Here is a 136,301-nt window from a genome sequence, read left to right as displayed (position 1 = left end):
AATTGTAAGTTAAGATTTGCTACCTAACAGGAGGTGTCCACAGGATATCGTCTCTGCCATAAGCTCGTACCCTATACCACATGCACTGGGTCTGTTCCTGAGGCGCAGCTGGGCGCAGACATGAGCAGCTGGACTTGCAAGTTCACAACATCACACACAAGATCCAGATGTTTCTGGAATAAGGGACAATGTGCAAAAAAAAATAATAATGTTACTTCATCTTTCTGGGTTAGATTTGCTCTTCATTCAGTGCCTGTTGACGTAATGTTGACAATGTGATGGGAGTCTGTGTACTATATGTTTTATCTTGAAATCGACCCCATGCTCTATGCGTTCCCTTGTCTGACTTCCTGTCTGGGTCGATCTGCTCTGTTCTAGCATGCCGCGTGCTTGCAGCGGGCCCTTGTTATTGAGGCTATCACTGTGACCTTTCTATCAGGATAGAGGTGTAGCAATGTTTATGCTGTCCCAATATTGTCACTTTTGCTTCCAAAACAAACAAGACGATGGCACAAAAAAGAAAAGTAAATGAAACAGAACAACACAAAACTATACATGGTTGCATTAGCATGAAGCTATACTGTTAGCTTTTGGCAAGGGTTACAAAGGGAAGACATCAGTAAGGTTTATCAAATTTAGAAAACAACCTTTGTGTCAGCTCTATCTGTTACTTCCATCATCATGGCTTCTAACAGGACTTAAGTCTGATCCAGGTCCACATATTGGAAATTCCCCAGTTTCCTCTAAAGGTTCCAAGTCCCTGTGGAAATCGCTGTGGTAGAAATGTTGCTTTAAACACCGTCTGTGGTGTTCCATGACATTACAAATTCATGCTCTTTGTCTACCTTGTGCCCACGGATCTGCAGCTTTTCTGTTTTTTAAAAAAGTTACATTTATTTATTTCATCCTCCAGACTGGAATCAGCAGGATGTAGCTCACACTGATGATGCAACAAGGAAGAGAGGGAGGGCAACACTGATTGGCTTCCCTTCCCCAGAAACAGAAAGGTCATGGAGGCGTTCTGAGTCATCAGTTCATATCTGTCACTAATCTCAACCAGGAAACCCTTCACAGCAATCTGCTGCTGTCAAAGCCCAGACACGTTTAATTCATGTCCAACAACAATGGTTATATATATCATTCCTTGGACAAATGTATCAGGGAAGATGTGTCGCATATCCGGAAGGTTTCCAGAGAGGATGAGATAAGATAGACTTTGTTGTCTTGGTGAGAAATTTGCCTCAATAAGTGGCAATAATTGTCTGCTTGAATTATTTGCAACGTCACAATACCAGATCTGTATTTTAAGAAAGATCACAGATCTGGCAAATGACATCATAGGCTTATTTCAGGCAAGTGCATACAAAAGATACAAAGTAATGTGATTATATTATCTTTACCGATATAAATAACTATCCCTTAGGGCCCTAAAGGATTGGAGCATAAGGAGAAAATTTACACAAGGTGATAGCATGTTTATTGATATTGATATCACAATAGTAGCCTAATCTATTGCAGATTAAAAATGTGCAAAATGAATAAAAAAGCACATCTTGAGTGGATTACGTTTGCCAACATTTTTTTTTACAGCTGGGTATTCCTTTTTTTTCCAATTTCTTTTAAAGGTCCAATCTGATCATTTTCAGGAATATCTGAAAATAGAATCCCTGAAAGATCTGGTGTGAAATCTTGCAGATATTTTCCTTTTTTCTCAAGACCACAAAAAATGTATTTATTTAAGAAATGACTACCAATTTATTTTCTGCAAAAAAAAAAATCCATTGTCCTCGATCGCTAACACAAATGAAGGAATAACATTTAATAAGTTTATATAGAGTTTAATCATTATATTTTTTTGATCATTTTCTTTTAATGTTATTACACTAAATGAGTTCATGTGCGTTTATTTATATCTCAGTTTTATTTGTCTGACAGTCTTGCTATTACCCCTCATACACACACACTCACACACAAACCCGCTCTGGTAACAGTGTCAGCTTGTCTGTGGGAGTTCTCCTGGGTACAGTACGCAGTCTGTGGGTTTCTATCAGAGGTGTCCCACCTGGAGGGAGTCTGGGAGTAAAAACACGGCTTCAGACAGATTTAGAGCTCTTTCTGCTCCACAGGAATGAGCGAGCCGTGTTTGTGTTGTGTGGTGTTTGAACAGAGCTCTTTTCGGAGAGAGAACCTCCCATTGGTAAGTGGCTCCTGGAGTGTGAGGATGCATAATGACGCTCTAAAATGTCGAAAAGAATTAAAAAAAAAAAACAACAACAATAGGACAGACGCTTAGCTGTGTGTTCTTTTTTAATGAAACTTCATCAAAAGTTGGTGTTAGACAGTTCCTGAATGCACCTTTTTCCATTGACAACAATGTTTTCTGTAAAATGTAAAGCACTCCCTGCAGAGCTCCAGCTTTAATGGACTCAAAGACATAACTGATGACTGAAAGAAACGCCGCTGAATTCATGTTTTTTCTTATTCTGGGGGTCATTACTCTTCCCCCTGTAGCTCTTTATTCAAAGCTTTTTGTTTCCTAGGTTGTTAAGCTCTCAATTTAATGCTGGGAAAATAGGCCATATAAGAAATGAGGTTCACATAAATGTGTCAGTTTAAGCGTTCAAATGAAAACACTGTGAATTGGAGCTCCAGGCATGTATCTATATATATATAATAATAAATGTATTCTCTGGGTGGATAAAGCAGACATGTGCTCAGCAGCTGTCTCTGTTAGAAAATTGTCTGTCTTCTTAAAATATAGCTCAGGACACCAGAACAAGTCACAGACCGGCTCAGCACAGCATGAATCATTATGAATGAAGGCAGACTGACTTTGAAAGCAAATGTAAAGCAGCAAGAATAAAAAAAAATTCACCTTGTGTTTGTTATCCATACCTTTGAACATGTGCTTGAATGTTTATACTTTTATGTAAAGCATGTGTCCTACCCGTTTAAGAACAACACACGCTGTAACGTTTGAATGTGTGGGCAACATGACATATGGATTCTATTCTGAGTAACACGTGCTTTAACTTATCATACAGTGATCACTACAATGTAAACAAAACACTCCAGATACTCGTCATAACATCTCATGACGTTACTAATATTCTAGAAAATAACATATCTAATGGAAAACAAACCTAATCCTGTGAATGATTAGGGTAGTGTGGTAGTCAGGACCACACTAACCGAGACCAAGACCCGAGACCAGAGTGCTCAGAGACCGAGACAAGACCAAGACATTTAGGGGTCAAGACCGAGACAAGACCAAGACCAAGGCATGGGGAGACCGAGACAAGACCAAGACCATAATTAGCAATGAATCATCATGTGTGCAGTGGGCATGTCGCTCATTTTCTGCCCATGGACAACAGTTGGAAATTAGCTAGTTAGCTAAATCTGGTACAAATCATCTCTTCTCTTCTGAACTAATGTTTTTTTGTACACTTTCCCTGACTCAAATAAACTAATAAACTAAAATTTAGATCGAACAAAGGGAAGGTAGCGGTCGTAACCGGGGGATAAAAATCAAATCCTGAATGAATTGCAGTTATTCGTTTTCCTTCTAATCACAGTAATGACGTGGAAAAAATACCCTGTCAGTGGTGGCCATGACCGGTCTTGATTTATTTACTGATCTGGCCAGTCTGAGGCCGAGACAAGACCAAGTGAAAATGCTTTGATTCTGTCGGTCTCCAGCTTGTGCGAGCAGCGCCACTCAGCTCATTATCAAATAGCAAGCCGAGCAGAGCCCGCTGCAAGTCCAGGTCCAGCAGAGTAGTGAAACAGAGTAGCTCAATTAGGACAGGAAGTCAAACAAGGGACCTCAAAGAGCATCTGGTCAATTTCAAAATAAAAGACAATGTACAGGCTACAGGTCATATATCCCATCACTTTACCATCATTACATCAAGTCTTCCCTCCCTGCAGTGTTTGCTGATCGAGACATGAGCTAATCAGACCAATATCATTTTTTGAGCCAGGCTGTAAACATATTAATTTCTGCTGTAAAAACAGACTTTTTTGAATGGGTGTGTATGTGACTTCTGGAGCTTCTGCAGAAAGCCTCAATTGGACACTCAAGGAACTGCAAGAATTTACACTTCTGCATTCAAAGAACAGCAGCGATCTATTATTCAAGATTGATTTGAACGCAGAAGGTAAGTAGACGAGACAGACGGAACATAAGAGAATAGAAATGCAGGAGCGAATGTGACACCAAGCAGTCAGGCAGGAACCAAGGACGGTTATGAGATGATTTAAACACTGCAGCGAGAGGAGTGTGTGTTGTGTTTTCAGTTTTATGTTGTGACGAGTTTATTAGATAATCTGTGTGGTCCTCTCAGTGCGGCTGCAGCGCTGTCGAGAAAGGCAGATGACACAACAATAAACAGAGATAAATTAACATACTGAACACATTCATTCAGCAGGGAACAAAGTGTCTCACAACACAGAGCTGAACGTATCACAGATTCTCATGATTTCAAAGTAGGATTTTGGTCAGTTGTCAAGATAACACATAAACTGTGACCCTAGCATGAATTTTAGAAGTACTGCTCACTACCATTAGTCTAAAATAATATGAATATATATGTTCATCTGGATATAAAATAGACTTTTTGTGATTGTAAATTAGTCATTTTTAAGATCACATATTTAGCCTTTTCAGGTACGTGTTTTTAAAATCAAAGCAGCGAGGAGGAACTTTTATTTTGGCGGGTGTCGGCTCAGTTGGTAGAGTCGGTCATCTCCTATCCGGAAGGTTGGGGGTTCTGTTATGACTAGTTTTAAGGCATCATTATTCAAGAAATGAAGAAAACGCTGTATTAAAGGTCACATATTATGCAAAATGCACTCTACCATGGATTTCTGTCCCTATAGCCTGTCCCTCCCCCCACCCCGAGTTATGAGAAATGGCCATCCTCTCCGTCTTTTTCCTGCTCCACTTTGCAGAAAATGTGTGCTCAAACAGGCCGTTTGGAGATTTTCCCTTCATGACATCACAAAGGGCAGTAGCCCCTCCCCCAGGTGGGTGACACTCCCACAGCTAGGTGTTTGTTCTGCCCTCTGAGTCTGCCTTCTCACAGTAAACAATAGGACATGGAGCGAGAAAGCCCAAGACACCCAGCCCTTCCAGAGAGGGGGTGTGGTCAGACACAGCTCATTTACATATTTAAAGGTACAGACACAGAAACAGGCTGTTCTGAGCAGGGCTGAAATAGAGGGGTTTATAAGCATGATCAAATACAGGATCAGAATGGATTTATAACAAGAAACTTCACACACATGTTTTGAGGAGCTCTGAGGCTTATTGAAACTTTTTTGAAGGTGTATATAATATGTGACCTTTAATGAAGAATCTAAATGAGCACCAGGACAGAATATGGCATTTCAACTATATGTGATGTGAACTATGACACTGCCCCTAAGATATTTGAACATGTGTATGAATTAAACATGTTGATTTGGCTACTGGATCTAGTTCCATATTTAGAGTAAAACAAATACATGTTTTCCAATGGCAAACATGGTCTTTAAAATGTTACAGTAATAAAGTTAAGTTTTGTATTTATTCTTTTTTTCACATCTGCTCAGCGACTAAAAGCAAACCACTGCATCATTAGTTTTAAGGCAAATTATGCAGTTTCCAACTCAATCAATCATGCAGAACTCCACCTGAAAGTATGACTCTTCACACTTGACCTTAGCACTTTGAATAATGTAAAATAAACACAATCTGAACCCTGTGGGGAAAACATTTTGTCAGCCTCTTTCCCAAAGTTTCAATGATTTCTTCTCCTGTTGGAATCCAGGCGTGATAGTTCCTCCGGGGATTCCCGTCGTCTGATGGGTTTAGAAAGTCTTGGGCCGTAATCCATCCCAGGTTAGGGAGCGTTAAGTGGTTTGCCAACAGAAGAACAGTGTTAATGTTCTCATTTTAGCACTTAAAGACTTGTGCGACCACAGTGGACCTCATGCTCTAGATTTGTAAGAGGGCCATGTACCAGTCTGTGGTTAGTCAGCGCCCTGAGCAAAGACAGAATCTAACCGCGATTAAAGATTTTTTTCTATTTTTATGCCCCCAAATTACAAGAAGTGACTGTGTTTCCTGCGCGGGCGGAAAAGCCTCTGGAGCAGCATGTAGACCATCATGAGACATTAACGTTCCACTGAAACCAGACTAATGAGGCCTCTCTAAGGCTGGCAGCTTCTTCAGGCAAGGGTGGGTGACCTCCTGTAACCATTTAAAGGAAGGGAACCTCTGCAATGCTCGATTACTAACCAGATAATTAATCCCTATACTTAAAGGCCTATAGTATTACGAGTAGACCCTCTGTGATTTAGAAAATGACCCCCAGCTCTGTGTTTGGTTCTGTGCTTTAGTAAAGTCCTAATTTTCATTTAATTTACTGACATTATCCTCCAGATTTGATGTCCAGGTTCTGCATGATATTCCCTCTCTAACTGGCTTTCACATCAGAACAGTTCAGCCTGTTGAAAGATTGACAGTTTCTTACTTCACGCTGCTTTGCATCACATCCATATTTTCAATCATTTGGAAATGTTTTGATAGATTTAAGCTTCTTCGTTCAGTCAGTCTGTCTCTACTCTCTGCAGAAAGATTAACCTAATCCAAAATGCTGTTTTCCTTTATAGCCTCGATACCTCACAAGTTCTAAGTTAAACACCACAGAAGGTCCTTCTTGGAGGCCCCTGTGGTTAATGAAATGTGAGTAAGTGTTCTCCAAGGTGCCCTCTTAGTGAAACAAATGTGATATTTTCACTGGCCTTCTCACCTGTGCATCTTGAGATATAAATGATGAAATAGTTTCTAGTTCCTGGAGTGTTTTATTACAGAAGTATAGCAGTTGAACTCATTTGCTATAAAACATTTAATCTTAACCAGCGTTTCTAACTATAAATGTATGTATACAGTTTTTGCCCCTGCCCCTCAAACATCCGGCAGTTATAGAGCATCACGTCAAACTTCTTTCTTTTTTGATTCTATATTTCAACATATTTTGTATTTTAATTAGGGCTCTCAGCATTTTGGTTAATCGTGATGTGATTAAGGTCCAAACTTTTTTTTAATCAAATTTTAATCACTTGATGAGTCAGAAGTAATTTCCTCCTCGTGACATCAAATATTTCACTTTTTTAGTTCCCTTCAGCAGTTTTGAACGGTCCTTAATTTCATTCAAAATAAAAGCTGATAAAATCCAAACAGGAAGTAGGCCTACATAAAACATAGTTTAAGATAGCACAAAATACAAAATAAAAGCATTACAAAACTGATATTTCCAATATGCCATTAAACATGTGATTGATTTATGATTAACTGTTTAAATCCAACGATTAATCACGCTTTACAAATCATTTGACAGCCCTTATTTTTTTAATGTCTTATTTTGCTGCAGGTGATCCTTCTCTTTATGCTCTGTGTTCTGTTTTTAACTCTGTAGAGACATTTGAATTGCTGTAAGTATGAAACCTGCTTTATAAATGAATTTGCCTTGCCTTTGATATAGGAAGTGGTTAATCATTTGCAGTCAGATTATTTACCACGGTGTGTGATAGAGTCAAATCCTGCAGAAACGGAAGACTGACAGTCTTAAGATCACAGATGGCCTCTGCTATTAATTAAGAATGATTAGAGATCCCAGGGTGAAACTGGTCCTGTGTGAAAAGGGCTTAAGTCTTATTACACGTCTTATAATCCCTATCACCACTGGCGTTGCTGATTGTTTCGAAAGCAAGTACATTATCATTGGGAAAAAATTGTCTTGTCACCCTTTGTCACATGCAGGAAATGTTAAAAGGGTATGAAAATCTTGGTTTGTGTAGAGGATCTAATTTGAGAATGAAGAAGATGACAACTTAATGAACTCAAGATGGAAGGATCTTGTAAATGAAATATATGGATTGGAAAAGATTACCATGAAAATCAGAAATCAGAAAGCAGAAAGCAGAAGTCGGGTTCATATCTTTGAAGAGAGATGGGAAAAATGGGCGAGATACACACCTTTAACAAGCCTCTGGTCAAATTATATTAAAGTATTAAGTGTAAAACCTAGTTACATCAGCATATCGAAGATAGAATTAGGCGATACCAATAGTCACATGATGTGCTTATATCGGCCATATTTATCGGTCGGTTTGACTGCCCTGATCGGTCGGGCTCTATTCAAAATTGAGAATTTTGCAGCTTGAAGGAATGTGAAATTACAGCATATCCTGACTGGATTAAAGTAATTCTGCTGGTTTTACAATACCCTGGAAACATATTTGTGGTTTAAAATGTGTTGTAGTTTATTGTATGTTATTGAAGACATGTCTGAAATGAAACATCTTTGCCTTGGAGTTATATTGGAACCATTGTGCAAGTAACAATGTAAGAGCAGGAGGAGGCCTGTAAATGTTTTTTTTTTTTTTTTTTCAGAAACACACGACCAAATCAGCCTAGAGAATAAGCTCAAAACAAAACTCAAATTGTTAAGATTTGTTGTAGTGCACAAAGTAACTGCATGCTGAGAAATGAAGTGGGAAACTAAAGTGACAAAGTACATAATGTAAGCATGTGTATAGTCACTGTAGCTAAGTGCATGCAGTAAGTGAGCAATACATTAAGCATGTAAGTGAGTAAATAAGTGTGTGAAAGAGTAAGTGTGCAGTGAGGTGGGTGGTGAGTACATACAGGAGTGATTGAGTAAATAAAGAAACCATATAAGTACGCATGAGCTCAGTAAATACAGTGTACGCACAGTTTGAGCGGCCGTAGGAGGAAAAAGAAAATCAAACAGGAAGTCTGAGAAAAGTTCAGTTTAGGTTAATTCTGTGCGTGCTGCTCCCGGTGTCTGATTTCTTGGTGACATCAGAGTCTCTTCCCCCTCTCAGGCCTCCTCTGCACACTAGCGTGCAACAAATGCAGCGAGCAGGGACACTCTTAGTCAAACATTTACCCAAGGCAGGTTAGGGAAGCTCACAGCGCTGTCTGGTGGGGCCCTCAGCAGCCCTGTTTCTATTCTCTCTCTGGAGTCGGATTCGCCCGCCCACACATTTTAAATGTACTCTAAATTAGTCTGCATCAAACATTCATGCACAGGAGCGTTAAAGTTCTTTAGGCTGCTTTTGCTTTTAACCTAAACATGATGATTTATAGATAGTTTTGAAACATTTATTCACAGAATGTGTCCTGCATGTCTCTCTCACACACACACACACATACATAAACAAACAATTCCCTTTTCCCCGCTCACATGAAAGATTTAACCTGGGCATGTCAGGGAGCTTATTGCTTTGCCTGGAGAGCTCCAACAATACTTTTCCGCTCTCACCTCACAGCGTTTTAAAAAGCCGACCTTTAAAAAATTAAAAGCGAGTCGGCTTGCATTGTGTAATGGTTTAGTGGTTCTGTAGCAGCAGAAATACATCGGGCGGAGTAAATATTGAGACTAGGGCTGAAAGGATATGAAGATGTTCTGCTCATGTTGCCAAAACAAAAGCATAAGATAAGTTCAATCAGGCCAATACATGCTTCACTTAATCTGACAGATATTTATTTTTAATGAGGCAGATTTATGTCAGAGCATATCACTCCTTTCAGCTTGTTCCCCGTCATTATCCATCTATATATAGAAGGTCCCATATTCAGAAAAATACACTCCACCATTTGTCTCTAGTCTGTCTACATCCCCCCAATGATGAGAAAAGTCCATCCTCTCCGTCTTTGGCCTGCTCCTCTTTTCAGAAAATGTGTGCTCAAACAGGCCGTTTGGAGATTTTCCCTTCATGACATCACGAAGGGCAGTAACCCCTCCCCCAGGTGGGTGACACTCCCACAGGTGTTTGTTCTGCCCTCTGAGTCTGCCTTCTCAACATAGACAATAGGGCATGGAGCAAGAAAGCCCGAGACACCCAAGCCCTTCCAGAGAGGGGACGTGGTCAGACACAGCTCATTTACATATTTAAAGGTACAGACACAGAAACAGCTTGTTCTGAGCAGGGCTGAAATAGAGGGGTTTATAGACATGATCAAATACAGGATCAGAGTGGATTTAGAACAAGAAACTTCAGACATGCTTCGAGGACCTCTGAGACTTATTGAAACTGGTTGAAAATTAATATAAAATGTGATCTTTAACTTGTTACAGAGGTTTATTACTTCAAAGTGACAAAATGATTCTATTGAGAATTATCAGGGGTAAACAACCTGCTTCATCAAAGTCTGAAGTTCTTGTTTTATGCATCCTATCTCTTTAAATTATTCAAATTTTTAGATCATCTAATTAGAAAATAAAATTAACTGATTTAATGTTAAATGCTTCCACAAACTTCTACATATTTTCCCCCCACCTGTTTTGACTTTTGACTTTTTTTTAGTTCTGACATTTTACACTATGCGGATTGTTTTATGTATAATGAAAGTCAAGGACGTATCATCCTGTGCTCCCTCATTTCTGAATCTTTATCATTTCTTTGGGTTATTTGCTTGACTGTATTTTCATTAGCGTATGCATCTATGTGAAGTATCCCTCTGTCTGAGAGTGTGTCTTTGTATCCTTGTGCTGCAGGGTTAAGCAAAGAGGCGTTGGCAAACCAGTGTGTAATTTTCTATGTTTAACTCTGGCTCTGAGGCATTACGCTCAGGGTTGCCAGTTTATGTTTTTCTTCCGTTTTCTTTGAAAAAGAAATCCGAACAAACTCCACACACAAAGCAGAAAACACACACATTTTTCCCAGCTGTAAACACGTGGATTCAGACATATATTCTAGCTTGAGTTGTAGTTTTTGTCATGTGGCTATAGGAAGAAAAATGCCACCTTTTTTTAAGTCTTTCAATTACCTTCTTTAATCCTCCCTCTTTCCCTCTGGGGAAATTATGAAGGATATTGTAAGCAGATGAGCGCATACAGATTTGCACCTGTTTGTGGAGAAGAACACGGCTTCACTTTACAGAGATGTGAGAGGAAGGAGAGGGAGGATAATCTCATGTACAGGCACATGCAAACACCCTCGTATAGACGAGCAAACACATGCAAACACCCTCGTATAGACGAGCAAACACATGCAAACACTACTTATACTTAGTAGTTATAGACCTGCAGTGTCCACACATGCAGAAGACGAAGACAAACAATCCTGCAATGTTTGCAAAGATCTCTTGAGTGTGGCTGCATCAACCTTTTATTCATTTATAGAATACCCATAAATGTCTTTCAGTTGTTTGACAAAATGTGCAGATACGTTACACAGCTAGCATTCGTTAAGCTACAAGCTAACTAAAGTGTGGAAACAAACTTGCAGCTCGAGCCAAGGACAAATTTGTTTGCCGCTTTTTTTAATAGTTCTTAATTATGGTGTGTTCTGTGCAGGGGGGAGTGGCGCTACTGGCATGCCCAAGAGAGGACGCGATCAGCTCCTGAGTGCGCAGTGCAGATGGAATGCGGTCCACATAGATCCTGTGGAAACTGTTATATCAACCTGTGCACAGGGAAGTCTGGGTCAGCCTGCCTGAAATATTCAAGAAATTTTCAGGAGTGCATTTGTGAAAACTGCTATACAGCTATGAATTGAGTTAAGTTCCACTCAATGAATAAAAGCTGTTATCCATTCAATTCAATCCGACCTCTCTACTGTTTGCTCTCTATGCTCCACAGCTTCACCTTTGTCCACAATATTAACTGCTGCTATTAAGAAACAGATATCAGCAGTGTGTCATGAATACACACTCAATAATAATCCATCTCACCACCTTTGCTTTTCTTCTCCTCCCGTATGACCGTGCAGTCACATGCTTCATGCGCTCTTTACCCTCCTGAGAGCTTAACATGTGCTTCAGGATGTTATGATCTGTGTCACATGCGTCTGCTCATGAACGGGCTCATGTTCGTGCTAGGAAACAGAGTCATACATGAAGAGCAGAGGAAAATATATGCAAGGAGGCATCCGTGTGGTCGCACTGAAACTGTCTCCTGTTGTTTGTGCTCTCGTCTGAACAGCGGTTTGTCCAAAGTAAAAACGGGGGATAATTTTACAATTCTGCAGAAATCATCAAGAGCTGGGACTAAGCCTCTGAGTGGAAAAGGGATTTAAGGTTTTATGTGTGTGTCGTTCAATGAAAAAATGTTCATGAAGGGAGAAAAAGTGAAGAAATGTGACAACGGTGAATGCTGCAGTATGTGAGCGTGACTGGTGATACTCCCCCGGGCTTTTTGGGCAACAGAAAAGAGAGAGAAAAACACGTAAAATGCAGAATAAATAGAAAGGAAATGGCATGACACAGCCACTAAGCCACTATGTCAACAAAATATAAAATAACTAACAATTGTAGGTTGAAATTGAACTTGTTGAAGGGAGAATGGCACCGTCCTCGTCTTTTGAATCTGCTAGTTTCCAGCTGTGGGGAACAAGTGTGGGATATGTGGTGTACTCCATAAAAAACAGATTGGTAGGAAACTGTCAGCATTGAGTGAAAGTGTATGATTTCATAGTTCACTGAAATGGAATCAAAAAGGGACAAAAAATGCCACGAAAAATCTAAAACGGGCGCCAAGAAATGCACTCTGAAAAAAAAAGGCAAAAAAATCATACCCTCTGCTGGGCAGCGCTGCTCGCTCTGTGTTCTAAAAAGGCAATCCTCATCTTTAATGCATGATGTTTATATTTTAGCATCAGTTGTTGAGCTTGTTCTGACTGCAGGTCCTCTTGAGGAAACGTGTTGTCTGTGGACCTGCACTTCTAACTTCACAATCGCACTCCTGTCATGTTGCCACCATTTTTTGGGGTTCTGATGAAATGCTGGAGAAGCGTTAACATTACAGAAATATGAAATCAAGCCATGATGACAGATTTTTTTTTTTTTTTTGAAAGATAATTGTATGTGGTAAATAAAAGGGAAATCCTTGAGGCGTCGTCGTGCAGAAGAGGGCAGCAATTAGACTGGAATTATAACACGTTTCATTGTTTTAAGAAGTGATATATGGGACGCTGATGGCCTAGTGGTTAGGTCGCACCCCATGTATGGAGGCTACAGTCCTCCAAGAGGGCGGCTCGGGTTTGAGTTCGACCTTTCCCGCATGTCATTCCCCACTCTTTCTTAAGATTTCCTACTCTATCCGGTCTAAATAAGGAAAAAAAAAAGCCCAAAGATAACCTAATCTAAAAACAAGTCAAATGATATTCTCCCTGTTGGCTGTGGGAAGAGATCTTCAGTGTTTCCAAACACAGAAAGATTCATTTGAAGCTGTGATTTAGGCTTCCTCTTCACAACGCTCGTGATGAATCCCAGTAGGGCAGAGGTCATGAGGGAGCGGAGGGCGATGGAGAGAGGGGGGAGGAAAGAAAACAGCAAAGCAAAGAAAGGAGGGAGACCCTGCATTGTCCTCTTTAACTCTATAAATCTTCAGCCAAATGAGAAAAGGCATGTGAACTGAGATCTACTCTGCAGCATCGGGCATAAAGGGAAGTCCTCGAGACAACAGGAAACTCTCTGAATACTGATGTCATTTGATATATCTTACACAGGTTGTCTCTATTATCGCAGTTTTGTGTTTTCACAACAGCAGGAGTAACTTTTGCCGTGCTGACCGAGCAGAGCGATAAAGACAGAATGCATGCAGGGAAGTGAGAGGTGAAGCAAGAAAGGGGGACAAAAGGAGAGGGGGGTGTGGTGTTGTGCAACAGCTTGACATTGATCAGGGTTGTCGAATGGTGACGAGGCAGCCTATTGTCTCATCAGTCTGCGGTGTGCGGACTCTCCCTCTCTGTCTGCTCTCTCCTCCATTACATATGACAACTAACACAGACTGCAATACAGAAACTTTTGTTTTCAATTTGGTCAAAGATACAAAATCAATCAAAACTTATAACGGTTAATGTAGGCCTTAAAACTCCAACATTTGTATCTGTAATTGTTGTGACAACTCATACTGGAGTTTTATTGTATCTGTCAGCAGAGATTTCAACGCTGTCTTCAAAATATATATCTGATCAGTTTTAGCGTTTTAGCTGTTTCCAACATTTATAAACTAGACATTTCTTAGGATCAAATTCACCAAAATGCCACTGGTCTGACTTTAAACTTGTTGATTTGGATCAAGAAATGCAAACACACATGTTAATGCACGTCAGGCTTTCCCAACCTCGGGGACCCAACACCATGTGGGGTCGCCTGAAATTTGTATTTATTGTAAATATATTGAACACAGGCTGCAGTGGGCCATCGCCAAACGGCAAAACAAGAAACTAGCAGAGTCTTTGTCTGTCTGTCATCCATTATGCAGGAATGTCATCCCAGCCTTTCTTCCTCTGTGCAGAATAATTTACACAAAAAAAAGACTAAATGAATGTTTAATTTCAAAGCAGTTGAAGAACCATTACATGATTAAAAACAAGTTAATCTTTGCTAAAAAAGCTGTATGTGTTCTGGACGTCTGGGGGCGGTCAGAGTTTTGTGAAGTCAAAGTGAGGTCACGAGCCAAAAAAAAGGTTGGGAACCACTGACATACACTGTAAACAAATAGTTGATTGAACTGAAAAAATATGGAGTCTGAGCTGCCTTTAAATTATAGATTGACTGAATATAAAGTTCTATATATAATGTGTATTCATTCATTAAAACCATTAAAACAAATTAACTTGTATTTGTAATCATTCAGTTCACTAAACATGTATTTATGATTTAGGTGTTTTGCAGCTCAGTATTTCCTTTTCTTTCAGGGCTGAACCAGGATGTGAGTTTAAGAGTTTCTAAATAGAGGCGACAGCGGTAACTAGTGTTTTTAAGGTCTCAGTCTCGTCTCAGAATCAAAAGCAATTTTATTTGGTCTTGTCTCGGTCTCTGACAGGGCGGACTCTGGATTTTAAATCAAGACCACCATTGACAGGCTATCCGTCCACGTCGTTACTGTGACTATAAGGAGATGCCCCTTTCTAAAAGAACAAATAACTTCATCCCCCCGGTTACGGCTGCAACGTTCCTGGTAAGTGAAGTGACTCGCCCCCTAAACACAAGTTGATGACTTTTTGGTCCTGGTCTTGATTTGGTCTAGATCCCTAAATGTCTTGGTCTTGTCTCGGTCTCGAAGCACTCAAGTCTCAGGTATGTCTTGGTCTCGGTTAGCGTGGTCTTGACTACAACACTAGCAGTAACCATTGCACTTTGTATAACCACTTCATATAATCTTGATTATATTTGTATATTTGTGATATGAAGTTTTTCCTTTCCTTTTTTGTAAGTTGGAAATCTTTACACCAATATTGAGTAATCAGAACATTTGCACCGCCTTCTAGTGCAACTGATAATGAATTCAGAGTTACCATGACTAATTGGAACGTTTAATAAGCCGCTCCCACTCCCAAGGCAGACGTTTTGGGTGGCACTCCGGTGGGGCAAGCCATTGCACAAACAGAAGGTGTGTAGGGAGTGGTTAGAGACACACCCCCCAAAGAGACCGCATGTTCCTTCGCCTCCTTGCCATGTTTACTAGTTTGCAGCTTCCTGTTTAGCGCTGGTACAACCACTCCCATTGGCTGATGACAATAGTCATGTTACTGGAAAACACAATTTGCATAATACAGTTAAGGTCATGAGATGTTGTTAAGCATGTTTGATTTAATCACAACGTAGAGACAAGAATAAAAGACCTGCCTTAAAATGGCTCAGACCGAGCTTTATGACCAATGTATACCAAATGACCAAGATCACAGGAGCCACCGCCACTGAGCAAAACTCTCATGATTTCATTCCAACTGAATTCTGTTCTTTGGTTTAGACATACAGTATGTACGTTTGTCATTTTTCTATATATATTGGTTTAATACAAATATTTATGGTCCAATGAAGGGATTTTAATGCTGACTTACCTATTGCCTTACATGTGTTTTTCCATTACTTAGCTCCATTTTATTCATAAGCAACTTTATTCTAACTTTATTGTTTTTTAAAGTGATATCAACATCGAAAGTCAAAGTCATCTTTATTGTCAATGTTTTTTATACGTACTGGACATACAGAAAATCATTTAATGAATAATTTTTCTCCCATCAAAAGTGCAAACTGTAATTAAAATATATATATTAATTAAAATATACTCATTCGGTTATTATTATACTTTATTTGGTAGCTTTAAAGGTATAGTATGTAGAAGTGTATGACAATGTTTACATTCAAATATCTAAATTAAATAGCAGAAAGATAACAGAAAGAACTCCCATGATTCCCCGCTAGGCTATCTTGTGCCCAAACTAATAACGTTTCTGTTCTTTGACTTTTAAGGGATTCTGTTCACCGTTGTGTAGAAATGTTAAAAGGCTCTAAATACATCCTCTGATTCTGGACGAGATGTGTTGTATATTAGATCAGAAATAAGTGAATATATAGTGAAGTGTTTTCCACAGTGAAGGAAAAAAAACATATCCCTTCACTCTAAAAAAAAAAATTCTTCACATTCCTCTTTTCAAAAAATGATATAAAAATCCTTAATTTTTTTCCTTACAGTTCTTGGGAAACCGATGGAAAGTATTTTTGCTGACACTTGCTAAACACAGGTGGTGTATTATGATTGAGCAGATTTATGACCTGTGTGTGCAGTCAGGCAGGCAGTGAGTGTCGGTGCTCGCTGTATCCTCTCTGCAGCCCAGACACTTCACTTTTAGAGCTGCCTCAGGTGCTAAAATGAGTGGAAATAATCCATCAAAAAATATTTCCCCCTCAGCCAAGTGGATGTTTAACATTGGCAGCAAAGGAGACATGGAATATTCTTGAATGCAATAGAAAACATGTCTAATTGCTTCAGGGGTGTGGGAATATAAAGACATTAAGAGGTGTGGAACACAAAATAAGGTTTAATTTGGAGTCTGCATCGGTGACGCCATCAAAGCCGCCTCACCTCAGGAAATCTCAAACGCTTATGTGTTCTGAAAAACAGGAGAGACGAGGGAAATGGCACAACAGCATAATGACTTTGACATTCAAAAATCAGAACAGTGATCTTTTACAGATCAAAGAAAAAGTTCTCTTAATGGCTGCCAGAGAAAGAAAAGAACAACTCACCAGCTCAATGTTCAAAACAGAATCATTCATGTAGAAACATTAACTGAACAAGATAAGAAATGAAATCTTAAATCTTTCTTTAAAATATAAATTACAATTCTGAATATACACAAGGGTGGATGTAGCCACTAGGAAGTAACCTATTAGTTTGTAATCTAGGGGTGGATACTTGTTTCTTACTTGGATGACATGGTGCCAAGGTATATACTTTTCAAATACCAGTATCCATTCCACACACACCCTAAAGCACGCCCTGCTTGAAATGGAACCATGATTTACAAAAGTACCAACATGCTGTAGTGAAAAAGACGTGAGATGACCTTTTGAAACCATAAACTCATCGGGAAAATATTTAGTGAAGTAATAAATCAAGTGAGAAAGATTGCAATAGAAAAATAGAACCGTAGACTGTATTTAACACTGAAGTAGACAGAGCGACGTCACCCATTGGTTACTGAAGAGGAGTTTTGAATGCGCCTGTGTGTCAGTCAGATCATAAGATCTCATCCCTAAATATGAACAAGTACCTCATATCCCACTCCGAAAAAAACAAAAACTAACTATCCCTCTACGCCTGCATGTTTTCTTAATACTGGAAGGGGGGACTCCAATGGTTGGGAATATAAGCTCTATTAAAGCAGCGACCTACAGTGATGAAAATATGAAGCCAACCTGGAGGTGCAAAAAAACTGCAGTTCCTCAAGTGTCCACCTCAAGTGAAAATACCCAGTAGCAAATTACAGCAGAAATAAACAGGTTAACCGCCTGGTGCAAAAGACAGTTTTGTCTGAATATCTTGTGTCTTCATTGTTACACACCATATGAAAACTAAGAGTAATAAGTGTATTAGCCACAAGAGACGCTGGTCAGATTAGCACTTTTATTGAGAAACTAGCCGTAGTGCTATGAAGCTGGGCTATTCAGTGCTGTAGTGTAGACAGGGCCATCTGTACCACATGTTTTAGCTCATTTTAAGGGAAACAGAGACCTAAAAAACATTCTTGATGTACGTGTAGGCTACCATTCTCAGGGCTTTAGATTTCTGCAAGCATGCCACATATTTGCACTATTTTTGAGCCACACATACTGTATGTGTTCCTCTGCCTGCAGCGCTCTGATTGGCTGTTCTGCTCCACCGTGTATGACTCAAATTGGATTTCAATCAATCAATCAATCAAATTGTATTTATATAGCACCTTTCAGATGAATTAAATTGCTGTTCAAAGTGCTTTACAATCGTGCAGAAAAGTTATTGACGAAAAAGTGGTTTATAAAATCATTGATAAAACCGCTTTTAGCTAAAGTATAGTTATATTGTAAATTTAGATATTGCATCCCAGATTGAGATAATTCACTTTTTTTGAAACCAAGAGGTTAATTCCACGTGAGTAAAACATGGCAGCCTCAGGTATTTCATGTGTCCTCGTGGCCTGTGTGTTCATGTTCCATAAAGTGGCCTGCGGAGTCAGTGCAGACTTGTTGGGCAGCACATATAGTTTTACTGCACCACTGGTGTCGAGCTTTACAACTTTCTTCATGTGCCTTGTTAGGATTCAAGCAGAGCAGAGAGAGGGGGTTTGTGTTAAACAGGTGATGTCTGAAGACTGAAATGCTCCTTCAGGTTTTTTAATAAGTTTTAGTGCAATGATGGGCCGCAGTGTTGCGTGCCAGTGTTTGACCGGTGGAACGACACGTTGCAGTTGAGGGCCTCTTTAACTATAATGTGCTCTCCTATATGCTGTCGATGTTACATTCCTAATGTGTCGACATTCTTGAAACCTTTCCAGCAAATTGTATGTCTTTTTGATGTATTTCCACCTGCAGGAGCACAGGTAAGGCAGAGAACAAGAAAAAGAACGTGTGCTATGAATGTGCAATAGCATCATGCAGACATGTGCTCCTCAGTTTCATTGGGATTTTGAATACATGAATAATTTAAAAAAGTCTAAAATCTTCCCAAGTTTTTGTTAATTTACTTCCTAATTTTCAGAGGATGCTTGATATTGTTTTTAACTCTGGAACAGAATGATTTTGAAAAGTCCTGCAATCCACAATGTATTTCACTCGGATCCTTCTAAATAACATGTATACCCATATTCAATCCACACACAAGCACTTCTTTATCACAAAATTAAACAAAGGAGATTCTATCAGCTGGAAACTGCGTACAGTATTTTGCTGACTTACTGACCCAATGTTCCAGTGTTGTTCAGCTATCAAATTCCCTCACGTCTGATCGGAAAGAATGCAGCTAATTCGTTGAGAGCATGGGTCATGTTTATTGGTGTTGACATGACATTGTTAAGGAGCATGACATTTTCTAATAGGGGACAGTGGAGAGGTCTGGTTGTTGCTGGACTGTGAGATCCTCTGTGTGGGCCATCGCTGCCAAAATATCCCAGAAAAACTTGTGGCACACGAGGGGTGACGCTGCTACCAATCATCTCGCCGCACACTGCGACGTTGATCAAAGAGTGTGTTTGCCAAACGCTGCAGCATTCCTTTAGGTTTGTGCAATTGCAACGCTCCTTGTGCTTTTGGGCTGCAGCTGAAAAATCAGTGTGAGGACTGCATTCATCCAAGTAAAGGTCCAGTCATGTGTGAGAGCCAGTGGGCCCGGGCTCGGCCTGCCTGCGACTATTTGCTTTTCCAGCTGTTTCCTAGACTCACCCTGTGAGAGGGAGAGAAAGTGATGTGTACGTGTGTGTGTGTGTGTGTGTGTGTGTGTGTGTGTGTGTGTGTGTGTGTGTGTCAGTTTGGAGGTGGGGAGGAGATGGAGAGATTCCGGGAGTTCAAGGAAGCAGGGTAGTGAGGAAGAGAGAGGTGCGGAGAAAGTGTATCCGTCTGCAGAGTGTTTGCACAGTGGAAACACCCCGAATCAACCCTCATACAGAGTGTGCTCCCTCTCTCCGTCTCACACACACAGAAACCCAGAGGAAGATATAGAGTCCTTAGTGCGCATGCTCGTCACATAAACACGCCCATATGCCTGGCTGCCCCTCGTATAGACTGATCCGCCTCTCAGACACAAAGCCACAAGGGATGGCCTAGATTCCAGCACATGCACACACAGGCAGGCTGCGAGGAAAAATATCAAGCACACATATAGATGTCAGAGTAAATAATTGTGCACTCACTGTCAAACTGTCTTTTATGCATTCAGCCTATTACAACCAACAGAGACAACATTGATCTATGCTCAATCCTTGTGTCTAATGTTCATTAAGGCTGGAGTGTTGCAGGATCTCAAGGGAACCGAGGGGTGTGAGCTGTGCAGACGGAACCTCGCTGTTTTTGAATGGCATTTCTGCGTTTATTGTAGTTTAGTTTCCAAGGGTTTCCTAAAGCTGTGACAGCTTTTTGTAAAGCCACAACTACTGTATGACTATAACTTACTTGCCCATTGCCATTTTTAAGTATGACATTTATATTTGATTGCAGCCGTTAATGATTGCAGCAGTCCAATCGGCCTCAAGCATGTTAAAAATTAAAGACAGAGAGCTCTGAGGGAGAAAGTAGAGAAGAGGTCGTTTCAGACACTTGTCATAAACAACTATGCAGATCATGTTTGTTACATTTTGCTCCAGGGTTGCTGCCTCGAAGATTTTCTGCCACAACACTACAGTTAAAGATTGAAAGATGTTTTGATTGTGTGCGAAAAAAGAAAATGAAGTGTCTGTTTGAATTTGTTACGATGGTTTGATTTGGTTGAACTTACCCTCTAATAAACTACAACCTTTCATTTTGTCTATTGTGGTCAGTCATGAACGTTATATTCTGTCATATAAGGAAATGAAGAGGTTTAGTTTAGTGTTGTATAATACTGAATGGTAAAAAAGTCTAGTTTGTGTATAACAGTAAAGAATCACATCACAGTCTACTCTAGTCCAGATAAGCACAGGACAGATTTTCATTTAAAAATATGATATAAGATGAGGTAAATTATGTAATTGTAGTTTTCTCAATGTGGTTAAAGTATTTTTTTTTCAAAGTGTTGTGGGAAAAGTCATGAGGAAAACCAGACACTCCAAGCATGAAAAAATATTAAAACAATAAGGAAGTAAAACCTTTAAAGACTTTCATAATAATGTCTAAATCATTTTAAATCATGTTGGCAGACATGGACACACGTGTTGGCTTTTTGAAGTCTATCAGAGTAAGTATCATTTATCACAGTTTAATAAATAATCTTTAATAGATGTAGGAGCCTGTTGTGTTTATGTATGAATTGTATTTCAATGGTTTTGGGTTATATGTTTATTTATCTACTTTATTTGGACACTAGGTGGTGATAATTGATCATTTGGGTTAATTGGGCAGGTGGTATAGTTGAGTGTTTATAGGTCAAAGGTTGAACAGGAAATGGTTGCATAGGTGGTGGGAACATTTGGTTCTTCTTACCGTAAGTAATTGAGCATAACGTAATCGAACGACAACAAACATTTATAATCTCAGTATAGTATAGTATAGCATAGTGTAATGTAGCATAGCATATAATAGAGTAGAGTATAATAGAATAGTGTAGCGTAGAAAAGAATAGAATAGAGTTAAGTAGGGTAGTTTAGTGTAGTGTAGCCTAGGATAGTAAAGTGTAGTGTAGCATAGCTTAGCATATAATGGGATAGAATAGTCTAGTACAATAGCATAATGTAGCATAGAATAGAATAGTGTAGTGTACCATAGCATAGCGTAGAATAGAATAAAGTAGTGTAGCTTAGCGTTGCCTAGAATAGAATAGAATAGAATAGAGTAGTGTATTGTTGCATAGCATAACATTGCATAGAATAGAATAGTAGAGTGTAGCATTCTGGGATACTGTAATCTGCAGTAATCAGTTTACTCTAATGCAGTTTCATGCAGTTACACACGGGCATTAGGAAAAAGTTGAAAACAGCTGCTGGCCACAATAGTCGTCCCATGCATCCAACTGTGATATAATCTTGTTGATGTTACAGAAACATCAAACTCCATCTATGATGAATACATCCTCACTGCCTGACAACAGCCCATTGCAGCCAGACAAACACTCATAAATGTATTCTTAGACATGCAACAGTGCTATTCTGAAACCATTCACACTGCCTTACATGATGAAACCGTTGCTCCTTTCCATGTAATGACAACATGCAGAACAAGAACGAGAGGAAATGTTTTTAAAAAGCCTTCTTTAAAGTGGCATTGGCATGAAGTGAACAAAACAGGGAAAAAAACCAACTCTAATGCTTCGAGGAAAGCAGCCGTATGATGTCAGACTTGTTTTTTTTATCATTGCCTGAAGCTAGCTATGGATTGCTCACTGTTGACAGCATGGACTTATTGGACTACAGAGGTCCTAGGTCAGATACTTGTACAACTAAATGGCTTCAAATCCTGTTTGTGAGCCTTTGATAAAACAGAAAGAAAGATCAAAACTCCTCCAGGCTGGCAAAGAATAAGATATGGATAAATAAGAATACAATAACTCATAATGACAGACTGACAACCTCTTATTCACACTTCACAATACCTCTACTAAGTGGACATTTAGCACTGCTGTGTCTTTACAAACACACTATGGACACCAATCAGGAGGTTTGTGACATACATTTTCACTAACTTCTCATGTTCTTTGTGTGTGTATACTATCAGTTACCACTCGTTTCCAGGATCAGGGAACCAGAAAGAGAGAGGAGATGATGCTGGAACTTTCATATATTATGTATAGGTATATCATGAATAATTCATGACGAAAAAAGTGGCCATACAACGTATATTTAACCGGCAAAATAAGCAGTGCAAAATTATACATTTGGACAACACAAAAATATAACAAATGTATTAAATAATTATTTCCTTTTTTGTACCATCTCTCTAATTTCCATAAAAATCGGCAAGCAAACACTCCCCGCATCATTTACTGGAGATATCAATACACTAAATTTTACATTTATTAATATTTATTGAACCATACCTTTTTATTCCGAAATGTTTGTTAGGCTGCCTGCAACGTCACGACACACCCCTATATGGCGAGGAGACAGCTGGGGAGACAACGTGAGACTGACAGGCGGCTCGACCAATGGGAGCAGACTACATCCCAGAGTGGAGAGCTGTGATTGGTTTACAGTGGGATTATACATGTATAGATATGCCTGGGTACCCAACCGTGGTAGGCGGGACTTATGTGGTAGTGCACTCCTTCTATGTTGATTCAGATCTAAAGAACTGGACTAACCGAGTGTGTTGCTTTACGTTGCTCTCCACATGGACTAATGTAAGTTATTTTTGCTCTTCTTGTACTTTTTGGGAGCGTAGTGAAAGGTGTTGCAACGCTGTTTTATCGTGTTAGTTTCACTCTTTTTTTTCTTTCCCGTGTCATTTTGCTGAGAAGTGCTTTCAGGGCCGAGTGGCACACGCGTCGTTCAGGCCAGCAAAGTGTGCGTAATGTAGCGTTAGCGATGTTTTGACATTACGCTGACGCAAATAATGCCTCAGTGTAACGCTATACTGTTACATTGTAACATACAGTGTCCATGTCGCAGCCTCCCTGCTAGTGTACCACTACAACATAAAAAGGGTGTGTGACTATTAAAACGTTCGTGTTGTAAGTACTGATAGCTGTGAGTGTCCGAGCACGGTCGGTCCGCTCGCCCGCGGAGGAAGGGGACGGCAAAGCCCCTCTTTGAGAAGTCATAATTGAATAAAGCCGACTGTTGCTGGAAAAATAACAAACATAGTAACATGCATGCAGACATATAATAAATGCGTTGGAGACACTCTTTAATTCGGCGCTTCTCACGTTGTAATTATCGTTGTATTATCACCGTGGAGAGGCGCACACAATGTAAACATTTATAAATCTCAAAAAAAAGTTTGGTTTGGATATCGACTTTCACTCATGGCTCTGTCTCCTTAACTTCACGGATATATTTCGTGTCAAAGAGTGATTCGCTCTCTAAAGTCTTGTCCTCAGCGGTGTTTACTTCTTGCCTGAATAAGGCTAACTATTGAATCGCCAGATTTATTGAATGACGTTTGGCGTAACATAGTGTCCATGCGAGAAATAACTGGCCGTCACCGCGGTTCTAACGTTACCCCCTCTCTCTCCCCCCCCCCCCCCCCCCCCCTCCAGCCCCTCCGGACTGACCGTAATATAAGCACGGCCTCATCACTCCTCCTTTTTTCCCTCTCTCTCTCTTGACAGTTTTGTTTTATATACGGAGGAAAAGTTTTTCAGCCTGGGAAAAATTCTTAACAAGCCGCCTTCAACTCCACTGGCTCCGGAAAATCTGGCGCCCTGGCTCCAACATTTTGGGCCCCCCCACCCCCCCCCCTCTCTCTGCTACTACACAAAGTGAAGGTTGATATGCCACATCAGGTATGAATAAAAACACTCACTATTGTTTTGTTTATGTTGTCAGTGTGTGACAGAATCGCCTTACTTTGGTTAGCATGTGATGTTGTGGGCTAGAAGCTCTCTCTCTTTCTCTTTCTCTCTCTCTTTGTTTCCCCGCTACAGCACGTTTTTTTTTTTTTTTTTTTCTCTTTACGTGCGTTGAGGCCACATGGCATTTCACATTGCAGATTGATTTCGCATTTCAGCACAACTTCTACACCAGGTTCTGTTTTGTGCATGGTTGTTATTGTTAAAGGCGGGTGTGCTTCCCTCCACATTCCACATGTGTATGCCTGCTCTGCTCTGGCTGCAGCGGGGCCAGTGCGCAAATCCCCTGCAGATCCAACAACGCCGATAGGGAAAAATAAGACGAAAATGGAGGTCTTTACGCGGCATGCATTGAATGAACGCGTATCCATGGCTGTCTCTGACAAACTGATGAGCACATCGTGGATCGTGGAATCCTATAGAAGTCTCTTTTACATGCCTCCCGTCCCGGAGGTTGTCAGTCTCTGGAGGCTGCAGGCGGAGAAGACAAAGGACAGATCAGCATGGTGCTAAGTGGAGGAGAATGGTACCAGGGTGGATAGACTTCAATCAGCCACAACAGTTTAGTTTAGTCCAATGTCATCCCAAATGTCTAAATAAACATGGTAAATAAATACCGAACTTGGCTAAAAGACTCATTATTAAAGTGTTAAATTACAAATTCAGTTTAAAATGCACAGGATGCACATTTGTTAAAGACAGTAGAATAAGTAGGAGCTTATATAGAATCCACTTTGCAGGACTTATTGTGAGGATAAAGGGAGAGTTTAGTGCTGTCATGTATTATTAACAATCCATCGTTTTCATTTGTTATTTTGATATCTGTTTGGTTGTCTGATGTGATCTGGGATTAAATTCCACTCTCTTGAGCTTCTGACCGATCAGGCTGACTGACTAAAGACACCTTTCAGTGAAATAGGTCTTATAGACATCGTGATGACATGTTCAGTATCTCTACAAGTGGAGGGGTGGAGATAAGTGATGGTTGAATTTGTGTAAGTGCGACTCTACATATCATCCCAATTTAATTTGAAAAGTTATTGAAGTGCTTAAGTTTCCCATCTGTTACACGTTCTATGAAATGTGTTTACTATCTGATAATTGCAACCATCAGATACAGACTGTGTAACATCCAGTGTGAAGACAGGGGGCAATTGGTTGTGCTTTAGTATTGGTTATGAGATTATTGTTGATAATTCAAACCATATCAAATCATGTTTCTCTTCAGTGGTTATTGCCTGCTGTCATTATGTAAAAATTAATCTTTATGCATTCCTCTTTGAACAGAACCACCAATCCTTTTTTTTTTTTTTAACTGAATTGAAATAGTGGCATTAGTTTAATGTATGGACACTGATACTTGTTCCCTTGAGCATTACTCCTGTGTTGGTGGTCTGAGTTGAATACACAGGGACAGTTCCAGCCCCCTTTTTTTTCTCATGTTGATTCTGTTGATATGATGAAAGACTATCGTAGCACTTTCGGCAGATTTGGGGCAAAGGCGACCGCACGATAAGAAAGTTAATGTTTTATTTATTGAAGAACATGCTGTGTTGTATTTTGCTACATTGTGGGTTTGTTTCACTTTTTGTAAGTTTGCTTGTTTTGGCACATTGTGATCTTACCAGGCTGCTGCTGCTGCTGCTCTCCTGTGTTGTGAGTAAACACACCATGCTACACCCTGCAATAACATGATTCACTGACCACTTACCTCCCACCGCTGCTCCACCAGAACCCTCCATCTGAGAGAGAGAGAGCATGGTATCATGTCTGAAGTAATATACACTTTCTATTTCTCAGGATACACATCATACACTGAATCTACAGAGTCAACAAACAGTTTCTCATTCTGAAGAGGAACAATCGCTCTGTCACTTCACTGTGTCGACTCCTTCATCTAAAGGTTCCTCCCACCCTGCTTGTACCTCAGTGGGATACAAAAGCTCTTTTTCTGTAATGAGGACTTTAGTGGGGCACATTGTGCTCAGGAGGTTTGCTCTCTGCTGAGTTACAGGCTTGTTGTAAAATGATAACAGATGCATGTGGGCCTCAAGGTGCAGCACACTATTTTCAAATGTAAGCTGCAATATGGAACGCATGTGTGCATTATGAGGGCATACGAACGCAGTCACAGTTTTTTTTTTTTTACATTCGAGTCCACACTCGCTTTAAAAGTTGTTTCTGAGCGAAACGTCTAGAGTGTGCTGGCTGAGTTCATTGAGTTCGAAGTTAGTGCGGCTTCTTTTTCGCCTGAAATGTTGGTCGCAATGTTGTCTCATTACAACACAGAAACACAGTTTGTTAGATGACTATGTTAGTTTGTTACAGTGGTTCACAAAATATAAGGTGCAATACAGGAAGAGTCTTTGAGCTATGGGTGGACAGTTTTATAAACTGTGGTTGGTGAAACTGTTATTACAGTAGTATACCGTAATAACGGGGGTGTTTAACAGGTCTGCAGTTTACAACTGTTTTCAGTGGCATGGATGAGTCTGGTGAGTATATTCCTTATTAACTGACTATTTGTTTGATCTACAATAGATCATTATTAATTATTAAACTGTCAACCATTAAACAAGTCAATGGCAATTTGTGATGATTCGTTAACTGTGGTTGTAGTTATTGCTTAAAAACAAACAAACAAACAAACAAATCCTCTGATTCCAGCTTCCTGGAGATTCTGTTTTCTTCACTTTGCTTTGATAAAAACTGGATTTCGTTTCTCTGTGGATTGATCCAAACATTTGAGGTGGCATGTTAGGCTTTGGCAACCAGCGATCAACACTTTAAACTATTTTTATGACTTTTCTAGGACCCAACAGCTTGTTGATCAATCAAGATGATAGTTGACAGTGTAACCACCCAAGAGTTGTGGCTTGAAATAAATACCTTTAAAATTTAGCAGTGATGCCAAAATAGAAAGTGTAATAAAGCAATGTTGATAATCGATTTTGCAAAGCGAACCATTGTGGGAAAATCCTGAAATCTTCAAAGAGCAGCTACCTTGGTGAAATCAGTCACGTTTTTTTTTTCTACTAAAAAAATGTTTATTTTCACACTGAATAGATCTTTGAATCACTAACCCTCCATGCAGAGTACCACTTTTGACCTACTTCTGGGTTGACTGTCTTCGTACATGGTGTGCAGGCTTTCCAGTGGGAGTTTGCCGTGCATTTTCATGAGATGTAGAGCACCCTTTTTTCAAGTGTAGGTGGAGGCAGATGCATGACGCTGTTGTCTCTTCACTTTCCCCGTGCTTGCTTACATTGTTTGGGGGTATTAGGAGGTCATTCAGTAATGTATTTATATTTGGCAGGTTTAGATGCTGCTTTGGCTCGGTGTGATCCTGAATCAACACTGTGAAAAAGGATTTCACCAGACAAATATTTGGAGACTGCTTCCACTTAAATCTCCACTGTTGGCAGATTTAGATGATTCCTTTGTCGTAGACAATAAGCTCAGGTTTTGGTTTGCCAATTGATGATTTAAATCAGCAATCATTGCGTCGGGATGTGCACATGAAGTTGTTTTTTTTGGCTCTTCATCCTGATCTGAGTCCTTCTTATCGTTAGCTTTCTGAGTCTGATCTGATGCTCCTTCTCACTGAGATGATAATAACTCATACTGTATCCATCACGTCTAAAGGTTATTCATGAAACGTTTCAAATAAACATCCACAAAGACGAGTGTTTGTTCCTTGAAGATAATTGCATTCAATAAATTGAATGTTTTGCACACCGCCCTTTGCAACTGATAAAGACAGAGCCGAGATGATAAATTGTTGGATTCTGAACTGATTTCTTTTTCTTTCTTTTTTTTTACCACTTTGGCAATCTTTTTTTCACATGCAGACTAAGATGGAAAACACAACAGTGGATCAGAACTTGATAGCCTTTATTTTTGCTGATACTGGTCCTTAAAAGTATGCCTGGAATGGCTCCCCTTGATCACAACAGCTCTGGTAATGCATCGAACAGAAGTCATGTCAGCAGTGAGAAATATCATCATCCATCAGAGATTTTCAACTGAATGCACTCCTCACAGAGAAGAGAGGAGACATTCTTATTACAATGCCATAAAGAGACATGGAGATAGACTTGAAGTAGAGTGAAAGTCGCACTAATCACTCTTCCATTTTTTGATCGCTGCTCTGCACTTCTCAGCTCTCCTGTCCTGTCATTCAAACAGCTCTGTTGTCTTTCCTCTTGAATTTTCCCTTTTGTCTGTTGAACCACGGTGCTCACACACCAGCCACTTTCTCTTCTGCTTATTTCAAACAAAACGCATCACTCCCTGTGTGTGGTTGACGTTTTGTTCCCAAAGGAAAAAGCCTACCAGGCACCAGGTGTTTGCAGTGACAAAAAAGTCACACGCTGTATGAACTTACCGGAGGTTGGAATCAGCGTTGAAAAGAAATAAATCAGGGAAGGAAAAGTGAAAAAACAGATATGTGTTTGCATTGTGATGTTCACATGTAGCAGATTACTTCATTTTTATTGTTCTTTTGTTCCCCCTCTCCTCCTCCTCCTCCCTCCTTAATGTGAACAGGGGCTAATGGATTCCTTATGAGGTGTAATTGTGTAGCTACAACATAAATGTAGTGGAGGCTCTGGTGTTGTGGCTGGTGTGATTAGGTCTCATTTGAAGGCCCTAAGGGTCTTGGTGAGATAAACGTCAATAGCGGCTCACCTCGCAGTTTGAGGTCACAGGCTACCATAGAAGCAGTGCTTATAGAAATTCAAGTTCTAATGTTTCAACGACCGAACGACTCCGTGGTGGTGAAAAGAGGCTAAAACCACATGAGATCATGAGGCTGGAGCTGCATGGGGTGGTCTAGGGGAGCTTAGCACAACATGGGCACTGACGGGGTTTGAGGTTCAATTTCCAGGGGGTTTGAAGGTTAATCATCATTGGAAATATGTTGCACATGATGTAGGATTTTATTGCAGTGGATTTCTTACAGATTACTCCTTGACCTGTTAGTCATAGATAGTGTGAAGGGTTGTCACAATCACCAGATCTTTAAAGCTCCATGTTAAAAGTCACTATATCGATGCATGTTTCAGCACTGCAACAACAAAAATAAAAAGTCTCATGCATTTTCTAAATTGCACAATCAAACTGGCAGTTTTTGTCGAAAAATTAGAATGTGTCTCCTCCTCTACTCTCTGTTTGTTTGTGACATCAATGTAACCACGTCTTTATTAGAAACTCTTTCCAATAACCAGTGGAGCCAAATCTTTACTAATGACATTTTCTTGTTGGTCAATTGCAATAGTGACCAAGTTGTCCCTCCAGGCACAGAGCAGCCAGTCCTTCATAATGTTCATCAGCATCCATTCAAACTGTCAGGCTGACTTAAGATAAAGCACAGGCCCCACTTTTCTTTGAGCAGGGCTTAATGCGTCCAGAGAGAAGCTTAAATGCTTAACAGGAGTCTAAAATCACCAGCAGTCTGTCTTTTTGGCGAGTAAACTCAGACAGGAGATCTTGATCAGCCTTCAATTCAGTATATTTAAAAAAAAGTTATTATGCTGGCCCAGGCTGCGATTTATTCCCCTTACTTTGCTTGATGCTACAGTAACCCCGCCTGAAGAGGTTAATTGTTTGCATCACATTTTATGGTTTACAGTTTTTCTGCCAGAAAGGTTTTTAATCTTATATTCATCTAATGACAGCACTGACTTCAGTCGCCGTAGTTTATTAGATAGAAGAATGGCAGGGAATCATGGCGTTGAAATGAAACATTATCACATCCTAAAACCTTTTCTCCCGACATTAGGTCACTGACTGTACACTTTAAGATACGACTTTGTCCCATGTTCAACAAAATAAGTCATTTATTCAACACCCATCAGCGGTGCTCGGCTGTGCTTAGGACGAGATACACCGTCTATCCGATTATGTTTGAATTTTTATTGGCTCAGTAAAGCTGTATAGAAGTCTCTTCTTTTCCCTATCACCTCTAGGATTTGGCTGCATAAAAAGAAAATGGAATGGAAGGAATTTTTTTTGTCAACGTTAACGCCTTGAAATAATCCCTAAATTAGTTCCACAAAGGATGTTTTTATGTGACTGAATGGCTGAAGGTTGCAGTTTCATCAGAGGCCACTGGGTTTTTTTTAACTACCCAATTCCACCGCAATTGTTGTTTATAAAAAAAATAATAATAATAAAAAAAACATAATAGAAAATGAATTTAAAAAAAAAATCCCTGATGATTAGGCCCTGCACGAGTCAATTTCGAGCCGTTCTTTTGCAGAGCCCGGCCTGCAATATATTGGTGTGCATGCTGATGAAGTCGACACATTAAAGCATGCAATCTGTTTTTTAAAATTGCCAAAAGATAATAATAAGAAAATCAGTTCATCAGCTGTGGATACAGTCACTTCCTGTTGCTGATTTGACCTATCACCACAACATTTTCCTGTGCAGTTAGGGTAAGGGTTAAAAAAACAAATTGGATTTCTGAAATTTTGCAACATGGGGGAATAACACCTCAGGCAAAACGAAAACCGCCTGGTCAACTTTTGCTCTGTGACATGATGGAAAAATAAATGGAAAATGTCTTAAAATGTGACTGTCTGTATCAAGCAGGGATCTCATTACTATACCACTGTCACACAAACAACAGGCATTTAAAACATGAGATAATCCAAGTCTGCCTCTGTTTCCTAATGTGAACGGCTCGCTCATTGACTCTGACCTCAGTTTAATTGGAATCAGACTACCAAGCTCCACGCTGAAGAGATTTCCAGAAGGAGCCAAAAGTCACATTGTTACCGTCTCTGCCTTTCTGTGGGCGAACGCACTCGGTTTCCATTGATTTTTAAACAGGGGCCTTTTAATTAGACTGATGTGAGAGTTAACTTGAACGTGTTTTACTGCAACATTTAAAGCATGACTGCCTCATTAGTGCAGCCACCCATTAAACCTGAAGTGTGAGTATGAATTGGTCTTTGGTGGACTCATAGCAGTGCAGGTACTTCAATATTCTGCTTTGTGGGCCATGAAAGAGCAGAAACGTAAAGTGACAGACAGATCATAACTTCAAACATTAAATCCAGCGTGAGGAGGGTTTTGACTTTCAAAAGGTCGATGTTTTTGCATCATGATAAAGACTTTAAAATGCATGCATCATCATTAACAATGAATCAAATCTCCGACTTTAACAGGAAAGTATTGTTAAATTTGGTATTTGAAATTGCCAATTCTCTCTAAAAGGCCTTCAGTCTACTGTGGTTCTTATTGAAATGAAAAATAAAATGTGCATCATGATTTCAACAAGCATGCAGCATCAACTTCAGTTAGTCTGAAGTGAGTAATTTTAAAGGGGACATATTATGAAAAAATCCACTTGAACAGTGTTTTTGAACATATATCTGGGTAACCTGAGTGTCTACTGACCCACAAAATGTGAAATAAATCCATCCAGTCCTTTGTTTGTGGTCTGCATAAGTCTTACAACACAGAGAAAAATGCTCTGTTTCAAATGTGCTCTCCTTGTGATGTCACAGTGGGATTCTGGTAAAAAAAAATCCCCTCCCCTCTCCTGGTATCTCCATCCATGGACTCCACCCCCAGCCTGGAACAAAACTTTTTGTTCTCGCTACAGAGGAGTGATGTCTACGGGGAAAACTCGGGGGGGGGGCTCATTGCATTTAAAGATTTAAAGAGACACACACACCAAAACGGAGCGTTCTGAGAGAGCTGGTTTATACAGGGTCACAAACCTCCTCTGGTGTTTGATTCATGTTATATTTTGACCAAAGCACAAAACAGATATTTCATTTAGATCGCAGGGGACTGTTTGAAAAGGTAGAAAAGGAGGGTAATGTGTCCTCTTTAACATTTTTTCAAGGAATAATTTGTCCAATACATTTTCATCTGTCTAATGATCTGATCACTGTAACACTCGTAACTTAAAGCTGATTTCACTACACTAGACATTCTTATGGATGTCTTTTTTTAAACCAAAAAGCCTACCTATAATTCTGAACATTTTCTGTTTACATCTCCACCCAGTCACAGAAACGTGCAGCAAACCTGCAGAGCGATTAACTCCTCCATCACCTCCTTCTCTTGAGATTTGCCTGCCATGCTCTTAGTGTGTGCCGCTCTGTGTACAATGACACTGTTGAAAGAATATTTTTGCTGTGATTAAACTTAAACCATATGAAATCCATTCTTGACTGATGATTCATGTAATCAAGGTGGGTGAGGTAGCCCGAGATACTCTCTCACGTGTCATCATTTGGAGCTCCATGATTGTTATTGTAATGTGTCTGTATGTGCAGAGGAGTCAAATAAGATATGTCTTCATAGGGAAAGTGAAAGCTCCATTTTTCCCTCCTGCCACACGTCATCTTGTGGCTGTCATCATTTAATAATGCTCTCCCAAAATGGCCTTTTAAAATTTCTACATTTTACAGGGAATCGCCCCGAAGTGCGACGGAAACATAAAACACTGGAGAATGAGATTCAGCTTCTCAATTCGCTCTTTCTGTGTCTGTCTGAGGCCCGGTGCAAGGGGCTCTCAGTGAGCTACTAACCTCTCTCAACCTTTTTTTCCCTTCCCTTCCTCATTTTCTCTTTTTTTTTTCCCTGACGCTGTAGCTGAGAAGAGAAGAGAGAGAGAGAGAGAGCGAGGGCGAGAGAGAGAGAGAGAGACAAGCCCACAGAGAGTGATTGGTTGTAACACAGCGGGCCCCCCACAGAAGGCTCCGCCCATCTCATCCTGTTTGTGGGACAATTAGTCATCCAAATGTGATGTGGATGAGCGAGCACCGCGCTGCATGCCCACACACACACCCTCTGAACGCACTTAAAGTCAATACCCTTTATTACCACTGCCATAAATATAGAAATATTTCATGCCTCACTATCTTCCTGTAATTTCTCTTTCCTGCCTGCATCTTTTTTGACACGTGTACACGCGCACATTGGATGCAGAGTAAATGTAGAACAGCAGGCTAAAGCTGACGGTACAGGACCAAGCATGTTTCGCTCTCTCTCTCCCTCCTACACACACACACACACACACACACACACACACACACACACACACACACACACACACACACACACACACACACACACACACACACACACGTTTTCTCATAGTTTTACTGCCAGCATGCAGCTTTCTATAAAATCTAAAAGTCTTAAAAGCCACACACTAGGTATCCCATTTTCACCATGGAACCACAGGTGCTTTTTGTTCTGCAGATATCTTCCAGATCTGTCAAGCTCAGAACAAACTTTTATATTCTGTGTCTTGTGTGCTTCACTAAAAATAGCAGGACTTCATGTCCTGTATGCAGAACACTCCTAACTACATAACTGTTCTCACATGGAGATCAGCACTGCGACTTTTGGAATTCAAAAATAAATCATATTTAACATTTACTTAAAGTGCGCATGTCTCTGTTTCTATCTCCCTGGTACTTTAAGGAACTTCTCCAAAATGTGTAAAAACTGTGACTTAAATTGTAGAAGTCGCTCTGATCTTTGCTGTTCTCCTATTGGTTTATAGCTCTGATGACACTGTAGCTTAATCTGAAACCTTTCTGTCAGCTTTAAGATTTATTATTGCTCTTTAAATCAGTTCCTGCTGGAATTACAAATGTCTTGGAGAGTCCTAAAATTGGCATTTTGAATCCTGGTTTCTTTTTTTATCTCTTTAAATAATTAACATTTACAATTCTTGACTGTATCTCAGTGTCTACCTAATTTATAATTTCCTGTCCTATTAGTCCATCATTACAAATTGAGCTACTTTATAAATTCAGGACGGCTTCAAGATCGACAGCATATGTGAATGAAATGATGTCTAATTAATTTCAGAGACATGATGTCTTAGTTGGTACCGTTGATTAATTTGTTTAATGTCCTACATCAGTGTTTTTCACAGTGGGGGTTGGGACCCCCCACAGGGTTGCCAGGGGGCAATGGGGGGGTCGTGAAAAAATTGGAGGGAAGGGGGGGGGGAACGGAACAAAAGAAAATCAACTACATTATTTCTAACATTTAGATTACTCTTTCAATGCAATCATTCAGTTGTTCAGACCTTTATTTAAATCTCAAAGAATCACTGAGGGAATTATCAAAGATGTCGAGAGTTCAACAAAACTAAATAAATATGCACTAAGAGAATAAATACAAATAATGGTAACAACATAAATAAAAACAGTTACATTCAAAAATCTTAGTTTTTAACTCACCCAAATTATTAAAAGACTGCTGCAAAAACGACAGAATGAAATACTGATTAACAAAATGATTAATTAATTATACAAAATAAGCAAACAACGAGGAGCAGTGTATGGTCCTTTAATGGTTTTTAGTTGTGTAGCAGTGTATGGTCCTTTAATGGTTTTTAGTTGTGTAGCAGTGTATGGTCCTTTAATGGTTTTTAATTGTGTTGTAGTATTATGGGGTGTGTTACAGATTCCAGTTATTTTGTGGTATTTGTTTTATTTTGCATGGTTCTTCAATAGACTTTTGTTGTGTTGCAGTATCTGGTTTGTTACGGTCTTTGGTCGTTGTGGTATTTAGTTGTGTTGTTGTATCTGGTCCTTAATGGTCTTTGGTTGTGTTTTTTATATTGTGCTGTTGTATCAGTATCTGGATCTTTTGTGGTATTTGGCAGAAACATTGTGATCGGTTTTGTTGTCTGTATTTCGCAGCTTGTTTTCTGAATTCTACTCGCATGTCAAAGACTTTAAAATCTATTTGCATTTCCTTTTCTTTAATTCTCACTGTCTTGAGCTCTTAAGGCCACTGCAGGCATGCCTTTCTTTTATTATGCACATTATTCGACTTTAATGAAGTGCAGGAATAAGTTTCAAGCATTAATTATATTATCAGCTGTAACTGTGAATCCACTTCAGGGCAAATGAAACGGGAATGAAGGGATCAGGAGGTTAATGTTTAAACAGATTAATTTAATGTTATTTTAATTTATCCCCCCTCTCCTTTTGTAAGATATCTTTTCACTTTATGATAATTTGAACATCTATATATACTCCTTGTTCTCTTCCGTTTCTGACCGTGCTCATCAGCTCTTTGTCCATCGGCCTAAACACAGGCTGTGTGTGTGTGTGTGTGTGTGTGTGTGTGTGTGTGTGTGTGTGTGTGTGTGTGTGTGTGTGTGTGTGTGTGAGTGTGATTAATATAACCGAGTCAGAAGTCCTGCTCCTCTCTCTGGTGAACGTTTCCTCTGGAGTGTCGTGCTCTACTGTGCATTATCAGGGAACACAGGGACAGTGTATGGAAAATCCACTTAACCCAGACTTTAATGACTCCATTATCCAGATGTGTATCCCTGATGATTGAGTTTTTAAGGTGCTTCGTCGGTGGGTTTGTCCCTGCTTATAATACAATCAGTACATACTGAACATACTGCGCTGAGTACAGTATGTACAGCAGGGATTACATAACGCTTGAGCTCAATAATCCCTCCAATATTCATTTAAATTCAGAGTCAAGGTGACGTTAAAGTCCAATAATATTGATTACATTGTAATTAAATGGTATGAAGATTACTGTTCTGGCACAACAGAATTCATTGTAAACCAGATATTTTTATTAACAATACATAAAAAATGTAATTTTGGCATGCAAGGATTTTCATTGCAATCCATCTGAATTTCGCAAAGATTAAAATAGATTTTTTTCCCCTGTATGTTGTTGTCGTCGTCTTTCTGGATTTCCCTCAGGTGATAGGGCCGAGTTTTATTTGCATACTTTGTCCACTATATAGAACGGGCTTAATGCATAACAGCTTTCCCCCTTGTTTTTTGTTTAGTTGTTTTGGTTCCTAAATTCGCTCTTAAATCAAATTCCTGGTAGCAGTAAAATCTTAATTTGCCTTTAAACGTGCTCTGTCTCTGCCTCACTTCCTCGCGTTGCCCTTCTTCTCCTCCACTGCCAGCATTTAATGCTTTTTTTTCTCTCTTCTCTTTCTACGTTCCACTCTCTTTCTCTCTCTCCCCCTCCCTCTCTCTCTCACTCCTTGTTTTGCATTGTTTTTTTTTGTTCTTGTTATCTTTCTACTATGTTGCTCTACCCGGTTCTTCTTTGTGCTCCTGCTGTGTGCTGCATTGTGTAGCGTTTAAGACTCTTATTTTACTCCTGGCCGGGGCAGGAGTCAGCTCGGGTCAGATTTGTTTTAGTGTAACGCTGATTGTGGCGTGCAGTAGGCCTGTATCCAAATGCCCCAGAGTTTACTGCAGAAGAAGAACGCATTCATATGTAGTCGCTCTCTTTCTAACACATGCACACTGCAGGCCGCCTCGTCCTTTAGACTGAGCCATTATGAAAAATGATGCAACATGAAAACAATAAAAAAAGGTACATGCTTCATTTTCCTCAGACTAGACGCGTTCTCCTTCACACGGCTGGGCCGTTCACATCAGTGTGTGTGTGTGTGTGGGGTCTACTTTGAATAATATGTTCCTTTATAACAGCATGTATTCAGGTGTGGTGATAGTGGGCCGTTGCTTGTGTTTCTGCTTTGAGATAGTTTGATTTTGTGTGTTTATGATTGGCTGATTGTTTTGCATTACAGCTCATGTAGACAGTGGCTCTGTATCATCTTATGAAGTTCTAATAATGACAATGAAATGCACCAGTGTAGAGGAATTCATTTCAGTGAGAGCTTGAATCTTACTTTAATTAATTATTTATGAAGCAGAGCCAATAGATTGAGCATGCTTTATGTCTGTTTTTAAGGAATTAATATTTAGTAAAAAAGAAAGAACATGTATTTAGTTAATTTAAATTCATTAAATCTAAAACTTAAAATACAGTTAAAGTGCTCTAAAGTTAAAACAGCAGCAGAGAGGACACTCAGAGGCACGGCAGGAGTTTTTAATCTCAAACTAAAAGGGATTAAAAGTTTGAGATCATTTGATCTTATTTGTTTTTCTGACTAAATTAAATACAGAATAAAACTTTGCACTTTTGGCTTATTTTTGTGATGGAATCAGAAAACATAAAATCAGATATGCTCATTGCTAAGGCTTTTAAATACCAGAAACAACCCTGCTTTAAGAAAAGAGAGATGGACAGTGCTACAACGGTGAGCAGTTTTTGGGGGAATGGCAGTAGTTCAGTCTGTAAAGGGACCGGAGGTTCACTTCTCAGGTTTGGCATTTACAGTCATTTTGATTCTTGAGGGCTCTCTTTACCTTGTTTACATGCACTCAGGTACTCACTGTGTTCATATTCTTTACTGTAAAAATAATGTCAGATGCAGACATCCCTGTGGTACGCACAGTTTTTTCTTCTGTGTGTCACTCATCAGTTTGTGTGTCTTCAGCAAAGTGGTCTTCAAACCCCAGTTCTTAATGAAATGACAAGTGATGGTAACATATGGCTCAGTGGTGAGATCTGTCTGTCAGTCTGCAGTAACAGACACTTTGCTGTGCTGTACAGTTCTGCTGCATCTTTTCAACTCCGGTAGCTGTTGTTAGCCGTGATGGTGACTTGTACCCATCAGGTCACGCACGCTCACTCTTTGCACAACTTCTTACTCGGTATATTCAGTTGAGCAAACCCAGAAAGTAATAATGTAATAAATAAAAAAAACCTAATAAATCTCATACTGACCAGCAGCCTAAAGTCTATTAAACTATAAGCAGGCAGCTTGCTGTGTGTCTGCGTGTGTGAGTGTGTGTGGGTGCATATATTGTTGGCAGTCTTGAGGGTTAAGCCGTACTGAGAGGAAATAAACTGTCATCATTCTTAATTATTTACTACTTGCAGCTGCGACTGAGTGCCGTCATAAGCGCTGAATATCTGCTGACCCCAAAAACAGAGCCAAAAAAGAAGAACAACAACAAACAGAAACAAACTACCACAGAGCCTCTGTTTGTAATCTATGTTGATCCCCCCCCCTCCTCCTGTATTTACATGGCTACCACTACACAGACTGGGTTGTGTTTTTCTCTTGCACCTGTGCTGCAGGTAAAACCGCAGGCCTATTGATTCCAAACCACACGGCTCAAAAGGGATGTTGCGATTACATTCATTGGCTTGAACAGTTGCATTACTGGTTTAACTTTCAGGCCTTAAGGCAATACATCTATGATCTTCCCACAGAATGACTTACGTGTTTACTTAAACTATTTCTGAGACTATTTAACCCTTATTCTAGTCGGTTATTTTTTTATTTGAACATTTTAATTCCACCTAATTCTCTACCTAGTCAGTGTTTACTCTTAACTTACTGAAAATCTGCTCGGCTCGCCTCTCATTGCCCAAAAAAACAACCCACTCAAAAATCCGTTATTTGGTTTTCAAAACAGCCGATAAGCCAAAAATAAAAAGGGATGCCAAATATGCTTTGGCTGCCTTTAATCACGCCTGCTCAAGTAAACTTTGTGTTGAAAACATAAATAGTATTTTTTATAATAGTCGTTTATTTAAATAGTATCTGTGTCAGGTCAGATCTCTTCTGCACAGACTCGTCTCTCTCTCTGGCCGCTTGCGGGAGTTATGACACCAGTCATTTCAACTCGCTCCCTTCCTTTTCCAAAATTAGATGTGAGAGGTGCAGATGGCCCATTTAACAGCGCCAGCGCTTCAACACTCCCATCACTCATCCACCATCCAGCCTTCTTTTGTTTGCCCGGCACGTTCCGATTGTTTGGTCAGATTTGGGATGCATGGATCGGTTGATATATGGTCCCATCTGTCCACGTCGATGCGTGATGTTTGCTCCGCCTGTCTGTGTGACTCACTTTTAGAAGCTGTCAAAACAAAGTCAGACGCTCCTGTGTATGGGCGACATTAATGTTAATGCCGGTGGCTCTAGGCGTCTGATGGATGCCGTGTGCAGCCATGTTCTGGTGCCAGTCTGCGTGTGGGTCAGAGGTATCGCAGGGGGAATGCATACGTGTTTGATTTAGTCTGTTGTGTGTGTGTGTGTGTGTATGTATGTGTGTGTGTGTGTGTGTGTGTGTGTGTGTGTGTGTGTGCATGAGGTGTCCAGTGTGCACGCTGAAAGCTGACACAGCTGTTTCACAGTAAACCACAGTTTCTCCACACTATCTACAATTTCACTCCCTGGCTCTGCTCCAATCAACTCCGGCAACTTCTCTCCACCGCCGTTTCCCTCCCTCTCACTTACTCAGATTCACTCTCTCTGTCTGTCTGTCCTCCCACACTGTTCCACAGATCCACTGTGTGGGTTTGTTTGTTGCGCGTTTTGGTGTGTTTGCACATTATTTTGTTCTTTTTGGTCAGTGTGTGTTGTTTGCCTTTTGTGTATTCACAGAACTGGAAGTTTCCTTTTAGTCTGTAACTCTTTTCAATAGACACTGTTTAGCTTGGCCACTTCAAAATGTTATGCTCTTAAGAACAGTGTTTTATCAAAGTTAGTTTATTGTTTATTTGATTCTTTTTTTTTTACACGAGTCTTCTCCGTTGAAGTGAAAGCAAACCAGCTGGCTCGCTCAGCCTCTGTACTAAATACTGCTGTCAGATAGAGGACTAAAATACATGGGGCTTCCAATCCGAAAGGTGATGTTTCAAGTTGAATCTGTGCCTTTTTAATTGTTGGCTGCAAACAGACAGAGCAATGCAGGAGCAACGGCAATACATTTCACTTTAAATATATGTTCATTAGACTTTTACTGACAGCTGAATTAAGTGGTGAAGCCGTGTCTTCAAGAACAAACTGATAAAGTGATTAAAACCAACAAGAACACTGGATAAAATCTGTGTTTCTCCAAGGTATTTTGGGGGGCTTCAGGTGTTAAGAGCAGCTTCTTTCACTGATCTTCATGTCCAGTGACTATAATCCTTCATTCACTTAAAGGGGACATATTATGAGAAATCCAGTCTTACAGTGTTTCTGGACATATATTTGGGTAACCTGAGTGTCTACCGACCCACAAAATGTGAAATAAACCCATCCAGTCCTTTGTTTGTGTTTTGCATAAGTCTTACAACACAGAGAAAAATGCTTTGTTTCAAATTGTTATGTCAGTGGGATTCTGGTAAAAAAAAATCCCCTCCCCTCCCCTGGTATCTCCACCCATGGACTCCACCCCCAGCCAAGAGCAAAACTTTTGCGCAGGTCCGCCATTTTTATTCTCTCTACAGAGGAGTGATGTCTACTGGGAAAATGGGGGGAGGGGGGGGGCTCATTGCACATTTAAAGAGACACACACACCAAGACGGAGCGTTCAGAGAGAGCTGGTTTATACAGGGTCACAAACCTCCTCTGGTGTTTAATTCATGTTATATTTTGACCAAAGCACAGATGCTTCTTTTAGACGACAGGGGGACTGTTATGTCCTCTTTAAATGATAAAGTTATAAAGAGGTGGAGGAGGACGCTGTGCTTCCAGAAAACTCTCAAAGTGCATCTTGAAAAAGTTGAACTCTAATTGGCTGAATTAATCATTTTGTGTTGGGTTGAAGACTGAGTAGAATAAAGCACTAAAATAGTAAAAATCAAGTAATTGTTTAATCTTCCCATTCATCAGCCAAATCCAATTTAACTCAAAACATTGTACTCGACAATAAGGTAACCGGTTTTCAAAAAGCCCACATAATATGCATCCGACCTGATGGCAGAAAATATTACCGAGAGTAGTGAAGGGTTTCAGAGCTCGTTTCAGTGGATATAAAAAAGGAGAAGCTTCATTGTGCATCTTCAATGTATGAAATGTTTCCAACTGCAGGCCTTATGTCATTGTGGTGGAAACAAAACAAACCTTTTTTCTGAGATCTCAAACATCTTTGGGCATTCATAAAAAAAAAAAAAAATTGATGCCTTGTTGAGCAGCAGTGGGTGTGGTGGGATGGTAAGCTTTACAAAGCCTGGAGCCTGTGGGCCTGACAGAAACACACTGTTGAGTCTAGAGCAGCACCAAATCATAGCAATACATTTACTGCTGAAGTTCTGTCCAGCTGGGGAATTGTACATTTCTCAGGCAACCGTTTGAAAGGTTTCAGGGGAAAAAAAGAACTGTAATTGATTTATTTAAAATCTGCTTGAAACACGAAACAAACAAATGTAATACTGATGTATCGTGTGGGTTAAGTAGCAGGAGAAAGGACGCATTTGTTTCCTTTTGCATGTTGACATGTCATTGATACAATGAGTATTACATTTCATCCCAACTTTGTTTGAAGCATTTCACATCCACATTGGGTAAGCATTTTAAGGCTTGTGTCCTTTCAATTATGTAAAGTTCTGAATTTTATAACAATCCAGCAGGAGAATCACGGTAAACAGAGAAAACAAACTATGGACTATTTGTTCTTGTGGCCAAAGAGAGGAATGTTTTTGACTGGTCGAGTTAGGTCTGACCTCAGTCCATCTAACCATGTTATTCACTGGATACCAGAAGTCCTAACACACACAAACATTATAGTATGGGTTATTGGGGGGGGGGGGGGGGGGATTAGCACATTTCTGAGAGGATGTTACAGACTTTATTACTTAAAGTACTTATCTAAAAACTAGTTCTGTATCATAGACTAGAAGTAAACATAACTTCTTGGACAAAGCAAAAAGGAGTCCAGGTTGTATTAAAGCAAATGAGAGAATCAGAATTAGCTTTATTGACCATGTATGCTTCGACACACACAAGGAATTTGTCTTTGGTGACTGTGCTCTCAATGTACAAAATATTAACATTACATATTAACACAATATAAGCAAAAAAGACTAATATACAGTATACAAGGCTAAATAAGATAATAGTAGTGCAGTTGTGAGTAGTGCAAAAATGAATGGCCTCAGTGTCACGGTAATACAAGGCATACGGTAAAAGATCTAATTGAAAGGACTTGGGGCAGGACTACTTAGTCATTGACAAGTTGCTTCCATTGCAACCTAAAAAAATGTCCTCTTCTGCGTAGATTGTATTTAAAGTCAAAGTTACTTAAGGTTCCTTACTCTTGATCACCTTCAGTTTGACCTTCTAATTTTAAATATGGTCAAATATGAGCTTTTAAGCTCCAGAAAACGTAGGACTCATTGTTGGTACATTCACTTCTTATTCATTTCTTCATCAACAAATACACTGAATAGAAAGTTTAATCAATTATCAGTTTTTGTATTCTCTCTTAATTTCCTTCACTTTAACTTAAGTACATCTTTGAGTTTGTTCAAAGACCTTTTAAACGAAGCGATGTGGAGTGACTGAGGTAGATCTTTGAGCCTCACATCGTCCAGGCCGAGAGGCTCCTCAGCTGGCTGGGGGCCAGGGGCAGCAGGGAGGTGAGGTATTTTAATTCACCTTAGCCTGGAAAGGAAATTGTTTCGCACCAGAGTGAATTAAATACTGGAAACCACTTTAGAGACAGTACAGATGCTCTCTTACAGAGCTAATCTGACGGAGAGCTACAAAAACAGTCTAAGATGTCTCGTTAAAACCTGTGTGGTCTGATAAAATGCAAAAAAATGCTGATTGAGCAGAAAAAAATTAATTCTGAATTTGAAAACTTCATTATAAATACAGTTTTAAGAAGTACCCACATCAGAAATCTTATTTCGACCCTTCGTTGCACTTTTGGACAGCCAGACACTGTGGTAACTGCCAAACTGGGATTTGATTCAGCAGCTTTTCTACTGATCACATATTAAAGTGCATGCCAACTAAGAAGTGTGTATAAATTATATATATAACTTCGCCCAAGAGATGATGTTCCTGATGCCTTAAAGGCGTTCATTCAAAGCTCTCGTGACAAACATGAAGTGTTACAGTATGTCAGTTATGTGGACAGGCACGTTTAGATATGATCTGCATGGTGTTCTGTGCGGTAAAGGTACAAGCTGTGCTTTTTCAGTTTATGATTTAAGTGTTACGATCAGTTATATCCTTGTTGTGTCAAATATGCTTCGGACATGGTGATGACAGAGTTAATATACCATGAAGAAATGCAGTTATGATAGGAGATGAAGATGTAAGAAAACAGTTTTTGATGTAAGCAGTCAAGCGAGACATGCTTGTTAACATTTTATAATTTAAGGACATGATATAAAATGCATTCATATCAACAGTGAAGTGTAATTCAGGGTGCTCAGGGCATATTTTACTGTTGTTTATGTATCAAAAGACACTTTCAGAATTTTGTTTGAAGGTCACATTAAGCAAAAAACACTTGTTTTTCTAACACTAATATGTGTCTCTAGTCTGTCTACAAATCCCCCAATGATGAGAAAAGTCCATCCTGTCCGTCCTCTGCCTGCTCCACTTTTCAGAAAATGTGTGCTCAAACAGGCCGTTTGGAGATTTTCCCTTCATGACATCACAAAGGGCAGTAACCCCTCCCCCAGGTGGGTGACACTCCCACAGCTGGGTGTTTGTTCTGCCCTCTGAGTCCGCCTTCTCACCGTAAACAATAGGACATGGAGCGAGAAAGCCCGAGCCAACCAAACCCTTCCAGAGAGGGGGTGTGGTCAGACACAGCTCATTTACATTTAAAGGTACAGACACAGAAACAGCCTGTTCTGAGCAGGGCTGAAATAGAGAGGTTTATAGACATGATCAAATACAGGATCAGAGTGGATTTAGAACAAGAAACTTCACACACATGTTTTGAGGAGCTCTGAGACTTATTGAAACTGGTTAAAGAGGAGGAGAATATGTCACCTTTGATGCAGGAATAGTGTTAGACTTCACGTTGCTGTATCCAGCTGTAGAAAAGTGGGGATCCTGGTGCAGACATTGTTATGAAAATCCTATAATTTGTTTTTTTTAAAACACTGAACTGTTACAGCACTGGTTATTGAAAACAGCTTCCAAACTTAGAAAATAAAATATGAGCAGTTAATACGAAATAATAAAAGGAAAAGCTTTTGAGAAACAAACAGGGCTCAGTGCTCGGCCTCACATTTCTTTCCTAACCAGCCTCCCTGCTGGCATCTTTAACTTGATTCATCACCCGTTACATAACACTCTCATTCCACGAATACCTTGTAACTTAGCTGATTTTTGTAAGACATTTGTTTTTTAAATCAAAGCTTTACGCAGCATGCAGGCGGATCAGGCGGACACCAGACTGAAAAACACATTCTGAACTTACAGTGTGATGTGAGGTCAGGGCGGCAAAACACTCCTCTACATGTTGCTGTGTGGATGTTTTTATTGTTTACAAATTATGAATCATTTAAAATGCAGTTTTCTTGAAACTTTTGAATTCTCTGAATTAATTAACATTTTTCTAAATACTAAATTAATTTACAACATGGACATTTGATGGAGATCTGGACTTGGTTTATCTCTTGTTTATGTTTAAAATAAGAATGTTGTTGAACCAAAATAATAAGCTTTTCTTTTTCCACATCACCTGAGTTATTATTATTTATTTTTTTCAATGTGTGAGGAGGCTTCTGGTTGCACTCGTTTCCTGGCAGCCTCGGCTAATTTAAACCTCATTCTCCTGACAGATAAATTCACATACAGTTTGACGTCTTCTGTCTGCCTGATTTCATGCAAAAGCTGCAAAAGTACTTAAAGTTTGAGAACAGGCATTAAAGCTGTTGATGCTCTGATGAGCAGGCCTGGTGAGTGCTCTTTATGCTTCTAAACTATACAAACAAAAGTAAAAATTGTCAAATATGAGCAGCCCTGAGAGAGGTGTCAGTTAGGGTCCCCTCTTTCTACTTTCAAAGGCTGCATGTGGTTTCAACACTAGAACCTGTGTTGATGATGCACATGTAATTTGCAGAGACCTGGTATTGCACGAGGTGTTAATCTTTAATGCCTTTCTGCACCTGAAACTACATAAAACATGGTTGATTTTTTTAATAGTTGACGTGTGACAGTTTGTGTCAGTTTTTGTCATGCATGGTTTAAACCCCCCAACTATCTCCAATTGTTTCTCTTTTCCACTTCAACCACCTGTGAGAATTTAAAAGTTCAATACTATGAATTGTACCTCTTGTATTGTGGTGTCAAAACAAAGCCCTCTGTTCTCACCTTTATACTCCGTCTTAAACTGGTAACTTTGGCTAAAAATGGACACATTCTTGAGTGATGAACACATCACAATGTGTACCACGTGAATTCAGCTGCACAGCAGATGAATGGAGCTGGGTTTTGTTTGATTCCCTAAGACTGTGTGTGTGTGTGTGTGTTTTGTTTACCGAGAGATGTATGCTAGATAACCCAAAGAGGAAAAACAAAGCAACAAACAAGAGCCACAACAAGACCAAGTGGAGATAAAGATTCCCCCTCCCTCGCTCTACACATGGTGCTGGTTGCTTGTGGTTTTTCGTACTCGGGAAGGCTCTGCCGTAATTGCACATGAATCCATTAATTCAGGGACATTTACAGAAACAAAGCTCGACTAAACGTCTGCACACAAACACTGTGCTCAGTTTGATCTCTTCATCGTCCCACTTGTTTACAGTCGGGCAGGTCACCGCAGAGTTGAAAATTGTCACTCAGGATCAGATTCCTTCTTTGTCATGTGGTCGTCGAGACCGCCTGAAAAAGCAGCAGTCACGTCTGTCACATGTGTACTTTACGGCTTTAGCAGAGACTCGATTCACAAATCCTACTCTGACAGAGACAGAGAGAATGCTCTGGATATGTGCTAGTGCCCTGAAAAACAAGACTTTAGTTTCCTTGTGTGACTACGAGGGTGTGTCATTGTCGGTAAAGCCAGAATTTATTTCTTCCCACTTTCATTTCTCTCTTTCTCTCTCCGCTTGTAGCTGTGTTGCTGAAATGTGAATAAATCAAATCTCAAAAGCAGAGAGGAACACGACGATGACGAAAGCTGGGGGGAGCGTTGTATTTTCAAGGGATTTAAGGAGCTGCCGTTTCAATCAAAGAAATGTCAATGTCGATCAGAAGAAGTTCCAGTCACCAGTAAAGTTTCAGACTTTATACACAAAGGAAATCACTTAAAATCATAACAACATTTCTATCTACAATCATCAAAATTCATGAATATTACAAACTAGGAGGCCACAAAGGAAATATAGACTTTGTGTTGAAATGTGTCATGTGATCGTCCTGGTGAATTTTAAGAAATGTATCCGTCACTGCCATTTGAGGACATGTTTTGGTAGAATTGCATGGTTAGCCCCGGACCTTTTTAAAGGTTACACTGAATTACAAGAGACATGGCTGTGGCTGCAGAAGTCTACACTGGCAGAGTTTGAACTGTGAAGCCTCTATGTCCCTTCTTAAGATAATAATAGTTTTAAAAAAACATAGCTTTATATGCATATGGCACTTTTCCTAATTCATGAAAATATCAAAAAGGCTTTTCAAAATAAGATACAAATCTCATAAATTATGGTAGAAAAAACAAGAACACCTTATAAAAAACGTTTTAAAAATGAGAGCAATTTCTGATTTAATGAAATAAAAGGAATTATACAATTTAAATAAATAAACAAGGTAAACAACTTTTTGTTTTTTTCTCTTCTCTTATCCGTCTCCTCTGTCTGTGATCTCTTTGATTTTCTCTTCGGTCAAAACAACTGCGTCTATAAATCCATGAAGCATATCAGCAAGTCCTGTGTCTTTCCTTTTTTTATCTTCTGAAAATGAACACTTTTCAGTCCCTTTTTTTCACCCCTCAAACGAAAGCAATGTGCATGTTAGTTGTGCAACAGGCTCGGGTGCTGACAGGGATAAAGTAGGAGTTATCAGAGCAGCCGAGGCTGAGTCGCGTCGCTGAGCAGCTTTCACTGCAGGGGCCACACACACACACACACATGCACTTGTAAACACACTTACTCAGAGACGTCCCGCTGTTTGCAATCTGCAGGAGCTCCTCTAATTTAAGTGGTGTGTCAAGAAAAACAAGGACCTAGTAAGTGTTCTTCACATGCGGACACTTAACTCAAACACATGCAAGTGTCTTTCAGTGTGACGTGTCATCAGAAATAATTAGGTGGGACATTTTAAAGAGAACAATTATGACTGCAAAGAGATTCTGTCAAAAAACAATAACAGTTTGTTCATTATATGGGAGAATGTGCACGTTCACTTCATATTTTCTGCAGATTTTGAAAGTAATTTTTGCCACCAGTGGAAATGTAAGACTAGGGCTGGGACTCTTTGAGTGTCTCATGATTTGATTTTGATTCTTGTTGTCATGATTCGATTGAGAATCTATTTTTGATATGAAACAAAATGATTCTGGATTCATGATTCAAAGTCTATTTTTGAATTAGTACATACTTCAGGATCTACTCCAGTCATCTGTGAGACTGACTGAATTTCTTGCTGCTCCATTTGGCATTCTGCTGAGTGAAAGAGCTAGCCTTAGCGCTTAGCAGGGAGTGACTGATTAGCCAAACAAAAAGTTATGAAAATATTTAAATCTCAGAAGATAAGAATCTCCATTTTTACATAAATCGATTTATTTTCCCACCTCTATTTGAGACTTTCTCGTCTGTTTTTTTGTTTTTTTTACAGAAGGGTCCTAGTATACTTTCAGAACCTGTGTTTAAGATTATAAGCTAATTTTGTCTCAGAATATCTTCTTACTTCTTTTCCAGGATTCTGTTTGATTTGGGTTTGTCTTGCTTTTGCTTTCTCTTTTTGTCTCGTGACAATGAGTAGACCTACAATGAACTCTGATCCTGGAACATTATCATTCATGGTGTCATAAAAGCCAATGTATGTATGACACAATATTAATGCTAACCTAGTATATAGCATTTACCTTTCAAAAATAATCACACTATATGTTAATAGAAGCTATGATTATGCATTTAGCAACAAGTGACGATCCAACAGAGAAACCAACCTAGAAGAACATTAAAGAATGTGCTGCATGATTTGTATGAGCTGATTGTTGAGTGTCAAAGCATCAATGTGGCTATGGCTACTTTAGTGATCATTCAGAGAAGTTCTCACACATCTATTGTGAACCGTCTGATGACTTTCTACAGACCACAGTGCAGAACCCCGTGCCCTCTTCCCTCCTCAGCCATGTTAACTTTTGCTCCACTAAAACCGGGAATCCCTCTTTGTGATGAACTTGCTGCCGCCGGTTAGCACACACTATAAATATCACTTGCTCGTCCTCCATCATCAATGGTATTTTCCCCATTTTTTGTGTACCTTGTTTATCAACCACATCACAGTTATTTGGACTTCCTAAGAAAAACTGTTACCAACACTGGTTTCCCCTCAGCAAGCACATCTGCATCTAACACAACCTCAGCTGTGAAATCAACTTAAGATCAGCGTAAGAATTGGAGCTCAAGCTTAATAAGAAATGGTGGTGACTCACTGCCTGTTCCGTGCAGATCTTCAGCGATAACAGCATGTTCTTAGGTTTAAGGTTTTTTTCTATTCTTCCTCTCTCTTTCAGGTTGATTGCTGTTGTTCTTTGGTTGCATGCTGGGTTTAAATGTAATCCAAAAGAATTCAAGAGAAGGACTCATCTCTCATGTTGAAATAAGGTTGAACATTAGTGTCCTTCATGTGCTCCTCATTCTTGTATTTTTCAATCAATGTGCTCAGGCGATGTGTTTTGCATTCTATTTTCACGTTGTGTTTATTTTTGAAACTTTTTTGCCGGTCCGCCTCGTCAGTTCTTGGAACGGAGGGCTAAAGCATGATGTGCCCAGAGCCCGGTGTGTCTCTGTTCTCATCAGAGTTCAGCTATGTTTTTATGTACAGGATGTGCTGGAGCCGGTAACTAGAAGAGAGAGTGCGAGATGGAGGGACGGAGCAGAGATGAGTCATTTTCTCTGTCAGACACTGTTGTTTTCCACTAAGCCCTGTTATTTTCACTCATAAATGGATGCCAGGTAGTGGGTGGAAAAAAGAAGTCTTCTTTTTTGTTTTCACATTTGGCATAATTTTATAATCAGGGCAGACTGTGGTTAAACTTGAAACATTTGCATGGACGTGTCCCTATGTAACCCTCTTCTTCTTTTTTTAAAGACTAAAACATGTATTGTGAAATGACTTGGAGCAACATTTCAAAATCTGTTTTTTTATATCCAAATACTAAAATATGTCGTTGTGTTGGAACAAGTTTCAAACAGTCTGTTTGAAATTGGAAAGGCAAAGTCTCAAATTGACATAAATTTGCTTTTCACAGACACAGACGCTCTACAGGAGCACTCAGGTGTTATTATCACAGCTTATTTGAATTCTGTTCATGTTGAATCTAGTGGGAGGGATGCTGGGAGTCAAGGCTTCATCCTAAAAGTTTGAATTATCAGGCGAGAAGTCTTTAAGTCTGAATCTCTGCACAATCTCTATTAGCAGAGCTGTGCAGGAGCAACAGCATGGCAGGATGGAACATTTTAAAACAAAGGACCATGCAGTGTTGATTTGAAACGCTCTTTAACCCATTTAGACCAGATTTATATATGCATATAGCGTTAAGACTGGATGAGATGCTGGCATGCATCTACACTCATTTGCAGCCAGACGATGTCAGGAGGGATTCCAACTTGAGCTTCTAATATTAACATAATTTTAGGTGACCAGATCATTTCCATGTAAGAATTCCTTCAGTGTGGGAGTGACAGAAATATCTGTCTCCAAAACAAACAAAGGTAAATCATAAGACTCATGTAGGCTGATGTGGGTCTAAACTTAGAGAATGTAACTAATAGTCAAAACTTAACATTAAGCAGCGTAATCTTAATCAGTCAGTTACTGCTCTACTCTGAGGATTGTAAGGTCAGGTGCCATTCGCTCATTTTGGCATCCTACTTTTTTTGCACATTAAGTTGACGTGCAGGTGGAACATAATGCAGCAGGTAAGACGAGCTGATAGTTAACAGCAACAAGTTACCGAGAAGTGTTGAAATAATAGTTCCTATTAGACTCATTCATGCCGAACCCCGTAGTGAAGTGTGTGTGTGTGTGTGTGTGTGTGTGTGTGTGTGTGTGTGTGTGTGTGTGTGTGTGTGTGTGTGTGTGTGTGTGTGTGTGTGTGTGTGTGTGTGTGTGTGTGTGTGTGTGTGTGTGTGTGTGTGTGTGTGTGTGTGTGTGTGTGTGTGTGTGTGTGTGTGTGTGTGTGTGTGTGTGTGTGTGTCTGTGCGTGTGTGTGTGTGTGTGTGTCTGTGAGAAGTTAAGTGAGAAGGTGTGAGAGATGTGCCAATAAGGTGCAAGACGCCCTGTCCCAACAGGTGCTACACAGCTGACAGGGACAAGAAAAAATCATTCTGCACACGCCCAGTGTGTCCCAGTCTGGAGGTGTAACCAGTCAAATCAGGTTAATCATCTTGTGTGGAAGGACTGAAGGTGGCTTTTTATTTTAGAAAGTATTGAGTTGTAAGTTAGAAACACTGAAGCTGATGGCTGATTGGTAGTAAGGAGTTGCGGTCATTTTTGATAACTGTATGAAGTTAAGAGTAGAGTTCTAGTTCTGACGTAATACCTAAAATAATGACTCAAGGATTTCTGTGAATACATGTTTATTTTCTATACAGGAGCTTGATTGACAGGTAACAAAGGGTCAGCCTTGAAACCTCTTGAACACTGTGACACTGAACCATAAAGATTCTAGCTGTATTATGTTAGCTGTATGAAGCGTCACACTGTATGAAAAGACAGATGGATTGGATCTGAACCTGGATAATAGCACTTTGAATGGAAGCTTATGTCTATGTTTGGTTCTGAAGCAGCTCTTTCAAGAGGCCGTTTGCACCCTGTTAAGCTGCCTGTGAGAGCTTCTCTTCTTTTTTTTATTAGCGACGGAGCGGAGGCTAATCTCTGGTCTGGCTGCTGCCATGTACGCGTCTCTTTTTCCCGCCATGACTCGTCTGTGATTAAGTCTGACCCTTTCACACTTTAAGCCTCTGTGGGGAACAGCATTCATTCTTTATCTGTAGTTCGACATGAAATAGCATCATACTCTACCACTTGTAGTTAATTCAAGTTGAACACATACATTTTCATGAATGGCATATTTTCGTGTGTGTGTGTGTGTGTGTGTGAGAGTGACTCCGCTGCCCATGTTATTTTTCCTTATCTCAGTGCATAGCTTACATTTCTATACAAAACGTATACTTAAAATGTAATTACAGCACTTACTCTATATCAAATCAGATTTCTGTAAGGTAAATAGTTTTGCTCAGCAGATACACCTCCAGCTGAATTTGATGATCATACCCAACTTGGCACACATACTGTACACACACCCACCCACCCACACATGCATGTCCTCATTTGACACAGCCTCTGTCAAGACACATACACACACTTATCTCAAACGGCTCTTTATAGAAGTCTGGTAATAATTCTGCCTCTAACCTGTTAGCGGAGGAGCTTGATAACATTTTGACCAACGTAAACAAGCTGACGTCTCGTTTGTCTTTTCACAGTATCATCTGTTTTAATCTTCATGTGTCTCTTAAAGGTAGCATCTGTGATTTATTTTCATCAGGTCAGGTTGTTCTCTGTGTATCAGGATATGTTGACCTTAAATCGTTTAGTTTATTTTATTTTTCCATTAAATAAAGCGTCTGTCATTACTGCTGCTTAATAGTTTTTCCATTTAATTTGACTTGAACTTGAATTTGCCCTGTGATACATACCTGCATGCTGTCATTTACTTCCTGACCATAGACTGTAAATATTACTGGACGAACCCTGACCCGTCTGTTACATAGGCAGAAAATGAGTCCAATCGACGGCCGCATCCATATTGGATTTGCAGTCTCAACCTAACTTCGGATCAACCTAGCGACAGTAGTAAGGCGGGACCGGCGGGACTTAGCTCCGCCCATTCAGCTCGACGTTAGCAGTCCACTTCACAGCATAGCTAACAGCTAGGCTGCTATCATCAACTATTCCTGCTCGTCCTGAGAAAACTCTACAAACAGTAAGTTAACATTTAACTTTTCTACAACACAGTTAAAACTAATTATATTCAACCCAAATATTTAATTAAAGTCTTAAAACTACACTTTTTTAAATATACAATTATGTTTATATGTTATTTTTCAGAGCAGTTAGACTTTGTCAGTGTTAGCAGAGCAATACATTAACAAAGTTTTATCCATAAACTGTAAATAAATATGAGACATCCAGAAGAAATCAATATTACAAAGCATACAGTTCATGTTACTGTTCTGACAAAAAGAGGAATGTCTGTGTCTTATATTCACTGATGTCGAACAGCGATGAGGTGAACATGACAATTGAAAAATAAATATTTAGTATTTATTATAAGATATTTGTTTTCTGTTGAACCCCGTGAAGTCATGGAGTCTGTGGACAGTGTCAGCTTCACACCAAAAACTTTAAGTATTAGAAAAAATAGTGTTTAATACTGGCATCTATTATTAGGAGTTGCAGCTACCTTGTTCAATATTATTCCTGCAGATGTGGCTCATAACAAAAAAACACCCTGAGATGTCACATGTAGTTAACTGTACATTTTGTCTTGTCTGAGGCATTAATTGAACACCTTTGTATTTCTCCTATAGACACAGTGTGGATTATTGGTGCCCAGAGAGCTGCAGAGACAGAGGAAGAAACCTGAGCCTCAACAACATCTGTATTTGTTGGTTCTTCTGGGGTGGACTTCAGTTGCTTCTCTTCAACAGCTCGCTGTGAGGGAGGTCTCCCCCGGATGGCCTGAGTGATGTCACCCACAGGCTGAGAGCTGAGGCGGGTTTTAAACCTCCTGACAAACCGTTACACCGCGCCCACCTGTCAAGCTGGTCAGCTACACGCCTTATTGTGAATAACTCTTATCCTTCATCAAAACATTCACCCCCCCCGTACAGTGTGTGTCCATCGAGACATGAGCTAATCACACCTATTTGTTTGTTTTGTACCAAGCTGTAAACATGTTAATCTCTGCTGTAAAAACAGACTTTTTTAATGTTGTTTTTCAGATTAAATAAATATTTCTATATAAATGCACTCCTTTATGTCTACTTATGAGTATACATTTCAGATTAATGCTCAACTCAATAGCTTAGGGAAGGAAGTCTACTTTTACACAACTTCTTATTCTTTTGATAAATACTAATGTAGTTTATTTCTGAAAGTGGGATGGAACAGAGTCATTGCAAAAATTTGCCCTTAAACACAGCCCCATTCTTAAATCAAGATACATGGAGAGTAAATAAGATCAATAACTTGTGAATAAAAACACAGTTAAAAATGATTTAGAAATGTAGTCTTCCCTGATCAATATCACATAATATCAACTTCTCCCATCTAAACTGGACAAAGGGTTTAAAATGGGAAGAAAATAGTTTGATTGCGAGTTGTTTGGAGGAGATCTATTTTTATTTGAACAGCATGAATACAGTCTTCCAAGGTGCAAACCCTCCTCCTCCTCCTGAAGCTTGTGGAGCTCCTTGATGTACTGCTGTCTTATCTGCTGGCCATCTTCTCTCACCAGAACTTCGACTGTTGAAAAGTCATTCTGAAGAAGCCATGTGACATGGATCCAGGAGAACATGGACTTTTAGTGAGGGGTCTTCAGGATGGCAAAGAAAGAGAGAAAATAGCAGTTATTCATTAAATCATTTTGTTTGTTCTCATCTATTTTTCTGTATTCATCTGTGTGTAAGAGCACATTTATAAATTCAACAGTGTACTACCCAGACAACAAAGGTACAGTATTCAGGTAATCAACATCTATTCAAAGTTAAGAAGATAAACATTATTGTAATCATGCTGTTTTCAGCTCTCTCACTCACACAATGATATTCCACATTAAATTGTCTCAGATTTTGTGTGAGGAAAAATTAAGCAGTTTATTGTGGATAGTACTTCATCTTAACATGAAACAAATATAACCTGAATTATTTAAATCATTAACAGGTCCCAACTCTCTGTGCTTCAGTACAGAACATACAGTAACTCATTTATTATTAACATGAGCTCAGTACATGGCTGTACTCTTCAAACTATTTCTTATACTTTATATCTATGTGCTTTATATCTTATTTTCATTCCATATGTTATTTATATTTTATATTTCTACAGCTATATTCTGTGTATGAGTTCAGTGAAAATTAATATGGTTATTAATATAGTTCTTAATGGTTACAGATGCTCTTACAAAGTGAAGTTTTTTTTTATTTGTTAACAGTTTGCTCAAATCTTAAGACACTACATCAACCATGTAACTTTAATGTCATCCTCTATAACCTACACAGCACATTAGGTTGAGTTCAGTTTATGTTACTGACGGATAATTACTACACAAAGTTTGTTTTTTAATGTCCACATTTACGTGGAGTATAACATTCATCATAACGTCAGATAACCATATTTACAGTCTGTGGTTAACCACCGAGCTGAACCTTTAGCTTCTAACATCACACAAACTCACTATTTTCAACAACAACATCTTAACAACAAACATTTCTAAACCATTGACCGTAAATAATGTAAATAATGTAAAAAATGTAAATAATGAGCTACACAGTTAGCCGACTGGTTTACAAGCTAACGCTAAACAAGCTAGGTCCGTAAATATAAACACGAGTAAGCAGTAAATATAACACTACTATATCACTTACCGAAGAAAACTGAAGCATCAACTTCTTGGATGGTCTGTTAACCGCACAGCAAGCCATGTATGTTGTCAGATATGTGTTAAACAAACTCTCCAAACGAAGTAAAAAAGAGGAGAAATCAGACGGATCAAGCTGTTAGCCTCCTGACCTGCTGACCTGACAGACAGATGCAGCGCGCAGAGCTGTCAATCAAATCTGACACAACCAAATATGGGCATAGTCGTTTTCCTTAATAGAATAAAATCCGATGAGTTATAAAAAATTTCACCCCCCCCACAGTGTGAGGAGAAGGGGCCGTCAACTTCTCAGATATATCTCGTTTTTTGAACCAGGCTGTAAACATGTTGATTCCTGTGGTAAAAACGGGCTTTTTTGGCTGTGGGCTTATGGCACTTCCGGCGCTTCTGCAGCCAGCCTCAAGCGGAACCTCGAGGAACTGCAGTTTTTTGTACTTCCGCATAGGCTTCATTTTTCGAGACCGGAGGTTGCCCCTTGTTCCTGACTCACCAGTTTGCATCATGGTGAATAGTTAAAAAACTCCAAAAGTTGCACAAACAACAACAAAGTAAAGAAATAAAGGCTAAATCAGTCGGTTTAAATCGTCCATGTTGCATGTTTTGTGCAGAATGAAGAGTGTTAAATGCAGTGTTTTGTGCTACTTTCATTGATTGTCAGATGTACGGACAGCTCATACTTAATTCAGCACAAAGGTGTCAGTCTCTTTCTTCAGGAAGCTTCTTAGGAACTAGAGATCAAACGTGTGGTTGGCTGATCTTTAGTCACCATACAGCTTAAATATACATGAGTGTGTGCATATATGAATGAGGAGAAACCCATGTGTTAAGATGTGATTCCTTATCGGATTAGGGACATGAAATTGTGATTTTGCAGTGTCGTGAAGATGCCTCCATATACATGAATATGTATGCCATAGTATCCACCCTATAGCTTCAGTCATACTCTATCTTAACTACCACATAAAGCCCATACTATGTGTCCTACATCTCGCATTCTTCTGTCCTCCATCCTCCCATTTACAGCATCCATTGTTCATGCCACTGCTCTGCATTCTGCTTTAAGCTTCATTATTTCCTGCACCCGTCATTATTTGTTCCCGTCAGGTTGCAACCTCCAGGGCTTTGAAATGAAGTCATCACCGGAGTGCCACAAAAGTGGAATAATTGAGTTCCTTTAAAGGAAGAATATGCAATTTTTTGATGTCGCCCTTGAGCACCAGCATGAAACCAAAACAACTTGCGCTGCATTGTTGTGTTAGCATGCTAATGCTAGGGCTCTTTATTTTGCTCGTATCTTCAAACTGCATGTAGATTTACACAAAAATGACAACGATCTAAATACACTTTCATGACAAATTAGCAGTGAGTATAGTATGTTATTCTTCTTTTCTCTAGTGCCTTTTTTTTTATATTTATTTTTGGGCTTTTTGTGCCTTTTAATGGAGAGATTGGACAGTGGATAGAGTCAGAAATCAGGGAGAGAGAGAGAGAGAGGAAAATTACATGCAGGAAAGGAGCCACATGGGGCGCTTACCACTGCGCCACCAGCGCCCCTCAATTAAACAACTTTTATACGTAAGGGGATGAGCCGGCCGGCCGTCCTGTCCATGTTAACACGCTGTATGGCTCGGACAACTTCACAGACAGTGGGACTCGGGTGTCACACTCATTGTAGACAGTCATGATGTTAAACTGTCGTACATTCAGCCTTTAAAGGCCACTCGAGGTTGCCTTGAAAAGTGAATGGATATACATCATTTTTTACAATATAACAAGTTCTTTCCCACGTTTATCTTTATCATATTTGACATTGAATTGTGCTTATGAAGAATGGAACAAAAAAAGTGACTAACACTGGCAACAACTCCAGTCTGATTTGCTTAAATGAAGAGGCTAAGTGAAGAAGTCAGCCTCTTCTCCCTCAATTAGAGGCCCTTCTGCTTCCCCGAGTGCCAGGCCCTTCTGCTCCTCAGATCCTCTCCTTTTATCGGCGTGCCAAGCCACATCAGGCAACGTGAAAGAGTCTGTTTTCAAGCACGGACTCAAGATCCATCTCTTCAGTTTATTGCGTCCTCCTCCTCCCTGCCCTGACCCTGAACCGTATCCCATATCACAGGCACCTGCTTTTTATGATGCTGCGGTCTTAACATCAGGCAGGTTGATGTCCACAGTCTGTTATCTATTTGTTTGTTTATTTGTTGGACTGTTTGTTTAAATGTTGTAAAGCTTTCCCAAGGACACGCCGTTGAATATACTTCAAATTCAGAGTGTGTGTGTTGAAGGTGGACAGAGAGGTGTATTGATTTACACCTGCATTCTTGGCAGTCTAGACGAGGTGGGAGGAGTCTGGTGCACAATGCTGCAGTGCAGATTAACAGATACTTTGCTCAATGTTTCCATCATAGCTATTATTACCTGGTCAACAAAGGTGCCGGCAGACACTGTGCTCTTATTGTTCCTGAATGACAGAACTGCAATCGGAGAAGGACAAAATAAGGAGCTTGTTTTGCTTTAGCTCAGGTTTCATTTTCACTGGATTGTGTTGAATTGTTACAGTCAATTCTGTTAATATATGGTTTCCACATAACACAGTTTCACACCATTTGCTCGTATTTTTCTGCTCGACCCCGCCTGCTCCCGTTAACATGTGGAAATAATGCACAAAGGAATTCACCTTTTTCTGCCTTTTAGAGAGGATGAAAGCAGCTATGGACTAGACTTGCATACCAGGCAGGCTTATCCTGTACTTCTGGCTGTTAGTGGTCCCTTCACAGGTGGCCCCCCACCCACAAAGCACACCACACTAAGCTTTCAACTTAGGAAAGAACAGGGGTTACATATCCTCCCCCAGAGTCGAACTTGGAAATGGAAAATTTAGAAATCCTTCTTGGAAGTTCTAATAAAAACTGGAATCTAATTTTTAATTCCCAAATAGACATTAGCGTGATTTACTCCAGGATCAGTGTGTTCTTTCGTTAACTCCCAGATTTCATCTCCCAGAGATGAGACACATCTTCATCTCACTGTGGGTCTAAAACGCTGGCATTACACCAAGAAAGTTCCCCAACTTACTGTGAAGCACAATTTCACCGTGTTGGAAAATAATGCAAACAAAATCTGAGTTTTTGTGGGTTACTGTCGCCTCGATTGGTGTGAAGTGGGATTCAAACTTTCACAGCTTTCTTGAGTCGGTCTCTTTCTCATTTTAATATTCTTGTGAAATCCGACATGCATGATCATTGCAATTTGCAAATAATGATGCTCAATGGCATACACTACATAAACAGTAAGGAACTGTCTTTAGCACCAAACAGGAAGTTGTGAATTAGACCGTAAAAAATAACTGGTTCAGTTTAGACAGTTTACATTACCTTTCAAATGACTTCTAGCTTGTAATGCTAATCAAGCTAACATTATAATCTCCATCATGTAAGATAGCAAAAACAATCACACATGAGGGCAGATGGAGCCTTAAGCAGCTTCTTTGTCTGCTCTGTTGTAAGTTTAAATTCTTGTTACTTTATTCCAGGAGCACCCAGTTGAAGTTTTGTAAATAGTGACCCTGAAAGTCTTTCCAAAGTCAAGTATCGTACAGTAAATGTGTTTTTAAAAAAATTTTTTTTTAGCAGTCTACAGCCATCGTTCTTTTTTTACATTAGGATGGACTCATACACACTCAGATGGTTTTTAAGTCCTCAAGTGGTGGCTAAGCCAATCGTTTGGACCTTGTCTCTGTGAAAATGTAAGGTTAAAGACCAAACTGAAAGCACTCCAGCAATACTTGAGGTAAGTAGGCATCATGTGTCCAGGCTCTGACATTATCAGGGAACTCAATCAGTTCGTTTGACACACCTTTTCTAACAGAACTGTTTTAAAGGACATTTACAGTGAGAAGCATTTTATATCCTGTGGGCTGTCAGAAACACACAACAAATTCAAATATCTAACAAATGCCAACTTACGTTATTGAAAGGAAAGTATTTACATGATGAGTTTGATGTTTGGTGCCAAAGAGATTGTTGCTCTGCTTCTGAGAAGAGAGAAGGTTCTTTCTGGGTGCAGTCTAGACACATTAAGCACCTTAAATTACAATAAGCTAATGTGTTAGTTTTGGCCTGATGCCTTCTTTTTGGCTTGGACATGGAGATGTTGGCAGAGGGCAGAGGATCACCTCCCCCTTTCACCATTTTATCCAACTGCAAAGATGAGAGGAAATTAGCGGCACCCAGCTGCAAGTTTGGTCAGCAAATGGAAAGATTAGAACCGTACGTTTTGGGATCAATATATAAAAAATACAGGTGATTTCATATTCAGATCCAATGATCAATAAGAAATCAGTTTGGGATTTCTGCTTTTCTTTAATAAAACTTACTCTCTCACTCTCCCTGTTGAAAACCATTTTGATGTGTTGTACATTAGATTTCCTAAAAAAGCAACACACTTGTCTTGGCATGTTAGTTGTCATATCGGGCTTGGGAGCATATATAGGTAGACCCTCCATAAACGGACTCATCAGGTCTTAAAAGATCAAACTTTTTAACACGGAGAAGTCATTCAGTTTGAATCTTTTCACTTTTTAGAACATGAGTTTTTTTTTTTCAACATTTCTAGAGTCTGTTTTCGGACTCGTGATCCAGGAAAAATATCAAACAGACCATAACATGACTGCATCATCATGACTCCATACCATAATAAACAGTGTCAGCAGGTCTAATGCCAGCTGTCCAAATATTAACAATCTACAGGAAAAGCTGCTAATTATGCTTCTAAGCGGTTAGGTCAAATAGTGGCTGCACTCTGAAGACCACACAGTCTGAAGAATAACTGTTTATTTGGTCAAATTATATAATTTTTTAATGAAGGGCAAATACAAGACAAAGGGTAGACTTATTCTCATCCTGTTTAAATTGTGATTAACTCATTAATGCTGACAGCCCCATTTGAAACCTCTAAGTTCAAGAAAAGGCAGCAGAGCATCTTATCACCATCAGCTGCATACATCCAAAAGGTAGAACTCTTACCACACGGCCTTTCATCTGCTGTATGTCTTTAATTAAAGCAGCTCATTTTGAAGTGGACTTCCTCTGGCTTAGGAAATTCCCTTTGCTCAAAGTTCACTGCCCTATAGCATTCCAATGTCATGTGGCGAACGCCCTCAGCTTACAAGGCTTATTTTGCTAACTTAAAGCAGTCATCAGACCTTTCATCAACCCTATTATTTACATCTGATGGCTGATCATATTTTGACCAGCAGCCAGCTGGAGAGCAGAGCAGGACTAGATCAGTTAAAGCAAGTCTTTGGATCAGTGAATATTACACATGCGTTATCTCGTCTGTATGTGTGAATAGGCAACTCTGAGCACTGTGAGGTGATAAAAGAGACTACTGCTGCTGTCACAAGCCTCCTGGAGACGAGTGAAAGCCATCACTTCAATATCAAAACTATATGTAAGCGCAGATTATGACAGATTATTTTACCTCAAAGGCATCATAGTAAACATGGCGCCTGTTTTCAAAGGCTTCAAGTCTATTAAACTTGATTACACATCATGAACCAACAAGCCCCGATCAGAACACTTTACTGATGAATAAAAGAACTGAAACATGAAACAGGAGGATTCAAGGGAAATAAATCGAACTTGAACCCTCAGCAGAGCTTTAGCACAAATTAAAACCAAACAGAGGAATTTGTGATAAAGCTTGTTGATGATGACATTAAAGAGGACATATTATAGCCCTTTCCCACCTTTTCAAACAGTCCCCCTGTGGTCTAAATGAAACATCTGTGCTGTGCTTTGGTCAAAATATAACATGAATCAAGCACCAGAGGAGGTTTGTGACCCTGTATAAACCAGCTGTCTCAGAATGCTCTGTTTCGGTGTGTGTGTCTCTTTAAATGCAATGAACCCCATCACAAGGAGAGAAAATTTGAAACAGAGCATTTTTCTCTGTGTTGTAAGACTTATACAGACCATAAACAAAGGACTGGATGGGTTTATTTCACATTTTGTGGGTCAGTAGACACTCAGGTTACCCAAATATATGTTCAAAAACACTGTACAAGAGGATTTTTCTGCATATGTCCCCTTTAAGGCTGAAGAACAGAGAGAGATGGATGATTTGGCCTAGATCTTTCTCTGTTACAGAAACATTTGCAACATCTGGAAATGTCTCATTGGTTGTGTCAGTGCTGCTGAAGTCATTCTCCACATGCATTAACAGAAATAAATGAGAAACCACAAAATAAAACACAAGAATGTTGTTAGAACTAATCCATTTGTTGGAGAGGGAAGGAAAGGCCCTCATGCAATGAAGCGCAAACAAATTTAGTACCAATGACGTAGCTCGTATTGAGTCATCTTTGTTGCAGAATCCTTGGTGCTAATTTGTAAAGCTGCCTCCCCATGGACTGAGCAATTTAAAATACACCCTTGAACTTAGTGTGACGTTTATCTGCAGTGTAGATTGAAACAAAATCTACTCTGTTTTATTGAGAAGCCCGTTAATAAAACAGTCCTCTATCTCTGGCTTCAATAAGAAATGAAGGTTGGTATTATCATGAGCAGTCGATGTTTCTATATTTATCTCAAAGGTTCAAAATGGACGTTATGAATGCTTCATCAAAAACCAAATCTCTGATTTCTTAGTTTCTGAATTGAACCGTTCTGTCAACACGTTCTTTTTATTCTTTGAAATGACAGAATTACTGGTTGTAAAACTGAGCTGCCAACAATCTGACTGAACGTTTATACGCTGTTATCACACTTGAAGTGTGGAAGTGTTTGCCCCTGAGGTTTCTTCTCACTTCAGGGTATTCTTCTTCTTCTTCTCGTGTTTTTTTTCTTCTTAACTTCCTGATTTCTGCTTCCTCTCACTTTTTTATTTTCGTTGATTTCTTCCCCTATCTGCCTCTTGTTTTGCGTTATTTTCAAAATGTTAAACCATGTGTACATCCCACCATTTCCTCTTTTCTCTTGCCCCCTTTCTTCCCTATGAATTAGTACATCCTTTAAGGTCATGCTTCCTCTTTGTTTCATTCATCAGTATCTTCATCTTTGCATTTTTTCCAGCTTTATATTCAAGATAAGTGATTGCCCATCCCCCACCCCCCCACCCCCCCTTCTTTAAGTCTTTCCTCAGGTCAGTCATGGCTTGTGCTATTTTGGTGGAGTTTGCCCTCTCCCTGCTGACTCTCAATTATCAGGTTGAACATTAACTCCCAGGTTTCAACTCGCTGGTCCTTGGCCCACTAACTGCTCGTCATCAGACAAACTACAGGCTGTGTTGTTTTCTGTACATGCAAGCTGCTGGCAGACGAAGGAGAAGTAAGAGGAAGTCACTGGAGTAGAGAGAGGAAACAGTCAATGTGTAAAGGAAGCAGCAAGCCATGGGCGCATAGGGAGTATCAATGAATATCTGAATCATTGAAGCAGATCTTAAGCGGAGGGATCTGCGTTGGTTTTATACCTCTGGATCCAGTGAGATTTTGTGTGGAGGAGTATCGACTGTGAGCTACCGTCTTTGGCTGCGAGGAGGAAAATGAAGCACGCTCTCTCATGGTAGTAAAAGGTCAGCGATAGACTGTTTCCTCTACAACAGATAATGCATGTTTTAATGTTTTTGTTTAGTTATTTGTACAGAGGTCCTTACCCAGACTGCAGATAATAAGCTTGTTTACATCAGCACCATTGTTGTTATGCAAAATGAAAATGATAGGATTAATACAGTTTCATATGCAGAGGAACATTTGGACGTCACCTGCAGGATGAAAAAGAAACAGAATAATCTTTGTAGGAATAGAGATTTTTATTTCACTTTTTAACGGATGGTTCATAAAAGAGTGCTACGTTTGACTCATGACAGGAGATGCCTGCAAATGATGTTGGTGTTCTTTCATGGCATGATCTGTTATGATGACTCCGCTCTGCAATCAAATTAGAATGCACTTTGGAAGAACAGAGCGGATCTACCCAAACCAAAGCAGAGGGGAATCATTTCAGCAGCAAATCAAAGCGAAGGACACAAAGTGGTTAGAAACTCACAAACAAACAGAAAACGGTTTGATTTCAGCCTCCTTTTTGTTTGCAATATTTTAAGCTGGATAATAGTTTGTTTTGGAGTTTCCACATAAATCGAACAGTTTTGTAGATGTTAACGCTAAGTTCATGGCGTATGGTAAACTAATTGGTATTTTTGAGGGTTTCTCTGGAGTCAACTTTTTTTTTTACTCTTAAAAGTCAATTAAAAAAAACAAAGAGATGGACTGCAAGGGCAAACATTTGTATTTTATGCTTATCATGCTTTTCATTTTTGTCAGCATTTCTGTAAAATAAATGATCCGTAACAATTACCAGACATATTCAATTTAAATTTATTACATGGAAACATGACAAGTTGGACATGTTTTTCCATTCAAATTCACTTTACTGATTATTTTAAATCTGAACGTACAAGAAAAAGAACATATTCATTTCAAAGACTTTTTTTCTGTGGAGTGCAGTAGCCTTTAGGTAATCTCCACTGCATTAGAATCAAACATGTCATGTTCCTAAAAATCTGTTCAATCTGAAGGTTTTGTATTAAATAGTCGATACCCTATTGAACTACATTTTTCTTACCCAAACCGGTGTGACATCTTAAAGCTGTCACGATATCTAGTAAAGAATCAAACCATATCCATTCTCGTTTTCATATCAAGGCAGCAAAAATAGAAGTCTTAGGCACCCAATTTAGTGTAATTTCTCGTTTTTTATCACCAGAAATGACAAATTACAAACTCCTGCACAATGTCTAATGTCTATTGCACAAATATGTTGGCAATGTTTTGATACTGAAAAAAAAGTGTTGACCTTACGTTGTCGGTGGCCTAGTGTTTTATTTCTGCATGCCCTATGTACAGAGGCTACAGCCCGGGTTTGAATTTGACCTGTGGCTCCTTTCCAGCATGTCAAAGTGAGTAAAGTCGCTGTAAATGCTCAATAACACACCTGACAACAACAAACTGATATCTATCAAACCAACCTCTTCAGATGAGCTCCATGTCTGTATGAAACCAAATACAGAAGGCAGAGCTGACAGTGTGTGGGCTCTGCCTGCCAGCCGAGCTGCAGCCACACTGCATGTAGATGAGGAAGAGAAGCTCCTTTACATTGTTAAGTTGCTGCTTTCTGCAGTGTCTGTTATATGGATGTTTAATAATGCCTTCTCTTGTTTCCACTTGGTGGTAAACAACATTTCTTTCCCCAGTCATGTTGGTTAATTCCTTAGATTGGAACTTGGATTTTGGCTGTAACATTTTATTTTACAAGCTTTTTTTCCATTTCCTCACCTGATGAGCCACCTAACTGGAGTAACAGAGTAATGATTACTTTAAAGACACTCCGTACTGTCAGGGAAAGATAAACACACGTCCAATTGCTCTAATTGCAGAGCTGCACATCACAGTTTTAGTACACAAACACACACAAACACACACACACACACACAGGGACCACACAGAGTATCCTCACAGTCTCACTGGATGAATGCTCAGAAAGCTTCTTCTCGCCTGAACGACGCTGCCATGACCCTCGACAAGGCGGAGCGAGGAAACGGGAAAACATAGGCTTACACAAATCTTAACTTAAAACAACTAATAACTTATCTTCATGTTGACAGGGCATAGCTCAGAGTTTAAGTGTGTGTGTGTGTGTGTGTGTGTGTGTGTGTGTGTGTGTGTGTGTGTGTGTGTGTGTGTGTGTGTGTGTGTGTGTGTGTGTGTGTTTGCTTATGCCATATTTTATGTAATGGAAGGTTTTTTTTCCCGGGGCAGCACTGGGTGGGCTTGTTGGATAAGGGAAAAAAAAACTCCTTTTGAGGATTTTTTTTGTGTGTGAAATATTTCTTAAAAACAGAAAATCTGAAAAACTTGTTAACATTGGCCTTCACAAATTGGACATAAAATAATAACGACTTTTGTGCTCTTGTCATGTGTCTCAGTCTGATAATATTCATAGTTCTAAACACGGCTGAGGAAGATGTTTAAACCACTAATATTCCTGTTTCCATGCAGCTGTACAAACGGTGAATAACCCTGGCTTTGCAATCTGTTGATCATTTGGTTTGTTTACGTCACACAGAGTTCACCGTGTGTCACAAACAGCAGCTGAGACACACCTAGTGTTCAGAGCTCTTTTTCAGAAAATGCTGCAGATTTAATTCTTAATCTTATTATGTTTCTTAAGATAAAAATAGATTCTCAAAATTTCTCTTTTTTTGGGCTTTGTATCCAAAAAAGGTAATCGTGGACTTTGTGGAACACGTCAATGAGGCTTCAAGGGTCAGGTGTGAATGAGTGGAGCTCGGTTAGTGGGGTCCTAAATCAAAATTTGTCATTTTCAGATCCAGGGAACAAAACAGTATCCATGGTAACAGGTGGAGAAATGGCATTTTTAAGGGGATCAAAGGGAGAGATGCATTTCCAGGTTTCCAGGTTTGCATCATGAGCAGTTGGATCGTTGCCGCTTTTACTCCGCACAATGTGATGCTCATAAAATCAGCTGTTGTCCTTTTGTCCTTATTTACATACTGTAGGTCAGCCATTGACAAAGTATCGATCAGCTGGGAAATGAGCGATCAGCAGCTCATGCATGTAGAGTGGGAGTGATGTGCTTTTCTCTCTTTGGTTTCGTCTGACTATAGTTTTGGTTTAAATAAATTCATGTTAGCATATTGAAAGTAGAAGCTACTAATAATGTAATGAGGTAAAGCTGAGACAGATGTAAACACTGAGGACAGTTCCCCGCCTGTCACCGTACGTTTTGTACAAAAACTTCACATACTTGCCTGAGGTTTGGGGGGGGGGCCTCTCTTCTCTTCCACTCCCTCTTTTATTCTCTCCTTTCATTCCTCAGTTCCCGCCTTATTTTTTTTTTCATTACTTCATTCCTTTCTTTACAAGCTCCTCTCTGTCTCAACCTCTCTTTTTCCTCTCGCTCCTCCCTCTCCGTCTCCTTGTCAGCCTGCCAACAGCCCCGACGGCGTGTTCGTTTTCATCCTCTGCCTAGAAAACAAGGTCTAAAGTTCAAAGCTGCTGTTGTGGATTGGCGGCAGAAGAGGGGAACACGGAGGGGGAGGCCAGGCCTGGGTCAGAACAGATTTAAACCAGGTCTTAAAGAGATGTATTTTTAATCTAATTAGACTCCTCACTCCTCACTTCGATGTCTGTGCACGTAACTAACCCCCTTGGGAATTAGAGGAAAGTAGGCATTGATGTGTCATACTTTTCACTAGAAAAGATCCAAATCACATGAGGATCCTGTTTGTTTGGATTCACCACAGCAGGCTTTCCTTGCTTTTTTTCTCATCATGCCTCGATTACTCCCATCAGCCTTTTTGTGCCTCAACCAAAAAAAGTATCGATATACATGCAACGTCCAAGAAAGAAATCACATCCCAGTTTTAGCCTTTTCACACTGGCTCCCACTCCCAGTATGTTTTAGAAGAGGTGAAATGGTCTGACTGATCACTTTTTATTAAGTTATTTTTGGGGGCCTTTTTGCCTTCATTGGCTGGGACAGCTGAAGAGAGAGAGGAAATGTTGGGAGGAGAGAGTGAGGGGATGATATGCAGCAAAGGGGCCAAGGTTGGATTTGAACCAATGGCTGCTGCGATGAGGACTGTATCCTCTGTACACCGGGGCACACGACACAACAGCTGGATTGATTACTTTTAAGGGATTTCATGGTCTTCCTCCTTGAGAAGACATTTTGCAAAATTGTCTTAATGACAATCCAACAGCTGGGATAGCAACCACAACAACGGCAAAGTCCCTTTTCTACTTTTTCTTCTAAATCTCAGCCTGCCCTACACTCCACTGTGTGTGAAGTGATAGTAAAATGGTTGCAAATTAAAGTTCAAAGTGTTTTTTTTTTTTTTTTTTCTGCAAACTGTTGATTCTCCTCCAGTGCTGATGCAGTCAGTCTGTTTTGTAGAGGAAACATTGGCAGCTGCACTGGTTGGAAAAAAAAACAAACGAAATGTAACTTTGCCAATTTGGAAACTTTTTGGGCTTTTTCAAACTGAAAAAAAAAAAAAAAAAAAAGAGACAGCCAAGTGAGATACAAAAAAAACATGCATAAATCTTCACCAAAGAGGTGTCTGTGAAACGGTGAAAACAAGCTCATCTGGTTACCTTTAATATCCCACCAAGCAGAAAGTTACTATGACTGCATTCAAAGCTGCTGTTACACATTATTAAAGTCGTCAAGATTGCTCCATTCATCTTTATTTTTATTGCACTCAAACAAAGTCACTTAAGTTATTTACAAAAAGAAAATAGAAGCACTTACATTGCATTAAAAAAATAAAATGCGGTTGCACCACTAAAATAACCCCGGGCGACAAATTCCTTCAACCCTGCTTTGTACAGTACGCTCCAGTATGCGCTTTGAGGACTTTTTGTCTGATCCCTTTCCTTTGCAGCCCTGGCCTGTGACACTGAGGGGTTTCTCTCTCAGGGTCCTCGAGGCTCTGCAAGGATCTGCCCGAGGAAATCAGGCTGGCTGGGTCGGTGATCTCTTAAGTCCCGTCTTTAAACATCCCCATATAGGAGAGCTTTCCTGATTTTGACTTGAGATTTAATGTTTTTTTAGCTGCTGTTTATTTCTTTCAAAATGTTTGTCTGCTTCTACTTTCTGCCTCCATTGTGTTGGTAGCTTTATCGCTGTATCACTTGTTTAGTTTAGCCTCCTTTGTAAACATTTTGTTATCTGGATTTTGAAAAGTTCTTCATAATTTTTGTCAACTTTAGGACATTTTATAAACATAATATGTTGTTGGGCGGGTGTGTTGTCATGTTTTATTAACATGCATAGTCTGTCCTGTTCTTGTGTTGTGCTGAAGGGAAGAGAGTCAGTCGACGAGCTCGTGGAGGAGTTGTTTAGGGTGGGAGGATCGGATCAAATATGTTATCTCAAGCAATGGCTCTCAACTGGTGGGTCGGACCCTGAGGGGGGCCGCGGAGCCATTTTCAGTTGGTCACGAATGGAAACATATATTATGTAAAAAGAAGTTGGTGAAGTCCTTTTAAACATGTCTGTTTAGTTTTGTTTCGTGCTTCTGTCGCATGTTTTTTACCAACTGAGGTCCAAACTGCACAATTTTTCAGTAAATAAATCTGATTGGTGGTGGGTCCTGAGGCTAGACGAGTTGAGAACCAGTGATCTAAAGAGGTGACAAAGGAGGGAGAAGCCACAAATATGACAGGTTTTGTGTGTGCATGTGGTTGGCGTGCATCTTTTTCTTTGTGCTTTTAATCTGATGAGTGAGGGGAAATATACAGTGGGTACGGAAAGTATTCAGACCCCTTTACATTTTTCACTCTTTGTTTCATTGCAGCCATTTGCTAAAATCAAAAAAGTTCATTTTACACTCAGCACCCCATCTTGACAGAAAAAAAACAGAAATGTAGACATTTTTGCAAATTTATTAAAAAAGAAAAACTGAAATATCACATGGTCATAAGTATTCAGACCCTTTGCTGTGACATTCATATTTAACTCACATGCTGTCCATTTCTTCTGATGCTCCTTGAGATGGTTCTGCTCCTTCATTGGAGTCCAGCTGTGTTTAATTAAACTGATTGGACTTGATTAGGAAAGGCACACACCTGTCTATATAAGACCTTACAGCTCACAGTGCATGTCAGAGCAAATGAGAATCATGAGGTCGAAGGAACTGCCCAAGGAGCTCAGAGACAGAATTGTGGCAAGGCACAGATCTGGCCAAGGTTACAAAATAATTTCTGCAGCACTCAAGGTTCCTAAGAGCACAGTGGCCTCCATAATCCTTAAATGGAAGAAGTTTGGGACGACCAGAACTCTTCCTAGACCTGGCCGTCCAGCCAAACTGAGCAATCGTGGGAGAAGAGCCTTGGTGAGAGAGGTAAAGAAGAACCCAAAGATCACTGTGGCTGAGCTCCAGAGATGCAGTAGGGAGATGGGAGAAAGTTCCACAAAGTCAACTATCACTGCAGTCCTCCACCAGTCGGGGCTTTATGGCAGAGTGGCCCGACGGAAGCCTCTCCTCAGTGCAAGACATATGAAAGCCTGCATAGAGTTTGCCAAAAAACACATGAAGGACTCCCAGACTATGAGAACGAAGATTCTCTGGTCTGATGAGACCAAGATTGAACTTTTTGGCTTTAATTCTAAGCGGTATGTGTGGAGAAAACCAGGCACTGCTCATCACCTGCCCAATACAATCCCAACAGTGAAACATGGTGGTGGCAGCATCATGCTTTGGGGGTGTTTTTCAGCTGCAGGGACAGGACGACTGGTTGCAATTGAAGGAAAGATGAATGCGGCCAAGTACAGAGATATCCTGGAAGAAAACCTCTTCCAGAGTGCTCAGGACCTCAGACTGGGCCGAAGGTTCACCTTCCAACAAGACAATGACCCTAAGCACACAGCTAAAATAACAAAGGAGTGGCTTCGGAACAACTCTGTGACCATTCTTGACTGGCCCAGCCAGAGCCCTGACCTAAACCCAATTGAGCATCTCTGGAGAGACCTGAAAATGGCTGTCCACCAACGTTCATCATCCAACCTGACAGAACTGGAGAGAATCTGCAAGGAAGAATGGCAGAGGATCCCCAAATCCAGGTGTGAAAAACTTGTTGCATCATTCCCAAGAAGACACATGGCTGCACTTGCTCAAAAGGGTGCTTCTACTCAATACTGAGCAAAGGGTCTGAATACTTATGACCATGTGATATTTCAGTTTTTCTTTTTTAATAAATTTGCAAAATTTGTCTTTGTTTTTTTTTCTGTCAAGATGGGGTGCTGAGTGTACATTAATGAGAAATAAAATGAACTTTTTTGATTTTAGCAAATGGCTGCAATGAAACAAAGAGTGAAAAATGTAAAGGGTTCTGAATACTTTCCGTACCCACTATATATTTGAATGTGCTTGTCATTTCCATCTTCCCACGTTCTACCCGTTCTAACAGTGAATGTGATTTAATATAATTAACATGTTATTTCTTTGCACAGCTGGCTTCCTTTGGCATTTTCTCCTGCAGAGAGTCAGTGAGTGTGTCTGAGACAGATGTGTGCACGTGTCTGTAAATGGAGCAGGTGGAGCCCCGAATACACAGAGAAAAAAGAAAGCAGGAGAGAGCCATAATGCCCACCTGTATATTCCCAGCTCAGCTTTCTGCAGCCCCGTGTTATTATCGCTCCTAGATAAAACACTCCCCACTCCACTGGAACTCCATACAGACAATTAGCAGCATCTTCAGCTGTTTTCCTGCCGGTGAGAGGCTGCTTTGCTCTGTGTGTGGTAATGTGCTGCAGAAAAATAAGAGATAAGATAAGACCTTCTAGTGAAGCCTGTATTTATATCTCATACACAGAGACATGATGCTAAACATGCTGAGAAAATGTTAGGTAGTGGCTGCTTCAAAGGCTTGAAACTTCAGTGAGATTACTATTGCTTGCTGCTTTATTTTTTATTTCTAATGATAATAAAGACAATTTAGGATGATGTGTTCATTAGAGAGTCAGTAGCCCCCTTTTCTGACTGCGTTTCCGCAAAAGTGCCTTAACTAAGATAAGCCGTCATTACGTCTTTGAACATTCATATTGATGTCACGACTCCTGATCTGGTTGTTCATAAATGCACCTCCCAACTCGGGGCAATAAAGCAACAGAGTCCGCTATACAACACTTTTTTCCTTTATTCTTATTCTTATGTAGTCATCACAATATCGGCAAAAGAGCGGATAAGAATTTACTGGAGAGCAGGAAATATGATGAAGCCCTTCAAGTGCACGGGGATGGTAGCGGCCGTGTGCATACAGCCTGTGGTCGTGCACCGATCGCAGGGAATAAATGTCACCACCCCCTCCTGCTGGACCGCGGGGAATTCTCCTGAATATATCTTGCTGCGTTCTCACATCGGCTCGCTCTGACTTCATGCAGAAAAAGTACTGGGGAGCTGTCAGAAAATACTAATAATAATCTTTTTTTTTTTGAGTTCCCACATGCAGCTCACCCCGAAAACCTCTTGAGATTTCCAGAAAATGTTCCATAAAAGTTAAAGGTCCTCAGTTATTCATAAAGCCATCCACTGACTGACTTTTAAAATGTTGTGCATCATACAGTTTTGTCGATTTAAAATTGGCACACATATCTGTAACTGGGGTCCATTTCAAAAGGCTTGAATACATTTGATTGGTTGTTTGAGTGCTTTATTTTTTACAAGATGCACAAAGACTTGTCCCAAATTGGTTGAAGCGATTGTGTTGGACCATGCGCCATGTACCAACCAATCAAAAATAGTCCCTTGTTGCAGCATACTTCTGTAGCCAATTGGGACACTCCATTAGTATCTTTCAAACAGACTTGGCACACATACTCGCTTAGACCCCCCCCCCTTCCTTTAATGGCCTCAGGCTCATTTGTTGGATCTGCAGAAATCTGTTAGAATAAAAATCAGAGTGCCCCCCCGCCCCCTCCCCTCCCCCATCTCCCATGGCTTGTTGTTGTGACCCTGCTGTATCACATGGTACTGCACTGCAGCACAGTGAAGACTATTCATTGCTTGTTTTCCTGCATGCATCCTGGATTACAGTTTACATTATGAGTTCACAGCTCATTGGTATGAAAGGAATACCATTTTCTTTGCAATGCTTCTCTCTATGAATCTTTTAGATCATGCTGCAGCCCTGATAAAGTAGTTTGCTTTTATTAATCTCCAAGTGAATATTGTTTACACAGCGTTGTTTGCAGGGACTTATGCTGCTTAAGCTCTGCTTTATACTGTAGTGTGAACTGTAATAACACGTTAGGATGCCAGATTTTTTGGTACATGTTGTAGTCAGTCCAGTGACTGACTGAGTTTAAGTCAAACTGTTTGAATGTTATAATCTTAATCACCATTATTATCCAAACGGCCAAAACAAGTGGTGCATGTTGAGTTTCATCCATGTCAGACAGGAAAAGTCTGTAAAGTCTTTATTACATGGCTGACCAAGTGTGCCGAGAAAACTTGTTCCTTTTATGTTTTTCAACAAGGTTGACACAATTTTTGTCACTCACATACTTTTAATACCACATTTTATAAAGTGATACAATCTCGCTTTTTTATGGTTGATACTCTGATTGATAGTATTTAAAAATAGGACCTATGAGCAGCTTTGGTCCAAATTCACAGGATGGCAAAAGCTGACTTTTCTCAAGTTCTTTTACCGTCTCTTCAAGATGCAATAATCATGTTGATGTATTTTACAAACAGACGGAGAGCAGAGAAGATGACGTTCTTTAACATGCACAAATAGGCTACTCTGAAAACGTTTGGGTAAAGAAACATTGCCAATGTTTATGTGCATTTTAGGTTTTTGTGCAGGAGTTTGCACATTTTTTGATATTGAAAACATTTTCCAATAGTAGGTGCTTAGGACTGAACATTTTTTCCATAGTATTGAAGAAGGTGAGGAAATCGTTTTAATTTTTACAATGTTTAAAAGTCTGATATCGATAAGTTATTTGACCTCGCCTCTCTGATATAAATGTGGTGGAAAAAATATTACAAATTAATAGATTGAGAGACTGTATCAATATGAAAGTATTTTCTTGAGGTAAGAGAGACTTCAGGCAACTTTTAGGGCCTACCTGATGGAGGACCTCAGAAACACCTGCAATCATGTAAACACCTGAATAAGAGGTTCACTTATTTCCACTCCTGTGATTTCTCAACATACCTTTGATGAGGATCTATGGAACCAATCAAGGACCGACCCTTTAGAAAGAAAAAGAAAAGAAAACCCACCCTGCTCAAACAGAATCCCACCCTTGTTGTTCGTCTGTCTTTGCTCGGTCTTCTTCTGCTTGTTTACTGAGCTGAACTCTCTGTGTAACACCATCTTGAGAAGACATAAGGAGCGGCTCTTTGCTTTTTTGGAGTGTTGGGATTTTGAGTGTGTGTGTTAAAGCTCAGGCCCGGCAGCCGCTTTGTTGTATTGTACTGGACTGAAGTTAGCTGTTAGTGAGGCCCACAGTGAGGCAGCTGGTGGTAAAAGTAGGCCAGCCTCCCTGTTGTGCCGCCTATAGAGTGAACCCCTCTATACCCGACAGATTACATTTCCTATGGTCCTCTCCTATACTGAGTCGTATACACGACCCGGACGTACTGGGTTACTACCGAGCTTTGAAGAAAAGCTATGTGAAAGGAGAGAGCGGGGGGGGTTTATGTCTCATGTCTCACAACTTTGAGTCTGTTGAAAGGAAACGTCGGTGGAAAATATCGGGCTGAACTACTTTTCCTGACATTTCTCCTGATGTACAGCCCACCTGAGAGAGCGCTGAGGAAGACGAGGAATCTCTTCTTCCTATTCTTCCTCTTCAGTTGACAGATTGCATATTCGTTTATCCTATCTTGAAATGCACGGCTGTATTAAAAACAGAAATCGGATCACTGAATATGATACGGGCTTCACGTCATATCATCCCGACAAAATAGTGGGTGGTAGCTTCCTCTCTGCTTCATCAAGATGCTGCCTCACAGCAGGCCTGGCTTTCATCCATGTCTTTGTGGGATGTGATTCAAACGGCAGCTACAATGGCGTGCATCAGGGGAATATTCTGATATTTCAGTATTTTAAATCCAGGGCCCATTTTCAAAAGCATTTTGAGTTCTAACTGAACAAAAGGTACAGAAAAGTTTGGTCCTTAATTGCACAAGCTGATAACAGAAATGACTGCAATCATAAATTCGGAGGCAAAAGCACCAAATCAGATCTTTTCATATGAAGAGAAAGTCAAGTCTGCCACTGACAGGCTCAGGTTGTTACTCTAAAATGAAAGAAAGCATCCCTACACTTAGTCACATTTACAGTTGAGAAAAGTTCCTTTCACTCTTTTCAAAGCAGCCAGACTGGACGGACAAAAACTTCAATATAACCTCAAAGAAAATCAAAATCTGCTCTGCCACTGCAACGTTTGGTCAATTCTTTGGTTATATAACCCGGGTGCTTTTAAAGGTTAGTTCAGATTCAATATTTCTATCAAAAGAAAAAAAGAAGATGAAGGAAGGGGTAGACAGAAATCTCCCAAAGGTAAACTTTGTATGTTGGTCAATGGTGTCTGGAGGCTTTGAACACAGCTGTTACAGTTTTATTACCATTCCCTTCACCAATCTGTTTGAACAACTTATCATATATTTGTCTTTTAATCCCAAAACATGTGAGTATAAGGCCAAGGTATAGCTTGAAGCAAAGCTATAGCATATACGTGTAATATTATTACGCATCTTCTCAGCAGAATCCCAGGCAAGATGTCCATTGTCAGTGAAGGTGTGACACAAGTCATCCACTTGAGCAGGCGCTCACAAAAACAAAGAGGCTCCTCTTCCAGATAATTGTTCATCACTTTATTGATCCCCGCGGGGACATTGTCTCTTCCCTTTGCTGCCTCCCCCTTGAAGGTCAGCGGTCAGTGTCAGCCCTGGTGCAGCAGCCCTGCAGCATGTGGGTGTTTGAGTGTAGTGATTCAGGGCCACTTTGCAGAGGGCAGATACACGCTGGTATGTTGGTGTGTGTGTGTGATATAAGGCCACTTCGTTAAGGGACAATCACTTTAACCTTTATGCTTCACTGTTGCCAAGTTCAAACCGCTTGAGCAGCACGCGGGCGCTCTGCAAACACGCGGTATGAGACGAGGGAAAGACACCAATGAGTCAGCTAGACACTCTTGAAGTGCATTTATGATGCAAGATACTGACAAAAAAATGGTAATTGGATACCTCACTTAGTCAGAAAGCTATGAGAATTCAGGATTTTTTGCAATTTGTGACTTCACCAGAAATAAATGCCATTTGCTTGAATTTTGGATGGACTGTTAAATTAGTAATAAATTATAAAAATGTTGATGTTTCTGTTCATTATCACAATAACAGAATCTGCATTGTTTTAATTAAATGTAAACAAAAGGATTATAATGAAATACTGTAGGTCTATAGATCTTATTCTCTATATATTACAAAGTGCTCAAAATAACCTCCCCTCATCATTTCAGTGTTTTAGTGCTTTTCTTCAACTAACATCCACAGTAATGAGACATGTGGCTGAAAACTGTACAAACTGTAAAAACACACTCTGGTATGGGCCTCCAGATCGTCATTAATTATCCAGCCCGCTCTCTGTGTGTTGTAGTGACAAAACGCTCAATCATGATGATGATATTCGATGGTGCTGCAGCGGGCCTCGTCAATACATTGATAAGTCCGCCTCTTGGCCCATTTAACCGAGAGCTTCACACAGAAACATGCACAAAGCAGACCTCAGGTTTATTATGTAGAGTACAGAGTCATTCTTATTATATAGCATGAGACATGTTCCTCTTTCCTCCCTCCCGCTCAGGTGCTCCTGTTGGTTTAGCAGCTCATGGACTGAATGGTTTAAAAACCGAGCGTCAGATTTATGATCGGAGAGAAGCATAAAGACAAACGCAGCACAGTAGCCTGAGAGGCCTCCCAGAGGCACAGAGGGACTGAAGGAGTGAAGAGAAGCAGACAGAAAGTGACCAGAGAGTTACAGGGAGCTTTAGAGTCTTAAAACAGTGTTTTAAGACTGTTAACTGGCTGGGCGGGTTTTGTGTTCATGTTTGTCGAGTACTTTTCAATAAATGGAGGCGATATGAAGCTTAAATAAAGCTTTTGTTGATATACTGATGCAGTTAACTTTCAGCACAGCTCAGCTTTATAATCATTTCTTTATCTATAAACATAACAATTACAATACAGTAAAGTCACGTTCCTGTTGATTCTCTTTAGTTTCGTTTATGTCGTTATGAGGAAAAAGTCTGGACTCAAAGAATGAAGCCTTTTAAAACAGAGCTCTTTCTTTTTTTGCAGCAGGATGATGAGATGTTTTCATGCTTCATAAAAGTCTGCTCAGAACCGGTTCAAACTGACATAAACTATAAACCACAATAGCAACACAACTTACTTTTCTGTTCTGTTGTGAAGATTTCAGGGGTATAAAGTGTTCATTGAAGATTACAATCAACACAAAAATAGCAATGTAGGAAGAATATAACCCAGGGAAAATAACTGCCTTGATCCAAATGTATTGAGTATAGAAAAATATGTACACAACTTTGACACAATATTACAGGATATTTTATTGTGCATAATTTGATTAATCAGCTAGATAAATCTCATTTGTGGACCAATACATATGGGCCTGCATGTGGTCCATATCCAGAGCATTAAAGAGCATTAAAGAGAAATGGCTTTTCCAAAAATGACATCACCTCTGTTTGGTGACCAACATCAGCAACCACAGCTCATTTGAATCCCTTGTTTAATTATGGCTTCATTATTGTCTTTACTGTGCAGCAGAGAGACTGTGTGTTTTTTTTGGATTTACATAATGCATTACTCACCAACACCCCCCCCCCCCCCCCCCCCCCCCCCACACCACCACCACCACCACAACCACAAAGTCCCAAAATATCTTTAACAAACATGTTTTTTTTTCGATGGGGAACAAGCAGTCCTCCACAGCTTTATATTAGCTGTTACGATCGGGTCATGTCAAGCCTCTTCTGATGTTCCAGAGCTTGAATGGCTTCACTGCTTTAAAAACCGTCTTGGCTGTATTCTGATGCATTTTCTGAATTTCAATAACTGGCATTCCTTATTGAATCTCTGAAGAGGACAGTTTGTTTTTTCTGTGAAATATCCTTCAGTTAATGTGCCTGGTGATGGTCTCCTAATGATCCGCCTCCTGGGACTTGGTGTTTACATGCATTGATGGCAGTTTATGAATTTTAAGTCGGTGAGATGGCACTCAGCTGCACGGCGCTCCGGAGAGAAAAAATAACATCAGCAGAAAACAGACAGAGGGGGCTCTGCTGTAATCCGGGCCTGATTCTCTCACTAAATGTTTCATGTGTTGACATTAGATGTCACTTGTAGTCGACTTTGCATAGCTCTCAGAAGCAACATGGACAGATGTATTTACAGCTGTGGATGCAGGGTGAGATTAGTGAGAGAGGAGGGGAGAAAAAAGAAAGTGAGCTCCAGTGGTAACAAATGAAAAAAAAAAAGCTGCTCCATGGCTGGCGTCCAGTTCTATCGATGACTGTTTCTTCTTTTTAGTTGTTTAATTTAAAACGTTGCAGAACACGACGCAGACTTTGTGTATTTAAGCCTTTTCTCTTTTTACTCCCTCAGAGTGTGATGTTGAACTGGGGGTGGGGGGGTGGGGGGGCATCCTCTGGATTACATTTAGTCAATTTGATTCAACTCAAAAAGTTTGCAAAGTCAGCGTTCTTCAGTCTTCAACACTATTGACTTAGCATTGAATTTTGTTTTTGTGTCAACACCAGCAAGGACTGTGGGCGTGGCGGCCGTCAGGAGTCATGAAGGTTGTAATCAGACAATATGTGCCCAACTGGATTGGGCTAGCTTGAGAAAAAACATATCCACTTCTGAATTTGTCAGCAAGTTGGATTGCTATCTATGTACCCATGGTGTTCTTCTTTGGTGATTTAAAAATGCATCTACTTTTCTGTCATTTAGGGACCCCAAAATCCAAAAAAATCGATCAAACCACCTAATTGAAATATATAGAGGTAGAAGGTTCAGATTTCCTTTTTTTAATTATTTTACAACAAAGCAGATTTAGATCCTGTCAACACTGTGACGTATCAAAAGAATGAATTCCCCGTGAATTGCAAACAGCCCGTTTTCAGGAATTGTGCGTTTGAATGACTCATCAGGACTTTAATAAGCTTGTAATGTCAGAGCTATAAAGTCTCCGCTCTCAGCCTGGACATCCTACCTGGACCACAGATTTTTTTAAATTAACATCAGGATCTAAGCAGCAGAAAATCCCTCTGAGGCCCCAAACCCATTTTCTAATCGATTATGGTAAAAGTCTCAGGTCAGCTGTGGCTTAGTGGTAGTCGCTCGTTTCTCTTCCGAACGGTCAGGGGTTCGATCCTCAGCTCCTACAGTCCCATGTCAAAATGTCTTTGGTCAAGACGATGAACCCCAAATCGCCACCAATGGCTGAATGTAACCTGCGATGACTGATAGGACATCTGACAAGAAAATGTCAGCTCAGACTTTCCATTATGGATTTTGTCCCTTCGTTGAGCTGATTTAAAACATATTCATGGCATCACAATTAGACTAAGTTAAGTCTTATATACAGCACTCATTCAGTGAGCCACTTACTCTAGCAGTGAACCATTGTTTTGGCAAGTTAATCTTACATGACTGAATATTTTCCATCTTTCTGTCCATTGTCCAGATCTTTAAATTGATGATGTATCATCATATTTTATTGTTTTCTTAACTTTAATAAAAGTGCAACAACAACAAAGCAGTCGTTCAGCTGCTGTGATAACCAGCTTAAAGAGACACAGTTATTGAACCTTATAAATCAGATCCTATCCTGTCTATCTTTACACAGTTTTCCCATGTTTTAAGTCTTAAGGTTATTTGTTTGGATTTACAACCAAATGTAACAGTCCGTCCATCTTATTTCAACACTGACTGCCCAGTCAAAGAGACTCAATTCAAAGCAGATTTCTCAGATCAGATCAGAACGCCCTGTTCTTTCTGAAGCTCCGGATGGGATTGAGAAGCTTCCAAAGGACGTCATCAAAGGGACATGGATGTCTGACTCACTCAATCATCAAAGATGATGTGTATTCCTGTTGCACCATACAGGTATTAAGTCAAAGTCCATTCGAGACGTGTGTGGATGAAAAATGTCACTCAAAGGTAACAATTCACAAAAATGTAACTTCTTCCAAAAGTTACTCTAAGTGATTTGGATTATAAATTACTTTCAGCTTTTCTGATTGTTCTTGTAGTTGTGGAAATTTGGTGCGCTGTCCTGAAATACTTTCCATACATTTTTGGGTTGAGGATTCAGCGCCCATCTAAGTTACTGAGGGTGATTGTTTTTTTTGGATTTTCTTGGACCTGGACTTTTAGTTGTGGAACAGAGGAGAATTTGTTTTCAAGTAATACAATATACAGAACTGGACTGTAAAACACAGTGTAAAACACTGTACTGTACTGTACAGTGTTTTACACTGGACTGTAAAACACAATGGACTGTAAAACACAATATAACGTGCAATATATTTATCTGTATAGTATTTTTACTCATAGTTTTTCTTTTTATATCTATTTATATCTGCACCTTATTTTTATTTTTTATATGTAAATACATGCTGCTGTTTTTATCCTGCACTATAACGAGCCAAATGCAACAAAATTTCGTTCTTATCTGCACTGTAAAGTACAAGTTTGAATGACAATAAATAAAGTCTAAGTCTAAGTCTAAGTCTAAGAACATTGCAATCGCATGCAGGTTCATACAGATACAAAGTTGTTATTGTGTTGTCTGTAGAGAGAAATACTGTGACTGTAGCTCTGAAACACAGTTATTAGAAAGACTCTCCAGTGTTTTTACACACACACACACACACACACACACACACACACACACACACACACACACACACACACACACACACACACACACACACACACACACACACACACACACACACACTTTGAATAAGAGTGGATCCGTGGAGAATCCATTAAACACAGCTGAGTTCTGTTTTGTAGTGCAGCTCTCCTTCTCTCGTCTCTACCAACTCAGTTCAATTTGTTTTCTTGGCATGGTCGGTGGACATCATTAGCTGCTACTTCAGCATCCAAATAAACATGAAAATTGGTAAAATATTAAAAAGCAGCATCACAGCTTGGGTGAAGTAAAAATGAATCCGTTTAGTGATCGGAGCTTTGTTTTGGCCTCTGTCCCACACTGAGCCATTTATACATCTCTGTCAGATACTGAACCTGATCTGATAGCTTTATGGGCAATTAACAAATACATCACAAAAAGCAATATTTATACATATAAATTCTTTAACAGAACTTACATTCCAGTAAAGAATGCCTGTCAACAGTGCCTCTGTATGGTTGCAGCACATCTGGCAGAACATAACAGCTGAGACAACGTTGGTCTGAACTCTAATTGGGGGAAAATAATGTGAAATTGTCTTGAATTAATCTTTTTCATTTGCCTCATGAATATCATTGAAAAGTATCTGATTGGTTCAAAATGGAAGAACAATGATTTTTGTGAAAGCCTCCAAGAAAAGGTCTTGTTTGGCTCTATTGTCAGTCATTTCACATTTTTCTGAAATATTTATTAAATGAGTTCCAGATTATTCTGGACATAACCGAGACCAGAGTGCTCCGAGACCGAGACAAGACCAAGACTCACCAAGTTATTCGTTTAATTAGTAAGGTGAGGGCCGTTTCCTGCTAATCACAGTAATGACGTTGAAAAACAGCCCGTCAGTGGTGGTCTTTGACCAGTCTTAATTTAAAATCTGGAGTCCCCTTCGTCTGAGACCTAGACAAGACTGATTTTAAAATGTGACACCACTGGGGTTGACACATGGCCTGATGGTTACTTCAGGGCCACCATGTAAAATACATAATTTGCAAAAAAAAAAGAGATTGTAATAACCACAAATTATAGAAGAATCAAGTTTCCATTTGAGATCATAAATGAAAAGTCATAAACAGAAAATAACACTTCCATAATTAAGTGAAGTGTCACAGGTAAGACTTTGTTAAATGGTCCAAATGTTAGAGAAAGACATAAACATGAAATTATGTGAAATAAATAAATCATATGCGGGTGTCCACATTCTGCCATGTCTCATCTCTCGCTGGTCTTTGTGATTGTTGATTGATTTGATGTCAAGGTGGAGTCATACATGAATAAAAACAAATTAAAACAGGTAAGGTGTAGGTGTAGAGGGGAGACAAAGAGAGAGATGGAGTTAACAAAAGTTTGCCCACTTCTCCCCAACATCAAATCATGGCGTCTATAAATGAATAACAATTTGCTAATTATCATCAGAGTTACAAATGAGAAACAAGTGGGAGAAACACATGAGGCAGGAAACAGAGTGACAGAAGTGATTGGATAATAAATAATACTGTATAGAGTTGTTAATTACAGTCCTGGAGCGCGTGCACACTGCAGTTAATCAGCACTACTATGAAGCCGCAGCTCGTTTTGTTTGTTGTTTTTGCAAATGTGTTGAGATGCTTGACACCCTGCCTCTCTCCATCGTTTCATTATTCACCTGCTGCTGCGTCGGGAAATAAAAGCTGTTTTTTTTTTTTTTTTGGTGACACGATGATTAAATGGTGTAAACAGTCTGTTCTGTGACCTTAAATCCCCTTCATGTTTGTGAATGAGACAACCTCCGGGGGGGGGGGGGGCTGACATTTTAACCATACATGGATGGTCAACATGCATTAAAGTAACACCTCCAGCCCAGATGCATTGAAGTGTGTGAGTCTGTGCGTGTCCCGCTCTCCCCGTGTGGTGCTTTGTGGGTAATGGGATTGATGCTTCACAGGTTTCCAGCCTCATGCGTGAGCTCGTTCTGTATCTTCCATGGGAACCGATGGCGGAGCTTCAAAACCAGCCAATCAGTAATGAGAGCTAATGGAGTCTGACGATGTCTCCATCCTTCAGTTGTGCTCTCACCTGCCAGTTCTTTCATTATTTCTGCCTTTCGTCCATCCATCGCTCCTTCGCAGCCAATGCCTCCTGTCTCTTTGTCCTCTTTCGACTTCATCTGAGTCCTACTTCTCCACACGTCAGCTCCCCACAGGCTGGATTCTGAAGACACGTGACAACCCCCCCCCCCCCCCCCCCCCCCCCCTCCTGTGCCTAAGTTCATCGCATGTTTCCCCCCTCCTCTCTTTGTCCTCATTAGGTCGTCTTCGCCTCATATGACCTTTGGCTCACTCACACACATCGGATTTCTCTGGCGTTCTTTGTCTTCGATCTGTTTATTTAATCTTAATACAAAAAGAACGACTTAACTGATTAAATACTTTGAAACAAACTAAATCAACGCCCTACAGGGAAACACAGGACTCTTTTTTTAAATTAAATATTAACGGTATAAAAGATGATCATTCAGTGTTTGAACAGAGACCTGAGTAAGATGCACGTTCTTCATTCATACACGATGCATTTACAATATTTTCTGCCACAAAGAGTTCCTTTTACAGACTTAAGGTTGCATGGTGATAGATGAAGAATGAGTCTCTGGTATCTGATTGGTCGAGGGATCTTTGCAGGACTAAATTATAAAAAAAACAAATAAAAAGAAAACAGGAGTCCGATTTAGTTGACAATATAAGAATATGTGAATGTTTATATTGAAGATATAAAGCTGTTGTATTGCATATTATTAAATGAAATGTCAATTTAAAATAAAAATCATTTGAAACTTTTAAGACAGAAACTGGATAGATCCTTAACTGCTGTGTTTTTATCCGGTTGGAAAAAAAAATTCAAATTTTTGCTTTAATTAGTTTAATCGGCAAGTCCACACTCAGTTCCTGTTTCACAAAACTCCTCCATCATATCATCCAGCTGTTGTCATGGTCTTCACTGTTTCATTAAAAATTGTCACCAGTCAGTTGATTTTTATCCTTTTTCACATTAATTTCTCAAACCCTAATCACTGATTTTACTTAAAGGAATGTATTTTTCCCCGTCTGTACCCTCTATTCCATTTTCTCTACATGTTAAAAACTGGTTACCAGAAAAACAAACAACTTCGGGTTGCCAGTTTTGTCATGATGGTTGCCAGTAGAAACTTGGAAGCTGTTACTGTTGAGCCCTGCCAACACAATGTGCCTCTCTGTCCTTCAGATCATTTCAGTCTGTTTTCTCTATCAGCTTTGTGATGTTGAGTAAAGAAACGAACAAAAGAAAGAAAAGACAGCAGCTACAAAACGCAAGAGGTAGTTGTTGTTGTTGTTGTCGTCGCTGTTGTTGTTGTTTTAGCGATTTGAACTGGTCAACTTGAACTACTTAAAAATATTCATCTCTGGAGTTAAAAATCAAATGACATTGAAACTTGTTTTCATACCAAAGCAAGTAAAAAGAAGAAGTCCTTGGCGTCCTATATTGGTCATTTTCTTCGTCACAAGCTCACTCCTGCACACTGTCTGGATTTCAATAAAAACATGCAGTTTAGACAATTCTCTAATTCTCCTGAAGGCAACGCTTGATGAAAAACATGACTGAAGATCTGCAGATTTACAAAGTTTTGGTACTTTTTGATGCTAGCAAGTAGCGATCAACTACTTTGAATTTACTCTGTACTTATTTTTTCTTTCCAAGAGTTCCTGCAATTTTCCAGTACACCTGAAACATATTTATAAGAGCACATCAACAAAAGAGTTAGGATTGAATGTAAAACAAGCCAGAGTGTGTTTGTCAGTGTTGTTGTGTGATACAGACAAAAACTCAGATCAAACCTTTGATATCCAGTGATACTTCCATTTCTCATTTCCCTTCTGACTGTCATGAAGCGTCCTCCTCACCTCAGTCAGACTACTGACACAGGATCTGTCTCTGCAGACTCATATGGATTAGTTTGTTCACAGTTGACCTGTTGGTGTGTGTTACACTACTGCTGTTTATTTCATAGGGGATTGGCAGATTGTGTGTGTGTGTGGAAATGAGCAGCGTGGTATATTTCATCTTGACTGTATTAAATGTATCAGTCATTTCCCAGCCTTTGGCAAATGGCCCTCTATCTGTCATTAATTCTGTTCACAGTAAACACTGTAATTTCACATTCTGTGTATGCACGCTTGTGTGTGTGTGTGTGTGTGTGTGTGTGTGGGTGTGTGTGGGTGTACCTGTGTCCTCTGAGTCATTCAGCCAATAGCTGTGAGATGCAGAGTGTGGCTGTCAGTGCCTTTTGCTAAATATGTTAATGTCCCGACACCTGTTTGTATAAGAGGAGGAAAACACTCCCAACAACACACACGCTCAGGGGAAACAGATTTTTTTCACCGTTCAGGTCGGTGAAATAGATGGATGCTCTCAGACAGAACACGTTCCTCTTCCTCTCGTCCTTTTTTATGTGTTTTCACTCTGAACCATCGCAGCACTCCAGCAGTATGAAACTTACCATTTTTCTCTTTTCCATCTTTTTTCCCTTCTGCAGTGATGGAGCCCATGACGGTGACGACGTCGGTAGTCGGACCAGAGGAGTTCGACCGCAATGCCCCGCGGATCTGTGGTGTGTGCGGCGATAAGGCCACCGGCTTCCACTTCAACGCCATGACTTGCGAAGGCTGCAAGGGATTCTTTAGGTGGGTTTTTTTTGCACCCTGATGTATCGTACGTGTGTTAATGGTTTCTTTTTTTTGTGTTAAGTGGAGGGTGTTTTTCATTCTTTGGAGTTAGCCTGAGTAATGTGTGGTGTGAACAGCATCCTGTTAGAGGTGTTCACAGCATGCACCCACTTCTCTTTCTGCCATCTGTCGAACTTAAATTGATTTCTCACACTTTAAAGCACGTTGAAGGCTGTCATGCTGCAACATAAGTCCATTTTTCTTGAGTGTTTTTTCTTGTATTGTGGTGTAAAAGAGGCTTTACTCTAAGGCAGCCCAATAGACATTGAGATTGTTTGGATGTTAATCTTACTTTCTTTTCAATTTATTCAATTCCCAACTTTTATTTATTATTAAAATCTACCTTTGTTCCCTTGTCCATCAAAGCCCTCAACAGTACCTATGCTGTAATGTGTGTATAGTGTGCATGTATGAGGTGGCGTGAGTGTGTGTGTGAAGATGTGTAGATGTACCTGCACTGTTCCTTACTTTTCTTAACTATTACATATTTATGGTTTTAGTAATTCACTTTGTATGGAATTTAATGATAATTTAACTGACATGTTTTACCAAAGAATGAATGTATTTTGTTATTTTGCTGCTGCATCAGAGCTCTTTGAAGTCCAAGACAAATTTCCCACCGGGACAATAAAGTTAATCTTAATCTTAATCTTAAAATATGGATTTTTGTCAAAGCTGCAGTGATGTTTTGCTGCCAAAATGAATCATCATAAAGCTTCTCAGGAGTGCATGGAGCCTAAAAGCTCTAAGTGAACTACCTGGGTCTTTTTTGAGGACTTTTCATGAAGCAGTATATTATAACTGCATGGTTATGGGCTTTCAAATGTGTGTCTCTTGATTGCACTTTATAGATACTTACTGTGTGTATGAGAGCCTGCTCAAAGTTTAAACTGGGTTTATTATGAGGTCTGTTTTTGTGTCTGGCTGCACAGACAATATTCAGTCTTTAATCTTTTTCATTCTTTTCGCCCCATCCCTCTCACATCCTCTTTCTCATTCACACACTTTCTTTTGTTTGTCAATTATTCTGAAGGGGACTCACTGAATAATAAATGTAATATATTAAATTCTGAGCAGACCTAAGGGAGCAGCAAAAAACTTCCCTCCAGCCCTCCAAACAAACCATCATTATAATTCTTATTATGATTATCAGTGCCACTAGTCGAGGTCAAGTTTAAGAAGTAAAGATTTCATTTAAAGTTTGTAAAATTAAAACAGGGTTCTCTTTATTGTTCTAGTCACAGATTGTATCATTTGAATTTTTATTATTAATTTTGTAGTTTGTATTTGTGTAAATCTGGGCTGCAGTGTCATACGAGAAAGAGGAAGAATGTGAACTATATAAAATCTGAACTCGTTCTAAACATTTGTTTTGGTCTTTTAATTACTTGTCATGTCTTCAGTGTTGCAGCATGAGGAGTACATTCTCCCTCTCTTATGTCCTCTGCATTGAATCCCACAGGCGCAGCATGAAGCGCAAAGCCTCTTTCACCTGCCCGTTCAACGGGAGCTGCACCATCACAAAGGACAACCGGCGCCACTGCCAGGCCTGCCGCCTCAAACGCTGCGTTGACATCGGCATGATGAAAGAGTGTAAGTTTTCTACGCTCGCTGCTGACATGTTGGAGTCCATAAAAGTTCACCAGCAAATATGTCTGTTTCCAACAAGGGTTTGATGATTACCTGTGAGACCTAACAGGTTTCTGACGAGCACACAAAGAAATCATAGACTGACGAGTTGATTTGACTTATTTACAATGTAGATTCATTTGAGGAAAGTGTGAAATACTGGAGACGGATTGCAGCACTGACTTTGTCTCAGGATCGAAAGATGTGAAGGAAACTATTCAAACAGCTAATCACTCTTTGACATGTTTCCCTGGAGACCAATATTTAAAATCATGAAGGTGTACTCGACCTAACCTCGTAACAGGGTGGGAAAAACAAGATAACACATAATACTATCATGAGTTTGCCACATGCAGATGATAAGAGTGCTTGATGTTGATACTGAGGTTACATGAGGTCAGGGTGCACCACTTTGCCTCCTCTCCATATTCCTTTGATGTAATATTCATTTATGCATCTGAAGTGTTGTAGAGCAGCTGCTTCAGATGCTGCTTCAAGATATCTTCCACATGAAAACCACGGCCAGCGATGCACTTTTTATTACGTTAAGTATTTTACATTTTAGACTTGACCAGAGAGTGTCTGTTGTCATGTTTCCAAACATTTTACACAGACATTTGCTGAGAGTCGTTCTGCACAGAGTCCAGTGATCAAAGAGCATCATGTTGCATGCAGCAAAAATGTTGTCTGGATTTTCATTTTTTTTAAAACATCTTCTTTGAATTAGGAGCATAAAGTAAGAATGATCCAGTAATGAAATCAATGCAAAGTCTGGAACTGACCCATACACAAGTCAGAATAAAACCATGTTCCAATACATTTGAGGCAATATTTCTTTTCGGGATTTTATCAGAATTTTATTGTTTTTTGATGCTTTTTTTTATCCTACTATAGAAACATCTTTTTTTTCCTTCAATAGTCAATGATTAGATTTTCTGTATGCTCCTTACAGAAAAGCTCATTACATTCAAACTCCTGATGTACCGGCTGCCTGGAGAGATCAGTGTGAGGGCGGCCAGTGCAAGCAGTTTTTTGGTTTCCTGCTTGCTATGCATATAATCTAATACTTAAAAGATATCAAGGAAGAACAGCAGCCAATAGGATCAATGGAAGGGTGTAAATTGAGCTGAATAGCGACAAGGAGTCAGGCTGTAGTAGACATGCATAAAGCAGGCTGCACCATATGGCTAACACAGACTGGTGCTCAAATACTATCAGAAAATAATAAACCAAATTTGATTTTTTTTATGAGGATCAAGTTTTCCTTCATCAGTACAGCTTAGATGATGTCATATCAAATGAGTCCAAACTTGAAAAGATGTCGTTGTGCACGTCCCTCAGGCTGTTTGACACACTTCTGCTCCTCTCTGATGGTTATGCATAAAGTGACAGTGCGTAATACAAGAAGAACATGCAGTGAAGAGAGACGGAAACATCACCTCACTGTGTTCACACAAATGAACACCTTGTCACAACTGGTTATTCATGATCACAATTTACACGATAGTTACTGCACCATCACTCCTGCGTCCTGCGTCCGATTCATTTCAATGTAAAGGGTTAAAAACGGTTCCAAAGTCAGTGCACAGCTTAGATTTCAAACAACCTGTCCCTCCTTTAGAAAGCTGCATTGGTGGCCGTTCATCAGCTTAACCGTGAAAAGTGTAAGTTGACAAAAAGGAGAATAAGAGAGAGAGCACAAGGAAAGGAAGGAAGGAAGGAAGGAAGCCAGGGGGGGTTAATGTCATGTTCAACAATAGGGCTCTTTCTTTAAAGAGATGCACAATGGTCTGGCCCACATTTCATTCACAACCAGACATTGTGTGTATGTTTGTGTGTGTGAAACAGAGATGATGGAGGGGGCTGCGTTCAGACTGATGATAATCACTGTGTTAACCACAATTAGCCACATGACACTGGCGTGTCTGTGTTTCATTGAGAAAAGACGAGAGACAAGCGAGGCGGGAGGAGAGAGAGGGAGCGAGACGTATCAGAATATAATGGTGTCTTTGTTTCTCACAGCTTGCATACATGTTCACAGGATGGAGGCGGTCCACATGGGGACTCCCCCAAAAACACAGCAGTCCTGCAGGACATACTGTAGCGGTGCAGGCTTCTGCACACAAAGTGTTTGTACAGTAAAGCTTTTTCTCTGCCATACAGGAGGATGACTCATCCTCTGTCAAAACCAAAATACAAGGTTTGCATATTGTTTATGCCCAGACCAGGATATTCCTGCATCTATTTTTTTTCTACCTACAATTTTAACGTTTAAATCATCAAAACAAACATTAGAGTTTTATGAATTTCAGGAAAATATCAAGCTTTGTGTCAAAATAAAAATCCATTGACATTCTGCAATGATGTCTGATTTAAAGACTTCCCCATCCAGGTAGGAAAAAACATTTTTGCAAGTTTTTGCACAATTTTATTCATATATATTTTTACAGTAAAAGGTTACAATGGCCTTCTTCAAAATGTCATGAGAGTCAGGTAGAGTCAGGTAAAAGTTACATATAAAGAATCAGCAAAGGAAGGGTTTGGGAGGTATTTGCTATGCCCCGAGCAAAATTACCAAGAGCAAATACTGAGGTGTGTTTTTATCAAAGAGTTCTCGCTGATTGACTTCACTATTTACAGTGTGAGGTCCCCCATAGGATAAATCATGTGGTTAAGGAAAATATAAGGGTGATGAGCATCATTTAATTTCCCTAATCATGAAATAACAACCGTGTGTGTGTGTGTGTGTGTGTGTGTGTGTGTGTGTGTGTGTGTGTGTGTGTGTGTGTGTGTGTGTGTGTGTGTGTGTGTGTGTGTGTGTGTGTGTGTGTGTGTGTGTGTGTGTGTGTGTGTGTGTACACATACTTAACTCCCTGTACTCAACCTGACGTTCTGCAATAATAACCTGTGTCTCAAATTATTTGTTTAATAAAAGCCACCTGTTATTGCGACAAGCGGCATCCTCTCAGGGGTGACTCTGAAAAGAATGCTGGATAATACGGTTGTAATCAGCGCCTCATATTCAAAGTGTAATTCAGGTTATAACCTCAGATTAAACCCCATCACAGTCAGCTGAAGGCAGCAGGTATTGCGGAGTGATGTGCATTGATAAAATCGAATTATTCACTACCCATTCTCTTGTTATCATGAATAAATCCTGGCAACAGTCACGAGGCATCTTCAAAGGAACCACACATACGACTGTGCATCTGCGTGTGCACATTTAAAGGATCATTTCTGGTATTTAAGTCAGCATCCTTTTTGTGTAGTGAAACCGGCAGTTTTCTTTTGTTAAAGAAAGAAAGAGGAACCTTGTTAAGCTCCTGCTTCAGAGTAGGTACTCCAAACACAAGAGGGACTTTCAGGGACTTTTAAGTGCACAGGGATTAGTCCACAAGTCAGTTTATGTTGTTGACAAGAGCAAATTCAGTACCACCAACTCCCATTATTAAATTCCCGCTATAAATGTTTGCAAATAAGAGTTAATAGCAGTCGGTAAAAAGCTCTTATCGATCATTACAAATAGAAGAAAAAAACTCTGGCAAATGGACCAGCGAGGCTTTCAAACTCAGTTAACTTGATAAACCCGATCACACACACAACAAACACACATCTCCCACCACGGCGGCCTCCATATTTTCAGTTGTGTTGAAGTAAGTGATGTTACTCTAGCAACTGTCGGCTGGCTTACATCACTTTAAGCTGCTATTAGGTCAAATCACAGGCATGCATTAACACATGCACATGTAGACTTTATAAAGACGACTCTTCTGTATGAGTCCTATTGATCTGCATGTTGCTGTGTGTGTTAGTTTGTATGTCTTTGGTCTTGTGACCTGACGCTCATATGACAGACTCCTGACCAGATAGAGAACACAGGAAGGTTTTGTAGGGGTCGACCATACATTGATTTTCTCTGGCTTATGAGATTGATAGCCGGTATTTGGAAGCAAAATGCTTTTACAGAAAATGTGAAAATCTTTCTGTCAAAACTTAGAATTTTGATTATTACAAATTTCCAACACAAGACTTGGTTTAGATGCCAATGCCGAGACTCTCCTCCTGCTCCAGGCTGCTCTCGTCTCTGTGCATGTCTTCAGTGGTGATTGGCTGTTTGCCGTGTGGTGTCTAGCCAATCAGATGGTGTTGTGGTAGGGACACTAGGTGAGACAGAGTGGCGGGTGAAAACAGACCCAGAGAGGAGGACACATCTGCAGCAGAGCCAAAGTAGTGCACCTTCAAACGCCGAATATAGACCGTCGATCATTGGCCAGACTGATTATTAGTCGAGCCCTAATGTGCTGTGCATAACTCTGGACGGAGTCACCTTGACGCCACCCATTTGTCTGTGGTTCATTTTAAATCCTGAAGTTTTTAATTTTAGTTGTTGCCACCTTATTCCGAGCCTGAATGACCATATTTGTTGGCGTTCATTTTTAATCTCTATCCTGGTTGAGAGGCTGTTCAGTTTCAGACTTTTCTATAACAAGTTATCAAAACCGTAAACACCGTAAAACATTTGCATTGTCTATTTAATCTATTTTCCTGCTAGCGTTACCAAAATAAAGAAATTGAACATCCTGGGTACTTTGAGGCAGATTTTTTAAAGATTAAAATCACAGTATCGTTTGGAAAACGTTGAGGTGATTCATGGAATGATAATAAATCTTTTCAACTTCCTTTATGCTCAAGCTTCTGGAGCTTCCAAAATCCCAAATTGATGATAAAATCCTTAACTGTAAGGACTTCATTTTTCTTTTTTTTTGAAAGCGTCCTTAACATTACAACTACAACAACATTAGCTTTAACAGTAACATTCTGTTTTCCTCAGGTTGTGTTTGTCTGCCTTTATTATTCTCTCTTATGCTGGCAGCTTTGTCTAAGCTTCACCACTATTCAGATCACAACTGTGTGTATTACCGTGTGTGTGTGTGTGTGTCCTCTGTGAGTTGTGCCAGCACGGTTCGTAGTAAACACCCCTACGCTGTCCTTGTTTGACAGAGGTTAGAGAGATGCCAGGAAAAGACCTCCCCGCTGGTGTGTGTGTGTGTGTGTTATTTTATTTGCATACTTGTGTGTTTATGTTTGGGTGTGTATTCGTAACAGGATTAGAATCACGGGAGAGTTTCTGAAATGTTTTAGCCTTTAGATGAATGAATACCAGCCCCGGGTTCTTTTCAGGAGCAAAGCTTCTCCTGCCGTGCTGCCCTCCATTTGCCTCCCCTAATTCATATTCTTCATCCTCTCTCTGCAGGCTTTTGTATTCTCTCTCTGTGACAACCTTTAGACCTACATTACCATAAGAGCCAGATGCTTCATTTGACTGGAAAAAAAAAAGTTTCACATTTTGAGTTGCATATGCATCAGAAAGTAAAGGCTGGTTCTTCAGAATATTTAGAATATCATTCACAGCGAAAAAGCGCGGGCATTTTTAACCTTGGCCTTATTAGATCATGCGTTGTTGTGCTAATGGCAACATGTTGAGATAGGTCCAGTAGATTGTCTTTGTCACAGACGGGCTCAGAATCTACTTTAAAATGTGACTAACCACATTAATGAGAAGGATCCCTACAGGGATACATGTATTTATTCATTTATTTAAATATATTTTACTGTGTGAAAATGTGTGAACGATATTAGAGCTAGAAAATATGAAGCATGCAAAACATAGTGTAGTGCGGAGGATATCAAAGACGGATGTTCATTAATCCAACATATACAAAAATATAGAAAACAAATGTGCATGTGTATGCAGCTTTCAATTAGGGGTGTCTCAAGATTCGATTCCATTTCGATTCTTGGGATCACAATTCGATTCAGAATCTATTTTCGATTCAAAACGATTCTGGATCTATGATTCAAAGTCTATATTTGAATGAGGGGTTGATATTTGGTAAGAGTTTCAGCCTGATGTTATGATGGTAGGGTTGATGGAGGGGCTGAGGAGCTTGAAGTGGTCATGTCTTTTTGGCCATGCCCAATAACAGCATTAGGTTCTCATTTAGAGGGAACCGGTAGGACATGTGGGAGGGAGCCACCAAACCCAGTGGATGGAGCTCCCACCTCCCACAAAGTACACAGACTCATTGTTTAGACATAGGAGGGGTAGATTTATATTTATTAAAGGGTTAGGTGTTAGTTTTTTACATCGATGAACACCATGCTCCATTGAAAATAAAATCTTATTTTACATTATGGGACTCAGGAATTGCTTGTCTATGATGAGATAGTTTCTTTGTGATACTGTGTGACTGTGGCATCTTAAATGGTGTCTTTGTCTTAACACAAAACATAGAAAATAATTGATCGAGGTAGCAGTAGACCAGAAACTTCCCTATTCTGCAAAGTGAAGTTCTCCATTTGTTATTAGAGTCTGGTGACTTGCAGAATGTGATGTGACAGCTCTTTTCTTGTTTCTGAAAAAGAATCCGTCTCTGTAAATAAAAAGGTTTTACTCTTTAGGGGTTTTGTAGCTGTGTTGACTGACACTTATTATAACATTACAGGCCTACAATTGGCTAAAACAAGCACTTAGGTGGATATTTTGGTCTGGCACATTTGCAACAAAGGGTTTTATTGCAGCAGGCATTACAGCCGGGTCTGCGGCCAATCTGACAAAGCAACGCTGTTTATTCTGTTAAGTATCAGAACATTTTGGGAAATATACGAAATCCTTTTTTTTTCTTCAATTTGTTAGAAACCAGAAATTTACAGTTAAATTGAAGCTCTCTGAATCTAACTTGGAAATCGTTTCAGTCATTGAAATCTTTCAATGCAGCAACACGACCAGGAAATAAAAACAAAACAAAATGAAGGAAAGATTCTGAAATGTTGCCTCATAAAAAAACTCAGATGCACGATTGGTCAGAATTCAGCTCATGTAAATGAAAAACCCAACAATCCATCGCCACCTATTGTGTTAATGCACCCCGCCTTCCTACCACCGTGCACGCTTCCCTTGTGATCTATTGATAAGCCGCTTTGCGTCACACTCAGCATGTGTGGGTGCCCTGACGCCTGACTGACCTGAATTCACCTCTTAAACATCACAGTGCGAGGGCGACGGGGTAAAAAAAATATTGGCCCCGCACCAAATCCGGCGTGACATATATCACACCAAATCTGAGCGTGAGCAGAATCCATTGTGTTGGAACTGGTCACTCTGCTGGTTAATGAGTAAACCTGCTGTGAAACTCCAGCCTCCACGACAGGGACACTCTGCCTTTCCCCTCTTTCTCAGTGTCTCTTTGGCATCACTGATTTTGGCCAATCCCTTATTTTTGTTTGACCCCCCCAACCCCCTCCACCCCCCACCCCCCATACCCCCTCTCCAACTGTTTGTCTTTCTCTCTTGGCACCTCTCTGCCATTCAGGGCACCACATCCACACACCGAATCAGACACTTTCCAAACAGCAAGCTTCTTCTTGGTAAACTGCTGCGCGTCTGCCAAGCGCTGCGGGGTGGTCAAGATGTTCCCTTTTGATGGTCTGTTGTTTTTTGTGGACTGCTGCCTTAATGATGCCACAAAAGGGCTCAAACTTGGCTGGAGGCTGACTGGTTCAATCATGTTCCCGGGCCTCAGAATAGCCGCTCTGACGCACCGTGCCAAACTTTGACCAAACTGTGCCTATTCATGATCGGAGCTTGGTGCTGCATTCTTGGATGTCCTCACCACAAGGAGTGGGGTTTTTTTTGGGCAAGTCTGCTCCTGGCTCAGGAGGGCAGGTTGGACACTGGAGCGCATCCAGAGCCTAATTAATGACGCTGGGTTTAAAGAGAAAAAAAAACGATGAAAGCCAAGTAAATCCTTTTGGTTAGCGTAGCAGTCGGTACTCTTTCAGTTGCCTTTTTAAGCCTGTGTAACCAAAATGTTGGTTGTTGTCTTCTGCTTCACCACATTATGCGGTTATGTAACTCTGCTTCTGTGGTTGCAATCCAGAGTGCAATCAGTGAAAATCCACTTCAAATGTGGTTGTTTACAGCTTGAAGGAAAAACAAACCAGCAGTTAGTATGAAGAGCCTGATCCGAGCACTATTTAATTTAGACTTAACCAATCTAATTTCATGGGTTTCTTGGATTAGCAGTTACTGTAAAGTAGGTATTTATTTTGTGTATTTATTCCGTTGATACAAATATGTACCTGGGTTTTAAAGGCTTAGAGTTGTAGCTTGCCTTGTGACAACAGACTTTATTAACATTGGAGGAATGTCGGTACCACCATTAGATAAAGAAGTTTAACAGTTTAACCCTTTCACTCTGAATCAGAGGAGGCTTCTTCTTATCTACTAAAGTAAAATGTACATCATTCAGCTTTTAGCTCCACCTCACTGCTTACCAGTGAATTTAAGAGCTGTTTTTAAAATGTCCCATCCTTTACCCTGAAAGAACTGACATTTAGATCCCGCAATCAAGTCCTTAATATCGTGTGTTTGTGGCCAAAGCTGACGAAGCCTTCTCTGTTAAAGCTCCAAGACTCTGGTATCAATCCGTCTGAAGACCTGATGATAGCTAGCTGAGTAGCATAGATCTCTTTGAAAGCTGATTTTTATTAAAAGGAATCTTTTGAATATTAAAGACAGCAGGTTGTACCTGTAGTTTATTAAACCTTAGTTCATATTTCTTAACTGCACTAACAGGATGTGTCCCTCTGATGCTTGTTTATATTTGTTTCTACACATTTTACTTTGTAGGGTAAAAATTATTATTACTATTATGGCCAAAGAAAATAATGTGCTTTAAGGAGCTTATATTCTGCATCAATGTTTCCCCTCTTAAAGGCTTTCATCCATGCCCACAGAAATAAACAAAGAGCATCGTTCTATGGAGCTAAATGTAATGTTGGTCAAATATGCGGCGGAGTGAGGCCGTTCCTCTTTGGCTTAAAACACGGTCAGACTTGTCGTATCGGTGCGTGTTGTGACCTCGTGGCTCTTGGCCCGTCTCTCGTTGGCAGTCGTGGTTCGTCTGGCAGTCGCGCTGTCTGTCCGTCGGTCTGCACAGTTGAGTGCTTCATGGGTAATCGGTCACTGTGGCAGAGAGTCAAATGGATAATATGGGCCGAGGCATGCAGGGGTCAGTGCATTACTGCAGCACAGTGAACCCGAGAGCCAGGATTTTTTTCTTTATGCGATTGAACTGTAATTATCTAATGTGGGCTCAATGTTTGCTCCATGTGAGCAATTTTTAGATTGAAAAATGTGTGCAGTTGCCTTGCAAACCTGCAATCAAGATATGACATTTTATCAGCTAATATTGTCCCCATTTGTAGCTGTAGTGTCTGTAGTGTCATCAGCTCTGTGTTCTCTGCACAGCTTCCTGCATGCTCAGGCAGCATGTCACTCTTTACTGTCTCTTATGTTCTCATTGTCGTCTACAGCATGAAACCCTGATGACATAACCCTCCTCCTCCTGCGTCTTACTTCAAAAGAAACATCATGTTCTGAAACGTACAGGAGATGAACCCATTCCTGAATTGAGCGCAGTTCAATAGATGGTAGTTATGTTGGTGTGTTCAGTGTATGCCGATGAGTTGTTCAGGCAGGGACTGACGGGCAGATGTTGTTCATGCATGGTTTGAATTTCATGACATGCATAATCGTATAACTCAATCATAACACTGACAGTGATACTTTTTTTTCCAAAGTGGTTTAACAGGAAAATGTTCCATGAAAAGGATCACTTTAGAGCATTTTATCACAGATGTCAAATCCACACACTAATCATTTGAGCTGCTTGTTTTTGCATTTGATAAACTCTGAAGAACCAGCAGATTTCCTGTTTTACACCATCAGCAGCCACTCTGCAGCACACGTGCAGATGTTTGGCTGTTTCTCACGGGGCTCTAAATGAAACTAGTTGTACTACAGTTTATTTCCTGTACAAACCAAACTCAATCAGAAGGTGTGATGACAGCCTGATTGTTTCAGATGAGGGTAGCCTCTTATATTTTTAGGCATAGCAACCTCCTTCATTCAGTCTGCGCTCTGATCTTACCTTTGAATGTGACAAAGCCAATTGACAGAGAAATTACGAGCTCTGTGTTTCCCTCATATCCAGCCGTTAATCGCAGCTCTCCACAGATGACTGTTCAGTACTCGCTGCATAATATTTCCTCTTCTCACTGCACTGCTGGTTATTCACACTGCATTTAACAGCTGTGGTGCCAGACAGTGTTCTCAGCTCTGCCCTGTTCTGTTCACACATTAGTGTTAATGCATAAAGTCACAGGAGAGGCTTAAAGAACGTCATTATGTTTATCAAATGAAAACATTTTAATCGCAATAGCAATTTTATTTATGAAGCACATTTCACTACAGCTAGACTCAGGATGAAAAACACAAGAATATATTAATTAAAAATGCTTTCCACAGTTGTGAATAAGATCAAGCTTCCTGAATTGAATTGATACATGAATCAAATCATACACACCTCATACTGTAGCAATCGTCATACTACAGTACAACAAGCAATACTGCACATACAGTATTTTTTATTTATTTATTTAGCACACATATAAGAATACATCAAATAGGATTAACAAAAAATATATAAAAGGTGTGTCAGGAGAGGTCAAGAAGCCAACAGGCTTATCACAAGGGACCTCACCTCTTAATAGACAAATAAAACAACTAAGCAAATAGAATTACACAATTTCAGAATAAAATTAAATATACACACACATATATAGTAAGCCCCCGTTTCCACCAAGCGGTTTAGTTCGGTCGGTACGGTACCCATTTATTGGCGTTTCCACCGTCAAAAGTTTGGAATGGTACCAAAATAAGTGATCCGTACCGTCCTACTTTTTTGGTACCCTTTAGGCAAAGGCAGCATGGAATTTGAGAGTCTTTTTTGGAATTTAAAAATACTACAAAAACAGTATAGGTTCTTTATGTAACAGTAAAATGTGTTTTGAATTGAGAGCTTAAAGTAAATCTGTTGCGATCTGCCATAAATAATAAGTGTTGAGAGTATGAGAAAGTAATGTAATGCTCTGGGACACGTGAAAGTGGCACGCAAACCCAGGAATTCCCAAGAGGGCCTCTCAGCTTGTCAAACCTAAAAGAGTCACTATAAACAGTATGTATAATCCATTCTGCACCACCGTGCCGCTCTGCCTGCTGTCTCTGCTCCTACTGCATGAATAAGGAAAAGGCACTTAAACATCCAACACCCGCCGCATCAGCTGTATGAAGAAGAGAGCTGACATGACAGGCCTCTGCATGCTGAACTAAGAAGATGTATGGTCCATGTAGCCCGGGATGGAGCCCACATTACTGCTCCTTCACCTAGTTTTAAGGCTAACTTTGTTTAGGTATTGAAAAGTAGCAACATTCCCCCCGACGTCTGTCTCTTAGCGCCATATTCCGACCTGAAACTTTATCCCAGTTTGGCCAAATTTCATGACGTCCCTCCTAATTTTTAAATGCCATAACCTCTTAAAAAGTGATGATAGAGTATAAAAAGGATTGTAAAGAAAAACCAGTGTAACTCCATAACAGTGTATAACAACCAGGTGCTGAATCCCCAATAAGATCTTATGTCCACCTAGCGTTCTTCCGAGCTGTGTGCTCGGGAGCGTTTGCACACAGCGTCTGCTCGCTGTAAGAGAAAGCATCCTTAAAGATTTTCACCTCAGACTATTTGAATAATTTCTCCAACGTGTGTTATCTATTGCAGTCATCCTGACGGACGAGGAAGTTCAGAGGAAGAAGGACATGATCGTAAAGAGGAAAGAGGAGGAGGCGGCCCGGGAGGCGATGAGGCCTCGTCTGAACGACGAGCAGACCCGGATCATCTCCTCCCTGGTGGAAGCTCATCACAAGACCTACGATGCCTCCTATTCGGACTTCTCCCGCTTCAGGGTCAGTCCAGTGCAAAGTTTCTTTTGTTACATTAAACCACACTGCACATTGTTGACATCATCAGTTTGTTCATCTTTAATTGAATTTGGGTGGATGCGCTCCTCATGATGTCATGCAGCAGCAGGGAGGGTCTCCTGAAGCTTGCCATCAGCACATCAGTTACTACATTTTCCAGTGCAAAGAAAATTTTGAAAAACTGAAACAAAACAGATTTTTTTTAATCAAAACAAGTTGTGTACTTCATGTAGTTCAGAAATAACAGCCTGCTGCCATGGAAACGTATTTATTTGGAGCTGTAGAGGTAAAGAATTTTTTTTTATATACATACTTGGGTGGTTGGTGATTCGGTGCGCCTTGGCTGTAATCTGGTCAGCCCCTCATATTTGGTCCGCCCCGGGACTTTAACCGGCAACCCTCCAGTTCCCAAACCCAAGTCCCTACAGACTACAGCTACGGCTGCCACCAAAAATAGTAAACCATCATTTACTTCTGGTATGATGTTTCCTATTATAATGTAAATTAATCATTGTTTTACAAAGCAGGATTTAATAGGCTGCTTCAGACCTCTAAAAGTGAGTTTGTATGCTCTACTAATCAATACGGGGGTAGTAAGTAAGTACATTATACAACCCAACTTGATACAAAAAAACCATCTGATTTATGGCTCTAAGCGTCTTTGCACCTTGTCAAATGTGGAACGTGGTGGAGTCATCCAGGTAACCTGTTGATCCCGCAGTGTGAAAGCGGCTCCTGGTGTGTGCTGATTATCTGTTCTTGTACAGGATTAGAGTCCTAAGCTCCAAGGCTGCGGTGTACCAAGCTGTGATTGTGTTAATATTTGTGTTCCTTCTCGGTGCATCCACAGCCTCCGGTGCGTGAAGGCCCAGTAACGCGCAGCGCCAGCAGAGCCGCCTCCCTTCAGTCTCTGTCTGACGCCTCCTCTGACTCATTCAACCACTCACCCGGTGAGGCTCACCGACTCACTCCCTCTCCTCTGTCCTTGTTTGCTTTCATCACTCAGGGTTAACTTTAACAAAGACACAGGCATGACGACGACATCCATTGATTTATTAATACAAGTCTAGTTTAGATTGGATTCTGAGCAGCGTAATACTGAGAACACTCAAGGTTATACAATAATTACTCTGATAATGAACAGGATGCAGGAACACATGATTACTCACACACAATCTTACATAGAGGTACTGATCGTGTTCCATATTGTGGAAGTTTCTGTGCTTTGTATGTCGTCCTTGGTGTGTCCGTATTCCCGCTGTTTGTTATAGTTGCATGCGGAGTGAGATATTCTACTGACGTATGTAAGTTTGAACAGAGATGCCAAAAGGAGGAGAGATTAGTTCAAGGTGTTTTATTTCTCATGTTATGTTATCAAATGTAAATGTAACATCATATTCACTTGCTTAGAACAATCTGAAAAGTAGAGGTGGGGGGAAAAATCTATACAGCATAGTATGACGATATTTTGAGTATGATATCGTCTCATGGCCGTCAAGTATTGATTTTTTAAATGATATTAAACGTACAGTTTGTAAAATCCGCCGTCGGGGGTAGCTCTCTATCGAAACAATTACAAAAGATGACGTCGAGACTAGGGGGGAATCATGGGAGTTCTCTCTGCTACAACCCCCCCCCCCCCCCCCCCACGTTTTTTTATCACAGCAGCACATACAGCAACAGTACGGCAGCTTCCAGCAGCAGCTCACGCTTCCTCATGTAGACGTCTTTGACGGAACTTCCGGTGTTTCCACGGCAACGATGAACCATTTGTGTCTGTCATGCCAGGCTGCCGCGACAAGACTCGTCCCGTTACAACTATAAAATTACAGATTTTTTTGGCTTTGATAACTGTTGGAAATATTCGAGGTAATGTCAGTACTCAACATAAAAATATAACATTACATAACCCAGAGATATCCAGCTTTCTGTCGGAGGAGAATTAAAGAAACAAGGAAATATTAATTTTATAAGGAGCTGATATCAGAGAAATCTGACTTTTTAAAATACGTTTTTTAAACTGATTTATAGCCAAAGAAAAGTTGGCAGTACATTTAATAGTTCACATAAATACTGCAGCTCTTCTTTGAAGTAACTGGGAATTGTTGTTTATATTGTAATCCCTGCTGTCACTGAGAACTCACCTGCTGCTGTTACCTGGTTTCCCCCCACTCCGTCTCTTTGCTATTTCTGTGTGTAAACACATTCTTTTAATCCCTTCCTCCCGCTGCCTCTCCCCTCTCCCTGCATAACCCCTCCGTTCTCACCCTGTCTTTAATCCCCTCCTCAAACAGAGTCTGTGGACACCAAGATGAACTTCAGCAACCTGTTAATGATGTACCAGGACGGGGCGAGCAGTCCAGACTCCAGCGAGGAGGACACCAAGCTCTCCATGCTGCCCCACCTGGCGGACCTGGTCTCGTACAGCATCCAGAAGGTCATCGGCTTTGCAAAGATGATCCCCGGCTTCAGGTACAAACTACATGCACTGTGATGGTTCATTGGAGTGGAGATGGATTTTAAAACATAGAAGCATTGCTGTCTGTTAGTGTCTTTTTTATCCTAGCATCCTTAAAGGTAACAAATTTTTGTTCAGTGAGGTTTCTTAAGAGATCTGTTAGTTCACACATTTCTCCTTAAGCATCTGAATATATGTATGTACAATACAGCTGTGACACACTGCATGGAATCAACCAACAGTGAGAACATACAAAGCCATTGGCAAGTAAACAATTATTGTTGTGCATCACAACAAACAAAAGCATGCATTACGTATGGCCGTCTGGCAGATGTGCCCTCCCTATTCCTGTATAAAATGATCTCTGTGTGTGCATACATTTATATACTTACCTCGGAGCTCAGCGTGTGTTCATGAAGCTACAGCCTGTTCCAGTGTGTTCCTGGAAGAGCTTGTTTGTTTGGGAGGGATAATAGCATCTCATCTCACCCAACAATGTCCCGCGAGTGTGTGGGAAGCGAAGCAGTGCGCTGTGCGTGTGGGTGGGTGTGGATGTACGTGCCGTCTGTCTAATGCAACTGAATTTAGCCGTCAACAAATGATTACCAGAAGTCAGTGAAACAGCAGATTGCTGCGAGGGTCATAAAGTTTAATTTTCAACATGGCTCAGGTATGATTTATGGTATCGGATAGGATAGGATAGGATAGGATAGGATAACTAGGTAATAGGATACTTTATTGATCCCCAGAGGGGAAATTCGGGCGTTGCAGCAGCACAGACAAGTAAGCTCAAAATACAAAATACACATTAAACAGAATAGATTAGAGAAGATAGATCAGAGGGTTATCTTACGTATATCAGAGCCCTTCAGAGGCAATAAGAAACCTTCCTGCAGGTAGTTTTAGAAGTCGTATTGTTGCGGGAAAGGAGCCACAGGTTGGATTCGGACCTGGGCTGCCTGCTTGCAACGTACGAGAGAAAGAGGAGAGCTGAGTAGAATTCTAAATACAGTACTGACAAGTTGCCCTTGAGCAAGGCACTGAACCCCCAAACAGCCTTGGTGTGCTCCCTGTGTAGCAGCCCCACTCTGATGTCTCTCCACTTTTGCATGTCCACAGGTCCTGTTTTGTGCATGTGAGTTATTGAGGGACATCCTTCTCATGCACATAGTCCTGAAATACAGACTGTAAACCAGAATTTCGCTCAGGGATTAATGAAGTATGTAAAATAAATTTTAAAAAGTGGACTGCACAAATGTCACCTTGGTTTCACAATGTCGTTTTTTATGTCCGTCTGTGTGCCAGCTTGCGTGCGTGCGTTTCTAATCAGCCCATCCCTGTCTGTTCAAACAATGAAATTCTTAATTTGTGATGTCATAAGTTATTTATTTTGCCAAGATTTGTCAAACCCTGAGTACGATTCTTTTGGCCTCTACTTATCCACAAACCAACAATTACAAACCCTCATAGTTTAAATGAACGTGAGAATGTATGAATTCTTCCCTGAAGTGACTGTAGCTCAGCTTCATACTAGAAAAAGAAACTCTGTTCCTACAGTAACCATAGAATGCAGTTGTTGTGCATGCTTGTCATACACACATACATACACACACACAATAACAAGTGTGGGTGGGTAAGGACAACTCCGACTGGAAAAAAAAAACATATCAGTTAAGTGGATCTTGTTTGGATGGAAAACATGATGTGTGGGTGTTTGTGTTTTGTACGTGTTGAGAGTGAGAATGCTGTGATAACATATCGGTTGTTTTTCTCCCGTGCCCAATTTAAAGTGAATCTTCATCCCAATTAAATTGAACCACTTCAGTTCTGATCTGTTTTTAATGCCAGTGTTTCTTATGCATAGCAGCTGTCACTGTCCAAGCACTAACCCTTTATCTTGCTTTGGTCAAATCTTCATCCATCTGAGCCACTTTAGAAGTTTTCAGTGCCATTAAACATTCAGACCACCTCAGCTGTTTTTTGCCTATTTAAAAAGCATTTCCTGTCAAAGGTCATATACACTCAGCGGCGACTTTATTAGGTATTAGGTCCTCGGTTGTAACGAGGGGTTATTTGAGTGCTGTTGACTTTTTTTTAGTTCCAGCCAGTCTGGCCATTCTCCTCTGACCCCTGACCTCTGGCATCAACTAGGTCGCTCACTGGATTTTTTTTCTGTTTCTGACCATTCTCTGTAAACGCTTGAGATGGTTGTGTGTGAAAATCCTAGTAGATTTGCAGTTGCAAATACTCAGACCAGCCCGCCTGGCACCAACAACTATGCCACGTTCACTTAAATCTTAAGTCACTTAAATCAAGTTTTAGTTTTCCCTATTCTGATGCTCGGTTTGAAATTCAAAAGATCGTCTTTCTTGACCCTGTCTACATGCCTAAATGCATTGAGTTTCTGCCATGTGATTGGCTGATTAGATATTTGCAAAAAAAAGTAGGTGAACAGCTGTACCTAATAAAGTGGCCGGTGAGTGTATAATCCTCCTTTGCAACAACTTTAATTAAGTCTCAGAGGTCCTCAAAACAAATCTGTAAATCTTCTTGCCATTAATCCACCCCACCTATAAACCCCTCTATTTTAGCCCTGCTCAGAACAGGCTGTTTCTGTCTCTGTAGCTTTAAATGTAAATGAGCTGTGTCTGACCACGCTCCCTCTCTGGAAGGTGGCTGTGCCTTGGGCATTTTTGCACCATGCCAAATTCTTAATGGTAAGAAGGCAGACTCAGAGGGCAGAACAAACGCCTAGCTGTGGGAGTGTCACCCACCTGGGGGAGGGGTTACTGCCCTTTGTGATGTCACAATGGGAACATTTACCATGTTTTTTTATTTTTATTTTCAGAGATCTGACGGCAGAAGACCAGATCGCTCTGTTGAAGTCGAGTGCCATCGAGATCATCATGCTGCGTTCAAACCAGTCGTTCAACCTGGAGGACATGTCCTGGAGCTGCGGAGGACCCGACTTCAAGTATTGCGTCACTGACGTCACAAAGGGTCGGTTTAGTTTCTTAATCTTATAGAAACACAGTGAAGCTAAGAAACTATTGAATCATAACATAAACATATAAATGGTGTATTTGAACCCTGTCATGTGGCTCTACGCGGTCTGTCAGAGAACTTTCTTTTTGATGACACACTCTCCCCTTACTCCTTATATACCCTTTAGTCTTGAAGTGTCCATTAAGGACACTTCATCCAACACGTGTGATTGACAGAAACCTGCCTGAAAACACTCTCACTGATGACACAGCTGTGATTTTATTTCTTTACCATCTTATATAACAGACTCTGACATGGATCACCCACACACACTACTTTTCTATGCACACTTTCACATTACTATGAGGTTTGGACTTGAAGTATTTTCATTGATGCAATGAAAGAGCCACAAGCACACACTCAGGTCTCAGTCCTTCTCACATGTAGGTCAGGAAATGATGCTCTCTGTCCACCATGTATAAATACACACAGATTAATGAGTCGTCTATGGAGCCTGCTGCTGCCTTAAAGCAACAATATGTAACTTTTTAATCTTAAAATAGTACTTTTAAAGTTGATCTAGTGGTACAACAACTTTCAACAGGGGGAACGGCGTCCATCCCATGTCTGCAAATCGGCCCGGTCGTGTGCTTATTGCACTTTGTATGTGTTTGGGCTGCGGTTCTCTTTGGAGAAGTGCATACAGCTAACTAGCTAACTAGCTAACTAGCTAGTACTGTTTGATACAATGGCTGAGCCTATAGAGGACGGTGATTGACGAAGCTAAGATAAGCAAAAGAGAGAGCGAGCAAGAAGCAGAGTGTTCCTCCCTGAAGATATCGTCGTAACAGGTTGTGTTGAACTTTAGGCTGAATCGTTATCGGTGTCATCGCTGTCTCGTATTTAGCCACTTTACTGGGTGTAGAAAGTCATCTAACCCAAGTTATGAGACAACCCGAGTTGTCTCTACAATAGGCTGTAGACACTAGCAGAGTCATATTTGCTGTACTTTATTAGTCAACATGGGACATGGGTTTTTCTGACAACACCATCCCTCTGCTTGTCTAGCACAAAACGACTTAGCTGTATTAAAATGTGCTGCAGTTGTGATTTCACCCTGGCTAATGGTTTTCCATTCCTGCAACAACAAAAAAAAAATGGGGTGCTGCTCTGCTGCAGTCTATTATATTGATTGGGAACGCTGGTTGGCTTAAAGACATCCAATCAAATAAGTTTGTGTATATTGCTGCAGTCTGACGACTGAAGAGTTATCTCTTTTTGAATGGTGGGGGATCTGAACAAGTTATATAAGTCTGTTTTTTTTTTGTTTTTTTCAAGGATCACCCACACACTGCTTTTTCTATGCACACTTTCACATTACTATGAGGTTTTCACTTCAGGTATTTTCATTAAAGCAGTAAAGCTGCCACAAGCACACACTCACTTCTTAATACTCGCACAGAAAGTGATGCTCTCTGTGTGCAATGCATAAATACAGAGTGACAATTTTTCTGTGCCGCACGCTGCTGCAGAAAGGTTCATTAATTACTTTAAAAAAAAGCACAACATGTGTGACCCTGGCTTCGAGCAGGATTGACTCCGACAGTGTGTTTGTGTTGTCCTCTGCAGCCGGTCACACTCTGGAGCTATTGGAGCCGCTGGTGAAGTTCCAGGTCGGTCTGAAGAAACTCAACCTGCACGAGGAGGAGCATGTGCTGCTCATGGCCATCTGCCTGCTCTCCCCAGGTACTGCTTGTGTTTGTGTGTTCACAGTGTAGGTACACTCCCAGCTGAGCCACGTTTTTTACGAGTCAGATTGTTAGCAGATTGAGTGACTAGCAACACAATGTCAGAAGAGTATAAACAGTGCGGTGAAGGGGTTTTGGGTTGCTAGATGACCTGGATTCACCCAAACGTTGTTGTATGATGCAACCGGTAATGCATGGAAAAAGCTTCTCCTGCTCCTGCAAAGCAAAACATGCTGTTGAACAAATGAGTAGGAAGGAGCAAAGACAGTAAGTGAGATCCAGTGACATGTTAAAAAAAATAATAAAAAAAACAGTGAATGACAAATGATGCCATCATGCAGCTTAGCCACCTCAGGAAAAAGATGAATCAAACTCTTCCACTATCTGAACATTTCAAAGATTGTTTGGTTCCACTGTATCAGTGAGCCAAAGAACTTAATAATAAGTTCTAATAAGACTAATTAATATGACATCAGAGTGTTTGTTTAAAGCCTCCTGCATCAAACCTGAAGTTCATTACTTCACCTCTTTCAAAGTCCAGAAATCTTTTTGAGTAGCTCAAGCAAATTAAGCTTTTAACGTGATCATGTCAATTTGATTATGTCTGTAGCAGAAGTATTCAATCACTGCTCTAAGAGTGTTCTAGCATAAGAGGCAGCCTTTGTTTTCATTTTTATTGAGTCAATTATGAAAGCTATTCAAAGGAAAACAATTCACACTAACCCTAACCCACTGGGGAAATATATAAGAATTGAAACCAGTTCTCCTGTAACCTCTCAAGCCATTTCCTCTTTTAATTGTTTCATGCAACATGGAGATGTGCTGATGAAGTCACACACACAGATGCCTTAAAAAAATCAAATTCTAAAGTAACAAACTGATTTTTCTTTAACTGGAGTATCCGCTGAGGGTGAGGTACATTAACCATATCGGCTCTCACCTGCCTTCTCCCCACCGTGCACCAAGTGACAGACTTACATGGCAGCACCTTCACTAACTGTGGAAGATTCACACACACTTGTGCAACTTAAACATTAAAGGAAATCAACAAACTATTTTTAAAAAATCAATTAAGGACATGTCAGGAGGACAATAAAAACCCCATGAGAAATAGAAAGCAGTGGTGATGTACAGTATTTATATATTGTGCATGAAATAACCATATTTAGAAAGTGTTGAGTGTAAGCAGTCAGTATAATAACATGGCTTGTGCTCTGTAAACTAAGTGCAAAGACCACAATTACAATCCACTTACTTTACTGTGGCATTGATTTAAAAGACATCAATCTGCTTTGACTGATGTTCTCTTTCTCCTCCCATTCATCCTCATCCTCTCCACCTCAACCTCTCCTTTGCTCCCCCCTCCCCCCTGTGCACCCCCCTGACCCCCACCTCCTCTGCACACAATGGTTGCATTCCCTCCTCTGCATCTTCTCCCCTAACCAATGGCAGATCGTCCCGGCGTCCAGGACCACGGGCGCATTGAGCAGCTCCAGGACCACCTGTCTGAGACCCTGCAGGCCTACATCCGGGTCAACCATCCGGGCGGGCGCCTCCTCTACGCCAAAATGATCCAGAAGCTGGCCGACCTGCGCAGCCTGAATGAGGAGCACTCCAAGCAGTACCGCTCGCTCTCCTTCCAGCCCGAGCACAGCATGCAGCTCACCCCGCTGGTGCTGGAAGTGTTCGGTAGTGAGGTGTCATAGCAGAGGAGGAGAGGCGCACACACACAGGATGATTTAACAACCCAAACCGCCTTTTTCCCCCAGCCCTGATAAACCTGGACATGTGGGAGAACGAAGGATAATCACCTCTTCATAATCTGCTCATCCTCCTCCTCCTGCTTCTCGTCCTCCTTCTCCTCCTCCTCCGCATCTCTGGACCTCAAGCAGCAGACACCTGGACCTCTGGATTAATGGATTTCAGACACCATGAAATGTTTCTGCAGTACTTGGATAACCGGATGATCTCTGACCTCTGGATTTGAAAACACAGTGCTGCATTAAATTTCATTACATCCAGATCCCTTCTACCGGAAACATAAAACAAAAACAACACCTTTATCATCACCACCTCGGAACCCTACCGCTGGACTCCTGCCTTTTTTCTGTTTTTTTTTTTTTACAGTGATGACAGCTCGACGGATGTGACTTCCACATCCTTTAATACCATCAACCTCATAACATTGTTCCATGTTCACACCGTCGCGGTGACTGACAGGAATAGTCTCAGATTTACTTCTTTTAACCATGCTGCCACGCGTGAGGTACAGATATATTTCTAGCCATATTACTTCACCAGTGTTAGACAGCTATAAACATTTACAGATTTTTTAACAGCAAAGACATCCAAATATATATAATAGATCTACTTAGCCAGCAAAGGAGCAAGCTTCAGAAAAGGCATGGAAATAAAACTTCAATTTACTTTGTTAAGATGGGAGTCTAGCAGGTGCGTTTTCATGCCCTGTGTTTCAGTGTTTTGTGCAAACTTAAGAGAGGTTTCAGACAGTCAGCTGAAGCTTATGTTGGAGTGTTTTAGTGTAAAAAAATAAAGGAAGGGAAGGAAAAGGAGACGTGGAGGAAAAAGAGTAAAGGAGGTAGGATGGATGGAGAGGAAATGCTACGGTTAGAGTTCCCTGAGGGGAATTTCACAAAGCAAGAATGTATGTATAATGCTATATAAATATAAATGATACGTATAAGCTGATATATATATATATATAAATATATATATAAATATATATATATTTAAGAGAGTGGTTGCTTCTGAGAAAGCAAAACAGTTCTGAGTGTTGTATAATGTATAAGATATGAAGGCGCCTCCTCAGCTGTGTGTGTGTGTGTGTGTGTGTGTGTGTGTCCTCTTTTAAACGACACACACACAAACACACACACACACACACACACACACACACACACACACACACACACATTAGAGCGCACTGAGAAGCGTGCGAGGAGTCCTTCTAATTTTGGTGATGTGTGTACAGTTTATGAGAATATTGATGGACCACAAGGGGGTGTGTGTACAGGCTCTGGCGGAGGGTTCAGTGCAGGGAAGCACCTCTCTGTTGATGTTTTATAGTCGTGCGTGGACCTGTGAAGTTTGTAGACTGACATGCGCAAACACAACGTCACGTTTTAAGCCGATGGTAATTATCCAAAACGAAGCGTTTGTTTCGGCTGCTTAGATTTGCTGCTAAGACAGTTTAGAGCTTGATAGTTGGACAGAAGCCAACTACCCGGCTGTTGCCTCAGGGAAAAAGTTTGTCTGGTGTAGTGTACTTGGTGTTTATGGTGTGTGTGGCGTAAGCTTACAATCAGAAGACAGAGATTGTTTTTGAAGCTCTATATAGGCATCACTGTGATTTCTAATCAATACAAAATAACAGCATACGTAAGCTAACGGTGGAACCTTTTTTCAAATGATTACTAAAGATATTCATTCCTGAGCTTATCTGTTTGTATTTAACTCATTTTAAGAAACAGGTTGCATGAGCATATTTGGACGTTATCGTTAAATTTAAAAGTCCCCTATTAAATGCTTTAGAGAACAGATACTTACATTTTATTATCATCATAAGCTTCGTTTCGTTTCAGGTCAAAGAAACTATTCTACAGATGGTAGCGCTGTACAGTAGTGAACAGTATATAGGAGCATCTAGTGTTGGTCGAATGAAATCCTTCTGATGCTCTAAACGGAGAGTTTGTAAACCGAGAAAGAAACTTTTTTTTATACTCAATATAAAAAAAAAATCAAGCCTCATACTTTATAGTCACAGTTATATAATTTCAACACCAGCTACATAAGCGAGGTTTTTAGGATCTTACATTTCAACATCACTACATATCATATCATAACCTTTCTGTCGACACATTGCATGCTCACCCCCTCACGCAGGCCTGGATCGCCCCCTTGTGGACAAACTTTGTAAATACCACTTGCTACGTCTGTACATAGTTAGAGATTAATGTAGGCAAAATACGAGAATTCAGATGTTGATGGCAAGATGCTCTGGAGATACAGCACTATATGCAAATTAGGAGATGGACTCCTGTGTTTTATTCAACTATTACGGGACCTTAGGTTCAACTCCTGGTGAAACATCTGACTTGTTCTTGGGCGCCCAGTAGAAGACTGCTGGATTTGGGTTTGACCAGTTTGGCTTTTTTAAAAGCTGACGTTCAGTACATGAGACATCTGATCACAGATCAAGGCTCGGTCAGAATTGCAATTCATTCCTCCTGTGTCAATGTAGCTGCCCCACTTCCTTTTGGGGACTAAAGAAACAATCAATCTTTAATTTAAGTATAGCACCCATTCATAACACATGCTATCTTTACACTGCTTTACAAAAAGCAGTGAAGAAGTAGTCATTCCTCGAAATGCCCCCGACCACAAATCTGAAGAAAACTCAAAAAGAGGACTGAAAGAAAAAGCAGCAGAATGCTTTTCAATCTGAGGAGGTGTAACATTGAACATGGCTTCTTCTGCAGTGAAGGTAGCCCCTATTTTTACAACTAATTATGTAAAATCATGCATGGTGTGTCCCTTCTCCAAGGTGAAGATTTAAACACCTAACTCTTGCATCGTCTAAAGGTGCCTTGCTAGTTGCAGGCACCTAAAGAGCCCTGAGAGGGGGGATGTAAGGATTGGGTTCAACACTCAGTAAACAACTTTGGAAAAGGGGGCACTACCACACTTGCCGTTGTTGTCACTTTTTAAAGAGCCAGACTTGGTCACACTCTGTTATCGACGATGCTCGTCTTCTCTCTTGCAATGATGAGACTCTGGTGTTGTGATTGCAAAGGCTTTATGTGACTGAACATTCCCGGTGGTGGTCTCGTTGAGTGTTTCCAGCCAGCTGAGACCCCGTGCACGATCTAAACTCAAAAAAACATCAGTCTGAGCATCTTTGACTCTGCAGCAGGTTTTCTACAGGCACCCAACAGCTCAACCAGGAAGTGTCCTCTGTGTCCCTTTCAAGCTTATGGATGTACATCTTCTCTCTTTCTCTCTTTTTCTGAAGTCTATCGAAAAAGCTTTTGACAATTATACAGTGTACCCATTATATCTTCATTTTGGTGATTTTATTTTATTTTTTTCACTCAATTTTCTTTTTTTCTTTTCAAGATTGTCGATATTAATGCGTGTCAGAGTTTGCTGTCTAGCTAGCGCTTTGCTTTCTGCGCTGGAACGTCATTTAAAATGAAGCAGAGACGAGCGCGGTGGACTCCTGGAGCCTTTTCCAAACGCAAATGATCGAGATCCCCTTCCCCCTTTTTTATGGACTGAATACAGAACAGCCCCCTTTTTAACCAGTGGCGTGGCTTCACTCTTTGTTCAGACAAGGAAGCTCAGTGGCAACCAATCACCTTCCTGTTTGTTAAGGGAGGAAAACACCTGGAGTTGTAATCTGAGGGGAAGGGGAAACGGCGGAGCTGAATCTCTTCATTTTCAATGGAAAGGCGGTCATCAGCTCTGTAAAAAAAAAAAGTAAAGAAAAAAACCCCGCTACATCTGCTTTTCCAGAAGCAGGATGTCCCAACACAATCAAGTGATCGTGAATTAACACTGCCTCACATGACTGACACGGGATTCAGCCAGTGGCATCCGCGACAGCATGGGCGTGCCTCTACATTCATCACTCAACCATCTAACCGCCTCCTTTTCTGCAATAGCCAACTACAGCAGGATTACTCTCCATAGCTTTAACTCAGCAGCCATTCAGGCTCTGCTTCTTTGGAAGGAAAAAAGAAACTCAAAAAAACAACAACAACTCACCAAGGGCTGATAGTAGGAGTCGCAGATTTAGCTGCTTCAGAATGGGACGTGTCACTTTACTGTGAAATGGACAATGCAGGAATAGCTCCTTTTTTTTTTGCCTCCCAGGATGAAAAAAAAAAAGTTTTGGATTGGACCTCAAGAAGACTGTGTAGATCTGTATAGAGAAATCTTAGGAGAAAATGTATTTTTAAAAAGAAGATTTGCCACATGGGGACGTAGTGACGGTCTGTACAGGGCGGTGTGTGCAGTGACTGACGATGACATGTCGCCTCCTAAACCCAAAGTGTGACATTTACCTTTCTCACAACTCGGTGTCTTGCATTGCAGCTCTTGGAACTTTTTTTTTTTTTGGTTGTTGTTGTTGTTGTTAAGCAATCATCATTTTGTTTTAGGAATAGTTTTTGAACTACATAAAAAAAGGAGACTTTTTTACATTTAACTTCAACTTCTACATTATCTGTTTGAAAAGGAATGCAGGACAGAGGGGGGACGACGGAGAGGCTGCGCCGTTCTTTTTTTAATTTTTTTAACGGTTCTGAGAAGTTCCCTCCAGATTAAAAAAAAGGCCATGTTTCTTTCCGGTCACATTGGGCTTCACGATAGATCTGGCCTCACAAACTTGAACACTAACTTACAGTAGGTGTGTGAGTTTTGTGAGAGGGTTCATTAGCGATCAAATGAACCGAAACAAGGCGGCTGTCTCTCCCCTCTCTCCCCCCCTCGTCCCCTCAACCCAGGTCAGCAGCTCCACCTCAGTAGCCTTACTTACAAAACCTCACTCAGCTGGAAACATTTAACAGATACCTCAGTAATCATTTACAGGATGACTTGTTTTACAATAGCCTTTAAGGGAACCAAACATAAACCCACAACATACACAGAAAAACGACTTCCATCTCCTCAGCGACCTCCGCAGTGTTTTCTATCTTTACCACAGTTAACTAGATGCCAGTTTTTTTAGAAAAAAAAGAGGAAGGTTGTCGGTTAGAATCCTCTTGCCAGTAGACCAGTCAGTATATGAGTGGATCCCAATGGTTCTCGATGTTTCTAACTCTCACTCTGTGTGTCGTTCTGCTCTACTCACCTCGACCCTCATCGCTGCCTCATTCTGTGTTTTTTCTGTCTGTGTTGTCTCTGCGAACAGACGACGTGCCGCCAAGCTTCGGCTCTGCGTTTTTAACCCAACATACTACCTCTCCCTTCCGCACATATATACTCAGTGTGTGTGTGTGTGTGTGTGTGTGTGTGTGTGTGTGTGTGTGTGCGTGTGTAAAAACACACATGTTTAGTTGCAGCATGATTGTGTTTAACACTTACTTAGGAAGGTTTTTGTTTATATGTACAGTCTTTTCCTTTTTTAACGATTTTCAAATGCTGGATGATTTTTTCTTTTTTTAAATCTCAAATCTTAGTAAAAGTCAGTAAAAAGAGAGAGAGGCCTCGTCAGTATCATGTCACCACTCAGGTGTGTAAATGTGTGAAGCTACATTCACATAACTTTTATGATAACACAAAGTTCTTGAAGTGTGTAGGTGACACATTTGTGGGAACACAGACCCCCTAAAGAAGCTTCAGAGTTAAGGTAGCTTTGCTCACCTGGCTCGAGCATACAGGAAAAGGAGACGCAGTTAAAAGAAAGACAGGTTTGGGTAGTTCGCTTACAGATGCAACTGAAGCATCCTGTAGCTGGATAAAGTGTTTGCTCTTTGGACGCGTTTGTTTCTCAAAACCAAGTGTATTCACCTGGTTCAGATTCAACAATGAGTGAAACAAACAACTTCAAAATAAGCCGAGAGGGAAAGGGGACTTTATGTGAACTACAGTTTCCTTACAGAGTTGAATAAGAAATTGATCCCACTCTCATGTCTGACCATTAAAAAAGTATCTAATGGTGCGAGAATGTTAGCGGAGCGAGAGCAGCAACTTCAGGAAAAATAATTAAAAGCACTTCTTGTTGTTTTTTTTTAATTGAATTTGTTATAAAATGAGTTCTGTAGAGCAGATTGTGTTAACTACACAATCGTCCAGGCTAGCTGTTTTATGCTAAGCTAAGCTAACCTACTCTCTGAATTTAGCTGCATAATAAACACGGAGACATGAAAGTGACATTTTGCTCCTCAGAGGAACAGTCAGCGGTTGTGGAATAAGCTATTTAAAGACGATAATGACACTAAACTCACGTGAGATGATGCTGAATCTTAACCAGAGCAGGTTAGGGAATATAGAAATATTTTAATAAAAGAAAATTGAAGGAGACGTTCGAGTTCATCGAGCACATTTTTGTCAGAAAATACTAAAAGAAAATTTTAAAAAAAGAGAAGATAATGTCTTGTTTTCAGTCTGTTATATGAATTTAGCATGAACCTGCAGCGTGCACACTAAGTCGTTTGGACTCCGGCGGAACAGGAGGCTCCTCCTTAAGATCGGGAACACCTTTAAATTATTTTTGATACTACTAAACTAGCAGCTGTTTTGACGATGTCATCAGCTTTGACCAGAAGACGACTTGACTCGGTGACTCGGTTATTCTTCTGGAGGTCAGGGTGCTCGATGGTGATGCACCGTCACAAACATCTTAATCAGACCAGAGCGACCATTTTCAGATTAACTCGTCCGCTCAGCGACAAAGAGTTAGAAAGAGTTAGAGAGAAAAATACTGACTTAGATAATAAGGATGTTTGTTCGACTCTGATACTACGCAGTATGTGTGGCCCCCTCAGTCTGCTTCGTTTGTCTCTGACTCTAGCTTTTCCTCAAACCTCTGAAAAGGCTTTCTAACATTGGGATCCCATTTTTAGATAGTCTAGAGATACAAGTAGTGTTTTTTTCTGCTCCACAGCTTGCTGAGTCTCTCTCACACACACACACACACACACACACACCTGCTCCAGCTCAACCGCGGCACTCTGCCTTCTTCACTCTGCTTCCGAGTCCTTCATCGGTCCGCTGCTTTCACTCTGCTTTCATGAAAACCAGGCCTTTTAAAAGACATGCTGTGAATGACACGACAAGCCTTTAGTGATCACTTTTTGTATCGTATGGACTAATGAATCACATTTCAGCTCACAGCATGTGCAAGTTCACTCTCTGCTCAGTTTGTATTGCAATCAGCTGATGACGACGATGATGATGATGATGGAAAGCTTTGAGCCGTTATGGAAATAGAAAAGTTTCATTTCATAAATGTGACGTGTTTTATTACCTTTTGGCTAGAAAAAAAAAGTGACTTAATTTGTCAGAATGAAACTCGTTTGTCTGATGAAGTAAAAAAAAAAAAAAAATGTATTGGACTTAAGTGAAGTGATTCCTGAAATATGAAATGAGAATAATCTGGCTAACCCTAATAGCCACATTATTCCAAAACATCAAATGTTAGTCTGTCCTCAGGAATAGTCAAGTTATTTTAACACCTTCATAGAGGAAGGTCCGAGCAGTTCGTGGATTGTTGAAGTAGATCTCTTCAGCCGTCAGCCGCGATGAAGGCTGTCTTTAACGTTGTTTAATCCTTAGTGGCAAACGTAAAAGTATTCCAATAAAATATTGATTGTGATTTTACAAAGCCAGAAAATAATAAAGACAACAGTTCATTAGTTATTCTTCCTTTAAGAACATGGGGGGGATGGTGTTCTACCTTTTCTCTGATTGGTCAGTTTGTTATTGTAATCCTGATCTGTTCGGATTTATGGAGCGTTTGTCTGACATATTTTAACACTACTCTACTCTAACACTGAACAAGTGAACTGATTGAATCGAAGGTAGACAACCAACCCCTGTAATAGACTCGGTCAAATTATTATTCCTCCCTATGAAATCTGGAGCCTTCATTTTGAGAGCAGCGATGTGATGTCCGTTTCTTGTTAAAGAGAAATCAAAATGTTTTTCTCCATGTGAGGATCTTTTCTGTGATAGTAAGTCAACCTCTCCCGAATAGCATTACATTTTTAGAGGAGTACTGTGTCGCTACTGCCAGCGCTGGGGATCTACTGCAACAACTCCAAACCAATCCCAAAGTACAAGTTTAATAAGAAAAAGAAACATGTTGACATAGAGCTCGTGTTCAGAATGATTTCCTCCTCAAAGGTCAAATGTCTGGACCCTTAGGAGAGCGGGTAGACAGGAAGCGGGCTTTTCTACTGTCCTGACGGGTGATTGGCCGTCATTTAGGATTGTTGTTCATCTGTTGTTCTGATTGCATTTCTCTGCTACCTCTTTAAATATGCGCTTGCTCACACATACACACACACACACACGCACTCAAAGACTGCGCTCACAAGCGAACACACAGACTGACAAAAAGACCAACACTGAACACACACTCAGAAGGACAAACACACACATGTGACGCACACCTGTGTGCACTTCTCTCTCTCTCTCTCTCTCTCTCTCACCAGCAGTTTTTTGCCAATGATGCACTTGTTGTTTTGTCTCTATGCTCTGCAAAACATGTGATGTCTCAAAATGATTTGTTGTCATCATCTCTGTTTGTCTTCTTCTTCTCTTTTTTTTTTTTAAATAAAAACTCTAATCTCTGTAGTCACACCTCGGGCTAGCCGGGTGGTTAGGAAATAAAAACATGAATTCATCCAGTACAGAAAGAAAGTTTAATGTCTTTTTAAATAAATAAATAAAAAACAACATAAATGCACATATTGCTCAGCTCAGTTGTAACCTTGGTGTGCCTAGAACCCACAGCCTTATTTTGGGACAATATCAGGGGTTTTAAAAGCAGAGTGCAGGACGACTTGTCTTTGTACTTCTGATGTTAAGACAGTTTCATTCAGTTCCAGTAGCTGTTCTGTTTTCCCTCTCTTCACATCCACACTTTTCAAAATGTTCATTTCGGTTTTTACGAGTTAAGGGTAGCTTGCTCACGGGAGGTTGCCACGTTGTCGGTCATTCTTTAATTCCATTCAGCACTTTTATTTTTATTCTTGATGATTTCAGTGAACGTTTGTTCATATTGTAAGCTCTCCTGCTTCTAAAAACAGCACCTGGTTTAAATTCCCGTACTGTTCTGATGTACAGAACTTATTGATTGACTTTAATTTGACTTGATTGAACCTTTTGTGTTTTTTTCTAAGAATGACCAGCGGCGACGACCTCCCATAGCAGGAAGTGTTGTCATCATTAAGAGGACAAAATAAAAAAAATTAAAAAAGTTGTAGTTGTGTCCCAAGATAAGAACCTTTCCCCGTCACCCATGCACACCACCATGCAGTAAATCTCACCCGACCTCAGTGCTTCTAGCAGAAACTTGCTAGAAGCAAATCTTTTCAACATATACAGTTGCCATGGCAGCGCTGTTGATGGCACAGTCAGCAGCCTTATTATAAACAAAACAAATAGTGTCATACAAACAGAATCTTAACCCATGTCTGTCTCTCTCGCTCGCTCTCTCTCTCTCTCTCTCTCTCTCTCTCTCTCTCTCTCTCTCTCTCTCTTTGTGAACAGAATCACCACCTGTTTATTTTTTTGTGTTGCTCTTTTTTTTTTTTTTGCTCTTGTCTTTGAAGTTGATTCAATGTACTTTGATTACATGCATTGTATGTAGTAAAAAAAACTGATAATGTTTTGGGGAAATCACAAATAAAACAGCTGTACATAATGATGCAAAACATCAGCCATGTTTTCCCGTTTGTTTTGTTTGAAGGTTGCAAACTCTTCGATTTCAGAGAGTTCACTCTTATTGTAGCCCATTCCCTGAAAATGTTTAAGGAGGACTGCCCCTGAAAAAAGCATTCTGGGTAAAGTCATTATGTTTTGACACTATAATGAGAATATTTGCCTTTCTATCAATGCTGTGTGTAGTTCAACCAGATTACAATATCAACATAAGAGCAGAGAAGAACATAAACGAGAACATGTCACCACCTTGTCCCACTCGCTCAAGGTGAATTCCCCACATAAAATCCTGCTGATCCAAACTCTGCAGGAGAAACTCCGGAAAAAGTCAGAGTGAAATAATTCGGCTGTTTGCGTTCACACAGGCAGCTCATCTGAAAAAATCTGGAGTTTTGTGTGAACGTGCTTTGTGTCTTCTAAAGCATGCTTTTATGTTCTTATACCATCTTAAAAGGAAGGAGATGTGTTGTGATCACAGCACTGGATACAAAAGAAAACTTTCAGGATATACACATTGTATGTTCAGATATTAAAACGTTGTGTTTCTATTCTTTTGCACCACAGCTGAATTGTTCCTAATTTTCTAACATTTGTAAAGCCTTTAAAATGAAAAAAAGAGAGCCTGGAGAAAAGCACAAATATAAACACAATGAATGAAGCTCAGCAGCATGGACCTTCAGGCTTTCTTTTTCTTTTTAAAGATTAAGTTTGAGCTTTAGTATCTGGACACGTTAACAGACATGGGTTTGGTCAGTAGAGGGTGCTAAAATGCTGTTGAAGATAGGACAGTGTGTGTGGGTGTGTTAGTTTGCATGTAAACACAAATAATTTAAATACTATTTTGCAGCATTTTTCATTTCCCATTTTAAGTCAAACGTTCAGTTTCAAGTGAATTCTTACTTTTACTGATAGTCTGAGTAATGTCATATTTTGAGACCATCTTTAATTATTTGTATTTCATTTTTTATACTCGGGTACCTAAACAGGATGTGGATCTTAAAAAATAACTAAACACAGATTTCACATCAGGAAGTATGTGTGGTGATAAAATCTCCAAAAACAGTCGAAGCTGTTTAATCTGTTTCTGGTCACTCTGTCCATTCATCACCTGAGTGAAGCGTTCGACTGGACTTGAACATGGTGCACATTCACGTCTTTGGTCAAAAGAGGGCGCTAAGATCGTACAGTGACGACCAGCTGATAGACTCTCAGAAAATAATTTGTCACTATGAATGAGAAGACACACAAAAAGAAGTCTCTGCCCCTCTTTTCCTGAGTTAGAGTTTGATGGCTGCTTTAGAGGAACAAAGAGGATTCTGGGAAGGATTAAACTGCGTATAACTCGGGTAAACATCCAGATCCATTTGGGAAATTATCATTCATAAGCTCTTTCTGTCTTTGTGGTCCGCAGAACTCATTGGGGAAGATTTCTTCATTGTTTTGTGAAAAGCGTTTGAGCTAAAAGTATTTTGATGTTTTAAGTTCCTCTCTCCTGAAATGTAAAATCCCCACATTCAAAGTCCCATTAGTGCACACTTCATCAGTAGAGATTCTCCATACATATGTACTGATACCGAAACTGGATCCAATATCTATTTAACCATAATGAATACTGTTTTAAATGTTGTTATCATGTATAAGGCTCCACAAAGCTGTAGTTAACCCTGCATTACATTTCTTGTTCTAAAAGCAAAAAAAGAATGATTGATGATGGAGATGATTTGTAGGCACTTCCTAAGGTTCAGTCTGAACGTCTTCAAAGAGAGACTGTGCGAGCTGAGAATGTTTAAAGAGCCCAACCATCTTCCTTGATCTGCGCCAACAGTCCGATATCCAATATGTAAATTACGTCAATATCAGACCCAATATCGATATAAGATCAGCTCCGTCCCATCTGTATTTATCAGACTTTAGACAGCAGGAAAAGAGACAGTCCTTTAAAGGCTACAATATTCATCTTTCTGGGCGCCTGTAGCTTAGTGGTTATTGTGCACGCTCCATGTACAGAGGGTTTGGACCTCCAGGTGGATGGTCCAAGTTCAGGTCTGAACTGTGTCTCCTTTCCTTCTTGTAGTTTAACACTCTCTCTTTCTCGCCCCGAGTTCTGAGTCCATCCACTCCTATCTCTAAAATAACATTTGTTTTCCATCTGTTTGTTTTCTCTTCTTTTTTCCTAACGAGACGGCAGCTGAGACGGTCTGTTTGAAAAGATGAACAGGACCAGACAAATGGGGCTTGACATTGGAATAACTCAACAAGAGCTGAGAAGCTTAGAGGGAACGTTTGATATATATACAAATATATATAAACACTTTCCTCACCCGCTCGTGTTTTCACAAACCTCACCCCGGCACTCGGCCTGTCAGTGATGGGAGTCATGCAAACAACATTAAGACAATTTCCTCCATGTGACACCTCGCATGCTCAATCTGTGGACTTCTTGGAAAAGACAAGACAAACAAGAAAAAGACGTAACAGAGAGACAGGGAGGGAGGTCATTAGTTGCCTGAGGAGTTATTTAAAAAAGTAAAACATTTTCTATTCCTGCCTGAACGTCTTAAAGGTCGACCGCTTTGTGACACTCTGTTTAGAGAGTGTTCTCCTTTGTATGTGTGAGTGACACAGCTCCTCATGCTCGGATTACTCTGCTCTCAGGCTTGACATAAGCTACACCCAGGCTGCCATCAACACTTCCACTATACTGCTCACATTGTGGTTTCTATATAATAACCATGTCCCTCATGTGAAGTCCTCCTCTGACCGCCAAACAAATCCTAAAGGCTCACTCAGCTCCGTGCTGCTGATTGACTCTCACAGCTCATATATAAGGAGAGTTAAAGTGCACGGATGAGGAAGGCGTCTGTCACATTCCTGTGTAATTACTGCACACAGCTGTGTCGGGAAACATCGCTGACAACGATGTTACAGCATGTCGTAAGACTGCAACAAGTCAGGACTCTCAGTTTGGAGAACTGGAAATGAAGTTTACGCCCCTGGAAATGTTTTTTTTAAGAGACGCTTGAGATACATTCATGTTTCCTTCAACCAATTACTGAAGAGGTCACACTCTATAAGAAACCCAGCCTTGTTTTTAAATTTCAGAACCAATGGGTTTGGGAAAAGGCCATTTCTAAAGGACCTTTAAATTTCCTTCAGAATTTCTGGGTTTTTTTTTGTAAGAATTGAAAAGCCTCTTTAATCCTCGTGAAATATCCCCTGATTTCCAAAACATCACTTAATTTATCTGACAACAGAAAACGCTGAATATTCAAACCAACTATGATGTTTCTACAAGTCAAAGTCAGGATTTTATTGCAATATACGTTTTCTTCTATTAAAGTGCATGTTTATATATGATGGCTAAGAAGGAAGCTCAACCTGCAACGGCTTAATTTACATTAAAAAAAATAACTGAAAAGTCAGAAACAATGCAATGATGGAAACCTGCTGCCAGTGAACGCATCTCTCCGTGAGGTCTAACTGTTCTGTGTCAAGTCTCTTTTTCCATCTCTTGTCAATAATGAAGCTGTTACACTGGAGTCAGGAGCCTTTCTGTTGTGATTGATGGATCTGCAGTGTTTGACGTTTCGCTGTATTCTCTGTGTTTTAGTCTTTGTTGACTTTCCATCATTTACTCATTTCATTTAATGTTAATGTAGTTGTTTAAGCATGTTGCCTATTTCCATTCTTGGCTTTGCTTTGGACTTTTTTCTGTATGTTTTTTATTACATTGCTTCTGAATTTGCAGCTTGTTTCTTCAGTGTAAATCATTCTGCTGTTGCAGGCGGGTTGCCCCTTGTCAGCCACCTAACAGTACATACATACAAGTAGGAAGTAAGTGAAGGAGAAAGACTTCTATAGCTGCTAAACTTTAGAAAAAGGGTTTTTAAATGAAAACTGGAGACCTGCTGTTCACACGGACACACAGAGGGACTAATGTGTAATCTGCAATCAAGTCCAAGTGCAAATCAAAATAGTTTTACAAAATTTGGAGGAGGAAAAAAGTAAACATTTTTTAATTTTACATAAATATACACAACAAGCAAACCACACATGAGCCCACACAGAGAGACACAAGCACACACACACACACACACACACACACACACACACACACACACACATACACACACACACACACACACACACACACACACACACACACACACAATAACCACTCAGCTATGAATCAATGAAGAAGAAAAGGTTATCAATCTTATAAAAGTGTTCTTTGTTCGGGATCTTCTCAGAAAGGGAGCTCTTTTAAAAAAACACTTGGTCCTCCTCTGCAGTCTTTAAGTTTGAGTTTTCAACATCACTTAATAAGAAATAAATGCTGAACTTCTTCTATTCTATTTTCAGCTGTGGATTAATCCACATTAGAATTGTTCAGGCCCCAGGTCAGTGTTTTTGTGAGATCATCCAACCCCAGAAGGGAGTCACCTCCAGTATTTCTTCCTTGTCTCATTTTCACATCACTGTTGTTTCCCAGCGGAGGAGGAGTGTTTGACTCAATAAGAGTCTTGTTCCTCCTGCCAAGAGTCCGACATCCACAGCTGTGCCGGCAGACAAATGGAGGAGCAGCTCAGTCTGTGATATTACATTTATATTTATGCCTCCTGTTTCTCACAGTTAATCAGGCTTAGACTCACTCAACCTGCCGTCTCCTCACAATAGATGTACCTCAGTGTAACGTTCAGCGGCCGCCCTGCTGCAGAACTCTCATCCACTCCATGTTTAAAAACCCCCTCACTTCAGTGTGTACTTTAGTAGCTTCATGTCATAGTCGGCTATAAGAAGGTGTTTTAATTGCTATAATTGAGTTGCATGTTTAGGTGCAGCTGTGCTATACAGCGGGTCGTATGTTTGATCCCCTGATCCTGCAGCCTACATGCTGAAGTGTCCTTGGGCAGGGAGCTGAACCCAAGATTTCTCCAGAAGACATAGCCATCACTGTTTGATTATCTGTGACTGCACTTTGTAGCCGTCCCTGTCATCATTTTAGGAATATGTTTGTGGAAGGCCGACTGTGACGTGAGTTGTAGATGCCTTTGGCTTGTCATGAGACTAGAAAATGTCTCTGTCGGTGTAGAAATTGTACCATTTTACAATGTTCCTTGAGGATGTGGAAGAAGGAGAGCAGCTGGCAGAGGCAGACATTGGAGTGCACAAATGCTCCCTTATTGGCTGTAATCATGATGCGTGGCTCACTGCAGGCCACACTTTTTGTTTTTCCCTATTTTCAGGCCCATTTCTGTGCACAAACACAGATCATTTTTGGGGCAGTTCCTGCCTGTATTGGATAGGACAGTTGAAGAGAAACCAGAAAACGTAGGAGCAGAGACTAGGGCATGAAAGGGGTCACATTCAAACCGGCGACGAGGACTATGGCCTCTGTACATGGGGGTGTGCAACATAACCACTATCTATCTATCTGGCGCCCAAACAGGGTTTATTTGCAAGTCCCTCAAACCAACAGCCACTGACTTTTATTTTCTTTGAAGATATCTGGCCAATGCAAGTGTCATAAATATATATTATTTGCTCAATTTGAGTCACACCTGGGTTAATTCCCTTGCTCTTTACTGCTCCACTTATGCACTTCACCGTCTAGTCGCTGACTTTGTAATTTAAAGCCGGGTTGGTTCTATGCACCAAGTATGTTATTCCTACTTCCTGAAAATACGTCTGCTGCATCTTAAAGCAGAACTGTGAAGAGGAGCGGTAAAACAACGAGTCTTTGTCGCTGATCTTCTTTGTAGATTTGATCGATGGTTGAAGTGAAAACAGTAAAAACTGAAGCTTTGACTTGTTAAAATTGATTTTTGGACAACCATTTCAAAGAAGTCTCACTCTCCTCTTTCATTCTGCTGTACATGAACATTATGATAAGGAGGCTCTCTGTGCTGATGTTTCTACCATAGACCGTGTATAGGAAGTGGAAATAACCACCATGACATCATCAAAAGGTTTTTGGACTAGCGTTTTAAAATCTCCGTTTGGTATTTTGGTCGTCAGAATCGTTTTGTTAAAGCCAGAAGAGAAGGTTTGAGGAACTAAAACTATCAATGATACAATTGTATGTCCTCCACGTGCTTGCAAAAAAAAAAATCTGACCTCTGGACTACAGGTTGTATTCTGACCCAGTTTAGATTTTTTGTCATGGGGGGGTGTTGTAACAGATGTAGAGGTGGAGAAAGAAAACAAGATGGAAGGAAAATGGACAGAAGAAAGATGACAGGGAGGACAAAAAAGAGGAGGATTGTACATAAAAAAGAGAGACGGAGCGAGGAGGGTGGGGTCTTTAAAACAAGGAGGATCATGGGGTTACAGAGAGAGAGAGAGGGGACGAGCGAGGCTGCGGTTACACTGCTGACGCACATGTGAAACACGGAGGGGAGGGAGGGATGGAAAGGAATCTCTGGCAGGGATCACCAAACCTCGAGACGAGGTCAGAAAGCCACTGGCGACATGACGAACACACACACACACACACAGACACACACACACACACACACACACACATTAGGGCAATAATAATAAGAGTAAATAGTAGTTTAATAGGTGATAATCATTGATGGGGTTATGATCGTGAAAACCAAGAGGAGAGGGGGATCTGAGTGGTGAACCCCAAACCTCTCTCTCTCTCGCTCTCGCTCTTACACACACACACACACACACACACAAACACATATACAAATACACACTTTTTCTCTTGAAACTATTTTTTCCCCAAAAGAGTAATGATGGTTTCTCTCCTGTCTTTCCTTCTGTCATCGTTCTTCCGTCCCTCTTCCTTTCTTCGTGTGTGTGTGTGTGTGTGTGTGTGTATGTGTGTGTGTGTTTTATGTGGGTGGGTGTGTGTGTGTGTGTGTGTGTGTGTGTGTGTGTGTGTGTGTGTGTGTGTGTGTGTGTGTGTGTGTGTGTGTTTTATGTGGGTGTGTGTGTGTGTGTGTTTTATGTGGGTGGGTGTGTGTGTGTGTGTGTGTGTGTGTGTGTGTGTGTGTGTGTGTGTGTGTGTGTGTGTGTGTGTGTGTTTTATGTGGGTGGGTGTGTGTGTGTGTTTTATGTGGGTGTGTGTGTGTGTGTGTGTGTGTGTGTGTGTGCGTGTGTGCCTTCCGACCTGAGCCAGTGTGTTGACTGGTTTGTGTTTTGCTGTTGGTGTAGTTGTGCATGCTTTTCACTTGAAATGACTCACACACTGTTTTATGTTGTGTATGTTTTCTGATGTGTGTGTGTGTGTGTGTGTGTGTGTGTGTGTGTGTGTGTGTGTGTGTGTGTGTGTGTGTGTGTGTGTGTGTGTGTGTGTGTCTATGAATGCCTGCATGACTCTACAAGTGTTTTTGTTTTTGCACGGGTCTGTGAATAAATGCATCTGTGTGTGTGTGATTCGTGCAAGTTAGCTGGAAAGCCTCTTTGGTATGTATGTTGCATATATCTCTGTGTAAGTGTGTGCGTGTGGTTGCATGCGTATATGAACATGTGTGTGTGTATGTATGTGTGTGTGTGTGTTTGCTCTGGCCAGTGGGAGCGTGGGAATGTGGTGAGGGATTTCTGTGGTATTTTTAATGTTTGTTATTAAATATTACCACAAGGGACCATGACCAAACCCCAGACACTCCTCCTCCTCCCCCTCCCCCTCCTCCTCCTCCTCCTCCTCTTCCATCTCCTCAAATAACAATGGAACCAAAAGGACTTACCACTTGGTTTAAATAAATCTGACACTTTAGAAAAAGGCCAAACAAACTCAGTGAGAACCGCGGCACGGCGGGGGTAAGAAGTCAAAATAACCGGCGTAACACAAGAAGGCGCACACAGCAGCAGGTGGAGATGTCGGAGAGGGAATAATAAAGAAAATGAGTTCAGTCACACAAGCTATCAGTAACGTAATATGTATTTCTTTCTTTAAAACTTCAAAGGTAGAAGATGAGATGAATATAAACTCACCACCTGCTGACTCTGACTATAAATCCAGCACTTTTTTCTTTCAGATTTCCCTAAACCCACCCTTAAATGAAACATTGAATAATCGAGCATTGCTTCATATAGTTTTATATTTTATAAACCCTTATTTATTCAATTCACAGAAATTCTTCATAAAAACGTATACTGATGTTGATGAAGATATTTCTTTGCACATATGCTTCCTGTTCTTCCTATCCAGCTTCCTGCCTCTCCACCCGACACCTGTTTCCACTCGTCAGCCTTTCAGCCAATCCAGAGGGAGAATTCAACAATTTACTCACACACACAGGCCCAAAAGCCCAAATAGGACCTTTATTCATGCATATACGTAGAGATAGTAAGGCGGGCTGCTGCACAGGGTTTGGCGCCCCGAGCAGTTGAGGATCCAGTGCTTTTCTTAAAGACACCTCAGCAGCACCCAGGAAGGGAAGTTGCACCTCTCCAGCGACCAGACCTTTTTTATTTTTTTTACCAACCCAAGTTCAGTCTAACAACTCACGTTTGTATCGTTTAGAGTATTTATTGCAGCGGAACATTGTTTGTGTTTGGCATCCAGGCTCCGACCTCATCACTTTAATAAAAGATCATTGAGTTAGTCTCAGGGGCTTTTCTCCGTCCTTACTATGAGCAGTTTCTCTGAGCATCTTATATCGCTCAAGATGGGTTTGCAAGATAGATTTTTTCGAAGGCTGAGATGTGGCATGTGATCTGAATGATATGCAGAAGGATGTGGCAAAGCTTTAACCGTTTGACGCCTTTGAAATAAGACCGTGCTGGTTTCCTGGAATCACTTCTACCTGTACCTTTAAACAAGTCGAGTGTAAGCCTGGAATCTCCTCCTGTCTTCTTGTCTCATTAATCTACACCAGCTCTGCCTGAATGATCCGATGTTGCTTTTTACCCTGTTATGCTGATTTTATCATCCTTTTGACTTCAGATTAAACAACCTTTCTATCACATATTTCATCATGTGGGGTGTGAATCACAGAGGGAGTTACAGTAAGTTAAGATACCAGACATGATGGTGTGTTTGTTCATTTGTAGTCATAAAAGCAGAAACAGCAGTCGCAGCAGTTTGTGCAGTGATAAGCAGAGTAAGCAGCGTAGTGTTTATCTGATCCTCCCCGATCTTCTTCGTCTCGAACATGTTTCTAAATGGGTTTATTGAGTCACTCCAGCTGAGAGGATCATCATCATCTTCTCGTTTTTATGTTTCATCGCCGAGTCACACAGAGGTCTTTAATCGTTTCCCAGAAGTTCAGCAACAGTATCAAAGATTAGTGAAGCTGTTTGACTGAAACACACATGACTTTTCTCGTACTCATTGCAGGGATGATTACCGTATGTCCCGACTACTCTGGAGTCAAATCAACAAATAACCTCATTAGGATCAATATTAAACTTCTTGTATAAAAGGTAAATATGAATTTTAGTATATTACAAAATCCACTTCACCATGTTTTTCTAACAGTACCGTAATATGTGTATCTAGTCTGTCTACAAACCCCCCAATGATGAGAAAAGTCCATCCTCTCCGTCTTCTGCCTGCTCCACTTTTCTGAAAATGTGTGCTCAAACAAGCCGTTTGGAGATTTTCCCTTCATGACATCACAAAGGGCAGTAACCCCTCCCCCAGGTGGGTGACACTCCTTCCAGAGAGGGGGCGTGGTCAGACACAGCTCATTTACATATTTAAAGCTACAGACACAGAAACAGCCTGTTCTGAGCAGAAAATAATCCGGCTGGTTTAGAAAACAGTTTGGTTCTCAATAGCGCATGTCTTCATTCATACACTACGGGGGTTCAATTCTTTTAAAACCTGTCCTTTTTTATTTTATGAAGGACGTTTTAATTTGCAGAATTAGGGTTGTGACTAAGGCAAGCTGTTTGCCAGGAGGCTTAAGAACCACTTCAGCCCTCCCTTCAGTTATCTGTATAGGTTGTCAGTCATTCCAGGTCACCGTAAATGGAAGCCTGATCCAAAAGGCAACTGGACTTGGTTTAAGATCTTGACGACGTATCACCTCTCCTTCTGAAATAATTGCTGGACGGAGCTAGAAATATAAGCCTCTGTGGATCAAGGATGAGAGTACTTAGTTGAGTCATTAACACCCCTGGTCGCCTTTGGGTCGTTTGGGGTAACATGGTCCAAGGTGGGACTGGGGCTTTAGTTGTTTTGAGCCCGCATTTCTATGTACAAAATGATTTAAAATCTTTGAAATGTTGTTTATATGATATGCTTGGAGCCTAAAGGTGTTTTGAAAATTGTATCCATAATTCAAAAACAAAAGCCTGTATTGGCATTCTTTTCTGATTTGCGATGTCATTTCTCGTAGTATCATGGAAGGAGAAAATCTGTATATCCTAAAGATTTATTTAGCTTCGAAATGTATTCTTTAGCTAACTCCTTTTTGTTTTCAATATAAATGTAGCGTGCAGCATTATGGGATCATGAGAAAAAAAAACATGGCTAGTTTGCTCTAAACCCCTGCAGCCTCAGATTTCTCTCCATATTTTCTACCACATAATAATAATAGTAATAATATGGAGAGAATAAAGTCATCAATAAGGGAATAATGTGATTATGTGTGGAAGAGCTTTGGCTGTTTTTTACAAGAAGACTGAAGGATTGATTAGAACAGGATGATGCAGAAAATGATCTCCTGTTATGACCCAGAGATCATTTTCAAAGGGTTTGCTTTGGTTTATAAACTCATATGAATTGTGAAATGTAGATCCTTGAAGTATGTTGTTATTTAGTTTAAATACTCTAACTGCACTTCTCCTCATCCAGCATCTTGCTCTCTTGTCGTGAGAGAAGTTAAGTTTTTGGGTGGAGCAGAGCGACGGAGGGATTCTACAGTAAACATCTTTTTTCACTCACCAAACACAGAACTCGTCATTTTCTCTTTTCCTGCAGATTTCTTCCATCTTCGGCCTCTCACATCATCTAAATGCAGTTCCTTGAGTTTTCTTCCTGCCTGTGGTTTTCATCTCCACTCTGAGCACCAAATTGAAGCGTCGTGTCCTGACCGGCTGGTATGCGTGTCATTGTGGTGAAGCATGAGGTTGATTTCCTGCCAAGGCAGATGTATACAGCAGATCAGAGGTCGTATAAACAGGAATTCATAAATACACTGCAGGAGGGCCTATTTTTAGTTTAATGTGAACGCTTACATTTTTCTTCTGTTTTCCAGAAACAGATGATGGAAAAGCTCCGCTGACACGAGCTAACCTGCAGCTTGTTCTGGAACAGTTTATCCTATTGAGAGTTTTATGTGTCACTGTAAAGTCCAGAACTTTTCCTGACAACATGTTTTTAATCATTAAGACCTTTATATTTATTTCAAGTTTCAAAGGACGTTCAGGAGGTTTAAGCCGTTTATTGAGCTACACACAGAAGTCTCAAAAGTACACACAATCGTTCCTCTGGTCGAAGTACGGACTCTTCTACTCTCGAAGTAGAAAACTCTAGTTACATCAACAACCAACTCTACATCTCCATCTTTACATAGTGGTTTCAAAGTTGATCCTATAGTACAAAAACCTTCATCAGGTGGATTGGCTTCTATCTCGTGTCCACAGATAGCCTCGGTTGCCTGTTTATACATGCAGCACTATGTAAGTTTGGTAGTGGGCCGCGTTTCTCTTGTGAGAGGTACGTATGGCTTAACAGTACCAGCCCGTTAGCCCATCTCTGTACTGTTTGATACAACGGCTGAGGCGAAGAGGAAGAGGATGATGACGGATGAGGGGAAGGAGAGATAAAGAGAGAGAGTGACTGAGCAAGAGGCAGAGTGTACATCCCAGTAGATATTATTCAGAACCGATTGTACACCATTTTTTGTTTTGAAATGTTCATTATAAACACATTTGTATTGGATTGATGTGTATATTAAGCCCTATTCTGATGATATTTACGCCCCTATGAGGTTTCACCTCCAATCTGAATGTTGCAGATGCTCTGTGTGTGTGTGTGTGTGTGTGTGTGTGTGTGTGTGTGTGTGTGTGTGTGTGTGTGTGTGTGTGTGTGTGTGTGTGCGTGCATGTCTGACTGTGTATGTGGAGCTCCCGCACCATACGCTGTCAAGGAATCAATATTGATGTGCAAAGATGGCATGATTGACAGCTGAGCTAAATTACGGCACTTGTGCAAAAAAAAAACAGTCTGCAAAAAAGGGCTTCACCTTGGGTTCACCATTAACGTTGTCATGTTAAAGTAGAAAGTACAGATATTTGTGTTTAATATAGTGGATGAAGAATACAAATAAATACATGCACACACCTAAAAAGTGAAATAACAGAGTATTCCTCCTGCATAACTTCCAACCTCTGCCCACATATTGATCAAATGCACGCGGTATGATTTGTATTTTACAGTCCTCAGTGCACTTTTCTTTCCAGTGTGTGTTCTTCTGTGTTTACATTAACTCCTCACATCCTCCCATCACTCCATGTTTTCCTTTTTATGTCATCTAATTCCATCTTTTTTTTCCAAACTTTCTCCAGTCCTGTGTTTGTTCCCCTCATCTATCAGCTATCTTTCTTCTTCTTCGTCTTCTCTTTTTTTTTTTTTAGAAGTATGTGAGAGCGCAATCACGGAGACTCCGAGCTTTTCCAGCATAAGCGGCCAAATTTATCCTTGTGGTTTTCCGCATGTTTATTTTGGGCTCTCTTGAGGGACGACATATCTGCGGGAAAACCAAACGGCCCGGAGCGGGTGCTTTCCCTCTGGGGATCATCGTGGCGCAGAGGTAAAAATAGGAAAGTCTTTTTTTGGGAGATAGGAATTAAGGACTTGGGTGAGCTTCTCCCGTGGGTCCCTTCTCTGTGAAGGCTGCGACATGACTACAAAGATCACCACTCATTTATTCCTTTTGTTTGTTTTTTTTATTCCTCTCTTTCCATTCCGCGGAGCATGAGAAAACAACAATTTAGTTCTTGTTTTAGACACAATAGAAAAGCACCAGAGCACTCATTTACCATTTCTGATCCCACTAGAAGTTCTCAGAACAATTAGCAAGAAAACAAAACATAATGACTTTACCCAGAATGCTTTTTTAACAGATTAAACAAATCACTCTCCTCCTCCTCCTCTTGGCTCTGTATGTAAATCTGCCCCTCAGGGAGGATTAATCTCTGTCATCTGTCTCTAAAACTCTTCTGCACGTTCCCTCGTGCTTGTCTTTCAGCTGAACTCAGTGGCTGTCACTGTAGGATGCATGTGTGGGTTGAGAGGAATTCTGAGATTGGAAAAAAACCTCCTCCGCTCTGACTTCTTGGTTTGACCTGTGTTTAACATGCTGTCTGCTACGGCAATCTACTACTACTACTACTACTACAACAACTACTACTGCTACTGGAAGCTGCTCCTGTGCAGGGTGGGCGACCTGCTCACGTTGCATCAGGGGAGATTGTGGGCGAGTAAATTGTTTTGTTCAACCATACTTTTTGTAAACCTGCAGAAGTCTTTATAAAACCTCACTTTGCTGACGTTGGACATCCTCCAGCGGCTGTCATCGATATGATGGCAGTTCCTCCCTGAAAAAAGACCTTCGACCTTTGATAATTCATTCTTCACTTAAAGCCGGTGAAGTGAGTTTTCCAACCAGTGAGTGAGCAGGAAAGCTCGCCTCGCCATGAAACTGTCAACACACCGAAAAATAATTTTAGTGCTCTGGCATTCAGAGTTTTTAGTGCTCCATGTAGGTCTAAATTCTGCAGCTAAACGGTGAATATTTTACATTTCTCAAATCAAAAGTCATTGATTTACATTCCTATATTGGATCCCTCATTTTCCCTCTTCACATCATATCTACACCTTTTCTTTGTATATGTTGTGCAGGAGCAGGCATCACACTTTATATTCAGCTCATGTGCTGTGCAGAAAATCTTAAAATACAAACCAATTTACCAATTCTATCCTGACGGTATCAGGCAGCTAAAAGAAAGATGATTCATGCGGTATATGAACATGACTTTCAGGATTATTTCTGAAGATTTTCTTTGTAAACACATCTTTTTTTTTTTTAATTCAGAAATATGAGTTCCCTGGTCATGAGGCGAACTTCAGAGCCTGGGAAAACTGTTGTTTAATCTGCTCTGTGGTTCTGGAGGCGGTTTCCAGGAAAATAAACAACAAGTGGGCATTTACCAGGCAGGAACAATAAGCTGCGACTAAGGTGCTTAAGATCAAATGTAGGACACAGGAGTGCTGGAGCTGGACCCATATTAAGGACTTTAAAGCTGTGTGACCTCCACAAGAGACTCAAACGTTCCTCATGCCTTTTTGTTTGTCGTCTGGGTTTCAGCTGAGGTCTGACTACTTGAAAGGAAGTGGCAAGTTTTTCTTCTGAAGTGTGAAGAAGTCGTACCTGTACACCAATCAGAAGTATTCTGCTGACAGAGCCCACCATTTTTGACGGTATTATGCTGTATGGTTCCAGAGAATTTTTCAGACCCTTATTTCCCTGCAGAAACACTCTCCCTTCATCTATGGGGGAAAGTTCCTGAGGTTGAAACACAAATCCGGTCTGAGGATCTGATCCTTCTGTGTTGTGGTAGGGACCTAATGTTCCACCTATTGTTGACTGTTTTACCTTTATACACCAAAGCCTGCTGACCTGATGTAGCTGGTTGAATACAGCTCGGACTACAAACAGAAACCAGGACACCTCACATGCTGAAAATCCTGACCCCTGTGTACAGATTCTGCATTTCTATGCAGAAATGACCATTGAAGGGATAATTTCCCTTCATTGCGTGGACAGATGTGTCAGAACTACTGGGCAGAAAGTTAGTTGGAAACAAAAAGAGGATGTTTGTGGTTGGCAGCAGTTGTTCTGTTGGCATCAGCAGATATTTGTATGATGCACGGAGGAGATATGTGGTGAACTCAGAAAGATGTGTGAGGCAGCGAGAGCTCTGGGAAAACAGCACAAACCACAGAAACAGCATTAATTGAAGGCTGAAAAAATAACACAACACAAGTACTGTCTTGCTCTAAATGACTGAGGTTTATTGATTGAAATGTGACGAATGCTGCCGCTCACTTTCTATAGCTGGTTGCCTGAGAGCGGCTTCATGTCCACGTCAGCAGTGACCGCAGCTTTCTTCACTCAGCCGGTCACTCGGGTGTGGTTGGGACCCGAGCAGACACTGTGACTAACAAGAAACATGCACAAACACAAACAAATGTATAGACTGTTTTAAAAATGTACCTCGAGCTCTCATGCTAGAGATCACAAAACTGTTCAAGAGGAAGCTGCAGTGTGCATCTGCTCGTGTTTGCAGGAGAGATTCATATTCAAAACACAGTTTGGATCGTGTTTGATATACAAAGTGGTTGTGTGAAGGCTGCAGCTGTGATTGGAACCAGAAACCAGAAGAGCATAGAATCAGAGCAGCTAGAGAGAAGACACAGAGCTCACAGAGGAGCGTTCAAGAAGCAGTGGTGCTCATGAAGAGTAGGTGACAACTTGTTGCTTTAACAAGGAGAATGTTAGCTTAGCTTAGCTTAGCTTAGCTTAGCATGAACACTGAACTCCATACTGAACTGTGGCTTTTAGGAAAGAGCCACTTAGAAGGATTATCTACGGTGAGCCTAAAGGGACAAAATAGCATGAGATTAATCATGGTTAAAAAAAATATTGCATTTATTTCTGATCTTAATTGATAATGTTTATCTAGAAAATGCTGACAGCCCTCATTTTTACTCATTGTTTGAGTCCAGACAAGATAAGGTGAAGTTAAACTGTCTTCAGCAGAAATGTTGTAAACTGTAATCAGAGTAAACCAGTGACAGAGGCGAGGAGACACTGACTTGTGAGACAGGTGAACAGAATCAACCAGATTATCACCAGAGTCTGCTCTCCTCACTTCTGCAAGAAAAAAAGAACGTGGAGTATACGTAGAGTTTTTGGAAACAGATCCCGTCATCATGGTTCACCGGAACTCATTTCTCATGATGCTAGTAACACACACATTTGCCTACCACCACTGAAGCTGGCAACACACTAGACAATTTTCAAGTCTTAAATGATTTTAACAAAGTGGGATATCACAGACATAAGGACAGTTTCAAGCACTTTTTTAACACTATAATCCTCGGAGCACAAATTATACAATTTGCAGTGCGAGCTGATGGTGAGTTGTCAGAGTATGCAAAATCCTGTTAGTGACGCGTGCAAGTCTGCTTGCTCTCATTGGCTGCTGTGGGTACAGAATCCAAATCGGGGAGGCTCCGATTGGGAGGACTATAATAACCGTAGTGACGTCACACACTTGAGGATTCTTGGGACTAAAAATTGGATACAACAAGCCTTATGCATTTCTGACCACATTTTTGCATACTTGACCTTGGAGCCCTGAACATGCAACATTGATCCTATATAGTCGGTTTCCTACAGTCCTAGTTTGAGGGCTTTATGACCAAGCAGTTATATTTAACGAGTTGGAAGTGCCAACAGGCTGTGGAAAGACATGGAGAGAGCATTCCTGGAGTTCCTATTTTGCAGGTCAGGACAAGGTCTCCGGCCTGTGACCTGGAGAGAGGATTAATGAGTTTTTAAGAGCAGCTTGTCACCTTAGAGACCCAGTGTTTGGGTTAGAAATACTTCTGGACAGATAAAGGACAGATATCTTGACTCTTATAATTTACCTTTCAAATATTGTTTTGCTCCAAGTTGGAAAACCTCTGCACAAACAGACTGTGTGATATCAGTCAATTCAGCAAGTGGTTTCTGTTTTCTTTTCCTTTTAACTACATCATTTTTGTATCATTTCAGTGGTGATGACAGCGACTGGACCAGATGGGTTTTATGGAATTCACTGGTCTAAAAGTACTCTCGTCCCACAGTGAGTCCTGATCTAGAGGAATGTGATTCTTTGTGTGTGTGTGTGTGTATGTGGCCACAGAGTCAAGGTCCCCCCATCAAAGAGGAAATTACTTCACGAGACTCAGCGGCCTCTTCTCAGCCTGGAGGGAGGAGGGCTGGTAACCATGCACACACACAAACACACACACACACACACACACACACACACACACACACACACACACACACACACACACACACACACAAACCCCTACACCAGAGCATGAATGTGCACAGTCAGTCGACCCCCACAAATGCACAATTTGAAGCGTAAAGACACAACCAAAACAACACTGCAGGAACACACATGTGGGTACTTTACACACACACACACACACACACACACACACACACACACACACACACACGGTGGCCTGTCACCTCCCAGGTCGGCTGCTGAGTGTGTTGTTTATTTTAGCGAGCCTGTGTGAGAGTTAAAAATGGAATGTTTCAGCGACATAAAACGCTTCCTGTTTTGACGACTCCCTCGCTGAGCCGAACAGTCCCAGAGCTGCGCGTAATGACCGTCTGACACACAGGAGAAATGTGTGTGTGTGTGTGTGTGTGTGTGTGTGTGTGTGTGTGTGTGTGTGTTTGTGTTTAAATCAACTGTGTACATCTCATGGTTCCACTCTCCACACTTGTGTTGTTGCACATTTTACCCACTAGTCTGCTCGCCTGTGTGCACAGTGCTAGATTGTAATGCTGCTCTTGTTTATTAATCTGAACCTATTGGATCACTTTTGATTACATCTAGCGCTGCTAAATAAATGCAAACACAAACATAACTGATTGTCCGCCATTGCTGTCGAGGTTTCAAGTGCTTGCACACAACAATCACACTGCAGCCATTTTCCTCTGACATCACGCGGAGGGCGACAGGCTCACTTCAGAAAAGAAAAAATGGTATCACTTCCTTTCAGGAGGCAAATCTAAAATACATCCAGGACATGACAGCTTATCTTTAATCATTGCTTTTTCATTAACCTGCAACTGAATAGACAATGAGTGAAACTTAGGAGATAATGGATCATATGATAATGAGGATATGGGGGCATGACTGGAGCAAGGGGTGTCTTCACTGAGCGCATATCCTTTCATCAGGACAAAAGTCAGAACTGTACTGAAGTACACTCTTTAGTATCTATACTTTACTTGAGTATTACATTTTGCTCTACATCTGCTCTGAAGTCGGCTGATGATTTATTTTTTTCGTTTCTAAAATCTGATCTGAAAGACAATAATAAACTGACTACAGCAGAGAGGGATGACAATTCTCCACCTGAGTGGACATATCTTTATCCAATGTTTCAAATCTGGAAATCTGGAGCATGTGAGATAAAAAAAAATGTAAATAAACTTAATGTAGCAGAATTGTTGTCAAGACATTTTCATCAGGGAAAAAGTGACTTAAAATGGATTTGTAATATTCTGTATGTTTGAAAAACTTGCAAACTGGAATTCTGTTGCAAAACATAAGTTGGTAAACCTTCCTTTTTATGGTCCTCTATCTTGTAATTGCATGGTAATTATGGTGTAATATCACTGGAAATAAGAAGGTAATTACAGGAAAACTACAACTGAATTACAAAGAAAAAACTCCACTATTACGGATAACTTCAGTGAAGTAGCTAAAGTTATAGTTAATGTGCTTCTCAGCTTCCCATCCGGAGTGAGAAGAAAAAGACCACCGTCTGAATTTGGTAAAGGGGTGTGTGCGTATCAATGTGATCACATCATTGTTTCCTAAACCTTTTATTTTCCCTTTCTACATGTCTACACTTAAAACAGAGTTTCTTTCACTAAATGTCCCCCCCGAGGGTTGATCAAATGTTTCTGATTCTGATTCTGTTTCTTTCTGAATTTCTTCACTCTGCAACAAACGTTCCCAAAGCTCAACTTTCAGTGACCTATAGCGCACAGTTTGCATATTCGAACAAAATGCCAAAACACATAAAAGTGATGTTTTATGAAATGGCAGCGTACGTGTAGACTGGGCCTAATTACTAACGCACACTGTCTTTGTGTAAGATTTGTAATCGGGCAGTTATCTCCATTTGTTCCAGATAAATAATTAAAAACAGATAATCATGTAATAACAGAAAAGAAAAAATCCCTCATCCAGATGTTTACTGATGTTATTTCTGGCACAAAGCGAGACTGTTTTCTGTCCAAGATCACTCACAGGTTTTGCAGACCTTCTGCTGACAAAACTAAAGTAAACATGAAGTTCTGCAGAGAGAAGCGAGCTGCTGCAGACGAGAGCTGACTTCACCGTCGCTCTGTGACATTTGTGAAATATGGCTCTGTGGAGTTACAGGTGTTTGCAACAACAAAGTGAACCATAACACACCTAGCAACCACTGCACACACACCACAAGCCCACCACTGAGACATACAGACGCTCAGTATAGATCTGTCAGATGTACACATTGTATTGTGTTATCTGGGTTTGAATCTTCACACACACACACACACACGCACAACCTGCAAGAAGATACACTGGTATGCACCGACATGTTTGGTTTTTCTCTTTCCGTCATTTGACACTCGTCTTTCTCACCCACAGCTCCTCTCTTTGTCTTCTCTCACACACTAACACACACACACACACACACACACACACTCACCCCCTTTCCTTTCCCTTCCTCGTCTGCAATCCCTGCAGCTGTTGCTCTTACTCACACTGCTGCTGCCTCCTTCAGACAAACCCTCAACTGTGTATGTGTATGTGTGTGTGTGTGTGTGTGTGTATGTGTGTATGTGTGTGTGTGTATGTGTGTGTGTGTGTGTGCGCGCGTGTGGGGGGGGTGGGGGTGGAGAGAGTTTCAAAAAGGAAAAGCTACATTCTGAATGAAGGAGCTGCTACAGAAAGAGCGAGGGTGAGATGTGAATGAGAGGATGGGAGACGGAGTAGTTTGATGAAAAATTCCCCTCCGGTCCCCCCCTCCCCCTCTCCCTGAGAGAGCCTCCATCCTCCCCTTTCTCCCCCGAACCCATTGTGTTCCCTCTTCACCTCCTTCCTCCGTCCATCCATGTCCGCATCCGCAGCAAGTACGTGCCCTGAATTCGGATATCACAAATCTATCAGCCGCCATCTGACTTCATTGGGAATGTCAAGTGGAGAGTT

The 136,301-nt window shown here is 40.4% G+C and overlaps 1 protein-coding gene across 3 annotated transcripts; it reads left to right on the top strand.

Annotated features, from left to right (window-relative positions):
- Positions 1–23,233: 23,233 nt before the first annotated feature.
- LOC109985589 (vitamin D3 receptor A) lies at positions 23,234–116,328 on the top strand. 3 transcript variants are annotated; one of them, XM_029277763.2, is made up of 10 exons: positions 23,234–23,309; positions 24,240–24,413; positions 84,028–84,175; positions 85,680–85,810; positions 97,528–97,712; positions 98,578–98,677; positions 100,022–100,199; positions 103,034–103,185; positions 104,800–104,916; positions 106,371–116,328. In XM_029277763.2, the coding sequence occupies exons 3-10, from the start codon at positions 84,030–84,032 to the stop codon at positions 106,622–106,624; spliced, it is 1,263 nt and encodes a 420-aa protein (XP_029133596.1). In that variant the 5' UTR covers positions 23,234–23,309; positions 24,240–24,413; positions 84,028–84,029; the 3' UTR covers positions 106,625–116,328. The 3 variants fall into 3 exon arrangements, with proteins under 3 accessions (XP_029133596.1, XP_065817740.1, XP_020491649.1); XM_065961668.1 differs by having other exon boundaries at positions 23,255–23,309; positions 24,168–24,413; XM_020635993.3 differs by lacking the exons at positions 23,234–23,309; positions 24,240–24,413 and adding an exon at positions 60,391–62,515.
- Positions 116,329–136,301: the final 19,973 nt, after the last annotated feature.

This window comes from Labrus bergylta, chromosome 12 (assembly GCF_963930695.1).
Source record: "Labrus bergylta chromosome 12, fLabBer1.1, whole genome shotgun sequence".
Lineage (NCBI taxonomy): Eukaryota > Metazoa > Chordata > Actinopteri > Labriformes > Labridae > Labrus > Labrus bergylta.
The sequence above is the reverse complement of the archived record's forward strand: the minus strand, read 5'-3'. Positions and strand labels throughout refer to the sequence as shown.

Bases quoted from the DNA above. Each gene is read 5' to 3' on its own strand.
- LOC109985589 (XM_020635993.3), top strand. The intron at 84,176-85,679 runs GTGGGTTTTTTT...TGAATCCCACAG, and splicing joins GGCTGCAAGGGATTCTTTAG to GCGCAGCATGAAGCGCAAAG. The intron at 103,186-104,799 runs GTCGGTTTAGTT...TGTCCTCTGCAG, and splicing joins CGTCACTGACGTCACAAAGG to CCGGTCACACTCTGGAGCTA.